The 127,709-nt window shown below is 47.6% G+C and overlaps 3 protein-coding genes and 1 pseudogene across 11 annotated transcripts; 3 read left to right on the top strand and 1 right to left on the bottom strand.

Moving 5' to 3' along the window:
• Nucleotides 1-19,144: 19,144 nt before the first annotated feature.
• ACRBP (acrosin binding protein) lies at nucleotides 19,145-68,988 on the top strand. Its single transcript, XM_084636296.1, has 10 exons — nucleotides 19,145-19,188; nucleotides 20,014-20,226; nucleotides 34,105-34,199; nucleotides 46,224-46,347; nucleotides 46,858-47,305; nucleotides 63,829-63,961; nucleotides 64,281-64,460; nucleotides 64,559-64,726; nucleotides 64,808-64,894; nucleotides 68,348-68,988. The coding sequence occupies exons 1-10, from the start codon at nucleotides 19,149-19,151 to the stop codon at nucleotides 68,459-68,461; spliced, it is 1,602 nt and encodes a 533-aa protein (XP_084492422.1). The 5' UTR covers nucleotides 19,145-19,148; the 3' UTR covers nucleotides 68,462-68,988.
• LOC311514370 (COMM domain-containing protein 7 pseudogene) lies at nucleotides 32,801-33,272 on the top strand (annotated as a pseudogene). The gene has a single exon. The product of its transcript is annotated as a COMM domain-containing protein 7 pseudogene (transcript).
• Nucleotides 68,989-69,115: 127 nt separating the features above from the next.
• Nucleotides 69,116-76,712, bottom strand: LOC311524796 (protein Wnt-4-like). Of its 4 annotated transcripts, none has more exons than XM_084636309.1 (5): nucleotides 76,598-76,712; nucleotides 73,364-73,602; nucleotides 71,502-71,633; nucleotides 71,040-71,182; nucleotides 69,116-70,166 (listed from the first exon to the last, which is right to left on the bottom strand). In XM_084636309.1, the coding sequence occupies exons 1-5, from the start codon at nucleotides 76,606-76,608 to the stop codon at nucleotides 69,699-69,701; spliced, it is 993 nt and encodes a 330-aa protein (XP_084492435.1). In that variant the 5' UTR covers nucleotides 76,609-76,712; the 3' UTR covers nucleotides 69,116-69,698. The 4 variants fall into 4 exon arrangements, with proteins under 4 accessions (XP_084492435.1, XP_084492437.1, XP_084492436.1 ...); XM_084636311.1 differs by lacking the exon at nucleotides 76,598-76,712 and adding an exon at nucleotides 76,532-76,568; XM_084636310.1 differs by lacking the exon at nucleotides 76,598-76,712 and adding an exon at nucleotides 75,412-75,499.
• On the top strand, nucleotides 75,532-90,472 carry LPAR5 (lysophosphatidic acid receptor 5). 5 transcript variants are annotated; one of them, XM_084636348.1, is made up of 3 exons: nucleotides 75,532-75,589; nucleotides 77,764-77,849; nucleotides 88,887-90,472. In XM_084636348.1, the coding sequence occupies exon 3, from the start codon at nucleotides 89,198-89,200 to the stop codon at nucleotides 90,317-90,319; it is 1,122 nt and encodes a 373-aa protein (XP_084492474.1). In that variant the 5' UTR covers nucleotides 75,532-75,589; nucleotides 77,764-77,849; nucleotides 88,887-89,197; the 3' UTR covers nucleotides 90,320-90,472. The 5 variants fall into 5 exon arrangements, with proteins under 5 accessions (XP_084492474.1, XP_084492473.1, XP_084492472.1 ...); XM_084636347.1 differs by lacking the exon at nucleotides 75,532-75,589 and adding an exon at nucleotides 76,788-76,841; XM_084636346.1 differs by lacking the exon at nucleotides 75,532-75,589 and adding an exon at nucleotides 77,052-77,149.
• The last annotated feature ends 37,237 nt before the right edge of the window (nucleotides 90,473-127,709 follow it).

Here is a 127,709-nt window from a genome sequence, read left to right as displayed (position 1 = left end):
TAACGATCAGTTATGGTCACTCATGCTGTATTTGGTGCCTCAGAGAGGTGCACATTTCTCAGAAGTGCACCTTCTGCCAAAAATTGAAGGCCAGAATGCAGGAGTTAAAACTTAAGTTACTCATGATGGAGAGTTCCCTTAGATGGGCCTCTGATCCCAGTCCTGAGACTCCCCCAGAGCAATGGTCACTACTAAGACCATCAACTTCCATGGAAGGAGAGCCTAAGGAAAGCATCTGACTCCCCTCAAGGGCTTCTAAGAAGAGGGCCACAAGTTCCCAAACTGAATTCTTGACTGATCAAAGGAGATCTCTGGCACAATCAGTCATTTTGGCACAGGCACCACTGTGGCATGGTATCCATGAGGCTCACAGTTTCTTGGGTACAGGTACCATCATCAAACCTAAAGACCTGAGGGGCACAAGCTCAAAAGCATCGGTACCATCTGTCAGAGCTACAAGCAAATCATAGGATCATAGAATCAAAGATCGTACCACCTCTGCAAAATCGGCGTTGATGCATAAGACTACAGTATCAAGGAAGGAGCCCTCTTCTGACCGCTCATCACACAAGAGGCCTCATCCCCCACTGACTCCCTTGGTACTGATGAGCCAGCATTGACCATCCCTAGTGGTACCAACCACCATCACGGTACCTCAGGAGTTTTGTTTCTCCAGAGATCTTCTAGTTACTGAGACAACAGGGTTTCCACTGCTCGGTACCAGAGCTCTGGTACTGACTGCATCTTGGTCTCCAGGATCACCATCAGCACCAGGACACTCACCACCAGCTTCCCTCTCAGCGGCACTGCTGCAGGTCCCTGTTATAGCCTCTGTCCTTCATGCCCTTGGAGATATTTTTCAAATATTTTGGCATTTCGTCTTTTGGAACAGAGTTCTGATAGCATGGATTCGTCTCCCCATACAGCGATCAGATCCAGTACCTCCCGTTTGGTCCATGCTGGATCTCTTTTGAGATTCTGGAACTGCATGGTCACCTGTGCTGATGAGCTCTGCATGGTCACCTCTGCTGATGAGCTCGCCACGCTGGCCAAACAGGAAATGAAATTCAAAAGCCCTCGGGGCTTTTCCTGTGTACCTGGCTAGTGCATCTGAGTTGAAACTGCTGTTCAGAGCAGTCACAATGGAGCACTCTGGGATAGCTCCCAGAGGCCAATACCAACAAATTGTTTCCACACTACCCCAAATTCGACCCGGCAATGTCAATTTCAGCGCTGATCCCCTTGTCAGGGAGGAGTACAGAAACTGATTTTAAGAGCCCTTTAAGTCAACAAAAATGGCTTCGTCATGTGGACAGGTCTGGGGGCGAGTTACTAGTTCATACCAGGGATCCACCCACAATAAAACTTCCCTTCTCCAACTGGTTGTGTGCTTTTCTCCCAGTGTGGTCGTGGCTGACTTCGGACCGTCTGGTCGGTTACACCCTCCAGTTTACTTCTATCTCACCCACCCACCCTCCATCCCCATCCCTCTTCAGGGATCCCTCTCATGAAAGCCTACTCGAGCAGAAGGTGACGCGGCTCCTTGGCTTAGGAGTGGTGGAGGTGGTGCCAGCGGAGTTCAGACGCAAGGGGTTCTACTCCTGCTATTTCTTTATTCTGAAGGCCAAAGAGCGGCTCAGGCCTACCCTGGTCTTGCGAGGCCTGAACTAGTACATGGTAAAGCTCAAGTTTCTCATGGTCTTTCTGGCCTCCATCATCCCCACCCTGGATCCCGGGGACTGGTACGCCGCCCTCGATCTACAGGATGCGTATTTCCACATTCATATATTCGAGGGACACAGGCGTTTCCTCTGTTTCATGGTTAGGCAGGAGCACTACCAATTCACTGTTGTCCCATTTGGCCTGTCCATGGCTCCCAGGGTATTCACAAAGTGTATGTCTGTGGTAGCTGCCTACCTCAGATGTCGGGGGGGTCCAGATTTTTCCCTATCTCGATGACTGGCTGGTCGCAGGTACTGCAACTTAGCAGCACTCCACCTCACGGTGTGGCTGCTCAAGCGTTAGGTCAGGAGGAGAGGACTTGCTCGGAAGGGGTTCAGCGCGTCCTCCTGGAGAGCAGGTGGCCCACCTGACAAAATAGTCTTGATTTTCCCGGTGGGCTGCTGATCAGGGCATCTCGCTTGTAGCTGCTCTGATCCAGCTCATATTAGACTACCTCCTTCATCTTAGAGCTTAGGGCCTAGCGCCCTCGTCCATCAAGGTGCACTTGGCGGCCGTATCGGCCTTCCACCCGCCAGTGCAGGGCCACACGGTGTTCTCTCGTGCCATGACTGGCTGATTCCTTAAGGGTTTGGATCGCCTCTTCCCCTACGTTAGGCCCCCAGTCCCAGAGTGGGACCTGAACTTGGTGCTGGCCAGGTTAACTCCATTTGAACTGTTAGCTACATTCTCCTGGTCATACCTCTAATGGAAGATATTCTTCCTGGTGGTGATCACGTCCGCTAGACAGGTCTCAGAGCTCCAGGCCTTGACCTCCGAACCCCCGTACACAGTGTTCCATAAGGATAAGGTCCAGCTCCCACCACATCCTTCATATCTCCCTAAGATGGTCTCCTCCTACCATATGGGCCAGGACATTTTCCTGCCAGTGCTCTGTCCCAAACCCCACGCGTCCAGTGAGGAGCACCACCTCCACATGCTGGATGTGAGACAGGCTCTGGCTTTTTACCTGGAATGTACAAAACCGTTCAGAAAGTCTTTGCAACTGTTCATCGCTTCGGCCAAACACATGAGAGGTCGGCTGATCTCCACTCAGCGGCTCTCCAACTGGATCACCTTGTGTATCCGTACTTGTTACGACCTGGCAGGAGTCCCACCGCTGCCGATTGTGAGGGCACACTCGACTAGGGCGCAAGCCTCCTCGGCTGCCTTTCTGCCCCATGTCCCTATTCAGGACATCTGTAGGGCTGCCACATGGTCATCAGTTCACACCTTCACCTCGCATTATGCGATGGTCTCTCAAACCAGGGAGGACGCCAGGTTCGGCAGGGCTGTGCTCTGTCCCAAGTGTCTGTGAACTCCTACCCACCTCCAACAGATATAGCTTGGAATCACCTATTGTGGAATGCACATGAGCAATCACTCAAAGAAGAGATAGTTATCTTTTCTGTAACTGGTGTTCTTGGTGTTGTGTTGCTCATGTCCATTCCACATCCTGCCCTCCTTCCCCTGTGTCGGAGGTGTCTGACAAGAAGAAACTGAGGGTGGAGGGAGCATGCAGCGCCCCTTATACTGCACCATGGCGACACCACGCCAGGGGTCGCTAGGGCTCTCCCCTAAGGGTACTGCTAAGGGAGAAACTTCTGGTACCGGTGCACATGGCAAGCACACACACCTATTGTGGAATGGACATGAGCAACACATCTCGAAGAACACCAGTTACAGAAAAGGTAAATGTCTCTTCCATCACTAGACCAGGGAGATTGGTTCTCAGCACAGGAACTACAAGATACCTATTTCCACATATTGATTCAACCATCTCACAGGAGATTGCTCATATTCATCTTCGGTCAGGACCATTACCAGTACAGAGTGCTTCCATTTGGCCTCTTATCCGCACCCAGAGTATTCTCCAAAATTCTATCCGTGGTAGCAGCTAATCTACGCAAATTATGAATCATGGTTTACCCATATTTGGATGATTGCCTTCACAAGGCTTGTTCTGTCGAAGATGCCCTAAGGGCCACTCAAAAGACTATGGAGGTATTCTCACAGTGGGGACTAGAACTGAATACTCAGAAATCGACCTTGACTCCAGTGCAACACTTGGAGTTTATAGGGGTTTATCTCGATGCAGTGAAGGCCAGAGCCTTCCTCCTGCTACACAGATTCCACAATCTGACCACCTTAATAGACACAGTTCATGCCAGTCCCCAAATGTCAGCCAGAAATTGCCTTCAGCTTCTTGGACACATGGTAGAGCATGTACGTACATGGTATCTCATGTGAGCCTACACATGCGCTGTCTCCAAGCATGGCTCAGATTGGTATACATGCTAAACAGGCACAGATTAAACAAGTCACTCTCAATGTCCTCCATGGTTAAAGACTCCCTTACATGGTGGAAAGATCCAAAGAATGTCTGTGCAGGGATTCCATTTACACAGCCTCCCCCAGCATTGATTCTCACAACAGACACGTCTTTAGTGGGCTGGGGAGTTCACCTGAGCAATCACAAGGTTTGGGGGAAATGGTCCCCACAGAATCAACGCTCCATATCAACCTCCTGGAATTTAGGAATCAGTCAGGAATGCTTGTGCTCTTTTCCTACTGTTAATCAAAGATACACATACGAAGATAATGACAGACGACATAGCATGTATGTTTTACATAAACTGACAAGGGGCGGGGTGAGAGCACCATCCCTATGTACAGAAACAATACAATTATGGAATTGGCAATACTGGGTCAGACCATAGGTCCATCTAGCCCAGTGTCCTGTCTTCTGACAGTGACCAGTACAATTCACCACAACATTCACATATCAGCCGCTTACCTATCAGGAGCATAGAATATAACAGCGGACATGCTCAGTCTCACACACACACACACAGGATTGCGCATGGGAAATGGACTGGACAGTGCTGCACAACATATTCTGCTACTGGGGAACCCCAAAAATAGATTTGTTTGTTGCTTATGGGAACAAGAAATGCCCCCGGTACTGCTCCAGAGCCAGTCTGGAGAGAGACTCATAGGGGGATGCTTTTGTCTTTCAATAGAACAGAGAGCTCCTCTATGTCTTTCCCCCATGTCCACTCATAATGAAGGTCCTACTCAGAGGGAGAGAGAGAGAACAAAAGTTATACACATAGTTCCCACCCGCCAAGACAAACGTGGTACCTGTATGTAGCTTAGCTAGCAATGTGCCCACCAATTACTCTTCAGCTCCTTCCTCGCCTCCTCTCTCAGAGTGCCAGACAGATCCATCATCTGAACATACAGATTGTCTGACTCCAGGCTTGACTCCTACATGTTTCCAATGCACAGAGAACTCCTGCTGTGAGGAGGTGAAAAAGGTGCTGTTATGTAGTAGAAAATCAATGACTCATCACACTTACATATAAAAGTTGAAAAGTTTCCAAATCTGGTATATTGAAACAAATTACCTCAGCATCCTCTCCCCTCCTCCTAATACTAGACTACATTCTAGACCTCAAGAAGATGGGACTATTAGCTCAGTAAAAGTGCACCTTTCAGCCATAACGGCCTTCCACCACAAGACAGATGGATATTCAATATTTGCTCATCCAACAATGACAAGATTCCTCAAAGGTATGGGTAACTTTATTCCTACAAATCAGATGTCTCTCACCAACATTGGACTTTAATCTAGTCCTCAAAGGCCTGACAAAACCACCTTTTGAACCCATGGCCACATGTCACTTACTCATCTGTGCATGAAGGCAGCATTCCTAGTGGCCATCACCTTGGCTCGGAGGATCGTGGAGATAGCGGTACTAATGGCACACCCTCCCTTCACAATATTCTTTAAGATCACACTGAGACCACACCCAAAGTTCCCTCCCAAAGTAGCCTTGTCTTTCCATATGAACCAGCTCATTCATCTGCCTACTTTCCTCCCAAAGCTCAACAGTGACAACAGAGAAGCAATATTACATATGCTTGATGTGAGGAGAGCTTTGGCATTTTATTTGGCTAGAAGAAAGGAGTTTAGGAAATCTCCTAAACTGTTCCTCTCAGTTGCAGACAGATCCAATAGATCCACAATATGAAAACAGCAACTCTCAAAATGGATTTCAAACTGTATTAACTATTACTATTGTGCCCACAATCTGTAACCTCCATCTAGAGTCCAAACTCATTCCACAAGATCCATCTCTACTTCTGTAGCATTTATTAACAATGTCCCCATCACAGAAATATGCAGGACAGGAACCTGGGCATCAGCTCATATCTTTGCAGAAAATTATGCAGTTACCCATGACTTCAGCTTCACAGTATTGACATCATTAATAGACTCGACACCGAAGCCCCACCCCTCCATAAGGAGTACTGCTAGGGAGTCACCTACAGTGGAGAACCCATAGAGACTCTACTTGAAGAAGAAAAAGTTACTCACCCTGTGCAGTAACAATGGTTCTTCAAGATGTGTGTCCCTTTGAGTGCTCCACAACCCACCTTCCTCCCCTCTACTTTGAAGTTCTCAATAAGGGGCTCTGTGGTAGAGAAGGAACTGGGGACGGTTCGCCCACGCAATGCTAGTTAGGCTCAAGGCAAGGCACGAGACAGGGAGAGCACATGTGCAGGCCAAACAAACACTGCTATCTAAAATCTCTGATCAGAGGTGCAGGGACTCACACACCTACAGTGGAGCATCCATGAGGACACACATCTTAAACCATCGTTACTGCACAAGGTAAATAACTTTTTCTTTTTTCACAGGATTCCTATCTCATTTAGTACACAGGATTGATGGTGCTCAGGGAATGTTGCAGCAGTTCAATATTTTTATCCTCATCATTCAGTTAGTGGCTCCTTCCTTATTTACTACACACCATCCGAACCCCACACTCTCTACAGAATTATGTATTTCCTCACAGTCTGTTCTATGGTGCTTATCACTATCTGAGTGCTCCATGAACATGAATTAACTGCGACATGAGAGTACTGTTATCCCCATTTTACAGGTGGGTAAATTGAGGCAGAGAATTGACTCATGCCACATAGTGAGTCAGTGGCAGAGTCAAGATAGGAACTCCTGCCTCTCCCATAGCTGTGCTCATTCCTCCGGATCACACTGCCTTATTGCTGGAAGTACTGAGCAGGTACCCATTGTTGTCAGTTGTAGTTGTGTAAGCTCAGCACTTCTAAAAATCAGGTCCCAGGTATCTCAATTCGGGCACGTAGAAACTAAGGAATGCACAGTTAGTGGTCTCCTCCAAAAGTTTTGATTTAAGCAACCTACTCAGCATCACATAGGGACTCTGAAGCAGAGAATTGAGTTCTGCTGTATGGCATCCACTTGCCTTAACTATGAGAACATCCTTTTTCTTCTTGCAATCCCCTGCTTCATTCACTCCATGCCTTCCAACTTCTGTGAAAATTAGGCATACCTTTTATAGACAACAACTTCCTTTGCAACACAACCCTGAATAATTCCCTGAGCTCCATCCCTTCTGTAAACTGAATATGGCAAGGGTCCTGTGGAAATAATCATGTATCTAAATCATGTGCTGTACCTAATGCATACATGAATACATGAATAGAGGGCAGAATTAATTTTTAATAGGCACCTAAATTCTGGAATTTTCTAACTTTCCAGTGCTTGACTTTGCCATCTAAGTCACATTTTTCATGTAATTTAAAACAAAAGAGAGCTTAAAAAACCAAAACCCTGTAATTTCCTCATGGTATGTAGAAGGAGGTTGTTTGTTCTGTTTTTGGAGGGTTTTTATTTGATGGAAAAGGTAAAAAGAATTACATCATGTGCAACTGTAACAACTTTGGCATCATCATTAGAACTTGAATCCTAAACCTTGTCATAAATATAAAGGGAAGGGTAAACCCCTTTGAAATCCCTCCTGGCCAGGGGAAAGCTCCTCTCACCTGTAAAGGGTTAAGAAGCTAAAGGTAACCTCGCTGGCACCTGATCAAAATGACCAATGAGGAGACAAGATACTTTCAAAAGCTGGGAGGAGGGAGAGAAACAAAGGGTCTGTGTGTCTGTCTATAGTCTGTCTATATGCTGGTCTTTACCGGGGATAGACCAGGAATGGAGTCTTAGAACTTTTAGTAAGTAATCTAGCTAGGTATGTGTTAGATTATGATTTCTTTAAATGGCTGAGAAAAGAATTGTGCTGAATAGAATAACTATTTCTGTCTGTGTATCTTTTTTGTAACTTAAGGTTTTGCCTAGAGGGGTTCTCTATGTTTTTGAATCTAATTACCCTGTAAGATATCTACCATCCTGATTTTACAGGGGGGATTTCTTTATTTCTATTTACTTCTATTTTTATTAAAAGTCTTCTTGTAAGAAAACTGAATGCTTTTTCATTGTTCTCAGATCCAAGGGTTTGGGTCAGTGGTCACCTATGCAAATTGGTGAGGCTTTTTATCCAACATTTCCCAGGAAAGGGGGAGTGCAAGTGTTGGGAGGATTGTTCATTGTTCTTAAGATCCAAGGGTCTGGGTCTGTAGTCACCTAGGCAAATTGGTGAGGCTTTTTACCAAACCTTGTCCAGGAAGTGGGGTGCAAGGTTTTGGGAAGTATTTTGGGGGGAAGGACGCGTCCAAACAGCTCTTTCCCAGTAACCAGTATTAGTTTGGTGGTGGTAGCGGCCAGTCCAAGGACAACGGGTGGAATATTTTGTACCTTGGGGAAGTTTTGACCTAAGCTGGTAAAGATAAGCTTAGGAGGTTTTTCATGCAGGTCCCCACATCTGTACCCTAGAGTTCAGAGTGGGGGAGGAACCTTGACAGGAGGGTTTTTATTTGATGGAAAAGGGAAAAAGAATTACATCATGTGCAACTGTAACAACTTTGGCATCATCATTAGAACTTGAATCCTAAACCTTTAATAATGGAGCAGAGCTTGAGTTATAAACTAACTTCATTAGCTGGCAGTAGTATACTGCATCTAGCTTTGGTCAAAATGAGATTGAGCAACATTTTTATGATTCCTATGTGTGCCTCAGTTACCCCTTTGCACTTTGCATTGCTACCCAGTGATCGCAGAAGGGTTAAAACTGCTCTTGGGACAGATCAGGAGCAATATGAGTCATTTAACTGTCTGGAACCCTCAGGAATGAATGTGTCATTAAAGGACTAGCTGAAGCCAACCCATATCAATGAAGAATCTGGAAAGACGATGAGAGCCCCAAGGACAGATCAATTAACACCTAAGAACGGGAATCATGTGAAGTCAGCATGGGTCAGCAATAGGTGTGTAAGAGTTGTCCTTTGCAGAGACTGAGAAGCTCTCACCTGGGACTTACAGAGGGAGACAGCCGCAAATGGACTCCATGGGAGCTTGGCTGGCTGGAATGCTGATCAGGATAGACTGTCTTAACCTTTGATTCGCTATGCTAACCTAAGGACTTCCCAATGCTGCATTCTAGCTGACTAATAAATCCTACTCTGTTTTGAAAAGACTGTCTGGTGTCACTGCAAATACTTGCTGAGGTGCATTGGTCCCTGAAGAGTGCAAAGTCTTCGACCAGTAATCTATCTCAGGTGGACTCCCTGAGCAGAGGTCACAGTGTGAAACAGAAGTGCAGAAGCTCCAAGGCTCAATACTGGAGATGATATGGTTGCATGGCTTATCCTTATGGGATAGTGGAAACTGTTGGTGTTCTGGCACACTGAAGGGGTGCCTCCAAAGGACAGCTTCCAACCTGGAGCACATCTCAGATCCTGTGGATCTGTGACACCACCTCACCTAGGGAGGGAAACAATAGGATTGGGTGTCAGAACCCCTGAACCAGTGACTGATAGGTAGTGCCATTCCTGGAAATAAGGAAATTCAGGTAAAATGGAGAGAGAGGTTTTAAAATACCCGCAGTGACACCTATTATGGAAAAAGGGACATTTATGGATCTAAATGTTAGCTAGAACATTCCAGTATGTTTTCCCATGAATAATGATACCTTATAATAATTCCCCTTCTCTAGCCATCACCTGGTTTCTTGCAACATCACCCATCTAGCCCCTATTCACAGCCTGTCATTCAGCCTTTCCTTGATTTCCAGTACATCAGCATTGGTGGCTTTCAGTCCTCACCTACCCACCTTCTCTTCTGTTTCTCCCATTTATATGGTTGTGTATTCTCTCCGTGCTTCACTGTCCTTCACCCTTGACTCTTTTTGTCCCTCTCTCCCATTACCGGGTCCACCCTAGCAATGCCCAGCCCTGGCTTACCCCCTAAATCTGCTTCCTCTGCACCTGCTCTTGTGCTGTGGAGTGTTTCAGGCAGAAATCCTGTGGCCAGGCTGATTTCCTCCAATGCAAATCATCCTCTTCTTCAATTCTGCTACCTCAAAGCATCTCTACTTCTCCAGTTTAATTGAATCTCATACCTGCAATCCAGTCACCTTTTCACCACCTTTGACTCTATCCCCAGAACCTCCCCTCCTCCTGCCTTCACTTGTCTCTGCACAGGACTGTGCTGATTTCTTTCAAGAGAAAACTGACAAAATACTTCATAGAATCATAGAATAAGAGAGTTGGAAGGGCTCTCTGGAGGCCATCTAGTCCAATCCCCTGCCCAGAGCAGGACCAATCCCAACTAAATCATCCCAACCAGGGCTTTGTCAAGCCTGACCTTAAAAACTTCTAAGGAAGGGGATTCCAGCACCTCCCTAGGTAACGCATTCCAGTGTTTCACCACCCTCCTAGTGAAAAAGTTTTTCCTAATATCCAACCTAAGTCTCCCCCACTGCAACTTGAGACCATTACTCCTTGTTCTGTCATCTGCTATCACTGAGAATAGTCTAGATCCATCCTCTTTGGATCCACCTTTCAGGTAGTTAAAGGCAGCTATCAAATCCCCCCTCATTCTTCTCTTCCGTAGACTAAACAATCCCAGTTCCCTCAGCCTCTCCTCAAAAGTCATGTGTTCCAGACCCCTAATCATTTTTGTTGCCCTTCGCTGGACTCTCTCCAGTTTCTCCACAACCTTCTTGTAATGTGGTGCCCAAAACTGGACACAGTACTCCAGATGAGGCCTCACCAATGTCGAATAGAGGGGAACGATCATGTCCCTCGATCTGCTGGCAATGTCCCTACTTTTACACCCCAAAATGCCATTGGCCTTCTTGGCAACAAGGGCACACTGTTGACTCATATCCAGCTTCTCGTCCACTGTAACCCCTAGGTCCTTTTCTGCAGAACTGCTGCCGAGCCATTCGGTCACTAGTCTGTAGCAGTGCATTGGATTCTTCCGTCCTAAGTGCAGGACTCTGCACTTGTCCTTGTTGAACCTCATCAGATTTCTTTTGGCCCAATCCTCCAATTTGCATAGGTCACTCTGGACCCTATCCCTACCCTCCAGTGTATCTACCTCTCCCCCAAGTTTAGTGTCATCCACAAACTTACTGAGGGTGTTATCCATCCCATCATCTAGATTGTTAATGAAGATGTTGAACAAAACCAGGCCCAGGACCGACCCTTGGGGCACTCTACTTGATACCAGCTGCCAACTAGACATTGAGCCGTTGATCACTACCCGTTGAACCCAATGATCTAGCCAGCTTTCTATCCACCTTATAGTCCATTCAGCCAATCCATACTTTTTTAACTTGCTAGCAAGAATATTGTGAGAGACCGTATCAAAAGCTTTGCTAAAGTCAAAGTATATCACGTCCACCACTTTCCCCATATACACAGAGCCAGTTAGAGCTCATCATAGAAGGCAATCAGGTTGGTGGGAGACGGTGTCAAAAGCTTTGCTAAAGTCGAGGAATAACACATCCACTGCTTTCCCTTCATCCACAGAACCAGTTATCTCATCATAGAAGGCAATTAGATTAGTCAGGCATGACTTTCCCTTGGTGAATCCATGCTGACTGTTCCTGATCACTTTCCTCTCGTCTAAGTGCTTCAGAATTGATTCCTTGAGGACATGCTCCATGATTTTTCTGGGGACTGAGGTGAGACTGACCGGTGTGTAGTTGCCAGGATCCTCCTCCTTCCCTTTTTTAAAGATGGGCACTACATTAGCCTTTTTCCAGTCTTCCGGGACTTCCTCTGATCGCCATGAGTTTTCAAAGATAATGGCCAATGGTCCTGCAATCACATCTGCCAATTCCTTTAGCACTCTTGGATGCAACACATCTGGCCACATGGACTTGTGCACGTCCAGCTTTTCTAAATAGTCCCGAACCACTTCTTCCTTCACAGAGGGCTGGCCACCTCCTCCCCATGCTGTGCTTCCCAGTGCAGTAGTCTGGGAGCTGACCTTGTTCGTGAAGACAGAGGCAAAAAATCATTGAGTACGTTAGCTTTTTCCACATCCTCTGTCACTAGGTTGCCTCCCTCATTCAGTAAGGGGCCCACACTTTCCTTGGCTTTTTTCTTATTGGCAACATACCTGAAGAAACCCTTCTTGTTACTCTTAACATCCCTCGCTAACTGCAACTTCAGGTGTGATTTAGCCTTCCTGATTTCATTCCTACTTGCCCGAGCAATATTTATATACTCCTCCCTGGTCATTTGTCTAATCTTCCACTTCTTGTAAGCCTCTTTTTTGTGTTTAAGATCAGCAAGGATTTCACTGTAAAGCCAAGCTGGTCGCCTGCCATATTTACTATTCTTTCTACACATCGGGATGGTTTGTCCCTGTAACCTCAATAAGGATTCTTTAAAATACAGCCAGCTCTCCTGGACTCCTTTCCCCCTCATGTTATTCTCCCAGGGGATCTTGCCCATCAGTTCCCTGAGGGAGTCAAAGTCTGCTTTTCTGAAGTCCAGGGTCCGTATTCTGCTGCTTTCCTTTCTTCCTTGTGTCAGGATCCTGAACTCGACCATCTCATGGTCACTGCCTCCCAGGTTCCCATCCACCTTTGCTTCCCCTACTAATTCTTCCTAGTTTGTGAGCAGCAGGTCAAGAAGAGCTCCGTCCCTAGTTGGTTCCTCCAGGACTTGCACCAGGAAATTGTCCCCTACGCTTTCCAAAAATTTTGTGGATTGTCTGTGCACCGCTGTATTGCTCTCCCAGCAGATATCAGGATGATTGAAGTCGCCCATGAGAACCAGGGCGTGAGATCTAGTAGCTTCTGTGAGTTGCCTGAAGAAAGCCTTGTCTACCTCATCCCCCTGGTCCAGTGGTCTATAGCAGACTCCCATCACGACATCACCCTTGTTGCTCACGCTTCTAAACTTAATCCAGAGACTCTCAGGTTTTTCTGCAGTTTCATACTTGCGCTCTGAGCAGTCATACTGCTCCCTTACATACAGTGCAACTCCCCCACCTTTTCTGGCCTCCCTGTGCTTCCTGAACAGTTTATACCCATCCATGACAGTACTCCAGTCATGCGAGTTACCCCACCAAGTCTCTGTTATTTCAATCACATCATAATTCCCTGACTTTGCCAGGACCTCCAGTTCTCCCTGCTTGTTTCCCAGGCTTTGTGCAGTTGTATATAGGCACATGAAATAACCCGCTGATCGTCCCTCGTTCTCAGTATGAGGCAGGAGCCTTCCCCTCACAGACATTCCTGCCTGTGCTTCCTCCCGGTATCCCGCTTCCCCACTTACCTCAGGGCTTTGGTCTCCTTCCCTTCGTGAACCTAGTTTAAAGCCCTCTTCACTAGGTTAGCCAGCCTGCTCGCGAAGATGCTTTTCCCTCTCTTCGTTAAGTGGAGCCCGTCTCTGCCTAGCACTCCTCCTTCTTGGAACATCATCCCATGGTCGAAGAATCCAAAGCCTTCTCTCTGACACCACCTGCGTAGCCATTCATTCACTTCCATGATTTGACGATCCTTGGTGACCTTCCCTCTCCCCTTCACTCACCTTCCTTTCCCCCTTCCCTTCTTACAACTTTCTCCTCCTCCCCATCACAGATGCAGAAGTTTCTCTTTTGCTATCCTCCTCTAACCCCTCCGCTTGCCCTAGAAACCCAATCCCATCCCATCTCTTGATCTACTTCATGCCCTTTCTCATCTCCTCCCTTCCGTTTTCCCTTACTCTACTCTGGCTCTTTCGCCTCACAATACAAACATGCTTTAGTCTCTCCCATTTTATAGCTACCCTTGACCCCACTTGCCTTTCCAACTACTGCCCCATCTCTATGCTCATTGAATGCACTATCTACAATTGCTTTCTGGAGTTCCTTTCTGCCAGTTACACCCTAGACCCTCTTCAGTCTGCCTCCCCCCTTTGTATTCCACTGAAACTGCTCTCACCAACATCTCGAAAGACCTCTCTCTTGCCAAAGCTGAGAACCAGTATACTCCATCATCATTGTCCTTTGCTGGTCAGTCACCTTTGACATCATTCACTATGCTCTTCTTGAAATTTTGTCCACTCTTGGCCTTTGTAACTGTTCTCTCCTAGTTGTCCTTCTATTTCTCTAATTGCTCCTTCAGCATCCTCCTCATCCACCCCATAGAACTCTGCCTTTGGTCCCCTTCTCTTCTCCCTCTGGACCTTATCTTTGGCTAATCTGATCCACAAACACAAGTTCAACTACCATCTCTATGTTGACAACTCTTAAATTTACCTCTCTGCTCCAGACCTGTCTCCTTCTATGTTCTGTCCAAAAAAATCTCAGCCTGTCTCTCTATTTCCTTAAAGAAAAGGAGTACTTGTGGCACCTTAGAGACTAACCAATTTATTTGAGCATAAGCTGAAACTCAGATTCAAAAAGGGGAGTAACTAGCAAGACAGAAGAACTGCTGAAACGGGATCTGGTGGTTTTAGTGGATCACAGATTGAGTATGAGTTAACAATGTGATGCTGTTTCCAAAAAAATTAAAAAATAAAAGAAAGCAAATATCATTTAGGGCTGTATTAATAGGAGTGTTGTGTGTAAGACATGGGAGGTAATTGTCCTGCTCTTCATGGTGAGGCCTCCACTAAAGTATTGTTTACTATTTTGGGTGCCACACTTTAAGAAAGATGTGGACAAACTGGAGTGTCCAAAGGAGAGCAACAAAATATGATCTATGTGGAAAGGTTGAAACAACTGGGCATATGTAGCCTTGAGCAAAGGAGACTGAGGTAGAACATAACAACCTTTCACATATTTGAAGACTGTTATAAAGAAGACAATGCTCAGTTGTTCTCCATGTCCACCATAATTGGTTTAGTCTGCTGCAAGGGAGATTTAGGAGAGATATTAAGAAAAGCTTTCTAAGGGTAGGTTTCAGAATAGCAACCGTGTTAGTCTGTATCCGCAAAAAGAAAAGGAGTACTTGTGGCACCTTAGAGACTAACAAATTTATTTGAGCATAAGTTTTCATGAGCTATATCCGATGAAGTGAGCTGTAGCTCATGAAAGCTTATGCTCAAATAAATGTGTTAGTCTCTAAAGTGCCACAAGTACTCCTTTTCTTTCTAAGGGTAGTTGAGCACTGGAATAGATTAGGGAGTGTGGAATAGATTGTGGAATTCCTGTCACTGGAGGTTTTTAAGAACAGGTCACATAAACATCTGACAGGAAGAGTCTAGGTATACTTGGTCCTATCTCAGCATGAGGTGATGAACCAGATGACTTCTTGAGGTCTTAATTTCTATGGTTCTTTGATTCTGTGGTTAAAATTGAGCTCTTAATCATTCCCCTAAGCCCTCCCCACTACCTTTTTTCTCCAGCACTTTAACCTGGTGTCATCTTTGCCTCGTGCCACCCTCTAGGTCCTCACATCCAAGTTATATCTAAATCTTATCAATTCTTTCCACACAACATCTGTAAGATACGGCCTTTCCTATCCATCCACATAGCTAAAACTCTCATCCAAGCACTCCTCATATTGCGCCTGAATTATTGCACCATCCTTTTCTTTGGTTTTGACAAATGCAGTCTTGCCCTGCTCATATCCATTCAAAATGCTACAGCAAAGATCATTTCCTACCTTGTCACATTGACTGTGTCACCCCTCTCTTTTCATCCCTCCACTGGCTCCACCTTCTCTTGTGCATCAACCATAAGCTTTCAATTTCCAGGCCCCTAATGACTTATCCCTGTCCTACCTACTGTCTCTCATTCAATATTGAAAGGTCAACTCCTGACTCTGGTTAGCCAATGATGCCAGCCTCCATTGCCCACTTGTTACATTTTTCAAACAAGCACCTTTGTGCTTTCTTCCAGACTGTCCCTCGTGCTTGGGAGAAGCTTCCCCTGAACATCCCCAAAACTATCTCATTATCCTCCTTTAAAGTTCTCCTTTGTCATGATCCCTACAAAAAACTTGACAGTTAGGCTGCTGGTGTGCTAAGACCACTGCCTATCTTGCTGACCAATACTGTCTCATTGTTTCCTTGCACTTCCCCATCTGCCTGTCTGTATCCATCTGCTGTCTCTTGTCTTAAACTTAGATTGTAACGGCTTTGGAGTGAGGACTGGTTTTGGGGTTTTTTTTGGTATTAGTACAGAGCTTAGCATAGTGGGGTCCTGGGCCATGATTAAGGCTCCTAGGTGTTACAGAAATACAAATAAATCATCAGTGATATCAGTTTTATACACACACATATTTATCACATATTTGTTATTAAGCAAATATTATATTTTTTTATTTAGAGATTGATGGAATTGTTAATAACCTTACATAAGTATTAAAAGAGAAGGACCAAATACAAAAGGGAAGGAAAGAGAACAGTGCTGAGATATAATAGGTGTGAAGGGGCAAGGCCAGCTGGCTATAGAAAAGTAGTGGGAGATAGATATATTAGCTCCAGGCTAAACAAATCCCTGGTACCAGGATAAGTTAAATGACAGCTGCTCCAGGTCAATTAAGACACCTGTGGCCAATTAAGAACTTTCCAGAAGGCAGGGAGAATGTTAGGTTGATTGGGACACCTGAAGCCAATCAGGGGCTGGCTGAAACTAGTTAAAAGCCTCCCAGCCAGTCAGGTGGGTGTGCATGTCAGGAGCTGTGGGAGGAAGTTGTGCTGTTGGAGATACTGAGTAGTACACACCATATCAAGCACACGGAAGGAGGCCCTGAGGTAAGGGTGAAGTGGAGCTTAAGGAAGTGAGGGCTGCTGTGGGGGAAGTAGCCCAGGGAATTGTACATGTCATGTTTCTAAAAGGTCAGCTACCATAGCTGATACTATTAGGGTCCCTGGGCTGGAGCCCGGAGAAGAGGGTGGGCCTGGGCTCCCCCCACCTTTGGCCCCTGATTAATCACTGAGACTGGGAGACAACAGACACTGTGCAAGGAAGGATAACTTCTCCTCACCTCCCTCACTGGCTTATGATGAAAATGGCTCAGTAGACTGTGACCCTTGTCTCTAGAGAGAGAAGGGTTACATGGAGGGTCACAGTGAGCCTCTGAGGCTAGCGAAATCCTCCAGGAAATGTTGGACCCATGGAGACAAGGACAGAACTTTGTCACATAGGTTATGCATTCCAGTAGGTATTCATATTGATTTTGTAACAGTTCTGTCAACTTTTAAAAAGCAGTTAATCTAATTGGGCCTATATTTCCTCAAGTCTGGTTCTTTAGAGAGTAAATATTTTTGCAACTCAAGTGATAAAATACATTTATTGGGTGGAATCACAAAAATTCTAAGCGCATACCTGTCTTTATTTAACTTCAGACAAATCAGTAAGCATACATATTTTGACAATACAAACATTATCTTCTTTTTTGGCTTTAAAATATTGAATAACTACTGGTCAGCTATTAGAAAATTGATGCAAGAGCTATTTCAGGACCCACATCTCCCAAGTTCCCCTGGCCACAGTGCTAGGAACATATCCCAGGTTCATCAGGATTGTCAAGTGGAGCCTGGCACGGTGCTCTCTTTCTTCCCTGCCCTGCAAGAGTTGAGGGGAGCGACTCCCCTATGTAGGAAGGGACAGCCACTGGGACTATGCACTAGGTCTAGGGTGCTAGTTGGGGGAAACTCATCCAGCTTTTTCTCCCTTCTTCCTCGAGAGACTGTCTGTTCTTGGAATTCCCAGTGCAGTCTGTGCAGTGGTGTAGGACTAGCCTCTGAGAATGTTCATATTCAGTTATTTTAGCACACTGAGAAGTGACAGCAGGGAACTGGTGATTTTCAAATGTTTATATCTCAACAAGACCTGAACAGAATGTCATGGGACAAAGAACAGATCCTTCTTTGGCTTCAAAGCTTTGTTAAAGACATTCTGCAAACCGTGCGCGTGTGAGAACTTCTAAACAAGTTGAAAGTGAGTTCTATACTAGAAAGTTTTAGCTTTAATATGGGGGCCACTACTAATTCCCCCTATAATCTTTTTCTCAGGGCTAGCTTTACAAAAGGAACTCTTTCAGTCTATATTATTGAAGCTGTTCCACTTTGTATGATATGCTTAAATATTCAGTGGGCGAGAGAGAGAGTGAAAATGACTCTAGATTAGTGGTTAGCCACTCACCTGAGAGACCCAGGCTCTGAATCAGGCAGAGTGGGGATTTGAACCCAGGGCTCCACATCCAGTGTGAGTGTTCTAAACACTGGACTGGTGGGTATAGAAGGGGGTGGGGAAAGGGTAACACTACCTCCTCTCTGTGTTGTATGGGCCTGATGCACGAGGTGGCCTCTGAGCATGCCTACTGGATTGGGCCCCCATAGGTGAGCTAGGCCAGAGACAACCCAGTTCAAGGATCTCACTGGGGCTTAGGTGCGAGTTAGGCACCGACTCTGCTCAGTGGTGTGAGGACTTAGGTGGGATCGCATATGCCTACCAGGAGACATTTAGGCATCTAGGGAACTTTATCTGTGGAAACTTAGATACCAAAGGAGGTACCTGCAGGGCTTGTTTTTTCTAGGGTTTTTTACTTGGAGTTAATTGATTATCAGTTAACCTGGGGTAATTAACACTTTTGTGTGGGCTGCTAGTCAGGACACTCAACAAATATTGTTCCTGGCTACAAACATTTGTAGTTTATCATAGGCTGATCACTAGGGTGTGTGTGTGGGAGGAAGGGGTAACTCTAGAGTGTGTCTGCCTGTCTGCTGCCTCCTGATTTACTCTCTAGCCAACCACCTCTGTTCACATGCCCTTTCCTTGCTGTTCTCCCCAGCTCTCCCTGCCTCCATCCTTCTCAACTCCCATGCCTTCATCCTATCCTGGATTCCTCATTTCACCTGCCTGTATCCCTCACTTTCCCCATATCCCTAGTTTGTTTCCCTTCCAGTTCCCACTCTGCCCATGACTTCCCCAAGCCTCTCATCCCCCATAGTAGTTCCAACCTTGCTGCCCATCACAAATCCTCTCCTTTTTCCTCTCATCTTCCATGTTCCCCAAATCCTTTCCCCTTCCGGATTTCCTCTTTTCATCTGTGCCCTTCCCTGCCTGCCCCTTGACCCCCTTTTCTGATCATTCCTACATTGCTCTTGATCCCTTTGCCCTCCACCCTCACTGTGGCTCCTCTAGAGTTCTGACTATGAGGTCGCCACATTCTCATTCCGACAGCCTCCATGTTGGCCTTTGAAATGGGAGGAGTTGGTTGGGAGTTGCAAGTGCTGGAGTTAAAGAGAATAAAATGCTGAGGTTCCAGTCTCTGCCTTGGGCCCTCCTGGTGGGTAAGTGACCTGTGTCTGCACCTCACAAGAACCCCTCCCCTCTGATGTCTTGGCTGCCTCTTCCCTGTAAGGTGTCACACAAAATCCCTGAGCCCAGGAAATTCTATTGTTGTCCCTGAGTATCCCTGAAGAGAAAGTACCTCTGCCATCTCTCCCCACTGGGAATATACTCCTGGTGTCCTTCCCTCATCCCCATGGGAATGGATCTTCAAGATCTTTGCTCTTGAATGGCACTAGCCAACACTGGGCACAAGATGGCCTCATTGCTGCACATGTACTTTGCCCTTTGTTTTCTTACTGTTATGAAGTCTCAAAACTCCTAGGATGGGACACATGGTTAGGGAATGGGGTGCAAATTCTACAGGATCAGAGCCTGTATTATTAAGCAGGTTGCAGGGGGGTAGGGCACAGCTGGTGCAAAATGGGTTAAAAGAACTGGCTGACTCAGGGAGATTAAGGAATGGGATAAAACAGCCTTTCACCTGTAGGGCACTGGTTTCAGTGCAGCCCCAGTTCTGGAGGACTGGGTGGTTATGGAATGGGATATGAAGCCTTTTACTTCAAAGGAACTAGCTCCAGACCAGACTCACCCAGATCTGGGGGAAACAGGCTGGCTTGAGGTGTTTGTGTTTAATTTCTAAGGCACCATTGTGGTCCAGCCAACATGGGGAACAGGGGGGAACCTCAGGCTGGATGGGCTTGTTGGGCTGATCTAGAGGTTGGGGAAGCAAGTGGAAACATGGGGACTGACAGGTCTATGAAGTGTTTCTTTATGTCCTTGAGTCACTGATGACTGTACTCATCCCTGTCCTGCTTTCTCCACAGGACTTCTGCTCCCCATGGTGCAGCCTGTCTGCAGCATGTCATCCCCGGTTCCAGGCAGCCCACTGTCTGACAGCGAGTACCAGGTCTTCTTTTCTGCTCTGATGCCCTCCTGGAAGGCAGGTGTAGCCTGCCAGATCCGACGTACTCAAGGGTGCCACGACCCTAAAGTCATCCGGCTGGACCAGTTTGAGAACCACGGCTGGATCCCAGAGGGTACAGAGCGTGTGGGCGTATTAGGGTTGTAACATTTGTGTGTTGTCAGTGCCATGCAGAAACAAGCTTAGCATTACCTCTACTGACTCAATCTGGATCTGGGCAGTGTGGTTCCTACCCGTATGGCCCAGAAAGAGAGACAACTTCTGCCCAGTTTGAGTCAACACATAACCTATCCTGTTCTAGCACAACTTTTTAGGCTGCTGGGCCGCTCTTACTGACAATTCAGTTGTTGACCTGGCCTGATATTCCCAGCCTACAGAACCTGATTCTTTCAGGCTGTAAAGAACCAGGGACTAGAACCCAGGTCTGCAGAACCTAGAACAGTTGATGTTCCTACAGTGCCACCAGGAGGCCATGTAGAAAGACAGCCAGGGAGCCCTGTGGAGAGTAGGCACTGCAAGATATCTCCCAAGAGACCCAGAGTGATGGTGCCCTGCAGCCCTCTGATTGGCCAAGCACCCTATTTAACCCCAGAGGTTGCCCCAACAAGTTGCCTGGGCAGCTGTACAGACTTTGGCCTGCTGCAGTGCTAGACTTTGCTTGATTGCCTGTCTCCTACTCCAGCTTGACTCTGATCCTGATGCATGCCTCCTGATTCCAGCCTGGTAACTACCTCTGATCTCCAGTCTCTGACTCTGACCCAGACTCTTGCTGCCAGGACCTGGCACTTGCAATTCCTCCAACTCCTGCTTCGTGACTACTGTCCCAAGTGGGTAGACCTCAAAGTCCAGCTGTGACAGGCCAGAGTGTACTTTACACAGGTCCTGCAGAGATCCTGTAGGATGCTTCCTGTCCTGCATGGAGCTTGCTTTTCTCCACTGTTTCTGAGGGCTCTGATAGGACCAGCAGTTCTTTGACTTCAACCCAAGGTGTCTCCCATTAGACCTCTAACATTTGCCAGCCTTCTACCAGCTGGTCTCCACAACCAGGTCCTCTGTAGCCACTGAGAGTTGAGGACTTTCTCCTAGAGCCCCTCCTGCCCAATTTCCAGCTTCATGTGCTGGTAGTGTTCTCTTCAGTTGACCAGAGGTTGGTCCTCAGAATCAAGAACTTCTGGACTATAGAAGGACACTGGACTAGAAGGGATCTCCTGGATCACTGAGTCCAATCCTCTGCTTTTGCAGGCAACCCTGTCATATATTCCCTTTCATAAGTTACAGCCGGCAGGACTGAGTGGTCCCCACCATGCTTTCACCATGCGTGGGGCTGCCCACCTCACTCAAACTTCCTGTTGTATGCTCTAGGCAGTGAAAGCTGCCCTGTCCCCTACCTCTCTCATGTTCCCCAAATGGGTCCCCTGAGAAGACTTATCCAAACCACCCTTCTCTCCTAGCTGCTGGAGTCTGTCAGGCCTTGGCCCCATGACAAATCCCCGCAGCTGCTCTCCACGCAACAACCTAAGCCCGCCTCACAGTCATGCCCAGGGGACATCTTCATATATTGAGCACTCCATATCATCCATTTCCTTGCTCTTTTGCACTCCCTCCCCCAGGGACCCAAGTGGTGGGACACTCATGCTTGGATGGAAGGCCCCTGGTGGGAGAGCATATATTCCATCCTGGTTCCACCATCCACCAGTGATGTAAGCTGGCAGATCCTCCATGGAGTTGTGAGCATAGGCACATTGCTGCTGCATTTCATGGTTTCCTCCAACATCCAACCAACCCTTTGTGGTGAGAGGCTGGGGCTGCAATTTTCCTTTCACCTGTTTATTTTTGCCCACTTGATCTAAGGTCCCACATAGTCCTGGGACCTCCTCCTGGCATTGACTAGGATGGCTGCGGACCAGTCCAGGAACAGGAAGCTTAAAAGGAAGGCTCTCTGACTGTGGGACCATTTTCCATGCCTTTGTCAATTCACACATCCAGACAGAGTTCTATGTGAATTCCTGGCTCCTCCAGCACCCACTGTTCCTATGACCTTTTAGATAAATAGAGTTTAAGGCCAAAAGGGCCTACCAGATCATCTAGTCTGAGCTCTGTATATCACAGGCCACCTGCACCACCCAGTATCTGTTCGCTAAACCCAACAACCAAAATGAGACCAAAGTATTACAGCCCTTTGAGGGGTCATTGCTCTTCTCTAAGCAGACTGATGACAAGCTGCATAGACTCCCCTTCCCCAAATTAAAAGCAGATCTCGCCTCCACAGCCATACTATCCTTCTTTCATGTCTCACAACCAGGACCTAGTGAGAAAAAAGATTGGAGGTTATAGAAGACCAACCCTTTTGTTTTCTGCAGCAGCTCCTAGTTCTTACCGACAGAATGACAGTTCTAAGCAAATATTTTGATGTGTTTGGCAAGGACAGCCTACCATCTTCCAGAGTGCAAGCCTCTTCTACCCCTTTTTTGCCAACTGGTTATCTCCCTACTTAAATGCTTGGTCCAGCATCCCTGAAGACCAGTGGGTCTTAAGTATAGTGGAATTGGGAGATATCCTTCAATTTATTTCTGTCCTCCCTTTTCACCTCCTTTCCTCATCCCTTTTCAGGGGCCACACTCAAGAGGAAGTTCTCCTTCAGGAGCTGCAATCTCTCCTCCAGTTGGGAGTCATAGTGGAAGGTCCTCCATTTCACAGCAGAAAGGAATTTTATTCTCAATACTTCCTAATTCTAAAAGCAAAAGGCTCATTTTAGGCCTGCAAGATTGCAACAGATAGCTAAAGAAAATAAAGTTTTGTATGGTGCCTCTGGCTTCTGTTAATCCCTCCCTGGATCCTGGAGACTGGTATGCCACCCTCGACTTAAAAGATGCACATTTGCATGTAGCAAAACATCAAAGCCACAAGAAATTCCTCAGATTTTTGGTCAACCTATGCCACTATCAGTTTACAGTCTTACCATTTAGCCTGTCTGCCGCCCCATGTGTATTCACAAAGTAGAGGGCAGTGGTGCCAGTGTTCTTCAGAAAATTGGGAATTCAAGTGTTTCCCTGCTTGGATGGTCCAACATGACTGTTGTCCAATTCACCTTCAATGTATTAGGGTTGTTCATCAACACAGAGAAGTCAATCCTGTCTCTTATACAAGAGACAGAGTTTATAGAAGCAGTCTTGGACTCTACGAAAGCCAAGACCTTTCTTCCCCAGTTATGATCGCAGACGATGCTGACCACTGCTTTAGACCTGAAGGCCCATCCTACCATGACCTATTTAGAAAAGCTGGACGTGCACAAGTCCATGGGGCCGGACGAGTTGCATCCGAGAGTGCTGAAGGAATTGGCGGCTGTGATTGCAGAGCCACTGGCCATTATCTTTGAAAACTCGTGGCGAACCGGGGAAGTCCCGGATGACTGGAAAAAGGCTAATGTAGTGCCAATCTTTAAAAAAGGGAAGAAGGAAGATCCTGGGAACTACAGGCCAGTCAGCCTCACCTCAGTCCCTGGAAAAATCATGGAGCAGGTCCTCAAAGAATCAATCCTGAAGCACTTGCATGAGAGGAAAGTGATCAGGAACAGCCAGCATGGATTCACCAAGGGAAGGTCATGCCTGACTAATCTAATCGCCTTTTATGATGAGATTACTGGTTCTGTGGATGAAGGGAAAGCAGTGGATGTATTGTTTCTTGACTTTAGCAGTATTCTTGTCAGCAAGTTAAGGAAGTATGGGCTGGATGAATGCACTATAAGGTGGGTAGAAAGCTGGCTAAATTGTCGGGCTCAACGGGTAGTGATCAATGGCTCCATGTCTAGTTGGCAGCCGGTATCAAGTGGAGTGCCCCAAGGGTCGGTCCTGGGGCCGGTTTTATTCAATATCTTCATAAATGATCTGGAGGATGGTGTGGATTGCACTCTCAGCAAATTTGCGGATGATACTAAACTGGGAGGAGTGGTAGATACGCTGGAGGGGAGGGATAGGATACAGAAGGACCTAGACCAATTGGAAGATTGGGCCAAAAGGAATCTGATGAGGTTCAATAAGGATAAGTGCAGGGTCCTGCACTTAGGACAGAAGAACCCAATGCACAGCTACAGACTAGGGACCGAATGGCTAGGCAGCAGTTCTGCGGAAAAGGACCTAGGGGTGACAGTGGACGAGAAGCTGGATATGAGTCAGCAGTGTGCCCTTGTTGCCAAGAAGGCCAATGGCATTTTGGGATGTATAAGTAGGGGCATAGCGAGCAGATCGAGGGACGTGATCGTTCCCCTCTATTCGACATTGGTGAGGCCTCATCTGGAGTACTGTGTCCAGTTTTGGGCCCCACACTTCAAGAAGGATGTGGATAAATTGGAGAGAGTCCAGTGAAGGGCAACAAAAATGATTAGGGGACTGGAACACATGAGTTATGAGGAGAGGCTGAGGGAGCTGGGATTGTTTAGCCTGCAGAAGAGAAGAATGAGGGGGGATTTGATAGCTGCTTTCAACTACCTGAAAGGGGGTTCCAAAGAGGATGGCTCTAGACTGTTCTCAATGGTAGCAGATGACAGAACGAGGAGTAATGGTCTCAAGTTGCAGTGGGGGAGGTTTAGATTGGATATTAGGAAAAACTTTTTCACTAAGAGGGTGGTGAAACACTGGAATGCGTTACCTAGGGAGGTGGTAGAATCTCCTTCCTTAGAGGTTTTTAAGGTCAGGCTTGACAAAGCCCTGGCTGGGATGATTTAACTGGGAATTGGTCCTGCTTTGAGCAGGGGGTTGGACTAGATGACCTTCTGGGGTCCCTTCCAACCCTGATATTCTATGATTCTATGATTCTATGACAAATACCTTTGCAACAAGAAGGTCAGGGAAAGTGTGGGACCCTTACTGAAAAGGCAACCATGTTCCCTCTAATTTTTCCCACCCATGTGCAGAATGAATTTTATGTGCACCAATATGGAAGTGATATGTCACACAGCACCTTCATCTTGGTGCACATAACAAAATGCATGTGGTGGGGGTGGGGCCGAGGGGTTCGGAGTGTGGGAGGAGTGCAGGGGTGTGAGGGCTCTGGCTGGGGGTGTGGGCTCTGGGCTGGGGCTGGGGATAAGGGGCTCAGGGCTGGGGCAGAGGGTTGGGTGCAGGGGGTGAGGGCTCTGGGTGGGGGTGCAGGATTGGGGGTGCAGGAGGGTGCTCAGAGGACTCCACAGCAATAATACCTGGGCTGAGGGGGAGAGGTGCTTCTCTCTGCTGTGGCAGCGCTGGGGCTGCAGGATAGGCACCCCCTTCCCCCCACCCACCCCGACCCCAGCAGGTCCAGGCCAGGAGAGGGTCGCTCCACCCGTGCCTGGGTCCAGGCTGGGCCTCCCCAGTCGCAGCTGGGTCCAGGCCGCCCTGGCCGTGCCTGGGGCCGGGCTGCTCTGGTCTGGGTGCCCTGGTGGCACCTGGGGATGGGCTGCCCCAGACTGCGCCACAGCACAGTTGGGACCAGAGGAGTTGGGGGGCTGGGCTCGGTGGAAGCTGAGGGAGGGGCACCCCAGCCATGGCAGGTCCCCGGGTGGGTTCCCTGAGCATATGCGCAGCACTAAATAGGTGGCTGCACGGGTTACAGGGAATTTAGGAGGCAACATAGTGACAGATGATGTGGAAAAAGCTGAAGTACTCAAAGCTTTTTTTGCCTCAGTCTTCACAGACAAGGTCAGTTCCCAGACTGCTGCACTGGGCAGCATGATACGGGGAGGAAGTGCGTAGCCCACAGTGATGAAAGAACAGGTTAAGGACTATTTAGAAAAGCTGGACATGTACAAGTGCATGGGGGCGGATGCAATGCATCCGAGGGTGCTGAGGGACTTGGCTGATGTGATTGCAGAGCCATTGGCCATTATCTTTGAAAAGTCATGGCAATCGGGGAGGTCCCAGACAATTGGAAAAAGGCAAATATAGTGCCCAGGTGCAAGACTCTTTAAAAAAGGGAAAAAGGATAAGCTGGGGAACTACAGACCGGTCAGCCTCATCTCTGTCCCCAGAAAAATCATGGAGCAGGTCCTCAAGTAATCCATTTTGAAGCACTTGGAGGAGAGGAGGGTGATCAGGAACAGTCAACATGGATTCATCAAGGGAAAGTCATGCCTGACCAACCTGATTGCCTTCTATGATGAGCTCTAACTGGCTCTGTGTATATGGGGAAAGTGGTGGACGTGATATACTTTGACTTTAGCAAAGCTTTTGATACAGTCTCTCACAGTATTCTTGCTAGCAAGTTAAAAAAGTATGGATTGGCTGAATGGACTATAAGGTGGATAGAAAGCTGGCTAGATTGTCGGGTTCAATGGGTAGTGATCAACGGCTCAATGTCTAGTTGGCAGCCGGTATCAAGTGGAGTGCCCCGAGGGTCGGTCCTGGGCCTGGTTTTGTTCAACATCTTCATTAATGATCTAGATGATGGGATGGATAACACCCTCAGTAAGTTTGTGGATGACACTAAACTTGGGGGAGAGGTAGATACACTGGAGGGTAGGGATAGGGTCCAGAGTGACCTATGCAAATTGGAGGATTGGGCCAAAAGAAATCTGATGAAGTCCAACAAGGACAAGTGCAGAGTCCTGCACTTAGGATGGAAGAATCCCTTCCACTGCTACAGGCTGGGGACCAACTGGCTAAGTGGCAATTCTGCAGAAAAGGACCTGGGGATTACAGTGCTTGAGAAGCTGGATATGAGTCAGCAGTGTGCCCTTGTTGCCAAGAAGGCTAACGGCATATTGGGCTGCAGTAGTAGGAGCATTGCCAAGAGTCAGTGAGACTGTGGGACTTTTTGCATTGCCAGCTCAATTCACTCAAAGCCTCTCGGTGTTCCGAATAATCTGGCAGACCAATTTAAGCAGATCTTTCTCACCACAAATGGTCCCTCCACCCAGATGTTTTCAGGTTCATTTTCCAGTGGTGGGGCTCTCCGCAAATAGACCTGTTTGCAACAAAAGTCAAAAGGAAGTGTCATCAGTTTTTCTCTCAAGCAGGTCACAGCCCAGGGTCTCTCATGAATGCTTTCCTGTTGCCCTGGACAAATGAGCTCCTATACTCATTTCCTCCAGTTCCACTCCTGCCCAGAATTTTATTGAAAATCAAGCAAGAACATGCTCGAGTGAGACTCATAGCTCCAGCACGGCCTCAACAAGACTGACTTTTCATTCTGCTGACCTGCTCAGATAGAGCTCAATTGACATTATCATTGGACCCAGACCTGATCTCTCAGGACCACGGTAGCCTCCTCCACCCTAACTTGCAGGGCCTCCACCAGATAGCCTGCATGCTCTGTGGCTAACACCTCAGGAGGATGTTTGTTCAAAGGGAGTTCAAGATTTTTTTTTAAATAGTAGGAAACCTTCTACTAGGTATACTTACCTGATGAAGTGGAAGAGATTCTACATCTGGTCCCAGAAAAAAGGTGTTTCTCCTGTCCTGGCACTGATCCATCATGTGTTGGACTATTTGTAATTCCTGAACCAGGAAGGTCTTGCCATTAGCTACATCAAGATCCACCTGGCAGCTATCACAGCTTTCCACGTTCCAGTTGATAGCCACTTGCTTTTCTCCAATCGTACGACAGCCAGATTTCTAAAAAGTTTGGACCATTTGCATCAATCTGGACAGTGGGTGAATTACAAGCTCTAGAGTCCGAACCTCTGTCTACAGTCTTCTACAAGAACAAGATATGCCTATGCCCTCATACAAAGTGGTGTCTCTCTTCCTTATTAATCAGGGTCAGGCAAGTTTCTTCCCTCAGCCTCATGTTCACAGGGATGAGGAGAGACTTCACACACTAGCTGTCAGGAGAGCATTGGTGTTTTACATGGACAGGAATAAACCATTCCAATCATTTTCACAGTTGTTTATGGCAATTTCAGACTGGATGAAGGACTGTCCGGTCTCCTCTCATAGAATCTCCTCTGACATATGTTTATGCTACAACTTGGCCAATGTAACCCCTCCAAACAGAGTATTAGCACATTCAACAAAGGCACATGCAGCCTCTGCAGCCTTTTTGGCCCAAGTGCCTATTCTGGACATTTGCAAAATAGCAACTTGGTCTTCAGTGCCTTCCTTTGCCTCACATTATGCCATCTCTCAGCAGTCTGGAGATAATGCCAAGTTTGGACATATGGTCCTTCAGTCTTTACTCAAGTAGACTCAGATCCTACCTCCAAATGGAACTACTCGTGATTCACCTGAAGTGGAATGGACATGTGCAGTCATTCAAAGAAGAAGAACCAGTTATTAACGTGTTCTGTAACTGTTGTTCTTTGAGATGCGTTGCATGTGTCCATTGCACAACCCACCCTCCTTCCCCTCTGTGTCAGAGTCTGTCCAGTAAGAAAGGAACTAAGGGGGGCTGGGGGCAGTTCTGCCCTTTATGCCACTGCACAGCAGCACAAAACAGCACAGGGCTCAAGTGCCACCCCAACAAGTGCTGCTGAGGGAAAAATTTCTGACAACTGTGGCACTAGACGTGCACATACCTGAAGTGGAGTGGCCATGTACGACACATCTTGAGGAACAACAGTTATAGAACAGGTTAGTAACCATATCTGCCAGCACAGCCCCACTATTTGGACTGGAACAAGGCACCAACAAACAAATAAGCCCTGGTTCTTGTTTGCCGGAGTGTGATTGTAGCAGAGAGCTAAACAAAATTCTGAAACATGCAGTGGTGTTTACTTTTTAGTTTTGTTTTCTTCTGTGATTGGAGAGATTCTCTGTCAACAGAGTCATTGATGTTTCAGCAAACATCTGATTGGGGGCCTGTAACACTCCCCACATGTCTCCTAGTTATACCTCTGGAGTTCTTCCTTCCTGTCTGGCCAGCCTGATATAATGACTGTTCTGCTGTAGGAGAAGTGTGAAAAACAGGCCACAAGCCTTCAACAGGTGGGTGCATAACTGGTTGAAAGACTGCTCAAAGATTGCATATCAATGGTTTGCTGTCAAACTGGGCGGATGTATCTAGTGTAGTCCCACGGGGTCATTCCTGGGTACAGTACTAGTCAATATTTTCATTACGGACTTGGATAACGGAGTGGAGAGTATCATAGGCGCCGACTCCGTGGGTGCTCCGGGGCTGGAGCACCCCGGCTAGAGCACCCATGGGGAAAAATTAGTGGGTGCTCTGCACCCACCGGCAGCCAAGCTCCCCTCACCCCCTCCCCACCTCCTCTTCCCCTGAGCATGCCACATCCCCTCTCCTCCACCTACCTCCCAGTGCTGCCCGCCCAGCTGCTGCCAAACAGCTGTTTGGCAGTGTTAGCATGCACCGGGAGGGAGCAGGAGGAGCGGGAACATGGCGTGCTCAGGGAAGGAGGCAGGGCTGAGGCAGGGATTTGGGGAAGAAGTTGGAATAGGGGCAGGGAGGGGTTGGAATGGGGGTGCGGATTTTGGGGAAGGGGTTGGAATGGCGACGGGGCAGGGGTGGGAAGAGGTGGGGCAGGGGTGGGGCCTTATGGAAGGGGTGAAGTGGGGGCAGGGACGAGGGCAGAAGGGGGTTGAACACCCAAGGGGAAGTCGGCGCCTATAGAGAATATGCATATAAAAATTGTAGATGACGCCAAGCTAGAAGGGGTTGCAAGCACTTTGGAGGACAGGATTAGAATTCAAAATGACCTTGACAAATTGGAGAATTGGTCTGAATTCAGCAAGATGAAATTCAGTGTAAAGAACAGGAAACAGTACTCCAGCTGAGGTCTCACCAGCAGAGCAGAATAGAGCAGGACAATTACCTCCCATGTCTTACATACAACTCTCCTGTTAATACTCCCAGCATGATATTAGCCTTTTTTACAACTGCATCACATTGACTCATCTCCAATTTGTGATCCACTATAACTACCAGGTCCTTTTCAGCAGTACTGCCACTGAGCCAGATATTTCCCCTTTTGTAGTTGTGCATTTGATTCTTTCTTCCTTAGTGTAGTACGTTGCACTGGCTCATTGGTAGTACTGCTGAAAAGGACCTGGTAGTTATAGTGGATCACAAATTGGAGATGAGTCAATGTGATGCAGTTGTAAAAAAAGCTAATATCATGCTGGGAGTATTAACAGGAGAGTAGAATGTAAGACATGGGAGGTAATTGTCCTGCTCTATTCTGCTCTGCTGGTGAGACCTCAGCTGGAGTACTGTTTCCTATTCTGGGTGCCACACTTTAGGAAAGATGTGGACAAATTGGAGAGTACAGAGGAAAGCAACAAAAATGATCCAAGGTTTAGAAAACCTGACCTATGAGGAAAGGTTAAACAACTGGGCATTTGAGTCTTGAGAAAAGAAGACTCAGAGAGGACCTGATAACAGTCTTCAAATATGTTAAGGGCTGTTATACAGAGGACAGTGATCAATTGTTCTCCATGTCCATTGAAGGTAGGACAAGAAGTAATGGGGTTAATCTGCAGCAGGGGAGATTTAGGTTAGATATTAGGAAAAACTTTCTATCCATAAGCGTAGTTAAGCTCTGGAACAGATTTCCAAGAGAGGTTGTGGAATCCCCATCACTGGAGGTTTTTAAGAAGAGGTTGGACAAACACCTGACTAGGATGTTGTCATAAATATAAAGGAAAGGGTAAACCTCTTTAAAATCCCTCCTGGCCAGAGGAAAAATCCTCTCACCTGTTAAGAAGCTAAAGGTAACCTCGCTGGCACCTGACCAAAATGACCAATGAGGAGACAAGATACTTTCAAAAGCTGGGAGGAGGGAGAAAAACAAAGGGTCTGGGTCTGTCTGTATGCTGCTTTTGCTGGGGATAGAACAGGAATAGAGTCTTAGAACTTTAGTAAGTAATCTAGCTAGGTATGTGTTAGATTATGATTTCTTTAAATGGCTGAGAAAAGAACTGTGCTGAATAGAATGACTATTCCTGTCTGTGTGTCTTTTTTGTAACTTAAGATTTTGCCTAGAAGGATTCTCTATGTTTTGAATCTAATTACCCTGTAAGATATCTACCATCCTGATTTTACAGAGGGGATTTCTTTACTTCTATTAAAAGTCTTCTTGTAAGAAAACTGAATGTTTTTTCATTGTTCTCAGATCCAAGGGTTTGGGTCTGTGGTCACCTATGCAAATTGGTGAGGATTTTTACCAAACCTTTCCCAGGAAGTGGGGTGCAAGGGTTGGGAGGATTTTGGGGGGAAAGACGTGTCTAAACTACGTTTCCCAGTAAACCCAGTTAGAGTTTGGTGGTGGCAGTGGAGATCCAGGGACAAAGGATAAAATTAATTTGTACCTTGGGGAAGTTTTAACCTAAGCTGGTGAAAGTAAGCTTAGGAGGTTTTCATGCAGGTCCCCACATCTGTACCCTAGAGCTCAGAGTGGGGGAGGAACCTTGACAGATGTTCTAATTTACGTGATCCTGCCTTACAGCAGGGGGCTGGACTTGATGACCAGCCGAGGTCCCTTCCAGCCCTGCATGTCCATGATTCTATGAGTGTTTGAAGCACTGTGTCTGCAGAAACCACTTATCTGCCACATGAAGGAATTTGGCTTGGGTGATGTGTTCAGGTTCCTCATGAAACTCCTTCTCTATTCTGCATGCTCTCAAATCAGGGGGCTGGATAATTTCCATCCCAAAATACTGAAAGAACTAACTCACAAGACTGTGAGTCTCTAGTAGCAAGGATTTTTAATTAATCTATCTGTTCAGGATAGTAGCGTATGACTGGAGAGTAGCTAATGTATCTAAGAAAGAGAAAAAAAGTCATCCGGGCAACTACAGACCTCAGTAGCACGCAGGGATTTAGAACAAATTGTGAAGGAAAAAATAAGTAAATTAATGGAAGTAAATGGTCAAAGGGCTTTAATACAACAGGGGTGTAGCAATGGCAGATCATGTCAGACTAACCTGATGTCCTTGTTTGAGAAGATAACTGATTGTTTTTAGATAAGGAAAGTGCAATAGATCTAATATACCTGGGCTTCAATAAAGCATTTGACAAGGTACCATGTGGGACATTGTTAGTTAAATTAGGGAAGATGGGGATCAGTCCAAGCATTGTAAGGTGGATAAGGAATTGGCTAAAGGGGAGAAGGCAACAAGTTGTGCTGAAAGGGGAACTATTGGACTGGAGGGAGGTTACTGGTGGAGTTCTTCAAAGATTGGTCTTGAGACCAATCTTCTTCAATAATGTTATTAATGAGTTTGGCCTGAAACACAGGAGAATGCTAATGAAATTTGCTGATGATAAAAAGTTGTGAGGCCTTGTCAATACAGAGGAGGTTCAGAATATTATACAGAAAGATCTGGATGACCTTGAAGACTAGAGTGACAGAAATGGGATATGAAATTCAATAGTACAAAGTGCAAGGTCATGCACTTAGGGTCTAATAATAAGAATTTCTGCTACAAGCTGGGGACTCATCAGTTGGAAGCCACAGAAGAGGAGACAGACTCGGTTATGTGGGTCGATCACAGGATGACTGAGTCACCAGTGTGATGTGGCTGTGAAAAAGGCAAATGTGATCCTAGGGTGTATTAGGCGAGACATTTCCAGTAGACATAGGGACTTATTCAGGACCTGCTTTAGGGATGGGCAAGCTGGGCCACTGCCCAGAGTTCGGTATTCAAGAAGGTACTATGCTGGTGCCTCCCACCCACCTGACTTGCTGACAGCCAGCAAGGCTTAGAGGCAGCCAGGCAGACCGACCTGCAGGGGGGCAGATGGACCAGCCAGGTAACTAATCTGAACAAGTCAGAGCAGATTTTTTTGCTCTGGGACTCAGTGAAGAGAAAGCCAGTTACTTTGCAGAGCAGTGGAAGCTGAATTCCCCCACCCTGCCATGCCTGACTGTTGGACAGACGCTGATGATTAACCAGCTTATAGATACAGAGTGGAAATTTGGAGTGACTGCAGAGAGCAGTGAACTGGAAAAAGTGGGAAGTATCTTCTTACAGTTGAAATTGGTGATTAAAAAGGGAAGCCAAGTGGATCATGTGTATGTAGAGTTAACATTGCCGCAGTTCTACAGTTTTCTGCATGAGATGGAACAAGTCAAAACTAGTTTGGAATGTTTCAGCTGAAACCCCAAGGGATTGCATTTATACCATAGGGGGTAATTTCTCCTTGTGGGCCAACATGTCTGATCTTAACTCTGCAGATTTGTAACATATTAGATGAAGATTGCACAGTTTAATAAACAACACTGTCAAATAAAAAAAACCAACCCTCCTCTGAAGCAGGGATGCCCCTGCTCCACTGCCATCTGCAGCCATCGCTGCTCCTGTCCCCGCCACCTCCTCCCCTCCATGGAGCTGCCCCTGGCCAAGCTCAGACCTGGAGCCTTTAGGAGTTATGTTGGGGTATCCCCCTCCCCCCACCTGTGTACCCAGACTCTGCTGAGCTGGGGTGGGGGTCGGGGGAGCATGTCTGGGCTGGTGCCTCTGGGTCCAGAGTGGGAGCTGCCAGTGCTGCTGTTCAGGCTTCTGAATGGTCTACTTAAAGAGACAGTGCACTGACCCAGTCACTCAGGCACACACACACTCCCCCTCTCATGCTCATATTCCTCCCAACAAACACACTGCCCACCCCCCACACTCTCTCTCTCTCTCTCTTCCACCCCGCATCAAAATTCAGAGCTGGATGTCCGGCCAGCACCACCCACCCAGCCAGTGCTTAATTTGTGCTGGAGCTGAGCCCTGGCACCTCTTCCAATACAAATTAATCACTGAGGGGGAAGCAGTGGGCCCTGGAGGTGATGGGGGTGATGTCACAGAGGTCCAAAGCAGGTGGTCAAAGTAGGCCATAAGATGAGGCACTCCCTCAGATTGACAGAGGGAGCGTACATAGCAGCCAGGAGCTGCCTGAGCATTAACTGCACAGAGCTCTGTAGCTTAGCTCTAAGGGGTGCTTTGGGTCACCATGCACGTTCAGCATTTTCTTCTACATCGAACAAACAGGTGCCCTTGCCTTAATCTGGTTCATTCACCTGTGGGCAGGGGAGTGAGTTCCCTGTTAATATTGACACCCCTTCTCACCATGTTTCTAGGCCCTGTCTGTTCTGACCTCCCAGATGCCTTGTGGTTTCAAACCTTTTGCCAGTTTGCACAGTATCGCTGCTCCAACCGCAAGTTCTACACCAAGGTGAGAGGGAGAGGTGGGGATTAGAACAGTGGCAACGATGGCTTTTTTGGGGGGATTATCACAGTGGAGCAGAGGGTTTTGGGGGGATTATTGCAGTGAAGGGTATGGGGCTTGGGGGGATTATTGCAGGGGAGAGGCAGGGATTTGGGACTATGACCAGGGTCCTAGTGGGGATCAGCTGTGGTCACTCAGTTAGGACACACTGCAAAAAATGGGCAACCAAACCCCAAAAATGGTGGATATTCCAATACTTGGATTTACCAAGACAGCATGAAACAGCTTTTTTATTACTTTACTGGTTACTCAGCAGTCCAAACAACACAGTTCCCTTAAAGTGATCCAGCCTCAGGCCTCCATCCAGGTACCCACGTCAAATATGATGAAAATTTCTATAAATCTTATTTCATCATATAAAAGAAAAGGTTCTCCCAATCCCAAAGGATTGGACACATGACCTCCCAGGTTAATGAATGTTTCAGATCTTACCCAAATGCACGCTACAGCCAATTCTTATTAACTAAACTAAAATTTATTAAAAAACAAAAGAGAGAGAGTATGGTTAAAACAGGGGTGGCCAACCTGTGGCTCCGGAGCCGCATGCGGCTCTTCAGAAGTTCCACACGCGGCTCCCTGGACAGGCACCGACTCCAGGGCTGGAGCTACAGGCGCCAACTTTCCAATGGGCTGGGGGGTGCTCAGTGCTCAGCCCCTGGCTCTGCCCCAGGCCCTGCCCCCACCCCACCCCTTCCCGCCCCCTCCCCTGAGCCTGCCGTGCCCTCACTCCTAACTCCCCCCCCCGCCTCGAAACAGCTGATTGGGAGGGAGGAGGTGGGGAGCTGATGGGGCTGCCGGTGGGCAGGAGGCCCTGGGAGCGGCCGGGTGGGGAGCTGCTGCGGGGCTGCTGACGTATTCCCGTGGCTCTTTGGCATGTACGTTGGTAAATTCTGGCTCCTTCTCAGGCTGAGGTTGGCCACCCTGGGTTAAAAGATCAATATACATACAGACATGAGTTCAATTTATTGAGGTTCAGATTCACAGCAGAGATGGTGAGCTTTGTAGTTGCAAAGAGTTCCTTTAGAATTCAGTTCATAAGTCATAGTCCAATGTCTAAATCTCATATTCAGGGCATACCAGCATAACTGGGACTTGTCTTGTGACTCAAACTTCCCCTGATGAAGTCTAAGCAGATCTGAGATGACAGAATCAGGACCCAAGGATCTTTTATACAATTTCACGTCCTCTTTGACAAGTTGGGATTTCCTAGGGGAACAAAAGGTAACTAGGATGACTTTGAAGGAAGTCCGTCACCGATACTTAGCTATATGAATTAACATAAGGCTTGTTCCTCCACCATTCACAGTACATTTCAAAGAGAGATGAATATCCCATGTTTACAATTAATTTAAATGATAGGATGTTCTTTTGACCTCTGAATTATCAGAATACAGCATAGACAGGGACTGTTGATTACATAGTGGACCCTACTCATACATATGTAAATACACAAAAACACAAACATTATCTCCGCACATGTCCTCTGTGGGTTATTTATTTTGCAGGATATTTAACCCTTTCTAGCCATGTGTCACAGGGGATTATTGCAGTAGAGGATATGGGAATTTGGGGGGATTATTGCAATGGAGAGGTGGGGATTTGGGAAGATTATTGCAGTGGAGGTGTCAAGTCTGATTCCCCACTCTGGCACTTGGAGTGCAGAAGGTGGTGGCCTGCAAGGACTCTAAAAATGAATACTGGCCACTCCAGGCTTGTATTAGACTCCCAAGGTTACAGCTTTTCTCTGACCTTGGATTGGTAGATGCTGCCACCACCCACGTGCAAAACCTCTTTGAGAACCCAGGAAGGTGCACTTGGGAATTCCTTCCTGTGGGGTACCCTCAAGCCCTTTCACCCCCCCTCCGGGGAAGAGCTAAGAAGAAAAAAAAGGAAATCAGCTGTTGCCACCAGCTAATTAAACAGTATATGCACAAACTTCTTAGGGGACAAAAATCCAATTCTGTTCTTAAAAAAGGTAAATTTTATTAATTTAAAAAAAAAAGAGAAGAAAATACATCTGGGACTTAGGCTTTTGTTAGATTTAAAAAAAAAACAATTACAAGGATTAAGCATCAAGAATAGCTCTCTCGAGGTCCAGTTTAAAGGTAAAATGTAATACTCGGCCAAGCCCAAGAAGGATTGGACCTGCTTCTTTGATTTAGGGACAGGCCAATTTTGGATAGCATTTACTTTAGCCTGTAGGAGGTTGATAGTTCCTTGACCCACCTGGTGTCCAAGGTATGTTACCCTGTTTAGGCCTATTTGACACTTTTTGACCTTAACAGTCAATCCTGCCTCCCTTATGCACTGGAAGACAGCTTGGCAGTGTTCCAGGTTTTCTGCCTATGAATCTGAGAATATGGCTACATCGTCAAGGTAGGCAACTGAAAATTCCCCAAATCCAGCCAGAAGGTTATCTACCAGTCTCTGGAAGGTGGTGGCTGCATTTCGCAGTACAAAAGGGAGTACATTAAATTCATACAGTCCTACATGGGTGATGAAGGCTGACCTTTCCTTTGCGGAGTCATCTAGCAGCACTTGCCAGTACCCCTTAGTTAAATCCAAGGTGGAGATGAACTGGGTACGTCCCAGTTTTTCCAATAGCTCATCTGTGCACGGCATTGAATAGTTCTCTGGATGAGTTACAGCATTTAGCTTACGGTAGTCCATGCAAAAGCAGATTTCTCCATCTGGTTTGGAAACCAGAACCACTGGAGAGGTCCATGCACTCTCAGAGGGGTGGATGACACCCATCTGTAACATGTCCTTGATCTCCCTTTTTATTGTGGTTTTGGCTTGAGGAGCCATCCGATAGGGTTGGGCTCTAATTGCATGAGCATCACCTGTGTCAGTGGAGTGGTTCATCCATTCTGCTTGTCCTGGGGTGGCTGAAAACATTGGCATGAAGGTGATGCACGGTTCCTGGATTTGCTGTCACTGCTTATGCCCAAGGGTCATAGAAAGGCTCATCTCTTCTATGCCACCATTGCTTTTTCCTTCACAGTAGACTCCTTCAGGCCACTCAGCGTCATCTCTCTCCTGGGCTGTAAACTGGAGAAATGTGATTCCTCGGGAATAAAAGGGCTTTAGAGAATTAACATGGTAGAATTTAGGTTTTAGGGTAGGGTCTGGGAATGCTATGAGGTAATTAACAGCTCCCAGGCACTCTTGGACCATAAACGGCCCCTCCAACGATGCTTCCATTGTATTGTCCTGGAGCACTTTCAGGACCATGATTTGGTCACCTACTCTGAAGGAATGCTCTCTGGCATGTTTATCATACCAGGCCTTTTGCTCTTGTTGAACATCCTGTAGGTTTTCTCAAGCAAGGGCTAGAGAGTCTTTGAGGGTGTTTTGCAGGTTGGTTACAAAGTCCAAAATGTTAGTTCCTGGAGAAGATGTAATCCCCTCCCATCGCTGCTTCACCAACTGTAATGGCCCCTTAACTTCATGGCCATAAACGAGTTCAAAGGGTGAAAACCCCAAACTGGGATGTGGTACAGCCCTCTAGGCAAAGAGCAATTGCTGCAACACTAGGTTCCAATCACTGGAGTGCTCATTTACGAATTTATGTATTATGGCCCCCAAAGTCCCATTAAACTTCTCCACTAGGCCATATGTTTGATGGTGGTAAGGGATGGCAACCAAGTGGTTTACCCCATAAGCTTCTCAAAGATGTTTCATGGTCCCTGCCAGGAAGTTAGTTCCCAAATCCATAAGGATGTTCGAGGGCCAACCTACCCTGGCAAAAATGTCTGCCAATGCCTGGCTCACGCTTTTAGCCCTGGTGTTGCTTAGAGCTGCTGCTTCCGGCCATCAGGTGGCAAAATCCATGAAAGTCAGTATGTACTGCTTTCCTCTGAGTGTCTTCTTAGGAAAAGGACCCAGAATATCCACAGCTACTCGCTGAATCGGAACCTCAATTATGAAGAGTGGCTGGAGAGGGGCCTTGACCTGGTCTTGGAGCTTTCCCACCCTCTGGCACACCTCACAAGGCCAGACATAAGTAGAAATGTCCTTGCCCATTCCCTCCCAGTGGAATGACTTCCCCAAATGGTCTTTGGTCCTGTTCACCCCAGCATGGCCACTAGGGTGATCGTGGGCTCAGCTCAAGAGCTTTTCCCAGTACTTAGTTGGAACTACCAGCTGTCTCTGAGGATGCCAGTTCTGCTTGCATCTACCAGAAAGGGTTTCCTTGTATAGGAGTCCTCCTTCTACAACAAACCTGGACATATTAGAAGAGCTGAGAGGTGGTGGGTCATTCCATGCCACCATCCAAGCTCCCTTGAGACTTTCATCTGCTTCCTGCTCTGCCTGGAATGGCTTCCTTGATGCTGAAGACATTAGTTCTTCGCATGTTGTGGACTTGGACTTGGTCCACGGAAGCGATGCAGGTGATGGGGATGTCTCCGTCGACTGTGAACCACTCTCCACTGGTGCAGTAGGTTGTGTTTCAGGCTCCGCTTGAGCTTCTTGCACCGGTTTAGCTGCAGGTGCAGGCTCTGTGGCGCCCTTTGGTACTGGCTCCCCTGACTCTGGTGGGGTTGCAAGCATGGGCTCTGGTGCTGACTTCTCCACCAGTTCCAGTCCTTGGGCTGGTTCTGGCTGGGTCCCAGGAACTGGATCTACAATCTCTGCCATGGACTCTGGTCTGGGGTTTGGTTCCACCACCTCTGGCTGGGTTCCCTGGCCTGTGGTATCAGGGGACACAGACCGGGTTCTTGCAGAAGGCTCAGGAATGGGGTTAGGTGTGGAGGCCTGTTTAGCCTGGCTGCAGGTGACCATCACTGCTCTTTTTGTTAGCCTCACATGGTTGGCAAAGTCTTCTCCCAGCAGCATGGGAATGGGATAATTGTCATAGATAATAGTCATAAAAGTCCATATTCCTGACCAGCCCTTGTACTGGACAGGAAATTCGGCTGTAGGGGCAAGTTAAAAGAGTTGGCCTTAAAGGGTTTCTCCATCACTTGGGCCTCTGGGTCGATGAATTTGGGGTTCACCAGGGGTTGGTGAATAGCTGACACCTGTGCTTCAGTGTCTCTCCATGCCTCTTCCATGCCTCTTCCGTGTCTCTCCATGTCTCTTCCTCCCACCCATACTCACAGTTTCCCTTTACTCTGGGGGTATTTGCAAGGCATCTGGGCCTGAAGGTTCTTGGTGGGACCTTGGGGTGATGAGTTGCAGTCGGCTGGTGCTCTTGGGGCAGTTGGCCTTCACATGCCCCAGCTCATTACATTTGAAGCATCGCCCAGCTGACTGTGGGTTGGGGTGAATTGGGTGTTTGGAGACTAGGATGGTAGGACGAGAGGGCATCTGAGGTTTCCCTGGATGTGTGGAGGGCTCCTGCTTGTGAGGTGGGGCCTTGGGCTAACTCCAAAGGTGGAGTGTCATCTCAGGTTGCCCTTTCTGGTATCCCCACCAACTGCTACTCGCTTTCTTCTGCTCCACCACTTCTACCCATTTGGTTCCAATCTCCCCTGCCTCAGTTACAGTTTCGGGCTTCCCATCTAGCATGTACCTTTCTATTTCCTCAGGAACACCCTCTAAGAACTGCTCTATTTGCATTCGGAGAGACAGATCTTCCAGAGATTCAACGCTTGCTCCTGATATTCAGGCGTCCCAATTTATTGCAATGTGGTTGGCGTGTCGGGAAAATGCCACGTCTGGTTTCCACTTTAGGGCTCTGAACCGCTGACGGGCATGCTCGGGTGTTAATCCCATGCTAATTCTAGCCTTTCGTTTAAAAAGTTCTTACTCATTCATGTGTTGTTTAGGCATTTCAGCTGCCACCTCTGCTAAGGGTCCACTGAGTTGTGGCCTCAGCTCCACCATATACTGGTTTGGAGGGATGTTGTATCCAAGGCAGGCCCTTTCAAAATTTTCTAAGAAGGCCTCTGTATCATCGCCTACCTTGTGTGTGGGGAATTTTTTGGAATGGGGAGCGGTACCTGGAGGAGGACTGTTAGGGCGACCTGATTGACCCAGCTTAGCCTTTTCCAGCTCCAAGTGCTTTAGCTCCACTTCTGCCTTCAAGCGCTTCGCCTCTCTCCTCTCTTCTGCCTCCAAGCACTTCAGCCACACCATCACCGGTTCATTCACCTGCACATCCACCAATGTAATGTACGCCATCATGTGCCAGCAATGCCCCTCTGCTATGTACATCAGCCAAACTGGACAGTCCCTACATAAAAGGATAAATGGACACAAATCAGATATTAGGAACGGCAATATACAAAAGCCTGTAGGAGAACACTTCAACCTCGCTGGACACATATTAGCAGATTTAAAGGTAGCCATCCTGCAGCAAAAAAACTTCAGGACCAGACTTCAAAGAGAAACTGCTGAGCTTCATTTGCAAATTTGACACTATCAGCTCAGGACTAAACAAAGACTGTGAATGGCCGGCCAACGACAAAAGCAGTTTCTCCTCCCTTGGTGTTCACACCTCAGCTGCTAGAAGAGGGCCTCATCCTCCCTGACTGAACTAACTTCATTATCCATAGCCTGATTCTTGCTTGCATATTTATACCTGCCTCTGGAAATTTCCACTACATGCATCCAACGAAGTGGGTATTCACCCATGAAAGCTTATGCTCCAATACGTCTGTTAGTCTATAAGGTGCCACAGGACTCTTTGCCGCTTTTACAGATCTAGACTAACATGGCTACCCCCTCTGATACTTGACATCTGTAGGAAGAAATTCCTGTCTTCTGCAGTTAGGATTCAGTCTGGGTCAAAGGCATCCCTCCATCCTGGCACTGGGATCTTGGATTGGGGAGGGCTGACCCTTCCCTCCTGGGAAATCCCTGGTCCCTCATCCCCTCCCTGCATTTCTGTCATGGAACTGAATGTCTGGGTTTGATCTGGGTCTGTCTTCTCCATGGTGTGCTGCTCTGGGAAGACTGGTTGCTCTAGGGTTTCGGTACCTGACTGCAACCTCATGCACAGGGCTGCCCTACTCTAGCCTAGCTATTTCATTACCACAAAGCTAGAAAAAAAACCCTGCTTGTTGGACTCCCTGGCTTGGCAGGCGGAACCCTTTGCCGGCCTGTTCCCCCTCAGGCAGCAAAGAAAAGAAAAGTAAGAAAAAAAACCTCCCTGACTTTGCTGGCTGCCAAAAGGAAAATGTGTCCTTTTAAAATCCTGAGATCCGTGCTTCTGTTTCAAAATGATCCCACGACTACCACCATGTCCAGGCTGATTCCCCACTCTGGCACTTGGAGTGCAGAAGGTGGTGGCCTGCAAGGATTCTAAAAATTAATACTGGCCACTCCAGGCTTGTATTAAACTCCAAAGGTTACAAGGTTCTCTGACCTTGGATTGGTAGATGCTGCCACCACCCATGTGCAAAACTCCTTTCAGAACCCAGGAAGGCGCGCTTGGGAATTCCTTTTTGTGGGATACCCTCCAGCCCTTTCACGCCCCCCTCTGGGGAAGAGTTAAGAAGAAAAACAAAGGAAATTAGCTGTTGCCACCTGCTAATTAAACAACATGTGCACAAACCTCTTAGGATACAAAATCCAATTCTGTTCTTAAAAAAGGTAAATTTTATTAATTTTAAAAAAAGAGAAGAAAATACACCTGGGATTTAGGCTTTTTCTAGATTAAAAAAAACAATTACAAGGATTAAGCATCAAGAATAGCTCTCTTGATGTCCATTTTAAAGGTTACAAGCAAAACAGAGGAATTAGCACAGAGGAATCATAGAATTATAGAAGATTAGGGTTGGAAGAGACCTCAGGAAGCCATCTAGTCCACCCCCCTACTCAAAGCAGGACCAACAGAATCCACAAATCATAAAGAAATAAAAGGAATAAACCTAATCACGTCTTCCTAAACATTTCCTGATCTACTTACATATTTGGAGTTTTAGATGAGTAGTTTCTAGGTATGATACTGATAATTTTTCATAGCTGGCCTAAACTTCTCACAGCATAACTGCTCCCTGTCTCCCCCAGAACAACAACAGACAGACAAAAGGAGAGTCTTGTTTCCATTTTAAAAAGTTCTAGCCTTCCCATTGGCTCTTTTGGCCAGGTGCCCACTCACTTCTTTTTACCTATGGATAGCAGTGAGACTTTTTAACCCTTTACAGGTAGAGCAATTAGAAAACAGCTACTGAGAAGGATTTTATAGCTATTGGCTGGCTGGGTGTCCATAAAAGGGAGCTACTTTTCCTGCCCCCGGGCCCACCCTTCATTTATCACAGTGAATGGGAGGGTGTTCAAAGGGGAATAGTGCACTTAAGGGGAGGAGTTTCAAGGGCATTATTATTGCATTGGAAAGGAGGGTTTTCAAGGTGATTATCACAGTGGAGATGAGGGATTTGGGGGGATTTTCATAGTGGAGGGGTAGGGGTTGTGGAGATTATAGAAGTGAAGGTTTGGGGTTTCAAAAGGATTATTACAGAGGAGGGGAGGGGTTTGGGGGAGAATTAATGCAGTGGAGGGGATGGGATTCCAGGGGTTATGACAGTGAATGGGTTTTGGAAGAATTATCTCACAGGAAAGAAGGGTTTTCAAGGGGATTATTGCAATGTGGGCAGAAGTTTGGGACAGATTATTGTAGAGGAGGGGAAGGTTGTGGTTTCAGGGGAGATTATCGCAATGGAGGGGAGGGTCTTCAGGGGAATTATTTTAGTAGAAGGCAGGGGTTTCAATGGGATTGTCATAGTGGAAGGGAAGTGTGACAGGTTCCCCGGGGTGCAACCTGGAACGGGCATACCGCTGAGCCCTTTGTCTCACCAACCTGGGCTCCCTCTCACACTGTGATGCTGTGACAAGCTGCAATCCTCTCCAGGTACTGCACTTTAGGAACACAGCCATCCACAGGCAGGGACACCCAGCTGAGTTACATGAATATTTCTCCTAGCCCCACTCATGAACTAACAATAGAGAGGCTCCATCCAGTTCCCCCAGCTCCCAAGCCTAGGTCCCCAGAACTGTACCATCTTGCCCTGGTCAAGAGCCTGACCAGTATAAATTGATTAACCAGTCTGCCCCTTCTGCAAAGGAAACTGGACGTGCACCAGCTCTTGTTCCTGAGCAGATTCCCCAACCACTTCAAACAATGCACTGTTTTTGGTAAAATATAAAACAGATGTATTAACTTTAACTTTAGAAAGATAGATTTTAAGTGATTATAAGTGGCATGTATAGAGATCAAAGCTAAGAAATAAAAGTAAAACTGTAATTTGAGTTCTATAAACTGGACAGGAGTTGAATCAAGCAATGTCTCACCCTAATGGTATTATTCTTTAAGGCACAGGCTGGGATTCTCTTTTCCAGCCTGGGACCACCTCCCCAGTTCAGTCTTTGCTATACAGACCTGTTTCCAGTTGTTGAGTTGTGGGGGGAGAGAGGCCAAGTCACTTCCCCTTTTATAGCTTCTTCCAGCTTGCTGGAAAGATCCTTTGCTATGATGTGAATCAAACAGTCTCCAATGCCTACATGCTATTTTTGAGAAGTCTCCATTGTATACAGTACCTGGGATAGTCCTTGTGAGTGTGTATTCCCCTTATGGTCCATCATCAGTTTCTGGCTGCCCTATTGTTATACCTGAAAGGCTGGTTGTGGGTGTTTCCAACTTCATAACATATTTCAGTAACACACACATAGCAAAACTTTATAATTCCACATACAATGCTAGTACATACAATCCAACAGGATATTAATGTTCAACAGATCAAGACTTTCAAAATGATACCTCACAAGGCATACTCTGTACAAAACATATAATAATCAAATCACCATAGTAACTATGGGGGTGCCAGGATGTTGCTTTGAGGCACAGAGTGTCACAAGAGGGTCTTAACGTGGATTATTGCAGTGGAGGAGAGGGGTTTCAAGGGAATTATCACAGTGGAGGTGTAGGGTTTCAGGGGGATTATTGCAGTGGAGGTGGGTTTACAATGGTTCAGGGATGGATTATCTCAGTGGAGGGATGGGGTTTCAAAGGGATTATTGCAATGGAGGAGAAATGGTGTGGTGGTGGTTATTGCATCAGAAGGGAAAGTGTGACATACCAGGGGTACAATTCACACTACTGGGCGGCTTTGTCATCCCTGTCCCATAACCTGGGGTGCCCTTTACAATGCCTTGCTGCTGCAGCCTCCAACCTGGACTGCTCACAAACAGTCTCCAGCATGTAAGTCACTCCCAGCCATGTCTGTGTGTGTGCTGCAGCCAGCCTGCCAGACCTTGGCTTTTACCAGCCTCGGTTATACTGCAGGGTGACCCAAACACAGCCCTAGTCTTAGATTTCCCACCAGAGATGTATGCTCTGTACTGCCCAGTCCTCTCCTGGACAGTACAAATATATTAAGTCTGCTATTTCTTTAAGGGAATAATATGCACATAACTTGTTACCCCCAAATGGAGTTACCCAGACACTTCATCTTGAGCACACTGGATTAGATAAAACACTAAAACAAGTTTATTAACTACAAAGAGAGAGATTTTAAGTGAGTACAAGGAAGGAGGAATAAAAGTCAGAACTGGTTACAAGTTCAAGAAAAATGAAGATAAAACACTTTCTAGTGTCTAGCTTAATAAACTATATTAGATTCAAAGCAACGTTTTCTCACAACTTGCTTTCAGCAGTCTTACTGACAATCTCTTTAGGTCAGGACTTCCACCCCCACCCCTGAGTCCAATGGCTGCTTCCTTTGTCTCTTCAGGTGCACTGAATGCAATACGCAGGGAGAGAGTGGGGGTGCATTGGGATGTTTGTCTCTCCTTTTTATTGTTTCGGTCCCCCTCTTGAAAAACATTTCCAGCAGAGATCCAGGAGCCAAAAAGTCTGTGTGGGAGGATATTTCCTGCTGGTTTTTCCCCCCTGTTTAAACTTCTTTTGTTTCCCCTCTCTGCATGGTAACTCTGCTTACTGCTTAAATGCACATTAAGGCAAGCACACATTCCTCCTTTTGCTTTGGGCAGACCTGACTTCTGCCTGGACAGGGCTGTGGGATTTGGAAAATGGGTTAATAATATCATACAGGGAAATCTTATGACTTCACACAAAGTATTGCCACACATATTTTACCAGGACAATACTGACCAACAAATAATGAGTTTTTTCAAATGCTTCCTTACAAGGCATAGTTTGTTCAAAGGTTATTACTATAGTGTGTAGGGTGTGAATAGTGGAGGGTTGGGACTTGAGGGAGAGTGTCAGTGGAGGGAAGAGGATTCAGGGGGATTGTCACAGTGGAAGGGAGGCATTTCTTGGAGGATTATTGCAGTGGAGGGGAGCGGTTTGAGAGGTTATGGCAAGGGAGAGGTTTGGGAAGGATTAATGAATTGGAAAGGAGGGGTTTCAAGGGAATTATTGCGATGTAGGGGAGGGGGTTCTGGGGCGATTTTTCATAGTGGATGGTAGGGATTTGGGTGGATTATAAACTGGACGGTTGACGTTTTGGGGGAGATTATTGCAGTGGAGGGGAGGGTGTTTTGGGGGATTTTCATAGGGGAGGGGAGGGATTATTGCAGTGGTGGGATTTCAGTGAGAGAACCACAGTGCAGGGGAGGGTTTTGCAGGGGGTTATAACAGTGGAGGGAAGAGGCTGGGAGGGTATTGCAATGTATGGGAGGGGTTTGGGCAGATTATAAGAGTGAAGGGAAAATAATTGCAGTGGCGTGGCCGGGGTGTGGTGGTGATTAATGTAGTGGAAGGGAGGGTGTTCAGGGGCATTGTTGCACTAGAGGGGAGGGATTTCAGAGAGGGATGTTACAGTGCGGGGGAGGAGTTTCCAGAGGTAGTTGTATTGAGTGGATTATCACAGTGGAGAGGAGACATGTAGAGGGATTATTGCAGCAGAGGTGAGAGCATTTGTTGGGATAATCTCAAATGGGGATTACTGCAGTAGGGGGAAGAGGGTCTCATTTGGGTGTAAAGCAGTGGAGGTTTGGGCTTCAGGGGGGATGGTTGCAGTGGGGTCTCTAGATTCAACTTCCTTGCCCCCTATTCAGCGGATCCTGTGTCCTGAAATGGCTCCCCACAAAGAACCTCGTGCCCAAGGAGAGGTGTTTGATACTATGGGCTCTTGGGCAAAAAGCAACTGGTCTTCCCATGCTGGGTCCACTAGCAAAACAGGTACCATGGTGCTGGGTGAATTCTGTATCCACTTCTGGTTCTTTCTCCACGTGCCCTTCTCATCCCCTCTCTTCCCCATGGCCCTCCCCTGCGTCCTGATTCTTTGAGAAGCTCTCTGCAGGGTTTGGGCCCGATGGGAGGGAAGGGAACATGTGTGAATGCAGTGGGCCATGCAGGTGTGCATAGTGGAGCAGGCCAGCGTGTTACAAGGTGGGTGTAGGCGTGCACATCCCTGGCAGTGTGGGGCAAGGGTTGTGTGTGTGCACAGTGTATGGACACATGGGTGGGCTTGCACATATCACAAGGAAGTGTGTGCAGTTCAGCAGCCAGTGGGGATGTGAGAGTCTGTGCAAAGCTAAGGGAACATGAATCTGAAAGACGCCCAGCTGGACAGGGTGTGTGAGCATGTGTACGTGCAGTGTGTGTGTTTATGCATCGGGATACACTTCCAAGAAGTTAGGGTGAGGTTCAATCCCTTCTTCACTTGCTTTCTGTATGCTCTTCCCCCAGCACAGGGTCAGGCAGACCCCAGATCCATGAGTCAGGCTACCCGGCTGCATCCGGACATCCGTCTCCACTCCAATGTGAACACCATTCTGAAATATGCCTATGCTGTCTCAGGCCAGGAACCAGTGATCAGGAGGCACATCCCAGGCGTGCCAGCCCAGAGAAGTCTCGAGCCTGGAGTGGGCCCAGAGCTGGCAGGCCCCCTGCAAGTCCAGCCAGTCACAGCCACCCCTGAAACTTCCCCGTCAGTCATAAGACCCAGTAACAAGACTGGAAGGGCCGCAGAGCAGCACATGCAGAAGAGCATCCAGCAGCTGATCAACTCAGCTCTCTCCTTGGAGGGCTCTCCGGAGATGGAGACCACTCAGGTGCCCCCAGGCACTGCACCAGATTGGAAGGGCTCATTCAGCAGTGCCCAGGAAGGGATCTCAGATGCAAGCAGCAGTGGCAGGTAAGGTAAAAAAACAGCTCACAAGTGGGTCAGGGCAGGTGTGGCAGCTCAGCTGACCCCGAACATGCACCCCCTGCACGCACACACAGTGGGCATTTCTACACTGGAGCTAGTAGGTGTAATTTCCAGCACAGGTAGACAGACCCACACTAGCTCTGATTGAGTTCATGCCAACAGTAGCAATGTAGATGCCATGAGTCGTGGCAGGGGCTCGCTACCTGAGTAGGTGCCTAGCATCACAGACAGCTACACTTGCTCTGCCACAGCTTCACCCTATTGTTAGCATGCTAGCTTGATCAGAGCTAACATGGGTATGTCCCTCGAACTAGGAATTACACCTTCTAGTTCCAGAGTAGACACACTCGGCGAGCACCACACAGACACATGCACAAAGAGCTCCCCTCAGCCCCCACAGTCATGTACGTGCACAGTGAGCTCCCCACGAACAGCCTCATACACACAGTCATGGATGTGCACAATGAGCTCCCCACAAACATGCCCCCCCCAGTCATGCACGTGCATGGTGGGATCCCCACAAATACCCACCCACACCCAGAGTGAGCTCCCTACAACCCCTTCCTGTGCAACACCCCCCCATCGGGCATGTGCACGGTGAGCTCCCCAGGCTCCCCCTCGCCCCACTGTCATGCATGTGTACGGTGAGCTTCCTCACACACACAGATCAGTTATTAAGTTCAATTCAATGAGACTTGATTGGCAGAACAAGCTATACAAGTGTGATCAAAGTGTAAAAAAAGAGAGTCTCCACAGATATCTGCCTGAGGGAGGTAAGATGTACTCAGAATGGGGCTACATGCTGTGTCTGAGGCTTGCTTCTGTGTGCGTTTGTTATTCCTGTTCATTCCTGATCTAGTGACAGGTTGCTACATTGTGTGCTGCTATCTTTGCCATTTCTCCCCTTTTCTCCCTGGGTCAGGCCCAATTTTTCCTTATCACTTTTTGACAAGAAGTCTGTTCTGATTCTTAACAATTTGTGGAAATATCTTTCTTGCATTTCCTCTATTTGGGGCATTGGAGTGACAGGAGCCTCTCTGTCTCAATGGCTCCTCTCCCATTAGGTGCTCTGTCACTTCCTTTCTGGGTTTAGACTCTGCGTTGCACCTCCCCATTTCCATAGCTGCCTTGCGGTCACTTATTCTGTGTTTGGTGAGAGTCTGTATTTGTTTGCCACATTTCACAGGGGTGAGGTCGTCGGATCATATGATATTTCTCTACAGGGACCTGTAGCAGTCCAGCTTGTTCCTATTTGCTTTTCCTAGTGACTCATATGTTGGTATTTTAGGTGCTGGTTTAGTTGTTATGCTTATAATAAGCACACAGAATCTTTGAAAAAGGAATAAGGCAATACGCCGCATTTATTGAGAGTACAACGTAAGCATTAAAATCAGGATATGCTTCCATACATATACATATACACACACACACACACACACACAGGTTCTGTGGCTGGATCTTATAGTTACCAATTCTTAGCGTTGCTCTGTCAGTTCCAGCAGCCAGCTGAAACTGCACACAAGGGAGGGGGAGCTGGGTCTCTGTCAAACGCGTTGGAAGCTCCGATGTTGATGAAGAACAAACCCAAAGTCCCATGGCAATACATCCTTCTTTTATAGTAATAAGTTCCCATATAAGTCTATGGACCTTGCTGTGTCACACCGGAGCTGTCAATAATGAGGTATTCAAGGTTGCTCTTAATTAGCATTATTTTGAGTTGTTACCAGGAGGATCCACAGCTGTTTCTTATCTCATCCCTCTGGCTCAACTCCTTATCTTGTCCTTGGGGTGTATGCCTTTGCTTTAGGGTTGTCAATCTGTCATCCGGGTGATTCTGATAATAAAGTTGGTGCCTCTCAGACTCCTCTACTCCCCTCTTGACCATCTGGCCCAGCTGTCTCCTCTCAGTTAATTAGTATACCATACATTCTTCACTCACACACCAAACAGTAAATAAGGCAATAATTACAGGCATAAAATTTCTATCCTTCTAAGAACAATCATTAATACTCTTCAGTATTGTTCTGAAGTACTGTTCTCTTCAGTATTTACCACTCCCCCAATTTTTGTCATCTGCAAACTTTGTCAGTGATGATTTTATGTTTTCTTCCAGCTCATTGATAAAAAGGTTACATAGCACAGGGCCAACAACCGAGCCCTGTGGGACACCACTAGAAACACGTGATCAATGATGATCCCCATTTACAATTATGTGTTGAGATCTATCAGTAAGCCAGATTTTACTCCATTTAACGTATGTCATTTTGGCTTTATATCATTCTAGTTTTTTAATTAAAATGTTGTGTAGAGTCCATATTTAAAGAATCCTTATTGAGGTTACAGGAACAAACCATCCCGATGTGTAGAAAGAATAGTAAATATGGCAGGCGACCAGCTTGGCTTAACAGTGAAATCCTTGCTGATCTAAAGCACAAAAAAGAAGTTTACAAGAAGTGGAAGATTGGACAAATAACCAGGGAGGAGTATAAAAATATTGCTTAGGCATGCAGGAGTGAAATCAGGAAGGCCAAATCACACCTGGAGTTGCAGCTAGCAAGAGATGTTAAGAGTAACAAGAAGGGTTTCTTCAGGTATGTTAGCAACAAGAAGAAAGTCAAGGAAAGTGTGGGCCCCTTACTGAATGAGGGAGGCAACCTAGTGACAGAGGATGTGGAAAAAGCTAATGTACTGGTACTCAATGCTTTTTTTGCCTCTGTCTTCACGAACAAGGTCAGCTCCCAGACTGCTGGACTGGGCAGCACAGTATGCGGAGGAGGTGAGCAGCCCTCTGTGGAGAAAGAAGTAGTTCTGGACTATTTAGAAAAGCTGGACAAGCACAAGTCCATAGGGCCAGATGCACTGCATCCGAGGATGCTAAAGGAGTTGGCGGATGTGATTGCAGAGCCATTGGCAGTTATCTTTGAAAATTCAGGGCGATTGGGGGAGGTCCCAGACAACTGGAAAAAGGCTAATGTAGTGCCCATCTTTAAAAAAGGGAAGGAGGAGGATCCGGGGAGCTACAGGCCAGTCAGCCTCACCTCAGTCCCTGGAAAAATCATGGAGCAGATCCTCAAGGAATCAATTCTGAAGTACTTAGAGGAGAGGAAAGTGATCAGGAACAGTCAGCATGGATTCACCAAGGGCAAGTCATGCCTGACTAGTCTAATTGCCTTCTATGATGAGATAACTGGCTCTGTAGATGAGGGGAAAGCAGTGGACATGTTATTCCTTGACTTTAGCAAAGCTTTTGATACGGTCTCCCACAGTATTCATGCCAGCAAGTTAAAGAAGTATGGGCTGGATGAATGGACTATAAGGTGGATAGAAGCTGGCTAGATCATCAGGCTCAACGGGTAGTGATCAATGGCTCCATGTCTAGTTGGCAGCCGGTATCAAGCAGAGTGCCCCAAGGGTCAGTCCTGGGGCCGGTTTTGTTCAATATCTTCATTAATGATCTGGAGGATGGTGTGGACTGCACCCTCAGCAAGTTTGCAGATGACACTAAACTGGGAGGAGTGGTAGATATGCTGGAGGGTAGGGATAGGATACAGAGGGACCTAGACAAATTGGAGGATTGGGCCAAAAGAAATCTGATGAAGTTCAACAAGGACAAGTGCAGAGTCCTGCACTTAGGACGGAAGAATCCCATGCACAGCTACAGACTAGGGACTGAATGGCTAGGCAGCAGTTCTGCAGAAAAGGACCTAGGGGTTACAGTGGATGAGAAGCTGGATATGAGTCAACAGTGTTGCCAAGAAGGCTAATGAAATTTTGGGCTGTATAAGTAGGGGCATGCCAGCAGATCGAGGGTCGTGATACCTCTATTTGACATTGGTGAGGCCTCATCTGGAGTACTGTGTCCAGTTTTGGGCCCCACACTACAAGAAGGATGTGGAAAAATTGGAAAGCGTCCAGCAGAGGGCAACAAAAATGATTAGGGGACTGGAACACATGATTTATGAGGAGAGGCTGAGGGAACTGGGATTGTTTCTTCTGCAGAAGAGAAGAATGAGGGGGGATTGGATAGCTGCTTTCAACTACCTGAAGGGGGTTCCAAAGAGGATGGATCTAGACTGTTCTCAGTAGTAGCAGATGACAGAACAAGGAGCAATGGTCTCAAGTTGCAGTGGGGGAGGTTTAGGTTGGATATTAGGAAAAGCTTTTTCACTTGGAGGGTGGCGAAGCACTGGAATGGGTTACCTAGGGAGGTGGTGGAATCTTCTTCCTTTGAAGTTTTTAAGGTCAGGCTTGACAAAGCCCTGGCTGGGATGATTTAGTGGGGATTGGTCCTGCTTTGAGCAGGGGGTTGGACTAGATGACCTCCTGAGGTCCCTTCCAAACATGATATTCTATGATTCTATGAACCTTGTTACCTTTATCAACCTAACTTCTAATCTCAAACAAAGATATCAAGTTAGTCTGACAGTATCTATTTTCCATAAACGCATGTTGATTTGCATTAATTAGATTATCCTCCTTTAATTCTGTATTAATTGAGTCCCATATCAGCTGTTCCATTATCTTGCTGGGGATCAATGTCAGACTGACAGGTCTATAATTACCTGGGTCATCTCGTTTATCCTTTTTAAATATTGGCACCATTTTACTCATAGACTTTAAGGTCAGAAGGGATCATCATGATCATCTAGTCTGACTTCTTGAGAACCTCACCTACCCATTAGCTTTCTTCCAGTATTCTGGTACTTTCTCAGTGTTCCAAGACTTACTGAAAATCAACATTAGTGGTCCAGCAAGCCTCTGCAGCCAGCTCTTTTAAAATTCTGGATGCAAGTTATCCAGACTTGCTGATTTAAAAACGTCTAACTTTACTGCCTGCTATTTAACATCCTCAGGAGATACTAGTGCAATGGAAATCATCTGTCTCCCAAATGCAGAACAGAAATATTTATTGAACACTTCTGCCTTGTCTGCATTGTTGTCCTGCCTGACTGCACAGAGTTAAAGCAAAACAGTCTGTTAAGGGAGAAACCAACAGGAAATGAAACAATGGCAAAGATAAGACACCTAGAGGAAACAACTTCAAAGGAGTTCAATGGCTGGTCCATGGATTGGGAAGTAGGTACCTACCTGATACCATTTAGGCAGGCATGGTTTATTCTTCCCAAGGCAGACAGCCTAGGATCAGAAGGGATCCTAAACCTTAAACCTGCTGGCTTTGGTAAGGAGGGGACTGAGTGAGTTGTCAGCAGACTGAGGCTGGCACCCAGACTAATAGAAAGATACAGGCACTGCAGCAAGCAGGCTGACTCTCCCAGCCCAGAGAGGGGAATAAGCTGGACCTATCTGAGCAATGGTTATGCCTAGGTAAAGAAATATGTGCATAGGAGTCTTTGCTGTTAGCCCATTCTCCTAAATGCTGTATTCCCTTTGGTAGTTAAATGCTACTTTAATTACCTGTTCTCACAGGTGCCCGGAGAAAAAGGACTGAGGGGTGCCAAAGCAGGTTGGGCCTGTTGTATTAACACAAGTAATAAACAGGGGGCTGCACCCCAGAGTGGTTGAACTGCCAGTTTCCACAGAGAGAGGTGAAGGAAGGCAGGCCTGCCATCTGAAGGTTGAATTCAAGAGAGTCGAAAAGGAGTCTAAAGTACAGCTCTTGCTTCACCACCACCCACTGCACGGAGGCCATGAACTATGAAGGAAAACTGTGGTTTGCAAAACTAAAACTTCAGGAATGGCCCAGCTCTGACATTCCCATGGCAAGGCAAAGATTACTGTAACATTTCACAAGATAAATCACTCACATTACTGGAAAACGAACAACTCCAGGCTAAATCTCTCCAATGGCACATTAATTTTAACACCTGAGATTATTCATATTTGAAATACAGCAGAACCCCGTTATCTGACTCTCCATTATCATTACACATATTGAATCTATTTCCTGAAGTTAAGTATCCTCACACCTTCTTATCAACTGTCTAAATGGGCCATCTTGATTATCACTACAAAAGTTTTTTTCTCCTGCTGATAATGGCTCATCTTAACTAATTAGCCTCTCACAGTTTGTATGGTAACTTCCAATTTATCTGTATGTATATATATATATATCTTACTATATGTTCCATTCTATGCATCCGATGAAGTGAGCTGTAGCCCACAAAAGCTTATGCGCTAATAAATTGGTTAGTCTCTAAGGTGCACAAGTCCTCCTGTTCTTTTTGCGGATACAGACTAACACGGCTGCTACTCTGAAATCTCCATTATCTGGCTCTCGATATTAACCAAACCACCAGCTCACACTGGTGCAGAAGCAGGTGATCTCTCCTATAGCCACTAGATGGTGCTGCAGACTCTCACTTTCCCATTCTTCAGATTATCCCAAATAATTTTTGATTTCCGATCTGGCTCCGGTCCCAAATAGATGCGATAAATGGGGTTCTGTTGTAATTGAAATTCCACAGGTGCCTCAGCAGAACCAGCTGTTTTTTGCCAATGACAGATAAGCATTGCATTAAAGAGTCCCTATCATTGGGATGATTTTACAGACCTTGGATGCCTTCCTGGAGAATGGCCCTTGGAAATCAACCCAGGGGGGAAACTGCAACAATGAGCATGACACAGAACAGCAGTTCCATTGAAGAAGATACTTTAAAAAACAGACTGACAATCTCATGGAGATGGGAGTCTGAAAAAGAGTGATGTATCTAACAGATATGGTACCTCTATAAAAAACAAGCAAACTCTGCTCCTGTTATCATTTATCAACAATTGAAGGGATCCTGCCAAAGGCAAAGGTTTTTTCTTTGCCAAAGATGGTTTCTGGTGCTAACACCTGATGAAGAAAGCCCCCATTTGATGTCTTTCTGGACCCTTCTGGTCAGATCTAGATGGCTGTGAATGCCATGTGACTTTTCTCTGGTGCTAGAAGCATACCAGAGACGTCAACATAAAGTGCTAGAGAGACTCGAGGGGGTTCATGTAATTGCAGATGACACCTTAGTGTTTGGTTGTGGAGACTCCCTTGAAGAGATTAATGATGATCATGTACTGCTTTATAGTATGTGTGATAGACCCAGGCCAGTTGGGTACAGCAGAGTAGCCTTATTGGGATCCAGGAAGTGGATTCACCCGCCCACTGCTAAAGGATCCCCCCCAGCCTAAGGGTGGGGGGGTGTCACAGGACCTGGAAAACCAAATAATTACAGGGGGACAACTAATGAACAACAGGGACAGGAATGTGGTCAAATGGTCAAACGAAGGGAACCGGACAGGGACACAGAGCAGAGGACCCCAGACAGCGCCCACCGCTCCTCAAAGGCGTCAAGGGAGTCAGTGGACGCCGCCCAGAGGAACTCTGCCCGGAGGCGTGAACGGATGGAGGATCAGAAATAGGCCCCACAGTCACAGGAGACTCCATCAGCCAACCTCCTCACCCTGGTTTTATAGATGGCCACTTTAGCCAGGGCCAGGAGGAGGTTGACCAGGAGGTCCTGCGACTTAGTGGGGCCATGGACAGGGAGTGCATAGATAAGGAAGTGAGGGGAAAAGTGCAACCAAAATCTTAACAAAATATTCGTGAGGAGCCAGAATAAGGGCTGCAGCCTGGCGCAGCAGAAGGCAGATATATTGGCCACTGGATTAACAGTTTTCTGTCCCCTGACTGACCAGAGCAGGGGCTGCTCCACGCTAATGAGAACACCTGACTCCAATTAATCTGCAAAGAGTCAGGTGAGGCCATTAAGCAAATGTGACCACCTGACTTTAATTAAGGCCCCTCTGATACTATAAATGGGGAAGAGAGGGCCAGCCCTCTGTGGAGATAGAGGTGGTTAGGGACTATTTAGAAAAGCTGGACGTGCACAAGTCCATGGGGCCGGACGAGTTGCATCCGAGAGTGCTGAAGGAATTGGCGGCTGTGATTGCAGAGCCATTGGCCATTATCTTTGAAAACTCGTGGCGAACCGGGGAAGTCCCGGATGACTGGAAAAAGGCTAATGTAGTGCCAATCTTTAAAAAAGGGAAGAAGGAGGATCCTGGGAACTACAGGCCAGTCAGCCTCACCTCAGTCCCTGGAAAAATCATGGAGCAGGTCCTCAAAGAATCAATCCTGAAGCACTTGCATGAGAGGAAAGTGATCAGGAACAGCCAGCATGGATTCACCAAGGGTAGGTCATGCCTGACTAATCTAATCGCCTTTTATGATGAGATTACTGGTTCTGTGGATGAAGGGAAAGCAGTGGATGTATTGTTTCTTGACTTTAGCAAAGCTTTTGACACAGTCTCCCACAGTATTCTTGTCAGCAAGTTAAGGAAGTATGGGCTGGATGAATGCACTATAAGGTGGGTAGAAAGCTGGCTAGATTGTCGGGCTCAACGGGTAGTGATCAATGGCTCCATGTCTAGTTGGCAGCCGGTATCAAGTGGAGTGCCCCAAGGGTCGGTCCTGGGGCCGGTTTTGTTCAATATCTTCATAAATGATCTGGAGGATGGTGTGGATTGCACTCTCAGCAAATTTGCGGATGATACTAAACTGGGAGGAGTGGTAGATATGCTGGAGGGGAGGGATAGGATACAGAAGGACCTAGACAAATTGGAGGATTGGGCCAAAAGAAATCTGATGAGGTTCAATAAGGATAAGTGCAGGGTCCTGCACTTAGGACGGAAGAACCCAATGCACAGCTACAGACTAGGGACCGAATGGCTAGGCAGCAGTTCTGCGGAAAAGGACCTAGGGGTGACAGTGGACGAGAAGCTGGATATAAGTCAGCAGTGTGCCCTTGTTGCCAAACAGGCCAATGGCATTTTGGGATGTATAAGTAGGGGCATAGCGAGCAGATCGAGGGACGTGATCGTTCCCCTCTATTCGACATTGGTGAGGCCTCATCTGGAGTACTGTGTCCAGTTTTGGGCCCCACACTTCAAGAAGGATGTGGATAAATTGGAGAGAGTCCAGCGAAGGGCAACAAAAATGATTAGGGGACTGGAACACATGAGTTATGAGGAGAGGCTGAGGGAGCTGGGATTGTTTAGCCTGCAGAAGAGAAGAATGAGGGGGGATTTGATAGCTGCTTTCAACTACCTGAAAGGGGGTTCCAAAGAGGATGGCTCTAGACTGTTCTCAATGGTAGCAGATGACAGAACGAGGAGTAATGGTCTCAAGTTGCAGTGGGGGAGGTTTAGACTGGATATTAGGAAAAACTTTTTCACTAAGAGGGTGGTGAAACACTGGAATGCGTTACCTAGGGAGGTGGTAGAATCTCCTTCCTTAGAGGTTTTTAAGGTCAGGCTTGACAAAGCCCTGGCTGGGATGATTTAACTGGGAATTGGTCCTGCTTCGAGCAGGGGGTTGGACTAGATGACCTTCTGGGGTCCCTTCCAACCCTGATATTCTATGATTCTATGATTCTATAAAAGGGCTCACTCCAGTCAGGCAGAAGAGAGCTCGGGAGCCAGAGGAGAGGAAGTGCGGCTGAAGGGCTGGTTAATGAAGACACCCTCAAGTCATTGTAAGGGAGCCCTTATTAGGGTCCCTGGGCCGGAACCCGGAGTAGAGGGCGGGCCTGGGTTCCCCCCAACAGGGACACCTCCTGGGAGGGGAAGACAGGCCCCTGCGTGACTGGAGGCTAAACTGTTCGGGAATAAGCCCATAGGGACAACAGAGACTGTGGGAATTCTCTCACCAACCTCCTCGCTGGCTTATGATGAAAAGTGCTCAGTAGACTGTAATCCTGGCCCTAGAGAGAGAAGGGCTACGTGGAGGGTCACAGTGAGCCTCTGAGGCTAGCATAAACTGCCTAGAAGCACGGGACCCACGGGGACAAGGACAGAGCTCTGCCACATATGTCAGTGAATCTCAAACTGAGTGAGAAAAAAATAAGATCATACCTGTCAGCTATGTTGTATATCAGACACCTTCTAACAGCACAGGGATTAAGCTCAAGCCCTGAGAAGGTCCAAGCCATGTGGGGCATTCCTTCTCCACAAATGTGCAAGACATACAGCAATTTGTAGGATTTGTTAATTCATAAATGCATAGAGAGTTTAAGGTCAAAAGGGACCATTAGTTCATCCAGTCTGACATTCTGTCACAAAAGTCATAGAAATGCGGGATTGGAAGGGCCCCAAAGAGACCATCTAGTCCCTCCAATTCTCCCCTCCCCCAACCAAAGCAGGATTAGGTACACCTAGATCACTCCTGACAGGTGTTAATGTGTCACAGGTCAGAAAATTTCACCCAGTAACCCCTTTATTGAGCCCTATAACTTGTATTTGATTAAAGTCTATCTTCCAGAAAAGCATCCAGCCCTGATCTGAAAACAATAAGAGATGGAGAATCCACCATTGCTCTTGATAGTTTGTTCCAGTGGTTAATCAACCTCACTGTTAAAAAATGGTGCCTTATTTCTCATTTGAAATTGTGGCTTCAATTGCCAGCCATTGGTTCTTGTCCTGCTTTTCTCTGCTAGATTTAAGAGCTCTACAGTACCAGGTATTTTCTTCCCATAAAGGTACTGGACTTATACACTGTAATCAAGTCCTCTCTTAATCTTCTTTTGGCTCAACTAAACAGATTAAGCTCTTTAAATTTCTCACTCTAAGGCATTTTCTTAAGCCCTTGAGTCAGTTTTGTGGCTCTTCTCTGCACACCCTCCAGTTTTTCAACAACCTTTTTAAAATTTTGGCATCAGAACTGGATGCACTGTTCCAGAATCGGTCTCACCAATGCTGTATATGGAGGTCAAATCATATACATCCAAGGATTGCATTAGCCTTTTCTACCACAGCATCACAATGGGAGCTTGTCTGAGTTCTTTGTTGCTACTGTCCAGGCTACAGTCCCTCATTCCGTAGGTATGGCCTGCATTCATTATTCCTACATGTCTGAACACACTGTTTTGTTTGAAAGGGCACCCAGTTTACCTAAAATATTATGTAAAATTGTGAAGGAACTTGTAACTATTCTATGTGATGCTAGCGAGTGAGCATTGGAAGCAATTTTATGATAAGATGATCAGCCTGGAGCATTTGTATAGTGGGAAATCAAGCCTACCTTTTGACGGTTGATGAGTATTTGGATTACTGGGAAATAAATTCCCTTATATACAACAGCAGCCTCTGTCACTGAATGCTGCAAAGCTCAGTTTGCCTGGCATGGAATTTCAGGGCTCTTGTAATAGATAATGGACCTCAGTTTGTATGTTGGGAATTTGAACATTTCCCATCCTCTCCCTATGACAGCCAGTCTAATGGCAAAGCAGAAGCATCTGTCAAGATTTCCAAGAAACTACTAGAAAAGACAAACTGGGATAGTGAAGATCCATGGACAACTCTACTGGGCTGGAGAAATACAGCAACAGAAAGCATGGGTGCATGGACAGCAGCCCATTATAGCATCTCATATCCTGCAGACCCCGGACTCCACTGCTCACAGCAAATAAGCTTTTGAAGCCAGTAGTGGTGGAAAAGGTGACAGACCAAGTTAAAGAGCAGTGACAACAAGCCAAATACTACTATAGCTAAAAGACAAAGAGCTCCCTGAGCTCCATATACAACAGCTAGTCAGAGTATAATGAGTTCCTAATCAGAGAGACAAGAGGTGGAGGACTGGGACATGTATGCAAAGAGTAGCAAACATCATACATGATGATAGTATAAAAACAATTCCACCATTGCAGCTGTTGTTTCCTGAGATCAGCCAAGGAGCAGCTGATCTCTTGGAATGACTTAAGTGAGTCCACATGGACGCAGCTACAAGCAACCCTCATGATTTGTCATTATGGTGATGCCAGAAAATCTAACAGCACAGAATTTTCCTGCAAGCAAACAGAAAGAGAGGGAAAGAGACTCAAAATATCATCACTTAGAATGGAAGAACAATAAAGTTGCCGAATAAATTCAAAGACTAATTTAAATGAGTGTTTCTTTTATGGGAAGAGAGATGTTACAAGTGTGCTATATGTCTGTATATCTGGAAATAGTTAATAAAAATGTGCCAGTAGATGGTGCTTAAAAATCTGTACTATTGGTGAGGCCCATGGGCTGTTGAACGGCTGGATCACCTCTAAAGCCAGCATGTCCTTGACCTCTTTCTCCAGATTCTGAGCAGTTTTCCCAGTGACTCTGATTGGGGACACCTGATGGGAGGATTCGCTCCCATCTCAGGGAAGAGATCCACCAAGGGGTCTTCCCCTTCTCCTCCCAGCCATCCCTTACCAGGTCCAGGGACTCTCTTCCCAAACAGCAGCTTGAAAAGGAAGAACACTGTGGATTCCTGGGGCACTTCCCTGTACCGCAGGTGGGGCAGGTACTTGTCCCAGTCCTGCGGATGCTGATTCATAAAAGTCCTCCGCATCATCCTCAGGGTCCCATAAAATCTCTCCACCAGCCTGTTGGACTGAGGGTGATCTGCAGAGGCCCAGGTGGGCCAGACCCCACATTTCTCCCACAAGCCCCAGAGCAGGGCTGACATGAAACTGGACTCCTCGTCTGTAAGGACCTTGCTGGGGACCCCCACTCTGCTGAAGATGGTCAGCAGCGCATCTGCCATGGTGTCTGCCTCGGCAGAGGACAGAGCTGCCACCTCTGGGTAGCAGGTGGTGAAATCCATCACCACCAGGATGTATTTCTTCCCCGACCGGGTCGCCTTGCTGAGGGGCACTTGTCCATAGCCACCTTCTGGAAAGTTTCCTTTATGATAGGCAGGGGTCTCAAGGGAGCTTCACCCTTATCCCGGGCCTTCCCCACCCTCTGGCAGGGGTCGCAGACTCTGGGCCAGTAAAAGCTCTGCAGCAGCTGCTGCCAGGGGCGCTGGATCCCCTGGTGTCCCGAGAGAGGGACATCGTAGGCCAGGGACGACAGCCTGCGGCGATACTTCTGGGGCACCACCAGCTGCCTCCTGATTCCCCACAGTTCTACTTCCCCTTGGGGAGCCCATTCCCAGTCCAGGAATCCCTTCTCCCACAGGAATCTTTCCCTGCAGCCTTTCCCAAGGCTGTCTGCAGCGCTGTGACCAGCAAGTTCCCTCAGCTACTCCAAGGAGGGATCCTTCTGCAGCTCGGTCTGGAATTCAGCTTCTGGGGAAGGGAGTGGGACCTGTTCCCTCTCGCTGGCTGGGCCTGGGGTCACAGCCCCGCTGAGCCCTGTCCCTGGTAGCTCCCTCCCTGCTGTGGGATCACTTCCCAGCAGCACGTCTGGACAAGGCAAACCTGGTTGGCAGCTGACCTGCCCTGCCTGTGTCCCCCCTCACTCAGCTGGGGTCTCAGCTCCCACCATGCTCAGCGCTGCCCTTGCTGTCCCAGTGGGGGCAGGCAGCGAGCTCACTGCTTTAGTCACAGCATCAGAGCCAGCATGAGCCCCCTCTCTGGTGTGCAGGGGGGCAGGGAGCATCTCTCCCTCCCACTCAGCCCAAGGGGTCTGGTTACAGGCAGGCAGGTATCCTGAGCCTAGAAGCTCCTCCCCACTGCCAGCCAGGTCATTTGCATTTCCACTGACAATTTCAGTCTCCCCTGATTGGTTCCCTGGATTCAAATTCAAATCCTTGGCCATTACAGGAGCAGGGCCTGGATCCTGTCCCAAATAGACACAGTCATTCCCTAACAGGACCTCACAGCCGATATCTTGGAGAACCCCAACTACCAGCCAGCCTGACTCCTCCTGTGTCTGCACAGGGATCTGGGCCATAGGCAGGGCAAAAGGCTGCATACCTGGGACCTTCACCCAGGTCACACAGCCCTGCAGCATCTGGTGGGGCTGCACCACCTGAGGCCTGACAAGGGTTCTCTCTGTCACAGAATCTTGCCACCCCAGGAATGTCTCCCCATTGCCCATCACCTTCCGCTCCCACTGTGGGTCCGAGGGGCCTGAGCCCAGGAGAGTCCATGCAGACATATAAGGCTGGATGGGGTGGTGGAAGCCTGTCCACCACCGCACCCATCTGGCTGATGGCATTTATGGCCTTGGGACCCAGCCAAGGGAGCTAGATACCAGGCTTTTCTGCAGGGTCCCCTTTGTTCAAATCGCCAGCCTGCTCAAAGGCAGTGAGGTGGGCATCCACATCCCTCACCTTATTAACCAGGGGCAGCAATTTAGTATCAAAGTTCCCTGCAGAACTGGCACCCCAGGGTATATCCCCACTCACCCCAAGAAGTCTCCTATGTCTCTTCACTCCACCATCACCAGTTCATGTTGCTGCTGCTTCCCTTGCAGCTCTCTCTTGGGCTCTCGTTGTCTCTCATGGTCCTCTCGCTCCTTCTCACTGTCCTCCAGCTCTCTCAGACTCAGCTCCAATCCCATCGTGAAGATCCCCATCGAGTTGGGGACAGGAGTCTTGGGATGCCTGGCTACCACTCCAGCTGCTCCCATATCCTCTTGTAGCCCCATTTGGGTTAGGAATCTGCTCCTTAGAGTGGTCATTGTCCTCCAGCTGCACAATTAACTGTGCTTTGGTGAACTTTCCAAAGCGTAACCCTCTCTTTTTGCACAGGTTTACAATGTCCTTCTTAAGGAGATGGTGATAGGCCATCACTTCGCTGTTCCCAATTTGTTGTGGACTCACAGGCCTGCATGCTCTCAGCTCCCCACGGTTTCCAGGAAGAACCCCTACCATGCCAGCCCTTCTCCAGGTCACCACTTCTCTCCCAGAGTTAAGCCGCAGACTCCTCCGCCCCTGGGACCACTCACTGCAGTCCCCAGGGGGACTCTGTTACTGCAACAGTCCTTCTCACTGGTCACACACTCCTAGGGGTAAAGCATAGCTCCTCCACCCCCCGAAACCGCTCCTCTCTGAGTCTTCAGCACACCAGTTCCTCATTAATCTCCCTTCGTTTTACTGCTCCCCAGTCATTTACTGCAGGAAGCGCCATCCACGGGGTGCAGTACGTCCCACTGCTACCACCAGTTGTCACAGAGTGTGGGGGAGTCAGGGCCCTGCACCCCCCACTTCCTGCGATTCACTGTGACTCTCAACCAGCCAATAAAACAGAAGGTTTATTAGACGACAGGAACACAGTCTAAAACAGAGCTTATAGGTACAGAAGACAGGACCCCTCAGTCAGATCCATCTTGGGGAGTAGAGAGCCCAGAACCCAGTGTTGGGCCTCCCTCCGTTTCCCCAATCAGCTCCAAACTGCAACCCCCTCCAGCCCTGACTCTGGCCTTTGTCTCTCCCCCGCCCCGGGCAAGGAGACCACCTGATGTCTTTGTTCTCCAACACCTTCAGTTGGCACCTTGCAGGGGAGGGGCCCAGACCATCAGTTGCCAGGAGACAAGGTGTCGGCCATTCTCCATGCAGACCCCTGCACATCCCTGCCCTCTAGGGCTCTGCAACAATCACACACCCTTATCCAACCACCTAAATACTTAAGAAATGCATAGGGGAAACTGAGTATTCAGAGAAAACATTAAGAAGATTCCCACTTCATCACACAAGGTCAAGCTAACCAGCCTCTTGTTACCTCAGTCATCTCATTTACCCTTTATTGATACTTCACATTTTTCCTGTCCTCTGACACTTCCCTAATATTCTAGATTTGTTAAATACCATTATCAATGGCAGAATGAACACCTCAATACTTCAAAATTCTTTTAAAACTCTTGGGTGAAAATTATCAAGTCCTGCAGTTAAAATTATTTATATTTATCTGCTGCTTTCCTCATACTTACTGTCAGAATATAAAGTATTTTGTTATCACTGCAAGCTATGAATGTCATCCAGCTTCTTTCCAAAAACAGAAGTATTTATTGAACATTTCAGCTTTTTCTGCATCATTGACCATTTAGACCACCCCTTTCTAGTAATAGGTCTATACCATTGCTAGGATTTCTTTTCTTCGTGATATATGTTCTTCATTGTCTTTAATCCTACTGGCCATAGATTTTTCACTGGTATGTTTAGCTTCCATAAGAACAGCCATCCTGGGTCAGACCAAAGGTCCATCTAGCCCAGTATTTTGTCTTCCGACAGTGGCCAGTGCCAGGTGACTGAGAGGGAATGGAACAGAAAATCAACAAGTGATCTATCCCCTGTCGCCCATTCCCAGCTTCTGGCAAACAGAGGCTAGGGACACCATCCCTGCCCATCCTGGCTAATTGCCATTGCTGGACCTATCCTCCATGAATTTATCTAGTTCTTTTTTGAACCCTGTTATAGTCTTGGCCTTTACAACATCCTCTGGCAAGGAGTTCCACAGGTTGACTGTGTGCTGTGTTGTGTGTCACCACAGCTGACAATAAGCAGTTCTCCAAGATCTAATTCCTGTATCTTCAAATAAACAAAACTAGCAAGAACTGCAGTAGTGCCACCTGATAATGCTCTTCATTGTAGAAATTCCCCTTCACATGTTGATAAATATACACTAAACAAACCCCCACATACATATTACACATACAAACACTGCACACATGCCTGCAACTTGTACAAACACGCAGAACTTCTGGACTATGAGCCAGTGCAGCACTCTCCACTCATCCCTTAAAGAACCAGCAGGAAACTACAGATCCCAGAAATTGATTTGCTGTTCCTTTCTCTGTTTCTTTCTCTGCAATAGCCTCTTAGCTCTGGAAAGGGATGAGGCTCTGGTGATTCTCTGCTATGCAATGCTGGAGGGCATCTGCCTATCATCAGCCATTACCCAGGCTTGGAAGCGAATGGAGGCAAGGACCCTTGGTTTTGGGGATTCGGTAAGAATCACTATCTAGCCTCTGTGGCAACATTCCCTAATCCCTCTTGGCAGTTCTTCCTGACTGTAGCATCTGGTACAGGAGTATATGAGAACTCCACAAATAGACAGTGCTCTGGCTCTGCTCTCTACAGTCCCTCTTGGTGGAAGAGGCTGGGGCTGGAGTGGCTAGATTATAAATTAGTTGGGACCTACACACAGAGTCTGGTCCAAGAGCATAGGATGCCCTTGAGACCAGCTCTCTGTCTCCCCATGCCCTCCCTCCCTGCCCCACTCAGTCCACCACAGCCCCTTCACCTTGCAGTTGTCTTCCTCTCTAGGTGTGTGATAGTCTTGGAAGGCACCACATGGATCTGTGCCCTGACTGTGCCTTCTGCTCACTGAAGAGGGAGCAGTGCCATGGGGCGTCAGATTTGAGACGTGTTCACTGTGATGCTGGCACCTTCACTACCTACATCAACCCTGAGATCTCTGCCCAGTATCAAGCTGTGGGCAATAAGGTACAGACCTGGCTCTGCGGCAGGCTTTTGGATTAAGCACAACTGGGGCATTGCAGTAGGGAAGCTCGCCTATCTCTAATCCTCCCCTCTGTTTTCAGGTTGGTTCCCTGGAGGCAATGGGGTATTATGGGATGGAGGTGTACGGAGGGCTGCGTGCACATTATTGGTGTGGCCGCCTGGCCACACATGGCTGTGATGACCCCCGTGTGATCCTTTGGCTGCAAGTGGAATATGCTTTCTTCCAAGGAGGAGACTTCCCAAACAAAGTAAGTGCTGAACTCCACTGTCCCCTCATCCCTCCTCCTCACCTCTATTTTCTCTCTAATGTTTCACTCCTCTCTCCCCAGATCTGTGACTCAGACAGAGTTCAGCACCCTAATTACTGTGCATTCAAGAGCCACCAATGCCTACAGCGCAGCCTCAGCAGCCAGAAGGTGAGGACCAGCCCCACTCCCCAGGGATCTGCCCCGCTCCACACTGACCATTCACTGTCCAGAATGGCAGCCCTCCCAACTCCAGTTTCCCCATCTCCTGGCTCTTTCCTGCCCCAGGATTTTCCCCTCCTGCAGGACTTGAATTGGGGGTATGTGTGGTGGTACTCTCCTAAGCTTTACCCACTTGGGTTTCCAAAAGGAGATGCCACTTGCAGTAGACAGTGCAGATGTTCAAAACATGATCAGACATCCTCTGCTGAACTCTTCAGGCTTGACTCCTCAATGGGATTTGGTTATACCTAGAACCAGGCACATACCATGTGCCTTGGACTCATGTGATAAAATTAAAATTTAAATGTCTATCAAAAAGTTTTTCTAGTCTTTATGATTTTGACGAAAAATCTGAGTGTAATCGATGCAATGGTGCCAGTGGGGAGAAAGCAGCAGAGGAAAGTGCACCAACCACTAAGGCCAAGGAGAAATCCACCTGACCCCATGTCAAGACTGAATCCCCACTCTGTCACTCCAAGTACAGAAGGAGGGAACCTGCAAGGATTCTAAAAAATAATACTGGCCACTCCAGGCTTGTATTAATCTCCCAAGATTACATCTTTTCTCTGATATTGGCTTAGTAAAATTGGCTTGGTCAGGAAAATGCCACATCTGGTTTCCACCTTAGGGCTCTGAACAGCCGATGGGCATACTCGGGTGTTAGCCGCATCCTAATTCTGGCCTTTTGTTTAAAAAGTTCATACTTGTTCATGTGTTCTTTAGGCATTTTAGCTGCTACCTCTGCTAAGGGTCCACTGAGCTGCGGCCTCAGTTCCACCATATACTGGTCTATAGGGGTGTTGTATCCAAGGCAGGCCCTTTTGAAATTTTCTAAGAAGGCCTCTGTATCATCGCCTACCTTGTGTGTGGGGAATTTTTTGGAATGGGGAGCAGCACCTGGAGAAGGACTGTTAGGGTTACTTGGTGGATCCAGCTTAGTCTTTTCCAACTCTCAGCGCTTCAGCTCCATTTCCGCCTCCGAGTGCTTCATTTCCAAGCGCTTCTCCTCTCTCCTCTCCTCCACTTCCAAGCACTTTGCCTCCGCTTCCACCTCCAAACACTTGTCCTCCTCTTCCAAGCGCTTCATCTCTAGGAAGAAATTCCTTTCTGCCTCAGTTAGAACTCAGCCTGAGTTAAAGGCATCCCTCCATCCTGGCACCTGGATCTTGGGTTGGGGAGGGCTGACCCTTCCCTCCTGGGAAGTTCCTGGTCCCCCATCCTTTCCCTGCATTTCCGTCATGGAGCTGGATGTCTGGGCTTGATTTGGGTCTTTCTTCTCCGTGGCGTGCCGCTTTGGGGAGACTAGTTTCTCTAGGGTTTCAGTGCCTGACCTCAACCTCATGCACAGGCTGCCCTACTCTAGCCTAACTATTTTGTTGCCACAAAGCTAGAAAAGAAAAAAAACAACTGCTTGTTGGACTCCCTGGCTCCTTTGGTGTGCCTGTTCCCCCTCAGGCAGCAAAGAAAAGAAAAGAAGCGGAGGGGAGAGGGGGCGGGAGGAGATTCCCTGGCTTTCAAACAGCCAAAAGGAAAAATGTGTCCTTTTAAAATCCTGAGGTCTGTGCTTCTGGTTCAGAATGATCCCACTGCTCTACCACCATGTCAAGGCTGAATCCCCACTCTGTCACTCTGAGTGCAGAAGGCGGGGGCCTGCAAGGATTCTAAAAATCAATACTTGCCACTCCAGGCTTGTATTAAACTCCCACGGTTACAGCTTTTCTCTGACCTTAGCTTGGTAAACGCTGCCACCACCCAAATGCAAAAAAAACCCTTTGAACCCAGGAAGGAGCATTTGGGAATTCCTCCCTGTGGGGTACCCTCAAGCCCTTTTACCATTCCCCTCTGGGGAAGAGCTGAGAAAGAAAACAAAGGAAATTAGCTGTGGTTACCAGCTAATTAAACAACATGTGCACAAACCTCTCAGGACACCAAAAATCCAATCCTGTTCTTAAAAAAGGTAAATTTTATTAAAAACAAAAAGAAAGAAAATACATCTGGAACTTAGGCTTTTGCTCGCTTTTAAAAGAGCAATTCCAAAAATCAAGCACCCAAAATAGCTTTCTTGGGGGTTCAGTTTAAAGGTTACGAGTAAACAAAAGCATCTGAGGTTAGCACAGAGGAGATCCACAATCCAAAATAAAGAATAAACCTGATCGAATTTATCTAAACGTTCCCTATCCAAATGATTCCTTCTAGGTATGGAAGATAGTTTTGAACCAGGCATGAAAAATTTACACAGCATTGCTGCTCTGTCCCTGCAGCCCAGAGAACAGACAAAGGGGAAGTTTCTTTTCCCATTTTAAAAAGTGCTCTTTTGGTCATTTGCCCACTTTTTTTTTCTTTACCTGTAGGACTTTTTAACCCTTTATAGGTAAAGCAATTAAAGAACAGCTACCAAGAGGGATTTTACAGCTAACAGGCTGGCTGGATGTCCATCAAAGGGAGCTATCCCACCACTTTATTATCTCACCCCATATCCACCACCACAGTCGACTAGCCCCTCCCCCGCAGGCTCCACTCCTTCTCTAAGACCTTTGGCTTCACAGACTTGGGGCAGAAAAGTTGGGTCTCTTCCAAGCACCGTGCACTAGGGGCACAAACTGAAAGGTCAAATTTTGCACAGTAGATTATGCAAAATTCCATAAATTGATCCTCCTCCTTTCTTCTTCACAGCTGTAATTAGATGTAAAACAGATACCTTGTCACACTAATATCCTGGGACTGACATTGCTAACAGATATTACCTCACCCACCTTGTCTCTCAGATAGCAGTGCTGACATTTTAAATCGGCATAATTGGACATGTGAGTTAGCACCCACTGAAATAAACATGGCAGGTTAAGCCTCTCAGAGCCCTTGTTTCAAGCTGTCTGCAGATTCAGGCAGATGTCATGAGTTCATATTTTGAAGGTTTTCTTCACAACCATCAGGACTAGAAACTTCTGTCATAAATTTGTAGAGTTTAAGGCAGAAGGGACCATTAGACCATCTAGTCTGACCTCGTGTATATCTCAGGCCCTTAACCTTCAAAAAGTTATTTTTAATGAAATCTGAAATTATGGAGAACAAAATGGGAGCAAAATAAATAACTCCTAGGTCACCAACCTAGTGCAGCCCAGCCACATCTTCCATCGCCCCTCGGCCACCTTTGACTGGTTCTCCCCAACCAGGATCTCCGCCTTGCAGTGACCTAGGGACAGGACCCTCTCTTCCAGGCTCTCCATTGGCCAAGGGACAGGCTCTCATACTTGCAGGGCTCATGTTACCGGGAGGCAGCGCCTTTCACTCCCAGGACTCCCTTTGGCTGGCGCTTGGGTCCCTTGACTCTAGAGTGGGGGAGAGAGGGGTCTGCACCAGTCTCTGGGGATAAGGTTGTCTCTCTCTCTCTCTCTGTCTGCTCAGGTGCTTCGTCACGGTTGCCGCAGGAACGAGACATATCAAGTGCTGAGTGAAGAGAAAGGCGAGGAGGAGGTGCTGCTCTGGAGCCAGAAATTCTTCCGCTTGACTGAGGGATGAGTGGAGGAGAGAGGACAGAGGGAGACCCCAGGGAGGAAGGCAAAAGGGGGCATAGGGCACTGAATGGACCCTGTGGAGGCAGAGAGATGAGGAGAAACTTGATAGGACCTGAAGCAACTTTTCTCAACCTCTGTCTGTCTCTCTGGTGCCCACCCCTGCTTTCATCCAAGAGCCACAGTCTCCTCTCTGCTCCATACAGCAGTGTGAATGACAGCACCCCAGAATTCACTGGGGAATCCCTGGCTTTGGCGTTTCATTTGACACCAACCCCGGCACTGTACAGTTTCACCTGTCCCCCAGGTGCCTCCAAGGCTCAGCAGCTGGGAAAAGAGACTCCAGCAACAGAAGCAGCATCAGCCCTGGGGTGATCCACTTGGAGTCTCCGCCAGTTTCCAGGTTCCTGTCTGATGGCCCTTGCCCAAAGCCCACAATGTCTTTTACCCTCAGGCCTCCTGCCATGGGCACCACCAGTGGGTTGTTTCCTATATATTATGTTTTGTTTTATAAAGAGCCTGTTCAGCCCACGCACTTCACTTTCTCTGTTCTTTTAGCTGCTGTTCTTTTCTGAACCACATGGATCCTTTCCCTAGTACTCCTTCCTCCACACTAGCTTTGTCAGCAGTGTCTCTTGCACTCTCACTGGTTCCCCTTGCGCATTCACACATTCACCAATGACCCTCATTTAACTGCATACAAAGGGCACTGGAGCCTGGAGCCTTCAGAATGGACTCTGAGCGCAGTCTCCCCCACCCCAGTGCACAGAAGTTCCCACCTGAAGGGCCGCTGGGTGCAGCACCCAGGGTTTCACACATACAGTAGCTAACACTCACATCTTTTGCTAATACAATAATTTTATTCCTAATATTTTAAGGGTTTATTTGACTCTGTGTTCAACCCCATGTCCCCCCTCTCCCCACACACAAAAAATACAGAGAATGCCATCACAGGCAAGTAAACCCAAATCCCTTGAGTCACATCCCAGACAAACCGCTCTGTAACAGGGGAACAACCTCTGTGCAGCCCCACCAGAGATACCTCCTCTGGAGCAATCAGCTCCTTCTTCATCAGGGTGGTAAAGGGTGTTCCTTCCCCACACACGCTTTGTATATTCCTCTCTGGAGCTCTCAGTCCCTCTCTCAGAGTCATCCCCTCCCCGTGTCTTCCCCAAGGTTCCCCTGCCTCTGGCTGCTAGCACACGTGCCCACCACTTGCTCCCTGCCCCCGGCTCAGCTCCCCGTCACCGGCAGGTGTGCACCTCCACAAAGTGGCGGCACTGCTTGCACTTGACTGAGCAGCACCAGCGGAATTTGCAGCTGCATCTCTCCACCACCTCGGCCTGGGCCGTGCGGAAGCCTCGCCCGCAGCACAGCAGCTCGCAGCCATCCACGGCCTGGGACGTCCGGTTGCACTGGCGTCCAGAGGTGCCAAAGACCCCACTGTGGGGGTCCCAGTCACAGAAGTCTGGGCTGGCCACTAAGTAGACCAGGTCGTGGGCTGTGTAGGGTTTGAAGCGGGAGCTCTTGGGGACCAGGAGCTTACGGGACCCAACCCGTTTGGGATGCACCTCTGTGGCCCCCTCAAATTTCTCTTTCAGGACATTTCCCACCTTGCGGAATGGGGGCATCACCTTCCAGCAGGTGCGGACCTCGCAGGAACCTGACACTCCATGACACTTGCACTCTACCGTCATGTGGGACAGGATGGCCTGGCAAGCAGAAAGTGTGTCAGCAGGAGATGGAGGGCCTCACGCAGCCCACCAGAGGGAGCCAGGGAGAAGTAGACCTAAGCCTGCAGTGGAGCTTCTCCTTACCACCCAGGGGTGCTGCATGTGGGGAGCGTGACCCAGAGAGTCAGGGAAAAGGAGGTCTGGGGAACAGGGATCTCTCTAAGGTGTGTGACAGGGAACAGAGAATGAACCAAGGCTGCTCACTGGAATATGAAATACAAGTAACTGATCCACTCATCAACTGAAGGGATCCACTATGAGGGGAAAGAACTGCCCAGAACTACAGTGATCCCTTTGCAGAGGGATATGAGCAGGCCTTCTCAAAAATGAGAAAGGGATCCACTCTGAGGTAGTAGGAGAAGAGATCTACTCCACCACAAAGGAAAGGAACAAGATCCACTGTGAGCCAGAGGGAGGGTCAGGGACCAACTCAGGAGGCAGTGGCTGGGGAAACTGATCCATTCATTCAAAAGAGGTGAAGGGATGGGGAATCTCCTGAAGGCAGAGTGAGGGAAATGGATTCACTTTAAGAAAGAGGCAGAGGAAGGGGAATCCACTTCTAGACTGTAACAGGGAAAGAAAGCTGCTCTGAGAGAAGTGGAGCTGAGGAGTTGGGATCTACTCCAAGGTATATAAGGAACAGGCTCTGCTCTGAGGCCGAGCAATGATAGACTCTGAAGGAAAGGCAGGGAATTGGATCCAATCAGAAGGGAAGGGCTCTCCTCAGAGGTAATCAGTTTGCGGGTGCCACTCTAATCTGCACGAAGGGAGTGCGGGATGGGTCAGGCTCTGGCCCCCAATGAGGGGCCCAGACATCTGGGTATGTTCCCCAGCACATGGTACCAACCTTACCTTCCTACCAGCCTCATTGTTGTGCAGGTTCATGAGTGCTCGGCTGGAGGAGATACCACGGCTCCGCTCAGGGTTATCCACAAAGGCTTGAGAAAAGGCAATACCATAGGACAGGTTGTCAGAGCAGCCTGACCACTGGAATCCTGGGGAAGAGAGAGAGTCCATGAGGCAGAGAGGCTGCTGCAGGTGTGGGGGCAGATCCAGAGGTGTTCAGGCTTCCCAAGCAGAGAAAAGAAGAGCACTCCGCTGATCTCTCCCTGGCCCCACCCTCCCTATACTCTTTTCATCCCAGGGGCATGCAGGGGCAGCACTCTCCATCCCCATTTATTTCTCCGTTCTCCTCTGCACCGTCCCCTACCCAGGGATATGTAGCTAGCTTTGTTGTCTGCTCCCGTTCATCCTTCCAGTTCTTCCCATGCCAATGGGGGGCTTCTTTCTCCAGCATTAACCACCTTCTGTTACCTTCTGGGCTGACCCCACGGATCTTGCGATCACATCCACACTTCTCCAGCTCCCCACGGCTGCAGGCCCGGGTCACAGCGAATGCCACTCCCGCTGATGAGATGGCATGAATGAAAGCAGACTCTCGTGTACCTGCAGAAGAGACAGAAGCAGCCTTTGGAAGAAACAATTTCTTCAAGATTTGTCTAAGGAATTTCTCCTTCAGTTCATTTGTGGAGAGAGGCAACATTGCAGTTTCATCTGCATTAGACACAGGGAGGCAGCCTGACATGCAAGGGCTATGTGATAATGCTGTGTCACTCACAGAAAGGAGTCGTTCAAACAGAGATCCTGCTGGGTAAATCATTAAGGGGAGTTTTGCTACATCCTCAGAGGTCTTGGATCCCATAGCAGGGAGAGGATAGCCCCTCCTGGGAGGGCACCAGGGAGATCCCACATGGCATGCATGCAGCTATCTCATGTCTCCAACAGGGAGGAAAGGGGATGGAAGTCTCAGAAGGAATTTTGGGGGGGGAGAACCAGAGAGCATGCAGTGAGATTGAGGGGGTCAGTGAGCCTGGAGAGTCATCCCTCCAAGTGAAGGGCCTGAAGCCTCATTTCTCAGGACTAAAGAAGGGCAGATAACTAATTTTTTGGTTTGCTGGCAGTTCTGAAGAAAAAATAAATAAAAAGGTTTGGGTCAAACTGAAACAGTAACATATTTTTGGAGAATCAAATTAGGGAAAAATCATTTTGGGTCAAACAAAACATTTTGTTTCATTTTTGGAAATTTTAAACCTTTTTAAAAAAGCAAAGAAAATGAAGGGCTCTGTTCACAAACAAGGAGTAGGCGGTGCCCCCCCTGATAACCTTTAGCTCAGCAGTTGGGGCACTTATCTGTGGGAGGGAGAAAGGAAGGCTCCCAGGTGCGTGCTCAAACTATTCTGGGGTGGAGCTGTCTGAGATCTCCTACTAGAGCTGTTCCACTGTGTATAAAATACTTAAATATTCATTGAGCCACAGTGAGAGACAATGAGAATGACTCTTTCACCCAGTGGTTAGGCCCCCCAACCTGAGAAGTAGGACATCTGCTTCCAGTCCCTGTGCTAATAAATTTTTTATTTGCAATTATATAATTTATATTTTAATAATTATTATAATTATCCACAGTAGAACACCTTCAACAGGAAAGATTGAGCGAGCCCCACATCAGAATACCCTGGTGATTAGGATACTTTTGTGGTAAGGACAGCTGGGGTCAAGTCCCTGCTCCTGAGCAGGCTTTTGAACCTGGGTCTTCTACATTCCAGGTGACTACCCTCACCACTGGGTGAAAAGGTTGGGGGGGAGAGGGAACACCTCCTCCTCCTGTTTTGTGAAGGGTACCTAAATCCCCTTGTAAAGCTAGCCCAGAATAGTGAAGTATTTTCTTTTCCTTTTTTGTTTCAGCTGAAACAATTCACCAAAATCAATACAAAATCACTATATCTTTCAGTTGACCTGAATCTACTTTCCAAACACAAGCACATTCCCCTTGGGTTTGGTGAGCATTAGGTTTAATAGTATGCATGACCATTAGGATGCATAGTCTAGGTGAACATTAGGAGCAGTGTCTGATTGACCATTAGGGGTAGACTTAGGGAGAGGTTTAGCCAGAATACTAGTGTTAGTTATAGCATGTGTATATAGTTTAGTGTTCTACTTACTCTTAGAATTAAGATAAGCATGGTAAGGTTAGGGTTTGGTTTGGGGCTAGGGTGAAGTTTTAAAAGTTAGGTTTACTGTGAGCATTAGGGTGGCGTTTGGACATGAGCCAAGAAGTTGGGCACTGATGGCAAATGTTCCATGCACTGCCCAGATCTGCCTAACTCTTGACCTCTGACCTTGTATGGCAACCTTGCCAAAGACCTGTAGCCCCTGCAGAGTGGAGCAATTCCATCGGCGGTTGTGAAACTGGTGCTGACACTCCTCTATGGCCAGCTCTGCTCCATGCTTCACTGAGTCCATGGCTTCCGCTTGCCGCTGGCAGATCCGCACCTGCTCCTCCGCCAGGCCCTTCAAGCCCTCACAGGCACTGGAATCTTGCAGAGTCCCTCGCAGGGAAGGCTGCTTTGCCAAGTACCTGCGGAGAGGGGTAGAGGGAGTTAGCCACACTCAGAGATGAGCTATGGACACACTAATCGCTCAAAGGGAGAAATACCCCTTCATAGCCTCACTCTTAGAAGAGCCCATAAGGATACTCTCAGACTCCCTCTCCCCGTGTGATCACACTTCCATCCACCCCAGGGGATCCCCCAGCCTCTCTCTTTGGGGTGCTGAGGTCTCCCACAGCTCCCCTTTCCTGTGAGATCTGCCTATCATCTCTTTTGTGGGGATTAGGGTCCTTCACCCTCCCTAGGGGACCGTTAGGTAAGGCAAACTCCAGCCCACACCATACTTACAGCCAGGTCACAGCAAGGATGTGCTGCACTGAAATCAGCACAACATACAGCTGGACAATCTCCATCTTCTTCCTGGAGAGATCTTAGCCACAGCCCCTCTGCCTTAGCTGCACAAACGCCTTTCCCTCCTCCCCAGCGCCTGGTGCCACAGAGTCACTCCCAGGGCAGTCCCAGGCCAGCACTGTGGAGAGCAAGTACCCCCACCCTCCACAACAAGCACAAGCTGTCTCAGGGTGCCTGTCAGCACAGGAGCCCTGGGGGACGAAGAAATCTCCCAGGTTAGCACTGTAGGGGCATTTACAGCACCACTGTCCTCTAGGGACTGTGAGACATAACTGGAGGGTCAGGGACAGGGGCTCCACGACAGCTCTCCCAGAAAGGGGGCTCACATGGTGGAGTCCAACGTGAACAGCAAGCAGCCCCTGCACCCACAATTCCACATGCAGAGTCTTTAAGTCCACTCCTCGGATGAATGCTTTATACTCTCGCCCTCTTTCCCCTGCAAATCACGCTGCCCAGAAGCCAGCAGGGGAGCAGAGTGAGACCCTATTGGTAACTAATAGGCTCCTCTATGCAGTGAAGTCCCAGTGGCACCAATTTGCTGTTACGTGGTGATTCAGTTCTCCGGCATCTTTTTCTGCCACCAGTCCCTTTGGGAAGCCGGGGCGAGTCCCAGTGCTAGTTCCCAAGAGTGGCACACAAAGAGAGCTGGTGCGGGTCTGGGCCTCCTTCACCTCCCAGCTGCCTTTCTTGGTGACTTTCTCTTGTCTGGCTCCTCCGGGCTAGAGATTCCTCTTTTCTGTCCTGCAACCCTCATGGCTACAGCAAACACACACAGCTCAGGCTGCTGCTTTCTGGCTCTCTTAACTCTTTCCCTGGCAGCTCTCCTCCCCGCCTTCCCTCCGCCAGACTGAGGTAAAGGGACAGCCCTGGAAATGGGGTGGGGGGTAATACCTCTCCCTGGGTGGGCTATTTGTGAAAACTGACATGGTCTAGGTTGGTAAATATACCCCCCCCCCAAAAAAAAAAACAAAAACCCTGCACTGTGGAACCTCTGAGGGATTAGGCAAATTTAACCTTTGTGAGCTGGGAGCAGGAACATCCCGAGAGAAAGTTTTTTCCCCTAAACAGGACTGGGAAACGTCCACCCTCCTGTAGGCTAAGGAAGGTTTAATTCCTCATGTAGTTAGTTACAACTGGCTACACCTCTGGCTGTGGCTCAGGACTCATGTCACACATATGAGGTAGTCTTTGCATAGTCTTTACTGAAATTGCCTGCCATACAAACAGGGCTGGATACTGCTCTGTACTATGGGTCCCTCTTTCAGCCCCCCCCGCTCAACTTTCACGTCTCCATCTCTCTGTCTCTTCTTCCCTCCTCCCAATCTTGGTTTTATCTGTTCTGAGACTGAACTCCAAGGCCAAAGGCATGTTGGGATCTGCAGCTCCAGGGTGTAACCTCCAGCACTCCCCCAGCAAGCTGGTCTTACCTGCTGCCGACTCAGCCAGGGGGCGGGGAGATGAAGAAATGCAGGTGGTTATGCTGCTTTCCCTAGTGAGCTGAGGGTCCATGATACAGCTCAGAGGTATAGCTTGGTGCTTCCTGACCCTGCCTGGGACAGCACACGAATGGAAGCTCATGGGCTGAAGTGTCAGAAAATCAGAGAGGTGGGTAAAACTTTCCAACAGGGACAGCAGAGAACTATATGCCAAAATTAGGGACCCACAAAGATCCCACAACCTGGAATGCACATGGTGGGGCATGGGCTGCTATGCTCAGCTAGGACAACTGTGTGGGGAGGGTTGTTCCCACAGAGGGGTTAAAGACTCTGACTGCCCTGTAATGGGGGAAGTGCAGATTCCTCCCCAGTTTGTCTCTCTCTCTCTCTCTCTCCAAGCCTTTAGTGGGGCTGGATTCTCGATGGTAATTCAAAAGACACTAAAAGTAGTAAGAACAAAGATCCCAGCAACAAGGAAGCAGGAAAGGGGGTTTGGCTCAAAAAGGCAAGCACTAAAATGAAATTGGGTGAGATCAGTGGCTGGGCGGCCATTGTATCCTTGCAGGATTTATGAGCAGCAGAGACATATATCCCCGGAGTGTCACCCACTGAATCAGGAGGCAGTGACAGCCAAACAAGGGCCATACAGAATGAGAAAAACAAACACAAGAAAGAACATGCAACAGGCAGAGGAGCTGGGCAGAACAGCAGAGAAAGGGTCCAGGCAGTGATGAGCCCACAGGGGCTTGGAATAGCTTCACAGTCCCAGAAGGGGTGCTCTCACTAAAGCAGGAGGCAGTGACAGACTCGTTGGGGAGAAAGCATAGGGCTCAGAGTGTGGCAAAGAGGAGTGTCTCCGTGGTCCCAACAGCCTCCCCAAGGTGAAGGGCTCAGATACAACAGGAAATGAGACCACAGTGTTAAAAGGCACCAGAGATATTACAGAGGCTATGGAAAGAGGCAGAAAGCTCTCCTACTCTCCTTTGAATCCACCATTCTCAGGCTTCCTGCTACCCCTGAATTTTCACCCTCCAAGCATTGCACAGAGTCTCACATCCTGCAACTGATTCAGCCTAGTGCCGGTTTGGTGTGCAATTAGTGACAAACAGACCCATGCTGTGGGGTTAGTGGGACGGATGCCAGCTGTTCTTTCCTCCTCTTCAGTCCCAATCCTCACACTGTCTGCATCGCTCCCTCTGGCCCTTCTCCCGCTGCAACAGTTCCATTCCAGGGATACACAGCTGGCTTTGCTCTCCAGGGGTTTCATTCTTTAGTGCCATGATTAGTGGGAGCCCAGTGCACTGACAGGAGTCTCTGAGCCCTTGTGCAGCAATTGCTGGGTAATGATTAATTTCTTCTCCATCTCACTTCCTACTCATTTGTCACTCTCATCTGCTGTAGCTGGGAATATCCAAGGACAGGTGACTTTTTTTTTCCCATTGACCATGAATGACTTGGGGTGGGGGGAGTGAGGAGAAGCAATGGGTCAAAAGTGAATGTGTCCTTATGTTTCCAGAGTCCCCACGTTTCAGGGAATCTGCTGCTGCAATCTGAGGGAGTTACTTACATTTCACAACTGTTTTCGCTTCTGCTTTCATAGAAGTGTGGCTCGGCAGGCATATCACCTGCAGACAGCAAAGTCCATTTGCTGAGGCCAACCCAGCAGGGCAACAGGAAGAAGATAGAATGAGAAGGGGAAATGAAGGAGAGAGGGAGAGAAAAACAGCAAGTAATGAAGAGAGCGTTAAGCAGCCACATGCAGAGAGTTAGGGGGAAGTAGTGCCTCTGTGTGCAGTTCTGGTCACCGGTGTTCACTAAAGAGCTATTCACTCTGGAACAGGTGCAGCAAAGAGCTACCAGAATGATCAGGGAAACGAAGCACCTAATCTTATGAGAGAAGACTGGCAGAGCTTGGCTTGTTTCAGACTTCATTTTGTTAGTCTAGAGGAGATAAGATTTCTCTCTGTAAATACATATTAGGGGTGTAAAGGAAGGGAGAAAAGCTATGTAAGCTAAACAGACAACGCTAGCACAAGAACAAGTGGGTATAAAGTGGCCTTGAATACATTCAGGTTGGAAATCAGAAGAAGGTTTCTAACCACCAGAGGAGTGAGGTTTTGGAAAAGCCTCTCAATAGGAAGAAAGGGGGAAGAAACCTAACTGGTTTTAAAATGGATCTTGATACATTTAGGAATGGGATTATATGACAGATTTGCCTGTAACAGCAGAGTACTGGACTCAGTGACCCAGCAAGTCCCTTCTAGTCCTACACTGGATGGGAGGTGCAGGGGCTAGTTTCCTATCTGCCTTTCTACATCCGCTTTGTTTCTGCTCTGCTTTCAGTTTTGATTGCTTAATTGAAGTCTCCACAGTGGCTGTGGTCATCAGGACAAGGGCATTCACCTGCTTCCAGCTCTGCTCGGAGAAAGGTAAGGAGACAGGAAGCGAATTTTTGGGTAACAGACACAAGCAATCCTCTGAACATGTGACCAAAACCTGCCCTTTGGGCCTATAAATACGGTGTGCTTCCCTCTGGTGCTTTAGGGCAATGATTCTTAACCAGGGGGTGTGTGTCATCTCACCGAGATATTTGCCTAGTTTTACAACAGGCTACATAAAAAGCACTAGCCAAGTCAGTACAAACTAAATTTTCATACAGATAATGACTTGTTTATACTGTTCTATAGACTGAACTGTAAGTACAATATTCTATATTCTAATGGATTTATTTTATAATTATATGGTAAAAATGAGAGAGTCAGCAATTTTTCAGTACTAGTGTGCTGTGACTCTTTTGTATTTTTATGCCTGATTTTGTAAGCAAGGAGGTTTTTTTTAAGTGAGGTGAAACTTGGGGGTACGCAAAACAAATCAGATTCCTGAAAGGGTATAGTAGTCTGGAAAGGTTGAGAGCCACTGATTTAGAGAATTAGAAATGAAAATGGGAATCTCGGCTTTCATGTCAAATGCAGATGTTGAGGCCTTTGAGTTACAAAAAACATTGATAATGGGGGTGTCAAGGCTGAAGTTCATCAAATAACCTAAAGACTCAGAAACCAGGTGGCCTGTGCTGTACATTCGGTCAGGCAAGATGATCTGGTGGTCCATTCTGAATTTAAACTCTATGACTCTAAAAAGTCTAAATCCACAATTTATTTGACTTTAAAATAATGAGATAATTTAAAATAATCTCATGGATCTTTTGGAGGCTGATTCAGGGTCTTTTAACTCCTGGGTTTGGAAATATTAGATCAGCCTTGGTGAAAAACCACATACACAGCTCACTGCACAAGGCATTCTCAGGGACAGCGTGGTATAAAGAGACCTTATTGAAACTGAGTGTGGGAGCATGGATTGCTGCACCTTTTGCGGTGGGGAGATACTGCATTTTCTCCAAGAGACTTTACTTTTTTCCTTTCATTTGTTTTCCTTCCTCTAAGATAAAAGTAGCTTGTTTTGTTCCTGGCACTGTGTGTTGGTGGACATGAGTGTGTCAGAAGGTGCATGCAGTGTGTATAGACAGATAACTCCTCTGTAAGCCCTATTTTCACAAGCGAAGCGGGGTTGGTGTGGTCAGAGTTTTGATAGACCATTCTGCAGGGATAGCTGTGGGTGAATCAGAAGGGTGTATGCTCCTCCAAGAGTCAGTACTGATCCCAGTGTCTCACTATGAGGCCAGAGATTACTAGGCAGTTGAAAATGTCTGTTAAGCTAAAACAGATACCTTCACCCTTTGTGGTCCTTAAATACCCTCTGCTAGCCTGGTCAAATACAGGCTTAGGTTGATTCCATTTTGCCTTCCTGTGCTTTGAATGGGTTATGGGATGCTCCTTCACTCCCTGTTTTAGACTTGTGCTGTGTTGCTGTTAAACAGCTACTTTGTCATACCCCAGAGACACCGGCATGTCAGGGGTGGGCAAGGTGATTCTGGATTACTCTTTGTCTTTTTTCACTGGTGGTGGTAGCGTAAGGCTCTGTTAATTAAATGTTAAGTGCTTTGGGATCCTCAAGTGAAAGCAGCCACTTACATTATTGATGATCACCATCTTTCTTTGTCATGTGGCCTCTGCACATTCACACTTAGAAATCCACTCAAAGTGAATAGACCAGTGGTACCTTCTGGAACTCTTGTCCATTGGGGAGCCTGTTCACCCCTTCCCGCACGGCTCTGCGCAGGCAAGGGTATAAAATGGGGCTGCATGCTCCATATGCTGCCATTCCTTTCAACTGCAGACCTGGAGCCTCTGCCCCATTCTGTCATTGACTTTGTTGATTATTCTGCTGATTTTTGTTGAAAATGTCTTTGAAATGAGTTACTACATATTTGAGGTTAGCGTATAGTTATTAAGTAAAATTTTAGACAGCTGCAGGGAATACATGAAATTCTCTTTGAGCCCATACCTGTGACTTAATTTCCAGCAGGATACATAATAACAGACCCCATAGTGAAGTGATCCAAGTTCCAATGCTATGCATCTCATCCATGGGTCTTTCCTACTAAAGATACACGTTTGGTGCCCAGCATGCTTTGGTGAGGCAAACACCCCATCTCAGTGGTCTGCATATCAGTCCTCTTCTCCAAGGGCAAGTAGGTGAGACAGAGCCAGCAACAGGAGGTACTAGCAGCTAAGTTGATTCACAATGGGGAATTTCTAGCATTGCAGTTCCTTGCCCCCTAATGGAATTCCCAGGCCCAATCTAGACATCCAGGCTTGCTTTACAATGATGGGGAGAGTTAGGTACCTAAGAACTGGATTCACAAAAGCCAGAAAGCTGAGCAGGGAGCAGCCTAGCCAATAGGAAATGCCAAGGGTGGAGCCATAGGCACCTACCTGTGGGCTGAAGGGAGGGGCCTATCTCTGCATGGGATTCACAGCCATGAGCCCTATCCTGGAATTAAGCCCCTAAGCCAGGTCAGTCCTCTTTCAAGAAGAAACTGAGGTGGCAATCACAGTGGTAGAGCCCCACTATGTAACTTTAGGCTGGTGGTTAGGGCACTCAGCCAGGAGATGGGAAACACAGAATGAATTCCTCCTTCTGCCTGGGCTGGAGCACAGGGATGCTGGAACAATTTGTGTAGTGGGGGTGCTGAGAGCCATTGAACCAAACTGTAAACCCTGTATATAGTGGAAACCACTTCAAGCCAGGGGGTGCTGCAGTGGTGGGCAAACTATGGCCCGTGGGCCAGATCCAGCCTGTGAGCCATTTTAAGAGGGCCCACCAGCTCCAGCCAGGGTGCCGGGTCAGGGTCCGCACCATGCAGCTCCCAAAGCAGCCTCATGGGCCCACTCCAGCACTAGCAGGGTTGAGGGATGCTCCAGGCATAGAAGCCAGAGAAGGAACATGCCACTGCTTCTGGGAGCCGCTTGAGATAAGCATTGCTCAGAGCCTGCACCCCGAGCCTCTCCCCAGCCCTGATCTCCCACATGCTCTCCAAACACCTCGATCCCAGCCCAAAGCACCCTCCTGCACCCCAAACCTCTCATCCCCAGCCCCACCCCAGAGCCCACACCCCCACCCCAGAGCCCTTGCCCCAATTTTGTGAGTGTTCATGGCCCGCCATATAATTTCCATTGCCCAGTGTGGCCCTCAGGCCAAAAAGTCTGCCCACCCATGCCCTAAACACTAGGCTAAAGGTTATAATGGAGGGCACCCCTACCTCCTCCTCTGTCCATTTTGTGTGGTTTAGATGTGATCAGACTATGATTACGGGATTGGGCCCCAAAGGCCAGATAGACAGGGCAGTGCCTAGTTTGTGAATCCTGCTAGGGTTTAGACATGTGTTAGATGCTGAGCTGCTGGGTAGTGGCAGGACGTAGGTACCTGTGTACGTGCCCAGATGCAGAAATTTTAGATGTCTTGGGGACTTCAGGGATCTGTAAGAGACCATCTTCTGCGCAGGGTTCCTTTCAGGATCTAAGAAACCAGGCCTGGGATCCCTGTCAACCCCTAACTCTGGATATAAGGCAAAAAAAAAAAGCTGGTTCAGAACTAGTGACCATGTCCTGTCTGTGGTTCCAAAGGTCCTTCTGCTGAGAGAGGCACTCTGCTCCTCCCCCAGTTCCATCCCTTCCTCAGGGTTCAGCCCCAAAAACTCCTTCTAATCAGAATGAGCTGCATTCTATGAAACCGAGCTGAAACCTTCATGACCAAACATGAGTTGTCTCTAAAACAGTCTGTAGCAGACTGGATATTTCATAAACATGGGTGGCAAGGTTACAATACCAAATCCAAGAGATTCTAATGGACAGAAAACCTGGACAGTCAGTAATGGATAATTTCCTCCTGGACTGGGGAACAGGCCTCTTAATGCCTTTCACTAATTCCTCTAATACAGTAGTTTTCAATCTGTGGTCCATGGACCCCACAATTGTCCACAGACTAGGTCTAAGATTTCCAAAGAGGTTCACACCTCCATTTGAAATTGTTTAGGGATCCACAAATGAAATAAAAGTTTGAAAACCTCTGCTTTAATACCCAAGGGAGCTATGGAGAATCAGACAGGACAACCCATTGCACCGGCATGGACCAGACAATGGTGGTATTCTGACTTGCTGCAGGTCTACCATGGGAATCCTCTGTTCCTCCCAGTTTTGCTGGATTTACTAATTCAGAGGGAGAGACCGATTCAACATCCTTAGAGTCTCTCTGTCTTGCAGCTTGAGCTATGGGACTTCGTTGCTCAGCCCAAGTTCAGGAGATCCTGCTGAATTCCAAAAAATGTCTCACTGCCGAGAAGGTTTTGCTGTGGATGACCAATACTAACCTCTCTCCAACAGCAGGCCCAAAGTTAGCAATCCTGTAATACATATTACATCTCAAATCACTGGAACTATCCATATCTTCAGCAAAGGTTCATCTTGCAATTATTTCAGCCCATCATCTAGACATGGACAACAAGAGTGTATTTAGTCACCCTATAGCATAGTACTTGCTAAACTTCCAATAGTGGGAAAGTTCTTGTCTGCAACTTCATTTTCTTATGACAGTAGAAGCCCTATTCCTAGATTATTTTTTTTCTCTCCCTATTCTCCTGGGGTGGCTCATGAAATAGACCTTGAAAAGAGTCAAGAACAGGAACTGAGAGGCAGAGCAAAGGGTCAGAGCTGGAGCAAGGAACCAGGAGTCAAGTCAAGGGTCAGAGCCAGAGTTAAAAATCAGGAGATAAGCCAAGGGTAAGTCAGGAACTGGAGGTCAGAGACAGAGTTGGGAGTCAAGCCAAGAGTCAGAGTCAGGAATTGATCCAAGGGTCGGAGCCAGGGCTAGTAGCCAGGGGTGGGGAGTAGAAGCAGGGATCTGGAACAAGGCAGGAGTGCAGAAACAGGACAGAAATCAGGAGGGAAGGCAGAGTCTGATTTAGCAGCCAGCCAAGGATACACCTAGTGGCTCAAACAACTTTTTTTGCCTCCTTCTGACTTAAATAGCGAGTCTGAGCCAATAGGAGAGGTCGGACAGCTTCTCCAATTGAGATCTTCATGGGTGGTGCTTATGGTGAGCTAGGGTCCACCAGCCCACATTCCCTACTGGTACTAGTGAGCTGCCAGGTCATAGCTGTGGTTTGAGGCCTGCCTGAAGACCCACAGACCTGGGTTTGAGACTCACGATCCCTCATAACACTCACCACTTAGGGTGCCCTCCAGTTGTCAGTGGGCTGGGTTTTCCAGGATGGTTCTTGTGGAAGGCCTTTACTAGGTCAGGGCATGGACATTTTCTGTGGGTTACCAGGAGCATTCCTCGGGACTGTAACCCTCCCAATCAAATAGTAGAGTTTACCCCATTTCATTCTTGCATCAAGGATATAATGGATGACGTATTTGTCATGGCCTTAAACACGTATTGATGGGGTTAGTGGGGACGGGCAGTTGAGAATGGTGAGAAAACGTGTCCTGTATATGGAGCTTTAGAAGCGATGTGAGAAACACTGGGTGGATTTGTAGGGATCAGGGCAGGAGGAGTTCAAAGGTAAGTGGATTGATTTGGCAGCAAATTCAGTCAGCGGTCAGGAAGTAGTAATCCAGTTTACAAGATGGCCTGTCTGCATACAGATGTTTGGCCAAAAGCCACACCATCTGACCTATGGAAAAAGTGGGCTGTTCTTGTCATTGACAGGCTGCATATTGCTTGTAGCTTCTTCTGGCCTCTAAGTGGGTTTTCAGATCATCTTGGTCCAATGGATCTGTTGCACCCAATCAAAAGCTGCAGGGTTGTGGGTAGTTCTTTGATAGAAACTAGTGTGGAACCCATAGTTTGGGGTGGAAAAAGGAGGGGGGCCTTTGTCTTGTAGATCCGCGTTTCTCAAACTGGGGTCTGCAGACCCCTGTGGGTCCGTGAGGGTAGTCTATGGGGTCTGTGGTCCCTGCTGATCAACTCTTCCCCCTCCCTCCCAGCACTTCCTGCATGCTGGGGAACAGCTGTTGAGTGGTGTGCTGGGAGGGAGGGGGAGGAGCGGGGATGGGGTGCATTCGGAGGAGAGTGTGGAAAGAGGCAGGGAGGGGTGAGGCCTTGGGGGAAGGGTGGAGTGTGGGTGGGACTTGGGACTGAGTGGGGGGCTCGGAGAACTGCAAAAAATCTTAAAATCAAAATGGGGGGTCCTCAGGTTGCTAATGTTTGAGAACCGCTGTTGTAGACAATTGTTCCACCTTATAGTATGCAAACTCCACGTGGGATAGTAGTGAGTACCAGTCATCCTGGTGGTGGTTTATATAGCGCTGTAAGTACTGTTTCAAACTTTGGTTTGTTCTTTCTGTCTGACTGTTTGACTGGGGAGAAGTGGAGGAGAGAAAAGCAAGAATACCCAACATCCAGAGAACTTCATGCCAGAAGCAGGAGATAAATCGTGCACCGTGATCAGAGATGATGCCCTCTGGGAGGCCATGGAGGCAGACAACTTGATCCATCTAGAGCTGGGTGGTTTCCTGGGAGGAGGGCCGGCCAGTGCAGGGGATGAAGGGCAGTGAGGGGGGTGATGTGCTCTGAGTACATTGGGATGAATCGCCAATAGAAATTCATGAATCCCAGGAAGTGCCACAGTTCTCAGATGTTCTGTGTAGCTGCCTAGTCGAGGACTGCTTTCACCTGATGAGACTCCGTCTCGATACCCTCGGGGATAAGATGAACCCTAAAAATTCTATGGATGCCTGACCAAAACTACATTTCTTAAACTAAGGGTAGAGGTGATATTGGCATAGCCTTCCAAGGACAGAACAGACATGCATGGTATGTTGCTCAGCACTGTCTGGAAGTATGTTATCCAGATGTACCACCACATACTGGTCCAGAATATCCTAGAACACACTGTTAATAAAATGTTTGAAATCTGGCAGGGACATTGATTAAACCAAAAGGCACCACAAGGTATACAAAATGTCCATAGCATTTTTGAAAGACTATCTTCCACTCCTCCCCAGGTTATGTGCCCAGCAAAGGTCCAATTTTGTGTATATTCAGGCATCCCCCACGTGGTCCAATAATTTGGGAATTAGAGATGGGGTACCAGTTCCTAACAGTGACCTGATTCAATGCTTGGTAGTCCATGCAAAGTTGGAGGCTACTATCTTTCTTTTTAACAAAGAGGATTGGTGCCCAGTAGGTGAGGTAGACTTGCGAATAAAGCCCTTGGCGCAGTTCTCCTGCAGGCAGGTTCACAGGGCAGCCAATTCAGGTTCAGATATGGCATAAATGTAACCAACAGAGTGAACAGATTTTTTGCTCCTGGCTGCAGTTCACCTGGGCAGTCATCATCCCTATGCAGAAGTAGGGTGTCTTTATGTGTCTTTTTTTTTTTTTTTTAAATAAATACAGTGGCAAAGTCACTGTACTAGAAAGATCAGTAGGTGAGTCTGTCAGACACCAGCTACTTCCGCTTGTGACCATCAGGGCTCTACTATGCGTGCTCTACTTCTTGGAGTCAAGCAGTGCTGCCAGCAGTGTTCTGAAGAGAAGCTGGCCTTTCATTCACTAGCATGAACTAGAAGATTATGGAGGGTCAGCCAAGAAATTCCCAGGATCGGGGAAAATGTGCGGGGGGTGAATGGAACTGAACTGCAGCATCTCTTGGTGCACTTGCACAGTGACCTCTACTAGGTCTGGAACAGGCTTGAGCCTTAAGAAAATCTGTAGGGTCTGGACTGCATCCAGATCAATAGTCATCCACTGGACCCAAGTTAATGAGAGCCTGCTGCAGAGAGATTGGAAGGGAGCACTCTAGAACACACAGCTCATCTGGTACTTGCAAACATGGTGTTGGTTGGTGGAATGCATGCTGAATGCTAGCTATGGCAAAGGCTTGACACTCAAGCACATTTTGTCAAGATGCTCGGGCCAGCACCCTTTACCAAGCCTGGGCTGGCTCATTTTCCTAGTTCTCTCTGATCTGGGATCCTCAAGGAGCAATCAGTGTTGCATGACCCGGTTCACTGCAGAAGACACACAGGTTAAAATGTTGCCGACACTCTCTTTACTTGGTGGTGAGTAGTCGGTAGGCCACATCAACTGGCATGGGCTCAACTTGCAGAGCAGGACCCAATAGCAGTGGGCATGGCTCCGATGCCACCTATCTTTCTTCCCGCTGTTCATGCAGCCAACTGTCAAGATTGATAAAGGCACCGGATCTGTCAGGGTCCCAACTTTAGCCTCCTTTAACCTGTCCAGCAGGCCCCTCTGGAAAAGCAACCACGCCTCATTCCACCACATGTCCAATGTGAGATGGCAGAAGTGTGCCGCACAGGAGGCGGCTGTGCCTAACCCCCTGTCAGAGCTTCTGCTCTGCAGATAGAGAGCACAATGTGGGTCCCCAAAGATGGTTGATAGTGCCTGCTGGATGAGTACATTTGTGGGCAAAGCAAGACCGATAGGCAGCACTAGTTCATGAAGCCTCAAAATTGGGAACAATCCCCACTGAAGTACTCTGGGAGGGGCATAACAGGTCCTGACTCAGGTCAGGATGTGGCCCATAGCGGGCCCAGGGTGCAATGTTCTCTGCACAGAGTTGATGGACTTGCCCCTGCAGTGCCTGATTCTCAGTGACCAGCTGTGCCATTTGCATCTGCATAGCTTGGTTGCCTATCTGGAGGCGGGACACCTATTCATAGAGCACCAGCACTCCTTGGGGAAGGGGGTGCTCTGCTGGGTCCATATCTGGCTGGGCCCAACTCGGAGGGGTTGGTGGGCTGAGCAAACTGTTGTAGACTAGAACATAGGCAATCAGGCCTCATGGTTTGAGCAATGGTGGTCATGCCTAGTGGCCAAAGCAGGAGTCAGAAGCCAGGAACTGGAGGTCAGTGATGGAGACAGATTTGGGAGTCAAGCCAAGTGTCAGAGCTGTAGTCAGAGTCCAGCATCGAGCCAAGGGTTGGAGCCGGAATCAGAGCCAGGAATCAAGCCACCGGTCAGAGCTGTGGTCAGTAGACAGCAGTTGGGGCTAAGAAGCAGGGATCTGGAACAAGGCAGGAGTGCAGGTACCAGGAACAGGACAGAAAGGCAGGAATCGGGAACAAGGCAGGGCTTGGGAGTCAGGTGAGAAGACAGTGTCCAATGTAGCAGCCAGCCAGGGATGTACATAGTTGCTCAGACAAATTTCTGTGCCTCCTTCTGGCTTAAATTGTGAGGCTGAGTCAGAGAGGCCCGGACATCCCCTCCAATTGGGAGCTATGTGGGCAATGCCTAAGGTGAACTAGAGTCCACCAGGCGACACTCCTTGCCAGTACCAGTGAGCTGCCTGGTGATAGCTGCAGGCTGAGGACTGGCTGGGGACCCATGTTTGAGACTTGTGATTCCCCACTACCTATGGTGGGATCTGTATAGACAAATGTTAGAAAGAGAGGCTATTTACCTCACAATAATTGGATGCAGTTGTCCACATGGATCCCATGACCTGCCCTCCTTTCCCACTGATATGGAGTCCTTTAGTGAGATGTTCTGTAGGAACTGAGTGGTAGCAGGGGCTGCTGCACACTTTCCACCTTTGGGAGTGGGAACATATGCAAACTCAGCAGCTGCTGCTGGCCAAAAATATTCTGAGCTCATGAAAATGCAGCCCTTCAGTGGGATCTGTGTGGACAAAGCATCTTAAAGAATTCCCATTATTGTAAGGTGGAGAACCTGTGTTTATTTACCAATAAATGAATTTCCTTGATAGGAGCCTTTGCACATTCACATTAGCTGACCGCTTCCCCTCTTCCTGAGAGCCCTGTTGCTCCACCAGGATCTGAGGTTCAGGTGGGAAAGAACTGAGATGTTTGGGTCCCCTGTCCCTCTTATATTCTCATTTCCTGAATGTTGGAACCCCCAGGGGAAAGCGCACAGATGCCACAATAGGGATTGCTTGCAGAAGGTGCCATTGGTCTGCTGCACATGCACAACTGAGTTGTCTCATTTTGACCTGAGTGGTTAGCCGTTATTCAAGATCTTGTGGGCCATTCTGTTAGGAGGAGAAATTTGAAGATAGTCAGGTACTTTTTTGATAAAATCCTGTTAATTTACCGAGAACGTACAAAGTCCTGTTTTCCCTGACCACAGTAGGAATCAAACAGTAGGAGACCGTCTCTTTGCTCACAATTCCAAGCCTCTTTTTAGCTGGTGCTCTACCCAAAAGCGCGCTCTCATAGCTTTTTCTCATGTGCACGCTACAAGTACTTCTCTGTCTCTGAGGCTTCCTTGACACCTTTGTGTGCTTCTCTTGTGGTTTTTCTCCTCCTTCTCTCTCTCTCTCTCTCTCTGCTGCAATCAAAATAATCCCGCAAAATAATCTGTGTTCCAGACCTCTGGGGACCCCCTTGGCCTGCACAGGCTTTCAGGCAGTCTAGTCCTTGGTCAGTGGTTTTCATTGTTCCAGCTATCACCAGACAAAGGGGATATTAAATTGTTCCCTCATTTAGTCTGAATGGCAGGCGGCTAGCACACCCAACAGCTCCAGTGAGATGGTGTGTCTGCCAGGTCTCCTGCATAACAGTGTACAGGCTCATCTCGAAGAAATATAGTCTCTTCATGTCTGCATGCGGGGAGGATATGTGCATCAGTTTTTACCTTGTGGGTTTGTCTAGACTAGGGTAAACTGATAAATTTGTGTCTGGAACAAATGTTGATGGAGCACCTAGAATAGCATTTACAGTTGTGTTGATTAAAGTTAAAACAGGAGCACAAATTCTAATCTGGACAAACTTTTATCATTCTCTGAAGCTCAGGCTTGTTTTCACAGACATTCACTCAGAAATTGTTTATCATTCAACCTTACCTTAGACTTTGCCCTCCCTGCCTCCCCCGACCACCCTGCCCCATCCCCTTCTATTATCTTTCTGCTCCTTCTCTTACTTCCTCCATCCCTCTTTCTCCTCTCTTCTGTCTTCTGGAATACTTATTTCTCAGTCTATTTTATTTTTCTGTGTGTACTAAGGGCAGAAGCCAACACCCTGGAGCTTTTTCTCCCTTATAAATTAGACTCATCCTTCTTGATTTTTCACTCTGATCAGGAACTGTTGTCGTCCCACATCTGGCAAGAACCCGGCATTGCATCCACATCACCACAACTGCTGGAAAGAATCTGTGAAATGTAACCAGTGATTGACCTCCAAACCACCGATTCCAGGAGACGCATTGAAGAGCTGGTGACGGAATCTGCACAGAGAGAGACACCCATCCACTTCCAAGGGGTGGGGGGGGGGATGACCTGACCCCTGCTCCCCTGAGGGTAATGATCTTCCTCCACGCCCCTTAATGTGCCCCATTTGTCTATCAGTGGCCTGAACTACATCACTGAGACCCTTTACAGGTTCTGCCGGGCATGTCAAATGCCAGCATCTCTCAAAGTCTGGACCAATGCAAAGATTACAGCTCCAACCACCGGCTGCACCTGGTTGGGTACAGCCTGATCTTTGTGGCAGGTTTGATGCTCAATGCTGTGGCACTCTGGGTCTTCCTGTGCTACCTGCACCTCAAGTCTGTGGTGAGCATCTATATGTTCAACCTAGCAGTAAGTGACCTGCTCTTCACACTCTCGCTACCACTACGGCTCTCTTACTACTCCAGCCAGCACTGGCCATTTGGCAATTTCCTTTGCCAGGTGTCAGGTTCCCTCTTCCAGATCAACATGTATGGCAGCTGCCTCTTCCTCATGTGCATCAACCTGGACCGCTACATTGCCATTGTCCACCCACTCCGCTGGCGCCACCTTCGGCGGCCCAAGTTGGCCCGGCTGCTCTGCCTGGTGGTGTGGGTGCTTATCCTGGTGGGCTCTGTTCCAGCTGCTGGTGTCCACAGGTCAAGTTCCTGCATCAAAGGGAACCAGACCATCGCTCTGTGTTTTGAAAGCTTCAGTGATGGCCTGTGGCAGAAGCGCATCTTCCCACTGGTCATTCTGGCTGAAATCCTGGGCTTCCTCTTGCCACTGACCTCTGTGATGTACTGCTCAATTAGAATCTTCCAGAAGCTATGCCAGGCCAGTGGGACACAGAGCCTGCACCAGCAGAAGACTATCCGTCTGCTTGTGGTCAATCTGGTAATCTTCATCATCTGCTTTGTGCCCTACAACACAACTCTGGCAGTGTATGGGATGATAAAGGCCCACGTGATTCAGGCTGAGCCACCAGTTCGGGACTCCGTGCGCCAGGTGCTTATTGTCACAGTGCTGTTGGCCAGCATGAACTGCTCTCTGGACCCCCTAATTTACTACTTTAGCACTGAAGGTTTCCGGAACACCTTCAAGAAGCTCCGTCATGGCCAGGCATGGGACCCTGACACAGGGATGGCCAAGACTCAGGTCACAGAGGAGAAACCCTATAGAGCACACTCTAGTCTAGAAGTAAAGCGGTACCCAGTTCAAAACTTCATCCTCCCCAATGAGGACTTGCCACTGGCTCCCATCAAAATATTTTTGAATGGCCCAATTGAGGACTCTGAGATATAATCCTGGAAGGCATGGGGTTGCTGAGTTATAGGGTAGCCATAAGATGCCAGGAAGATTGTGGAAGTTGGCTAGAGTGTACCCTGATCAAACTGGAGAAGCTCAGTAGGGTGGTAAAGAAATGTGAGAAGCCATGTGAGGATGGTAAACTTGGTGATGCAAAAATAAATTATGAAAAATCTTTTACAACAAAATGAGAAATGGTGGATAGACGTTTCTAAAACACTATATTCTGCTATGGGAAACATACAGTGGGAAATATGTACCTAGAACAAACACGAACACACACACACACTCACTCACTCTCTGCTATTTTATTTTGTTCTTTTCTACATAGGTTCTTATACCATGCTCATCATTGCAGAATCTGAGTGCACACTTTGTTGTAGAGGTCTCTAGAACACCAGATAAGTTTTTGTAGTTTAGTGCTGATGTACCTAAAATACACATACTCCTAGGATGTATGCTTGATAAAGATGTGCTGAGGGTAAGATTTTTTTCAAAACTGGGAGCTAGATGCACAAAGGGACTTAGATCCTCTCTCTCTCCTCTCCCCCCCTCCCCCCGCCCCAACACAGTTGGAGGAGGGTGAGGGTGGTGGCGTCCCCTCTTATACAGTATAGCCCAGTGGTTAGAGCGCTTACCCAAAATGGGGGAGACCTGGATGTGGAGCAGGGACTTGAACATGTTTCCCAACTCCCAAGTAAGTGCCCTCATGGCTACAGTGAGTCCTTCTGAATCTACCCTGTTGAAGTTGTTCCACTAAAATATTAATGAGACCAGAGATAGCGTAAGACTGACTGACTCTATTGCTTAATGGTTAGCACACTCACCTGGGAGTCCTGGGTTCCAATCCCAGCTCCAGTGAATATTTAAATATTTGAGTGACATAGCCTAGTGTTTAGAGCACTCAGCTGGGAGGTGGGAACCCTGTATTCGAGTCCCCATTCCATATCAGACAAAGTACGAATTTGAACTCATGTCCCTGTATTTTGGATGAGTGCTCTAACCACTGGGCCATGGAGTATAAAATGACCACAGTTCATTAATGCACTTTGATTTAGTCCTCTTTGAAAAAGGAGTAAATCAAAGTACATTAACCTACTTTTAATGCGAGTCAGCACGGTCCACACAGATAGTTAGTCTGTGGCAGTCTAATGTGGGCTAGCTTCACCTCCCAGTTTGCTGTGAACTGAATAATTGTGTAGAGAAGCCCTTCATGAAAGAACATGCAGTCATTGCATATGTACATAGTGCATATAATGTGTGCACACACTCAGTATGTGCAATAGTTATACATTTACTCAGAACATACTTGAACCATTAATGGTTGTAAATGTATGCAGATGCCCGAGAGAGTGTGTGCTGGTTGTAGGTATACATAAAACCTAGTCAAAATGAGAACCAGGTTTGTTAAGTGTATGTATGTCTCCTCTTTTGAGGAGGTGATGTAAATACCAGCATGAAGAGACATACCCAGACTTGCTCTGATGGAGCTAGTATGCTGAAAGTTGAGAGTAGCCATAGCAGCATGATGGGCTAGCTGCCCCAAGATGTGCCTAGCAGCTCAGATGGGATTAGAATCATAGAATATCAGGTTTGGAAGGGACCTCAGGAGGTCATCTAGTCCAACCCCCTGCTCAAAGCAGGACCAATCCCCAATTTTTGCCCCAGATCCCTAAATGGCCCCCTCAAGGATTGAACTCACAACCCTGGGTTTAGCAGGCCAATGCTCAAACCACTGAGCTATCCCTCCCCCGATTGTACTCAGACAGCTAGCCCCTCCCACCACTTATGCCACCATGTCTATCTACACTTTGACTTTAGCACTCTAGCTCAACTAGAGCTAGTCTAGGTATGTTTCCTCAAGCTGGAATTTACACCCCCAGCTCAAAGTGTAGACATACCTGTAGGCCTCCGTACAGTACTCTGGCAGTGTAAAAGGCCCTTAATATTGTGTAACTATAATTTACACCCCACTTTAAGGTCCTTTTACACTGCCTGAGTGATGCAAAGTGGCCTTAGCGTAAATCAGAATCCGTCTGAGTGTAATGCATGCAAAAGTGTGTACTTATTCTAGGTCTACGTAAGACTCACTTACCAGAAGAATAGGTACTGGAATATACTGTGTGTGTGTAATGGTCATGGATGAATACTCACTGTACAATAGTTATTGATATATATGGAAACACAGAACGCATAATGGTCCTAGAAGTCCTTGGAACACAGAGGACATCAAATATTATCTCCCTATGAAGAATGACCTTAATGTTTTACATTGTATTGCTGCTCAACCCATTTAGCTAAATGATGATTGATTTTGATGCCTTGCAACAGGCAGAGCCCCGCTGTGGGGAGAAAGTGATGTCACGGAATCCTGTTATGGTGTAATATGTTTACTTGTACTATGACCATATTCTTATTTACAAGACCCCTGTAAACCTCAAACTGAGACAGACCTAGCTACACACAGGCAATGCCAGAAACTCCTGCTTAATCACTAGTGCCAGCCACCAGGAACAGCTACTGTCCTTGCACTACCACCAGTTTTCCTACCATCCCTTTCCCCTGTGGAAGAAGTCAGAAGAAGAGCAGAAGTAGGTCCACGCTTAGCAGATTCATGACACTGCTCTCTGCTGACCTACGGCTGCTCAGTAGAGTCATTACAGTATCTAGAATTTTTAAGAATGTTAAGATTGGGAATGTCCAAAGAGGGAGCTCAGAACAAACCCTAAACCCTTGAGCTGCTTCTAAACTAGCAAAGAAGCTCTTTTCACCTAAAACCAGACATGTAGCCACTGCCTTTGGGAACTCTGGGACAAAGCTGTTGTGAAGCAGGGGCATTGTATTGAATGGTTACAGAACTTGAGGCATCCTAACTCACCTCTCCGCTGACACCCCCCCAGGGAGCAGCTGCTCTTATTACAGCAGATTGTAGTTGCTGGGATGTGGATGCTGAACTTCTCCATGAAGAGAGACCTCTGTGCACCATGCCCAGAAGATACAGGCAGTTCCAGAGGGCATGTGTCCTTAGGACGCCATATACATCCTTCTCCTCCCAGCACGCACATCTGCAACAAACCCATCCTGGTCTAAGAAACATCTGCATCTGGAGAAGGTTTACTAGCGTTTGAAAGACACACTGACGGAGAAAAGGGCTAAGGGGAGATTAGGGTCTCCTCTGCTGTGTAATAGCCACCCTCCTCATAGGCTAGCTGGAGGCACGGCGGGAACACACACACACACACACTCTCTCTCTCTCTCTCTCGTTCGTTCGTTCGTTCGTTCGAAAGGGCATTACTCTTTTGTTCTGGATGTTATTGCAAACCCCAGTAATTCTGTAGTAGTTTGGATTGAGAGTGTCTCTGCCCTTGTATGTTGGTGTAATTAGCCCACCTGACCATTTCAGAGAAGTGGCTATTTTGGAGGGTTAAGTTAAATAACCTTGAAAGGGCTTTATGGGTGGGTTCAGTGCTGTGTTTAAGTACCATATAAAATATATTACTTCCCCTACATAAAGTCAGGAAATGCCAGTATCAAGGTTGCCTGTGCAACCTTAATTCAGCCCTCTTTTGCATATGCATTATGATACAGTCTTTTATTACATGATCACATAGATTTGTCCCCCGAACTCCCTGCCCCATTCAATGCACAGGGTGGAGAGTGCTTACTGAATGGGTAGCTATTCACTGTTTAATTTTATTCTTGTCATTCAGCGTGTGGCCCCATGTGTTCTGTACTGCCCAGGGCCCACCATCCAAACACTGCACTGAATGCAGACTTATTCATTTTCTCAGAGGCTTTTCTGTGTTGCTTTCACTAGTATTCTAGTGCTTCACAAATATTACTGTATTTGTCTTCTCAATTCCTCCAGAAAGTTTTCCACATAAGGAGATTTTAATTTAGGTTTTCTCCACTCCTTTTTTTAAATGAACTTACAGCTGCTAATTTAAAAATAAAAGTGACCAAATTTTAAAATTGTGCTAATTCCAAAAGCTGTGATTTGAAGAATTTACTAACATTTGTCAAAATGTATAATACTGCCTGCAAAGTGGGAAATTATCCCCATGTTGCATGGAACTGAAGCACAGAGAGAGTAAGGCTAAAACTGTCAAAAATATCAACTAATTTTGAGCGCACAATTTGAGACACCTAGGTCCTGATTTTTCAGAGTTCTTTTCTCTCATCTTTCAGTCAGCCAGCATCGCTGTAGCCAACTTTTCCCCTCTACTAATTTTCATCCCACCACCCCCCGTCCCCAGTCTCTTTTCTTTTAAGGACCTCAGAAGGGAGTGATGGGTGGAATAGTCCATCCCCTCATTATTTTGGCCACAAACTAGATCTAATTTCCAAAACCAGTTTTGGTTAATTTATTATCACTCCTGTATTACTCTTGTTTACCAGTAGTACCAGTAAAGCCCTTTTTGTTTAAATTAATTCAATCTTTCTATCTTCTTCTTACATATTTCTTAAACAATTTTATATTGTGATGGGTTAGGCCACCTGATGTACTGAGATTTCACCGAGCCTGCCTGCTCCATTAGCCTGGACTCCCTCTCCCTGTTTTGCTGAATCAGGCTTTCCAGCCTCTGGCAGCACACACACGCAGGGAGGGATGCACCAGCAGTAGAATCACACAGAGTCTGCAAACAGCTCTCTATGAGAAGACTCAGCTAGGAAATCACCCAGCACTCAAGTGCAGCCTCCCTCTGGAAAGTACACCCAAAATAATATTGTCTTGCACTGTAAAGAAATCTATACAACGTAAGCTCATAAATTTGGCCCCTCCCTCAACGTGGAGGAAGATATGCACAACTTCTCCCCCCCACCCCGCCCAGTTAAAAATTGTACAAACTGGGTTTAATAATAAACAAAACAAGTTTATTAACTATAGACAGCAGATTTGAAGTGATTATAAGGGATAGCAAACAGAACAAAGCAGATTACCAAGCAAATAAAACAAAACACACATCCTAAACTAAAGGTCTTAAAGAGACTGATTTCAAGAAGTAATTTCTCACCTTAAATGTTGACTTAGGCAGGATGCAGAATTTCTGAAGTTTAGAGTTCCAGTTATTTCTCTTTACAGATTAGACTCCTCTGTCTCAGTATGGACTCAGCCCTTACCTTGCCCACTGCTCAGTTCCTTTGTCTCTTCGGGTACTTTCAGCAGTCTTTCTTCTTGGACAGGAAGGCAATGGAGAAGAGTCCTGTTTGCCTTACTCCCCAGCCTTAAATAAGATTTACATAAGGTGAGAATCTTTTGTTTCCCAGTCTTGACCTCCCCCTCCTTTTAGTGGAAAATTACTAGAAGTCCAAGATGGTGTTTAGTACCAGGTGACACGACCACCTGACTTAGTAGTGTCACAGCTACATCTCAAGACGCCTCTCAGGAAGGAGAGAGATTAGTATCTTCAAAGTCTTATTGTTTCTTCCTAATGGCCTATCAAAGCTGATGGCCCATTTTGTTGCCCTTCTCTGTACTTTTTCCGGTTCTAATATATATATTTCAAGATATGATAAGAACTGCATGCAGTATTCAAGGTGTGGGTGTATCATGGATTCATATAGTGGCATTATGACATTTTCTGTCTTTTTTTAATGTATCCCTTTCCTAATGGTTCCTGACTTTCTGTTCGCTTTTTTGACTGCCACTGCACGCTGAACAGATGTTTTCAGAGAACTATCCACAATGACTCTGAGATCTTTCTTGAGTGGTAACAGCTAATTTAGTACTAGTCACTTTGTATGTATAGTTGAGTTTGTTTTTCCAATGAGCATTACTTTGCATTTATCAACACTAAATTTTGTCTGCCATTTTCTTGCCCAGTAACCCAGTTGTGTGAGATCCCTTTGTAACTCTTTGCAGTCTGCTTTGGATTTAGCTCTCTTGAGCAGTTTTGTATCATCGGCAAACTTTGCCACATCACTGTTTATCCCTTTTTCCAGATCATTTATAAATATGTTGAACAGCAGTGGTCCCCAGTACAGATCCTCTCTCTACTGTGAAAACTGATGGTTTATTCCTACCCTTTGTTTCCTATCTATTAACCCAGGGGTGGCCAACCTGTGGCTCCGGAGCCACATGCGGCTCTTCAGAAGTGAATACGCGGCTCCTTGGACAGGCACCACCTCCGGGGCTGGAGCTACAGGCGCCAACTTCCCAATGTGTCAGGGGGTGCTCGCTGCTCAGCCCCTGGCTCTGCCCCTTCCCACCCCCTACCCTGAGCCTGCCATGCCCTCGGTCCTCCCCCAAGCCTCCTGTATGCCATGAAACAGCTGATCGAGAGGTGCGGGGAGGGAGGGGGAGGTGCTGATTGGTGGTGCTGCCGGTGGGTGAGAGGCGTTGGGAGCGGGGGGGAGTTGGGGGAGGGCTGCTGACGTATTACTGTGGCTCTTTGGCCATGTACATTGGTAAATTCTGGCTCCTTCTCAGGCTCAGCTTGGCCAACCCTGTATTAACCAGTTACTGATTCGTGAAAGGACCTTCCCTATTATCCCATGACTCCTTACTTTGCATAAGAGCTTTTGGTGAGAAACCTCTTCAAAGGCTTTTTGAAAGTCCAAGTACACTGCATCCCCTGGATCACCTTTGTCCACATTTTTTGGCCCTCACAAAGAATTCTAGTAGATTATGTGGCATGATTTATTTCCTTTTACAAAAACCTGTTTTGACTTCCCCAGCATATTGTGTTCATCTATGTCCGATAATTCTGTGAATGTAAAGTGATACTGTTCTGATGTGCGAAGTGCATGTAAAACACTATCACAGGCATAAATGACTGTGCAAGGTGCATGGTAATGATGAATTAGGCCCCAGATGCCTACTCTATCCTGGGCAAAATTTTCAAAAGCACCTAAGTGAATTAGGAGCCTAAGTCCCCTTGACTTGCACTGAGTCTAAGGCTCCTGTTGCTTAAGTCACTTTAAGTGATTTCAGGGCTAAAATAAAGTCAGATTCAGAAAGGTACTTAGGAGCCTATCTGTCTCTTTAGACACTGAAGTCCAATATTTAGCCCCCATTAACACTCTCCAAACCACGGCTCAACTTCCATTTCACCCTGTAAGTATCTACATTTCCGTTGGTGGGTGTGTGCAAAGCTGCCTAAGTCCTAATGCCACTATACAGGTAATCATCTTCTTGGTGCTCTTACCCATGCTTAAGCCCCAGCAGAATTCTCAGACTAGGCGTTTTCCCCGTCTCTCCCCAGAGGGGCCTGAGCTAGTAGCTATGCTCTGCTCTCACCTAACCAACACAAAAGACAGCTGAGGCAAGCAGGACACATCTGTGTCCCCAGTAGTCCAGTGGTTAGGACACATCTGGGAGATGTAAGTTCAAATCATAGCTCTGCATGATTTGGAGCAAGGACTTGAACTCTAGTCTCCACATCCCAAGTGAGAGCAACCTCCAGGTTATTGGGTATTCTGGTTATGGCTTTCTCTCCTGCTGGAGCTGGTGCATTTCATACAAATAAATATTTATTGGCTCCAGGGTCTGAACCTGGGCTATCAAGTCAATTTCTTACTTTTTTCTCTCTATTTGGAAATGTGGTCCAATTACTTATTTACACAAAGTGAGAACAGCTCTAGAAGGAGAGACTGAGAAAACCCTCCACCTCCACCCCCACCACAGGATACCCAATAGCCCAATGGTTTGGGCATTCATCGCAGAGGTGGGTTCACATCCCTCCTACTCCAAATCAGGCAGCCCAGAGATGTGGTCTTGAGTCTCCTGCATTCTGGGGGAGTGCCCTAACTAATAGGCTACTGGCGCTAAATGGGACTCTCTCTTTGAGAAAGGGCTGCCTTGGCTTAGGTATCAAATTGGAGAATTGGGCCAAAAGAAATCTGATGAGGTTCAACAAGGACAAGTGTAGAGTCCTGCACTTAGGACGGAAGAATCGCATGCACTGCTGCAGACTAGGGACCGAATGGCTAAGTGGCAGTTCTGCAGAAAAGGACCTGGGGATTACAATGGACGAGAAGCTGGATATGAGTCAGCAGTGTGCCCTTGTTGCCCAGAAGGCTAATGGAATATTGGCCTGCACTAGTAGGAGCATTGCCAGCAGATCAAGGGAAGTGATTATTCCCCTCTATTTGGCACTGCTGAGTCCGCATCTGGAGTACTGTGTCCAGTTTTGGTTCCCCGACTACAGAAGGGATGTGGACAAATTGGAGAAAGTCCAGCAGAGGGCAACAAAAATGATCAGGGAGCTGGGGCACATGATTTATGAGGAGAGGCTGAGGAAACTGGGCTTATTTAGTCTGCAGAAGAGAAGAGTGAGGGAGGATTTGATAGTAGCCTTCAACTACCTGAAGGGGGTTCCAAAGAGGATGGAGCTAGGCTGTTCTCAGTGGTGGCAGATGACAGAACAAGAAGCAATGGTCTCAAGTTGCAGTGGGGGAGGTCTAGGTTGGATATTAGGAAACACTATATCGCTAGGAGGGTGGTGAAACACTGGAATGGGTTACCCAAGGAGGTGATGGAATCTCCATCCTTAGAGATTTTTAAGGCCCAGCTTGACAAATCCCTGGCTGGGATGGTTTAGTTCAGGGGTCTCAAACACGTGGCCCGCAGGCTGCATGTGGCCCACGGGGCTATTTCCTGCGGCCCACCAAGCAGCCCGCCCCCAGCCTACCTCCAGGCCGGGGGGGGCAAACTACAGCCCGCGGGCCGCATCCGGCCAGAGGGATTGCCCCCCGTGAGCCCCGCACCGCTCCCAGAAGCAGCTGGCACAACGGCCCTGCAGCCTGGGGAGTTAGGGGGGGCAGAGGGCTCTGTGTGTTGCCATAGCTTCCAGGCACTGCCTCCCACATTTCCCATTGGCTGGGAAAGGGGAACCTGGAGGAGCGGCAAGGCAGCGCATGGAGCCCTGTGCCCTCTGCCCTCGCCCCCCCTTCCCCTCCGGGCCACAGGGACATGGTTCCGGCTGCTTCCCGGAGCGGAGCGGCGGAGCAGCGCAGGGGCCAGGGCAGGCAGGCAGGCAGGGAGCCTGCCCTGGACCTGGTGCGTGCCGCTGCCACCCCAGATCCCTCACCCCTCCTGCACCCCAACCCCATGCTCTGAGCCCCCTGCCACACCCTGCACCCTGACCCCCTGCTGCACCCCGAACCTCTCCTGCACCCTTCACCCCAACCCCCTGCCCTGAGCCCCCTCCTGCACCCCGTTGGGGTGGGGACTTTGGGGAAGGGGTTGGAATGGAGGCAGGGAAGGGGTGGGAAGAGGTGGCGCAGGGGCGGGGCCTCATGGAAGGGGTGGAGTGGGGGCGGGGCCGGGGGCAGTGAGGCGGGGGGATGTCAGTGAGGCGGGGGGATGTCAGTGATGCGGCCCTCAGGACAAAGCACTCATCCTCATGTGGCCCTCGTGGTCATTTGAGTTTGAGACCCCTGGTTTAGTTGGTGTTGGTCCTGCTTTGAGCAGTGGTTTGGACTAGATGACCTCCTGATCTTCTATGATACTAATCTTCTATGATCTAACTCCAGGGGAGGGCTGACAGCTGAGAATCCTGAGCAGAGGGCGGTGCTGTCATGCACCCAACTGATGGGCTGGTGAAGGCCCAGATCAATGGGAGTTACGTGCCTAAGGACCTTTGTGAATCTGGGCCCAACATTCCCACCCCTTTCCTCTGCATTGCACTCCTAGCTATTTTAAGCAGCTCCCCGCTCAGCTTGCTGGCTTCTGAGAATCCCTTTCTTAGGTCCCTTACTCTCCCACACATGGTATGAGGGTCCCGGGGCCTGACTCAAGGCTGAGGATGAGGCAGGTGCCTACAGACTTTATGCATTGCAATGCCCAACTCCTTTGTGAATCAAACCCTTAGGTGCTTTTGAAAATGTTACCTTTTATCACCAATGGGGATGATCTCAATAGAAACTTACGCCCCCTATAAACCTACTGCAATACATGGGTCCTACACATTAACCTGGAAGAAAAAAAATCACAGTTTCAGAAAAAGCCCCAAATAAACTGAAATCTCAGTCCTGCAACTTGTTTTACGTAGGCAGACCCCTAAATTTGGCTCCCCAGAGGCAAAGGGATTCATCTGCATGGAACAAGCTGCAGCACTGGGGCTTAAAATTTTATTACAGAGATGTAGAATTTGGAAGCATCTTAACTGATGCATAGAATCCTGCATGGATACAAAATTTGTATCTGCATCTGATCTGCGAACAGGGTCCACGGATATAAAGCAGATATCCACAGATTTGCAGGGCTCTACTGATGCATGCTCAGACCTCATAAAACACGTCCGGGAACTTCATATTGGCAACAAGGATCATCCAGCCAACTTGACATTTTCATGTTGCCCACATAGTATTTTCAGACTCTGCAAAGTCACTTACTTAAAAAAATAAAAAGTAAGTTTCTAACCCTCATGGTTGTGGATTAACTTTCCAAATGTGAAGTGACTGTAAACTATGCTGTATTGTCTTCCTGAATGGGCAGGCAGCCTGAAACAATGAGAGGTGTGAACTCCCCATTCTTGCATTATTACTTTCATAAGAAGGTGAGTGCTAATTATGACCCTTTCTATGTCAGCATTAGGTATATTTAATTGATCATTTTAGCAAGCTGGGTTGTGGGAGAGATGGACAATGGAGACAAAGGAGAATGGGGAAGGAAGTAAAAGTGTGTGAGGAATCAGTAGTGATCCTAAAGGTGAGCTTATTTAAAATAAAGCTCACTGTTTTTGCTATATGCAATACATAAAAGTGTTTTTAATAGTAACTAAAGTCATATTCTACCCTTGATCTTTATACATGTCTTTCACTGACTGCAGTGGGAGATCACCTGTGGATTTGAGGAGAGTATGTGGTCCTAAAATTACACCCTGGTCCGTTGATCATGATTAAATATGGAATTGAATCCTCCTCACAGCATAAGTGTGACACCCTTGCACTATATACCCTCCAATAAAACTATTCAGCCATACAAACCAACCTATTCTACCATATGAGAGTGAAGTGTAGGGCCAATTATACTTATTATAATTATACTTATACCCAATAGAAACCCTACACCTGTAGTACTTCAAACAATTACTCCGGTACCCAGGAACCTCAACAAGAACAGAACAGAACTGGGTAGAGTCCTCCTGCTAATAAATATAGAAGACTCATCTTGGTGTCAACTCAGCCAAAGCAACTAACATGCCTCCACCCCAAAACGTTAGAGGATCCAAAATTATATTCAAGTGAAAGCATGATCCACTACAATGTATCATCTCTCCCCAGGCTCAACAACTCTAATCTCCTATAACAAACAACACAATACAAAACTGAAAAGTCCTCAGGATAGCAGACTAGCACCTAAAACACCAATATGAGTCATTGGGAAGAAAAAGATCAATAACAAAAACAAAATCGACCCTGCACAGAACTATCATGATAGCAGATACTTCACTACATTGCAATGTGCAAAGCTAAGGAAGATTTTCACCAACTACAGAATCAGTGACTATATGCTAGAAGTGGAAACTGGGAAATAACATAGCCCAAATCCAGAGGGGAACAACTGCAACCACCAGGTGACAGAAGTGAGTAAGACATACACTTTTTTGATCCCTCATATTTCAGAAAAAAGAACAGGAGTACTTGTGGCATCTTAGAGACTAACAAATGCATTAGAGCATAAGCTTTGGTGGGCTACAGCCCACTTCATCGGATGCATAGAAGTGGGCTGTAGCCCACGAAAGCTTATGCTCTAATAAATTTGTTAGTCTCTAAGATGCCACAAGTACTCCTGTTCTTTTTGCGGATACAGACTAACACGGCTGCTACTCTGAGACCTGTCATATTTCAGAGACTGGAGTGGAAAGTGACATAGCCAGATTCTCAGAAACAATCAGACTTAATTTCAAAGGGATGAGGTTCTTGAACCTGGGAGACAGACAGAAATGGTAGAGACAGCATCACTCTATAGAACAATCAGCCACTGTATCAGGAATGGATACTGATAACAAATGGGGACACAGGATCAAACCTGAAGAATAGTATGAGGCCTGGAACAGACAGTTCCCATCTTTGACAGACAACTGAGTGATCTGTCTATTACACTTTGTCAACACTACTTTATTGGCATGACAATAAAATATACCTAGAGCTACCTGAAAGTTTTCATTTAGACTTTATTTCAATGAAAAATTAATCTTGACCAAAATGAACTTTTTGAATAAAATGCAAATATTCCTCAAATTTCCATGTATTTATTTTTTTGGTGAAAATCTTGAACCCCAAAACTGAATATTTTTATTTAAAAAAAATGGCTTTGGTTTTAAAAAGAAGTGGAGAAACATTTTCATGGGAAACTTTGAAAAAGGTGGGAAAAAAAAGCTAAATTTCCTGTGGAAAACTAATGGGCATTTTTGACCATGTCCTCCATAGCCACACAGACAACACCCACAATTGCAAGAGAAAACAGACATTGATATCCCAGGAAATGAAGTGGGGGGGAGAAATGTTTTAAGGTTAATGTTTGTCTGTTTCTCCTTTTTCTGTCCTTCCCTGAAGAAGCTGTATGACGGGGACTACAACAGAGACAAAGGCAGACAGAGCAAGAAAGAGGTTTCCTGCATACAAACCTTCCTCATAAAGGGGCAGATCTTTGGCCTCTGTTCCCGATGCTGATGTAGGGGACTCCTCAAATTGTGAAAAACAAAGTGCAGTCAGCTCTAAATTACTGTCTTCCCACTTCCATATAGGGGCGTGTAATGAGGGAGAGGTCATCTCAGGACAGGAGGGGTTGGAATTGAAGTTTTCTGTGTTCTGGCCAATCTGGAGCCATTAGTAAGGGCTGCTGTAGGTTACATCAGGGTGTGTTTCAGCCCCTAGTATCTCCAAATTCAGGAAAGTAGTAAGGTAGCATAAGGCCACTTCTTCTCTTACCCTCTTCAAAAGTGACTTACAGCTCAGCAGACTGAGTATATAGCCCAGGTTTCAGAGTAGCAGCCATGTTAGTCTGTATTTGCAAAAAGAAAAGGAGTACTTGTGGCACCTTACAAACTAACCAATTTATTTGAGCATAAGCTTTCGTGAGCTACAGCTCACTTCATCGGGTGCATCCGATGAAGTGAGCTGTAGCTCATGAAAGCTTATGCTCAAATAAATTGGTTAGTCGCTAAGGTGCCACAAGTACTCCTTTTTTTTGAGTATAAAGCCCAGAATCCCTCACCTCCTTTATTCATAATGCCAAATCTTTTGTTGTTTATATCCTAAATTGAACAAATCTAGGGGAGTAGTGGTCTTCTCCTCCTCACCCTACCACCCCACACTGCAGTAGGATTTGGGGAACCCAAGCAGTTGCTTGGCTTTTGCATATTTGTGTGTGTCAATTCTGAGCTTTACAGGAGCAAAATGACCTCTAGTGGCCAAACGTGAACATAACCTGTTAAATGCTATTCTATTGCAGCACAGCCTTTCCTCCGGGCGTTGAATTGAGCCACGTTGCGATTGGTTGGCCACCAGTTTTTTGTTTTAAAGGCTTCCACCTTGTTCTCCATAATTTCAATTTGCATTAAAAGCAATTAAGTTTCTATCCCGTACGGGTGTGAAGAAACCTTCAAAGTGAACTAGCGCAACTGACGCAGTGATGGCTGTCTGGGTCTGCCATCTCAGTCCTGTCTCTTCTCCTCGCCTCAGCCTTCATCACAACCACCCTTGGTGATGAAAAACAGGCTCTTCATCCCAGTCTATGTATACACACACAGCTTCTCATCCTAGTCTCCACACCCAGCCAATACCAGTCTCTACTCCTCAGGCTTCTTGCCCAGCAAGAGCTAGTCTCCTCCTCTGAGTTTGTCTACCCTCCCCCACAACACAGCTGTCAATCCCAGACTCCTCATCCAGTCTGTCACCTACAGCTTTGTCTCAGTCTCCTTGCCTAGCTAGTCCCAGTTCCCCTTGAATTCCTTGTCTGATGTGTCTTCTCCATCTCACTAGCTCCTAGTTCCTCATTCACTCCTGTTCCCTCTCCAGCTCCTGGTCTCCATGCCCAGTCAGTCCAAGTCTTTGTCCACCCCTCAGCACCCAGTCCCCGTTTCTCCAGCTCCTTGTCCTCCCCCAGTAGTGTGACCAGATGTCCCATTTTATAGGTCCCCCATTTTGGGGGACTTTTTCTTATATAGGCGCCTATTTCCCCCCACCCCCTGTCCCGCTTTTTCACAGTAGCTATCTGGTCACCCTATCCCCCAGCCCAAACAGGTGGTTTTCAACTTCTCACTGCCTAGCAGGAGGAGTATTGAAAGCTCAATCACCCTGCCCAGTACCACAGCAGCCCTCCAGCAGCTGGGAGAAGCAACTCTAGAATAAGTCACAGAATTTAAGGCCAGAAGGGGCCACCAGATTATTTAGTCTGACTTGCTGTATATTACAAGACACCAACACCACCCAGCACCTTCACATTAAATCCACTATCCCTGGACTGCAGTATAGACAAAATCTTTGGAGATTTTATCTTGCAAATTCTAAGAAGTCCCTATGGAGCACATGTGATCTGGAATTCCAAGTGCTTAGAACCTGGCCAAAATTGGGTGCCTTTTCACAGGAACAGCAAACAACACATCCCTGACACCAGGGCAACCTCCCTGACAAACTTCAAGTCCCTAGGTGCTAGAGCTTCTCAACACAATAGTTGTAAGAATTTAACATGGCAAAATAGCACTTCCCTTAACCACCTTCTGAGACGCAACTAAACCATTTTTTTTTCTCAACCTTTTCACAAAAATTCAGCCCGAGGCACACAACTGGCATGGGAAATTTCAGCCAGAATGGTTTTAGTTTAATAAAGTTACAAGCAATTGAAACCAGGTTCTTATCACTGGAAATGTCAGGGAACCTTAATTATAGGTGGCACTACTGGCTCTGCCTATAAGAAGCATTGCCCCTGACGCACCCTGTGCTGGGCACCATGGACGTTTGAGCATCATCACTGTCAGGGGCGGCTCTACCAATTTTGCCGCCCCAAGCAGTCACCGCCGAATTGCCACCACCACAAGAGTGGCAGAGCATGCTGCCGCACCAGGAAGAGTGGCAGAGCTGCCACCGAATTGCCGCCATGGGACACGGACTGCCGCCCCATTCTGAATGCCGCCCCAACCATCTGCTTGGAAAGCTGGTGCCTGGAGCAGGCCCTGAGCACTGTCATGAACCTTGGGCAAATCTGGTAGCCTTTGGCGAGCTAATGTATGTTGACCATGGTCTGGACTCTCCAGTGTCAGTTATACGCTTCAGCACCAACTCAGAGCTTGGTGTATTGAGGACTGTATCAGAATTGCACACTGTCGCTTTAAGAGTATGTGGGTTGGTGAGGGCAGTCTTGGTGCTTAGATCTGCTTGCAGGCTAGGGGGTTCTGTAGCAAAGCATGCCATCACGTCAGAGTCACTCTGGAAAGATACAGTTTAAAAGCAGGTGGGGTGAGCTGTGCCTCGCTGCCTCATGGAGCAGTCTATTTTGGGGCTCTTGTGTGTTATTTTCTGAATTCTATCCTTCCAGTGAGAGTATTTATGTTTTTATCTAACTCGCCTGTGTGTATGCTGTGAACATGACACAGAGCTGACCAACAAGGGGGCTTTTGGCTTTGGACCACACAATCCAGAACTCCCTGGAGGACAATGGACTAGCGTGCCCTTACAAAACTATGCTGGCTGCAGCCACTGAGTCACTGATGCCAAATTGCACCCTCTATCCCCATAGGTTACTTTGGTTCAGATGGAATGGGAGGGCAGAAGGCTGGAAAGACAGTGTCAGAAATCCAACAGCAATACAAGGCATCTCATCTAAACCTCTCTAAATTGAGGTTCTAAGAGACCTAATCACTGCAGACAATATGCATTGCTCCCCTATGCCTCCTGCTGGGAAGACCTGCCGTCTGGGGCAATCCATCTAGCTCCACTGAAGTAGATCCCTTCCCCCATCAGCACTTAGTTCAAGTCATGTGCAAAAGCACAGATTCTGGAAGCCTCAAGGAGGAAATCTGTCCCCTTAAGACTCATGGCCCTGGGGGAATAGTGAATGCCAGTAAGGAAAACCTGGGACTTTTACTGCCAAAGCAAAGCCTTCTCCTGGGAGAGCAACTTCCCAAGTACCCTAAAACATGGTATGAAGCAGACCATTCCTTCAGATTTCACCAGTTGATCCCTACTCTTCCTTCCTAGGTTCCATTATCCTGAGTGGGGTGGCCTCCATATCATCTCAGTTCCCTTCTCAGACTGGGCTTGGCATGAAGACAGTGTCAGAGGTGCTGATAAACAGCCTCCTAAGAGCCTCTGGTGTAGATGTACTACCCTCCTGCTTATGCGACTGAGCAGGGCTAGATTGATGGGAAACTGCTCTTTCTACCCAGGGATTCCCCTTGTCTGCTGAGTCCTGCAAGGCTCAGTCTGGTTACTTTTCCTGTTTACCACGTCAGACTGCTGAGGTCAATGGTGAGATGTCAGACTACAGTGCCATCAACGTGCTGGTGGTGCTGTACTCTACATCTACTTCTCAGCGGGGGCTGAACATTGACATAGTTATTCAGGCTAAGTTCTCTTCCATCCTAGTACCTGAGGAAAATAGACTCAAGATCCTAGGCAAACTAGAGAGGATGCTGCTCAGCTGGGTTGAACAGTCAGAGAAGCCAGCAGGAATTGTGACCCTCCAAAGAAGACAGGATCAGACATGCCAAACCCATGAAAAAAAACGCAGAAATTGGGCTTGTTTTTGGCTTAATTGGCTTGTGAGTTGCTTGTTGGTTAGTTTTTTGGCCTGTAGCTTGTTGCTTGTTGCTTCTTTTTTTTTTGATCGGCTCCTGGCAAGCAGCGGCAAGGGGCTGGGGGAGAATCCAGAGTGCACAGCAGGCCCATCACAGTCCCAGACTGCACACCAGGGGGATCTAGTCACATAGAGTACTGGGGGGTCTTAGGGGCTGGCTTGTTTTGGCCTTGTTTTGAAATGGGATTAGCTTGATTTTTGTCTTATCATGAAAGTCAGGGTGCTTATTTACCGCATGAAAGTTGGCAACTGTGGACAGGATTGTTCTGGACTCGTCTCTGTTCAGGGACAGCTGGTTGGGGACAATGGCCAGAAACGCAAGAAGCCCTTGCCCTGGCTGCATGGGTACGCATCTAGTCAGAATGATCCAAATGTTCGGAATCTGAAATTAGATTTGCTTTTGTCCAAATCTGAAGGCCGTTTGGAAACTACCTGCCTTAGGTAGACAGACAGAAGCTTATCATACTTTCTGCAGCAGTCCAGTACCAAATACACCTGAAGTTCCTGACCTGGATATGCTAGAAGAGTGATACAGCTGGTTGGTCAGATGGAGATGGCATTTCTTATTGTTTCCAGCTGCTTCCATGGGCATCCAGGCTCCTCATTGCCAAGAAGAGTCGGAGCACTCATCAAAGCAGCTGGGAAGCACAGAGGAGCTAGTCTACCTGCCTCTACAAGAGGCCACTGGTGTACAAGTGCAAAGGAATTAGCTTGGAGGGGTCGGAGCTAATAGCAAGGCTGAAGCCAGCTTTGTGTGTATGCTTGAAGTTCCCTGGGGATGTTTTGTTTAATTTTATTTTAATTTTCAACTGTGAAGATATTGTAAAGAAGATGGAGGGACCAACCATAAAATTGTTCACAGCTGCTGCTCCCATGACATCACCGTCTCTGCCACAAGCAATGATCTGACAAACCCTCTACGGTTCATGAGACTGAGAACGTTAGCAAAATAACCTAGACATGGTTTGCCAACTGGGGCTGTTACCGGGGGAGTGCAGTTAGCTGAGTGTGGCACTGGTAGCTGAGCCATCAGCTACTCCTCTCCCACTGCTTATTCTAGGGCTGTGTGATGTTTGGAGGGATAGGCAAAATGAAGGGTGGGGGTGGGAAATGACCTCAGAAGTGAGTGTGAAGAGCAAAGCTGCCAGTTGTGTTCCTCTGACAACAGCCCTAACCAGTGACCTGTCTGTGGGTTGCTGGCTAAGACACTAGGTCTGACAAATCTAGATGATCCATTGGGCCCAGACTTGTGGCAGGGTGAGGGCCTGGGCATAAGCAGGAGCATTTATGGAGCTATAGTTACCCTGACTAGGGCTCATGGGGACAGGGGGAGCAGGGATGGGAGGGAGAGAGAGTAAAGAATGAGGGACAAGGTGGTAAGCCAGATGGCATTTCTATTCCCACAGGGATGATTCCCCAGTAATTCCCCTACCATATATGATTGGGTTTGGGAGACGAGTCCTATTTGGCAGTAACTACCTGATGCTCCCCCTCTTTGAAAGAGGGAGGATCAGTCTCAGCAGCTGAGCTTTCAGCCTCAGAATCTTTATATGTCTTCCAGGACTTTGGCTCTCTGCAACAGCTGTATGGCCAGTCACAAGAGTTGAAAATTCATGATGGAGCCATTTAAACATGAGATTGGCTTAAAAATCATATGATTTTTTTTTTAGGAAAGATTAAATCATACTTTTTGATTTTGTCTTCTGATTTTTAAACTCCCCCTGCCCACACCCTGTGAGAACAAATTTATGAGTAAGGCAATTTTGGCCCCAGCTGAAGGGACTCTGTCTAGAAAATCCAACCAAGATCAGGGCCCCATTACACTAGAGATGGTAAAAACATAGTAAGAAAAGTCCTTGCACCAAAGAGTGTGCAGTTTAGAGCAAAGCATGGTGGTTGTGCGAGCTGGAACTAGGACCCATCAAACTCTCATATTAGGACCACCAAGCATCCATTAGGTGGGAACAGCTTTTAATCTCTATTGGGCTGTACTCAATTGACTTACACCAAATTGGTGATCTACTGGTGTAAGTCATTAGCAATGTCCTGAAGCAGCCAGTCTTAAAAAATCAGTAATGTTACAGCTTCAGGAATTAGGCCTGCTTTCTGGAAAGAAGTTTATTAAATGAAATTCTGACCTTTTTTGGAGCTTACACAGGCAGGGTCTTCTGGTCTCTGGACGCAGAGTTAAAATCTCTCTCACACTACTCTGTCTTCCCCAAACACACTTTACAATTACATGTTCCTTCAATCATGTGTCTTAAAGGAGCTGCTCCCATTAATCAAAATGCAAACAGTAAAAATACAACAATAAAACAAATCTTAATGCAATATCAAGAATAACTTTTAATTTACAGTATAAAATAACTTCAACAATGATTCCAGGGTCCTCAACCTACCTTTAATGACAGGTTTCAGAGTAGCAGCCGTCAGCAGAATAGTCTGTATTCGCAAAAAGAAAAGGAGTACTTGTGGCACCTTAGAGACTAACCAATTTATTTGAGCATAACCTACCTTTATGAGCCTTATGTCCATCCTGTGCACTGAATGAGGCAGGGATCAGATGGAAAAAATAGCATGTGATCATGTAATTAAAGACTGTATCATAATGCATATGTATAAAGGGACCCACACAACCTTTATTCTGGCATTTCCTAACTGAGAATGCTTGACTTTGCAATTTCTATGTTCTTTTAACATAGTTTTTTGTATGTAATTTCCTAGATATCTTTTTAAGCAAACTGAAAAATGGAATTTCTGTCACGTGGCATCATATTGACACCCACATGATTCACTGGCAAGGTCAGAACCTTTAGATCCACCACACAAACCTCTGCCACATGAGTTAATGGAGCAACTGATAGTGGTAGGTTGTCGCCCTCTATATGGACCACACTAGAGAGGGATCAGACACACACTTTACTGGTGGGTTTCACAGATATTTGCTGACAGCAGAGGAATGGTGAGACTCAGGAATTTTCCAGGCTTAGGAGTGGAATGTGTGCTTGTGATCACAGACACTTCTGCCTGTCCTACCAAATCTTGGACCTTTCTGCCTTGTCCCCTTCAACCTGTCCCTGTCTCTTCCTTATCCCAGTCCCAGTTCCTTGCCTACCCAGTCCCAGTCTCCAGGCTTCTCCTTGAATCCCAGTTTCCCCCCTTGCAGCTCCTAGTGGGTGCCACTACTCTCTCCCTTCTCTGTTGCCCCAGTAGTCTCCTCTCATGCCCCCACTTCCCCATTCCATAGCATCTTCTACCAGTCTCCTTCCTGCCCCACTCCTTGTCACAGTCTTTGTCCAGCTCATCCCAGTTCTCCACTGAACCCTAGCTCCTCACTAAATCTGTCTGCCCTCTACACCCTGTTACCCCTCTTGCTGGTTTCTAGTCCCAGTCTCTCAGGGAGGTAGAGTACCCACGCCCATGGGAGAGGCTCTCCCGTCGGTGTAGATAGCATCGTTACTAAGCGCTAAAGTGGGTGCCACTACAGTGCTGTAAGTGTAGACATGCCCTTAGACTCACAGACTTTAAGGCCATGTCTACACTACAAAATTAAGTTGACCTAACTTACTTTGACATACAGCCACCGTAGTAATTATATTGCTTGTGCGTGTCCACACTACGCTCCTTGTGTCTGTGATGCATGTCCTCACTAAGAGTGCTTGTGTCAATGTAAAGTGCAGTGCACCATGGATAGCTATCCCACTGTGCAACTCGTCCCCATCCAGTGCAGGGTGTTTGACTGGGAGTATGGGTTCAACTTCCCATAATGCAGTTTTCTGCACCCCATAATTGCATCTGCACCCCACAATATTTCACACCTCTTTTCAAAATCGTTCTCACTGTCCGCCATCTCTAACAGAAGCATGGAGTCCACAGAGTTCTGCACCTTTGTGATGAGCATTACAAGCATGGGCAGCCTGATCCTGCAGTATTTGTAGAGCTGCAAGAAGAGACGTGGGGACATGATGATTCCTTGGAGTCTTAGATTGCTGTGGCGCATAGAAAGAAACAATTCAAGGTTGTTGGCAGCATTCATGGAGCAGCAACAGATGGTGAAGCACCAGTTCGAGGCACAAGAAGCAAGCACTGACTGGGGAGACCATATTGTCATGCAGGTTTGGGATGATGAGCAGTTGCTGCAGAACTCTTGGATGCTCACGGCCACATTCTTGGTTCTGTGTGCAGAGCTCACCCCAGTCCTCCAGCACAGACACACCAAAATGCAATCCACATGGACAATGGAGAAGCAAGTGGCAATCACTCTGTGGAAACTTGCAATGACCGATTGCTACCGATCAGTCAGGAATCAATTTGGAGTTGGGAAATCCACTGCAGGGACTGTTGTAATTCCTGTGTACAGGGCCATTAATCACCTCCTGCTGTGCAGTACTGTGACTCTGGGAAATGTGCAGGACATAGCAGATGGTTTTGCAGCAATGGGGTTCCCAAACTGGAGTGGGGTAAAAAACGGGACGCATATCCCCATTTTGGCACCAGACCACCTTGCCAGAGACAGGGCAAGTGCTGGTGGACCACCAAGGGCAGGGCCGGCTCCAGGCACCAGCGAAGGAAGCAGGTGACTGGGGTGGCCAAGAGAAAGGGGTGGCACTCCGTCCGTGATTGGGGCGGCACGTCCGAGTCTTCGGCAGCAATTCGGCAGTGAGCCCTACATTCCCTCCCTTCCTCTTTGGCGACACTTTAGCGGCAGCTCAATCGGGTGTTTCTTTTTTTTTTCTTCGCCGCTTGGGGCAGCAAAAAAGCTGGAGCCAGCCCTGACCAAGGGACACTTTACTGACATCGGTGTGGGCTGGTCAGGGAAGGTGAATGACGAGCGCATCTTTAAGAACACAGGACTGTACAGAAAGCTGCAACCAGTGATTTTCTTTCCCAACCAGCGGAGTATTTGGCTCAGGGAGGCTGTGAAAGATCATTTTTATAGTGAGTCAGAGTAGTGTATGTTGCTGTAGTGTGCTCTATCTGGCCTCGCTCTTTTGCTGCCCTGCATGAACCCTTTGGTGAGTGCTCTGTGTGTGTGCAGTAATATAACATTGCCAATGCACATATTAATACTGTTTGTGAACAATGTCATCACCACCCAGCATATGTTGTGATCTAATAAAGATGAATTATGTTTCCAAAACCAGACCTTTATTCCATAACAATGCAAACGATTAAAAACTTAATACAACTTAATAAATTAAGGGAAAAGAACTTACAAAGGGGAAAGAACAGTCATTTCCATTTCAGATACACATATACCTTTCAGGTCTTTCAGGTCAGTGTATGTGTGTCTGTGAATGTTTTTAATGTCCCTAGTGGTAGGGGTAGTGCAGTGGCCTCTGATGCCACATGAAATGTTGATGGCAGGAGGTAAGGAGATCCTGATACACAGTTCTCAATGGGCTTCAGAGGGAGGTGAGCATGGGATTGTTGAACCTGCAGGTCTACCAGAATCTGCAGCATGTCTGTCTGTTTCCTTGTCCTGCGCCTTTCTCCTCTCCGCTCTATCTCCGTCCATGTTGTCTGCCAGAGTGATCCTCCAGGGCCTGTGCCCATTATTTGAAGCACTGAAGCCTTGCAGGATCTCTAGGAACATGTCATCCTCAGTCCTCTTCCTTCTTCTCCTTATCTGGCTCAGTTGTTCCAATGGTGTGGATGGAGAGACCCTCAAGGCCACATTTGCAGCTGCTGAAGATACAATACACAGAGGTGCCATTGTCAGTGTATTATTGAGATAAATTGAAACGTAAGGATACTGAACTAACGCCCCTTGATCCACGCAAGTTGTAAGCATGACATTCTCACTTCTCCTTGGGATCTACACAGAATGGCAGCAGTCATAGCACTAGCCATGGTGTGTATGGCCCTAGGTTGGGGGAAAATTGGGTAAAATGAGGGGTGATAGTTTATGGGCATGAGTATATGTGCCTAGGGCAACTGAACTGAACACTGGCACCATTTTCTAGAGGCCGTGGTGATTTTAGCCGATATCTCACTTCTGAGGTTAACAGCAACTGAAAGGGAACAGCTCCTGCAGGCGTCTGGCTGATGCCCGGAATCATATGTTGCTAGGCTGTGTGCTGCAATGGTTCCCGCTGAAGTAATCGCTGAGTGGCGTGGGAAACTGTCCTACACCATAGGCACTGACTCCGTGGGTGCTCCAGGGCTGGAAAAAACATAATGGTTGCTTAGCACCCATCGGCAGCCCCCCTGACCCCCAGTCAGTGCCTCCTTCTCCCCCACAGCGCCTCCCGCCTGCTGACAGCCCTGCCAATCAGCTCCTCCCCCTTCCTCTCAGCACTTCCCACCTGCCGCAATCAGCTGTTCTGCAGCGTGCGGGAGGAGTGAGGGCAGGGTGCACTCAGGTGAGGGGGCGGGAAGAGGCAGGGCAGGGGTGGAGCAGGGATGGGAAGAGGTAGGGCAGTGGTGGGGACTTGGGGGAAGGGGCAGAGTGGGAGCAGGGCCTGGGGCTGAGCAGGGGTCGATCACCCCCTAGCAACTAAGAAAGACGGCACCTATGCCTAGCACAGCCGAAGACATAAGGAACCCTCCCCAGACACCTTCGGCAGAGGGCTGCAGACTACCTGCAGGAAAGTTTCATCGATATTTCTACAAAGGATTCATGGGACATCCTGGTGCATGTAAACAGAGTATTCTGCGGGGACCTGAGTTGCGAACCGTGTGAGCTGCAAACAGAGGAGAAGCAAAAAGAGGGAGTTTGAGGAGCTACCGTGAATGCTGCATTAGCAGGGCTGTGCTGTGAGCTGGTGGGGTGAATATCTGAGTGTCTGTCTGCTGCGACCATTTGTTTGACTGGTGCTAGTTGCAGGGACTGTTTGTTTGTTTGTTTGTTTGAAAAGTGCGAATTGGGAGTGCTTTGTTCCAGGTGGGTCTTGAGTGGTTGATTGGATGGAAAGCTTTGAGAAGGGGCAACTGCTTCGAACCAGCAGCCTTATAAAAAACCAGCCAGTTGGGAAGTGCGTGCTCTGCGAACAGAGGAGAAGCAAACAGAGGGCATTTGCCTGAGGGGAGTTCCCACAGAGTTTTTGCCTTTCAGGCTTCTGTGAGCAGTAAATACAACATCTGAAGAGGCTCTTAGAAGGAAGACAATATAGAGAGTGAGCGACCAGCTGTTGTGACTTGCACAGGATGTGCCGTGTTTGTCTTTCTCCTAGAGGATAAAAGCGACTTTGTCTGTACAAAGTGCAAGCTGGTCTCCATATTGGAAGAGAAGGTTATAGGACTAGAGACCCAAGTATCAAACCTGCATTGCATTAGAGAAAATGAAGACTTTCTGGATAGAAGTCAGCATTTGGTACTGAAGGCACAGCATGCTGAAGAACCAGAGAGGACAGTGCAGAATGGGGAAGAAAATTGGCAGCATATGACCTCCAGAAGAAGAAACAGGAGAACCTATGTACCCCCAGTACAGATAGAGGTAAGAAACAGTTTTCAGGCTCTCTGCACATAGAATCATAGAATATCAGGGTTGGAAGGGACCCCAGAAGGTCATCTAGTCCAACCCCCTGCTCAAAGCAGGACCAATTCCCAATTAAATCATCCCAGCCAGGGCTTTGTCAAGCCTGACCTTAAAAACTTCTAAGGAAGGAGATTCTACCACCTCCCTAGGTAACACATTCCAGTGTTTCACCACCCTCTTAGTGAAAAAGTTTTTCCTAAAATCCAATCTAAACCTCCCCCACTGCAACTTGAGACCATTACTCCTCGTTCTGTCATCTGCTACCATTGAGAACAGTCTAGAGCCATCCTCTTTGGAACCCCCTTCAGGTAGTTGAAAGCAGCTATCAAATCCCCCCTCATTCTTCTCTTCTGCAGGCTAAACAATCCCAGCTCCCTCAGCCTCTCCTCATAACTCATGTGTTCCAGTCCCCTAATCATTTTTGTTGCCCTTCGCTGGACTCTCTCCAATTTATCCACATCCTTCTTGAAGTGTGGGGCCCAAAACTGGACACAGTACTCCAGATGAGGCCTCACCAATGTCTAATAGAGAGGAACGATCACGTCCCTCGATCTGCTCGCTATGCCCCTACTTATACATCCCAAAATGCCATTGGCCTTCTTGGCAACAAGGGCACACTGCTGACTCATATCCAGCTTCTCGTCCACTGTCACCCCTAGGTCCTTTTCCGCAGAACTGCTGCCTAGCCATTCGGTCCCTAGTCTGTAGCTGTGCATTGGATTCTTCCGTCCTAAGTGCAGGACCCTGCACTTATCCTTGTTGAACCTCATCAGATTTCTTTTGGCCCAATCCTCCAATTTGTCTAGGTCCTTCTGTATCCTATCCCTCCCCTCCAGCATATCTACCACTCCTCCCAGTTTAGTATCATCCGCAAATTTGCTGAGAGTGCAATCCACACCATCCTCCAGATCATTTATGAAGATATTGAACAAAACCGGCCCCAGGACCGACCCTTGGGGTACTCCACTTGATACCGGCTGCCAACTAGACATGGAGCCATTGATCACTACCCGTTGAGCCCGACAATCTAGCCAGCTTTCTACCCACCTTATAGTGCATTCATCCAGCCCATACTTCCTTAACTTGCTGACAAGAATACTGTGGGAGACCGTGTCAAAAGCTTTGCTAAAGTCAAGAAACAGTACATCCACTGCTTTCCCTTCATCCACAGAACCAGTAATCTCATCATAAAAGGCGATTAGATTAGTCAGGCATGACCTTCCCTTGGTGAATCCATGCTGGCTGTTCCTGATCACTTTCCTCTCATGCAAGTGCTTCAGGATTGATTCTTTGAGGACCTGCTCCATGATTTTTCCAGGGACTGAGGTGAGGTGAGGTACTATGTACTATGACAGAGAATGGTTTGGAAGAGTCACCTGAGGGAAGGGATCAGAAGGAGACCTCATCAACCGGAAGGCATGGGATGCATTGTCCTGCGTGGGGAGGTCTATGACCACCACTCCCAAGAGGAGGAGATGGGAGGTGGTGGTTGGGGACTCCCTCCTAAGGGGGACAGAGTGATCCATCTGCCATTCAGACCAGGAAACTCGAGGAGTGTGCTGCTTGCCTGGAGCTAGAATTCAGGATGTGATGGAGTGTCTGCCGAGACTGATCAAGCCCTCGGACCACCCCCTTCCTACTTCTCCATGTAGGCAGCAATGAATTGCCAAGAATGACCTTGAGCAGGTCACTGCAGACTATGTGGCTCTGGGAAGAAGGATAAAGGAGTCTGAGACACAAGTCGTGTTCTCATCCATCCTTTCTGTTGAAGGAAAAGGCCCAGGTAGGCACAGGTGCCCACTCCATGGTGCTCCCGGGCTGGAGCACCCACGGGGAAAACTTAGCAGGTGCGCCGCACCCACTGGCAGCCAAGCTCCCCCTCCTTGCCTCCTTCTCCCGCAACAAGCGTGCCACGTCCCCACTCCTTCCCCTCCCTCTCAGGGCTTCCCGCCCCTCCTCCTACCACCTAACAGTTGTTTGGCGGGGCTTAGGACTTTCTGAGGGGGACGGGGGAGGAGCAGGGACACGGCATGCTCAGGGGAGGAGGCGGAGAAGAGGCAGGGCAGGGCCTGGGACTTGGGGGAAAGGGGTGAAATGGGGGTGGGGTGAGGGTGGTGCGGGGGTGGGGGGGTCAAGCATCCACCGGGCAGAGGGGAAGTTGGCGCCTGTGCAGGTAGAGATCATCAAATGGTGGAATTAAAGGCATGGTTAGCAGGTGATGTCGGAGAGAGGGCTTTGGATTCTTCGACCATGGGATGTTGTTCCAGGAAGAAGGATTGCTAGGAAGAGATGGGATCCATCTAATGAAGAGAGGGAAGATCATCTTTGCAGGCATGCTTGCAAATCGAGTGAGGAGGGCTTTAAACTAGGTTTGCTGGGGGATGGAGACCTAAGCCCCAGCCAGCAACAGCAGGGACAGGGGAGCTGCTTGCGGGGAGGCTCACCTTGGGTGAGCAAGCAGCTCCACCTCCCTGCTGTCACTGGCAGAGGGGCAGTCAGGCAGTTCTGCAGGCACGCTGCCTCCATCTGCAGATGCTGTCCCCCGCAGCTCCCATTTGCCACAGTTCCCAGCCAATGGACTGGGAGCCATGAGTCAGCGCTCAGAGAGGGAGAGGGGATGGAGGCAGCAGGCAGAGCTGCCTGGCTGCGCCTCCACCAGCAACAGCAGATACAGGGAGCAGCTTGCAGGGAGCCACCATGGACCTCAAAATTTTTACTGTAGACACTTGTGTCTGTGTATGGACATGTTGCCAACCCCTGGGGAGGGGTATAAAATATTGCTCGAGCAGGCAGGGATGCGATCAGGAAGGCCAAAGCACAATTGGAGTTGCAGCTAGCAAGGGATGGGAAGGGTAACAAGAAGGGTTTCTACAGATATGTTAGCAACAAGAAGGAGGTCAGGGAAAGCGGGACCCTTACTGAATGGGAGAGGCAGCCTAGTGACAGATGATGTGGAAAAAGCTGAAGTACTCAATGCTTTTTTTGCCTCAGTCTTCACAGGCAAGGTCACTTCCCAGACTGCTGAACTGGGCAGCATGGTATGGGGAGGAGGTGAGCAGCCCTCAAAGAACAGGTTAAGACTATTTAGAAAAGTTGGACATGCACAAGTCCATGGGACCGGATGCAATGCATCCGAGGGTGCTGAGGGAGTTGGCTGATGTGATTGCAGAGTCACTGGCCATTATCTTTGAAAACTCGTGGCGATCAGGGAGGTCCCAGACGATTGGGAAAAGGCAAATATAGTGCCCATCTTTAAAAAAGGGAAGAAGGAGAATCTGGGGAACTACAGACTGGTCAGCCTTACCTCTGTCCCCAGAAAAATCATGGAGCAGGTCCTCAAGGAAACCATTTTGAAGCACTTGGAGGAGATGAAGGTGATCAGGAACAGTCAACATGGATTCACCAAGGGCAAGTCATGCCTGACCAACCTGATTGCCTTCTATGGTGAAATAACTGGCTCTGTGGATATGGGGAAAGCGGTGGACATGATATACCTTGACTTTAGCAAAGTTTTTGATGCGGTCTTCCACAGTATTCTTGCCAGCAAATTAAAGAAGTATGGATTGAATGAATGGACTATAAGGTGGACAGAAAGTTGTCTAGATCTTTGGGCTCAATGGATAGTAATCAACGGCTCCATGTCTAGTTGGCAGCAGGTATCAAGTGGAGTGCCCCAGGGGTCGGTCCTGGGGCCTGTTTTGTTCAACATCTTCATTAATGATCTGGATGATGGGATGGATTGCACCTTCAGCAAGTTCGCGGGTGACACTAAGCTGGGGGGAGAGGTAGATATGCTGAAGGGTAGGGACAGGGTCCAGAGTGACCTAGACAAATTGGAGGATTGGGCCAAAAGAAATCTGATGAGGTTCAACAAGGACAAGTGCAGAGTCCTGCACTTAGGACGGAAGAATCTCATGCACTGCTACAGGCTGGGGGCTAAGTGGCAGTTCTGCAGAAAAGGACCTGGGGATTACAGTGGATGAGAAGCTGGATATGAGACAACAGTGTCCTTGTTGCTAAGAAGGCTAACAACATAGTGGGCTGCATTAGTAGGAGCATTGTCAGCAGATCGAGGGAAGTGATTATTCCCCTCTATTTGGCACTGGTGAGGCCACATCTGGAGTATTGCGTCCAGTTTTGCCCTCCCCTTCCCCCACCAAAAGGATGTGGACAAATGGGAGAGAGTCCAGGGGAGGGTAACGAACATGATTAGGGGGCTGGGGCACATGACTTGTGAGGAGACGCTGAGGAAACTGGGCTTATTTAGTCTTCAGAAGAGAAGAGTGAGAGGGGATTTGATAGCAGCCTTCAACTATCTGAAGGGGGTTCCAAAGAGGATGGAGCTCGGCTGTTCTCAGTAGTGGCAGATGACAGAACAAGGAGCAATGGTCTCAAGTTGCAGTGGGGGAGGTCTAGGTTGGATATTAGGAAACACTATTTCACTAGGAGGGTGGTGAAGCACTGGAATGGGTTACTTAGGGAGATGGTGGAATCGCCATCCTTAGAGGTGTTTAAGGCTCAGCTTGACAAAGCCCTGGCTGGGATGATTTAGTTGGTGTTGGTCCTGCTTTGAGCAGGGGTTGGACTAGATGACCTCCTGAGGTCTCTTCCAACCCTAATCTTTTACAATTCTATGACCTCTGCCTAACTCTAGTGGGCGATGAGAAACAGATAGCAACTCCACCTCTGTTGGTTGTTTCACTACCTCTTCTAGCATAAGTAAAAAAGAGTAAATCAATAGATATGTCCTGCTACTTTGGTGGTTCCATCCCTGTAATTTCAAAGCAAACAGCGTACTTACCGGACGTTCCTTCCCCAGCATCAGGCTCGCCCATGCTGGACTGTAGGGATTGGTTGCACTGCCCTGGAGTCAAAAACATGTCCTGGCTTGCTGCACAGCTGGATCCCATGGTCACCAGTCCCCAATACTCCTCCTTCTCCTCTTCCTCAGCCTACACCTTCTCTTGGCTTTTCACAGCAGAGGCCTCCAACTCGGGATCCTCCAAAGTATCCATGGGGCTCTTGAGAGCGGATCTCGGCCGAGGATGGCATGCAGCCCTTTGTAAATGCAGCGTGTCTGGGGATCCACACCAGATTGTTAGCGTTCCTTACCTTCTGATACGTCTACTGCAGCTCCTTGGCTTTCACGCGGCGCTGCTGCTGGTTTCTCTTGTAGTCCTTCTCCTCCATGTCGTGAGCAATCTGCTCGTAGATAACAAAGGGTATGTCTACACTACAAAATTAGGTTGATATTATAGAAATCGATTTTTAGAAATCGATTTTATACAGTCGATTGCGTATGTCCACACTAAGCGTATTAAGTCGGCGGAGTGCGTCCTCACTACCATCAACTTACGGTGTGGTGCACTGTGAGTAGCTATCCCACAGTCTCTGCCGCCCATTGGAATTCTGGGTTAAGCTCCCAATGCCTGATGGGGCAAAAACATTGTCGCGGGTGGTTTTGGGTACAGGTCGTCAGTTGCCCCTCCCTCTGTGAAAGCAATGGCAGACAATTGTTTCACACCTTTTTTCCGTGCGGTTGCCGTACTGCTTTCAGCAGACGGTGCAATAGGACTGCTAACTGTCGTCATCCACTGCTTCTGCTGCAACATTGCTCTGCTGCTATTGTCTCAATAGGGAATTTCTCCATGTTATCTGCCATGGGCTCCTGGGTACGTGTGTTCTTCCTTGGGAAATGTGCGCAGTGCTAACTATCGTCCTCCACCACTTCCGCTGCAACTCTGCTCTCCTGCTCTCATGAATCCACCTCACAGGTCCTCTCGTCGTTCTCTATAAATATTTATTCTTGTGGCATCCGTCGTCAGCCACCGCTTCCGCTGCAACTCTGCTCTCCTGCAGACGCCATACCATGGCAAGCATGGAGCCCGCTCAGATCAGCACAGCAGTTATGAGCATTGTAAACACCTTGCGCATTATCCTGCAGTATGTGCAGAACCAGAACCTGCAAAAGCAGGCGAGGAGGTGACAGCAGCGTGGTGACAAGAGTGATGAGGACATGGACACAGACTTCTCTCAAAGTACGGGTCCCAGCAATTTGGACATCCTGGTGGCAATGGGGCAGGCTCATGCCGTGGAACGCCAATTCTGGGCTCAGGAAAAAAGCACTGGTGGGACCACATAGTGTTGCAGGTCTGGGATGATTCCCAGTGGCTGCAAAACTTTCGCATGCGTAAGGGCACTTTCATGGAACTTTGTGACTTGCTTTCCCATGCCCAGAAGTGCAAGAATACCAAGATGAGAGCAGCCCTCACAGTTCACAAGAGAGTGGCGATAGCCCTCTGGAAGCTTGCAACTCCAGACAGCTAACGGTCAGTCGGGAATCAATTTGGAGTGGGCTAATCTACTGTGGGAGCTGCTGTGATCCAAGTAGCCAACGCAATCACTATCAAGGGTAGTGACTCTGATTTGTGCAGGTCATAGTGGATGGCGTTGCTGCAGTGGGATTCCCTAACTGTGGTGGGGCAATAGATGGAACACATATCCCTATCTTGGGACCGGACCACCTTGGCAGCCAGTACATAAACCGTAAGGGGTACTTTTCAATGATGCTGCAAGATGTGGTGGATCACAAGAGATGTTTCACCGACATCAACGTGGGATGGCCAGGAAAGGTACATGACGCTCGCATCTTCAGGAACTCTGGTCTGTTTGAACACCTGCAGGAAGGGACTTACTTCCCAGACCAGAAAATAGCTGTTGGGGATGTTGAAATGCCTATAGTTATCCTTGGGGACCCAGCCTACACCTTAATGCCATGGCTCATGAAGCCATACACAGGCACCCTGGACAGTAGTAAGGAGCTGTTCATTTTTACGCTGAGCAAATGCAGAATGGTGGTAGAATGTGCCTTTGGACATTTAAAAGTGCGCTGGCGCAGTTTACTGACTTGGTTAGACCTCAGCGAAACCAATATTCCCATTGTTATTACTGCTTGCTTTGCGCTCTACAAGAGTAAGGGGGAGACATTTGCAGCAGGGTGGGAGGTTGAGGCAAATTGCCTGGCCACTGATTATGTGCAGCCAGACACTAGGGCGATTAGAAGAGTACAGCAGGGCACGCTGTGCATCAGAGAAGCTTTGAAAACAAGTTTCATGACTGGCTAGGCTACAGTGTGACAGTTCTGTTTGTTTCTCCTTGATGAAAACCCACCCCCTTAGTTCACTCTACTTCCCTGTAAGACAACCGCCCTCCCCCCTTTGATCACCACTTGCAGAGGCAATAAAGTTATTGTTGTTTCAAAATCATGCATTCTTTATTAATTCATCACACAAGGAGGGGGATAACTGCCAAGTAGCCCGGGGGGGTGGGAGAGGAGGGAAGCATCGGGTGCAGTGGTGGATGAGGGGAGGAGGGAAGGACAAGGCCACACTGCACTTCAGAATGTATTGAATGCCAGCCTTCTGTTGCTTGGGCAGTCCTCTGGAGTAGAATGGTTGGGTGCCCAGAGCACTCCCTCCCCCCCCCCCACGTTCTTGGGTGTCTGGGTGAGGAGGCTATGGAACTTGGGGAGGAGGACGGGCAGTTATGCAGGGGCTGTGCTTCTGCTGCCTTTCTTGCAGCTCCACCGGACGCCGGAACTTATCAGTTTGATCCCCCAGTAGCCTCAGCATTGCCTCCTGCCTCCTCTCATCATGCTGTCACCACCTCTCCTCTTGCTCCCGCAACCTCTCATTTTGCTCATCCCTCCTGTCCTCGCGTTCATTTTCTGCTTTCCTGGACTCTGCCATTGTTTGCCTCCACGCATTCTGCTGAGCGCTTTCAGTGAGGGAGGACTGCATGAGCTCAGAGAACATTTCATCACGAGTGCATTTTTTTCACCTTCTTATCTGCGCTATTATATTTACAAAGGTACACTCACCAGAGGTGCCTTCTCCAGCTTCATGGTCTGGGAGCCCGCCTTGGAAGGGTATTGGCTCCAAGGTGATAAACAATTCCTGGCTGTCGGGGAGAACAGTTTCTCCACTTGCCTCTTGTGCGCTATCCTCCTCCTCCTCCTCCTCCTCATCCCCCAAATCCTCATTCCTGTTGCGTGAGACTCCCCCCTTGCATGTGTCCATGGACCGGGGTGGGGTAGTGGTAGGGGCACCCCCAAGAATTGCATGCAGCTCATCATAGAAGCGGCACGTCTGGGGCTCTGACCTGGAGCGGCCATTTGCCTCTGTGGTTTTTTCGTAGGCTTGCCTGAGCTATTTAATTTTCACGTGGCACTGCTGCAGTCCCTGTTATAGCCTCTGTCCATCATGCCCTTGGAGATTTTTTCAAATATTTTGGCATTTTGTCTTTTGGAATGGAGTTCTGATAGCACAGATTCGTCTCCCCAAACAGCGATAAGATCCAGTACCTCGGTCCATGCTGGAGCTCTTTTACGATTCTGGGACTGCATGGTCACCTCTGCTGATGAGCTTGCCACAATGGACAAACAGGAAATGAAATTCAAAAGGTTCCCATGCTTTTCCTGTGTCCCTGGCTAGTGCATCTGAATTAAAAGTGCTGTCCAGAGCGGTCACAATGGAGCACTGTGGGATAGTTCCTGGAGGCCAATACTGTAGAATTGCATCCACACTACCCCAAATTCGACCCGGCGATGTCGATTTCAGCACTAATCCCCTCATCGGGGAGGAGTACAGAAATTTATTTTAAGAGCCCTTTAATTAGACAAAAATGGCTTCGTTGTGTGGACGGGTGCAGGGTTAAATCGATCGAACACTGCTAAATTCGACCTAAACTCGTAGTGTAGACCAGGGCAAAGTTTCTACAGCTGGATTGGAACTGAGCCTGCACAGCCTTTTCTCCCTACAGGCCCAAGCGATCCATCACCTCCTGTGTATTTCAGGCAGGAGCACATCTGCAGTGTGTAGCTGTTGTGGTCAGCTGGACAGCTGAGTGTGCTCTCGAGTTCCTAGGTGTGCTCTCCAAGCCAAGCAACCAAGAAATGGAATTTCAAAAATTGGTAGGGCTTTAAAGGGGAGGGACGGTTCCCTGCCCAGATGGCTGCTGTGCAGCAGAGTTCACGATGGTGACCAGAACGGTCAGGGTGGGGCATTGTGAGACATCTCCTAGAGGCCAATAACAGTTGATGTAAGAAACACAATGTCTACACTGACACTGCGCTGACCTTCTCTCTACACTGCTCATGGAGGTGGAGTTATTAAGTCATCATAGCAGGGCAGTTATGTCAAGGGGAATGCAATTTTGGGTTATGTCTACACTACGAAATTAGGTCAAATTTATAGAAGTAGTTTTTTTAGTAATCGGTTTTATATATTCGAGTGTGTGTGTCCCCACAGAAAATGCTCTAAGTGCATTAACTCGGCGGAGTGCTTCCACAGTACCGAGGCAAGCGTCGACTTCCGGAGTGTTGCACTGTGGGTAGCTATCCCACAGTTCTTGCAATCTCTGGAAATGAGATTCAAAAGTTCGCGGTTCTTTTCCTGTCTACCGGGCCAGTGCATCTGAGTTGAGAGTGCTATCCAGAGCGGTCACAATAGAGCACTCTGGGATAGCTCCCGGAGACCAATACCATCGAATTGTGTTCACAGTACCCCAAATTCGACCCGGCAAGGCCGATTTAAGCGCTAATCCACTTGTCAGGGGTGGAGTAAGGAAATCGATTTTAAGAGCCCTTTAAGTCGAAAAAAAGGGCTTCCTTGTGTGGACGGATGCAGGTTTACATCGATTTAATGCTGCTAAATTTGACCTAAAGTCCTAGAGTAGACCAGGGCTAATTGTGTCCACACTGCCATAGTTAGGTTGACATAAACTGCCTTGCATCAACCTAACTCTGTAGTGTAGACCAGGTATAAGGCCAAAGGGCACCATCAAGATCATCGAGTCTGACCTGCACATCCAAGCCACCGAACCTAAGGAAAGAAGGAAACAAAATGTTTAGAAGCAGAGACATACTGACATGAACGGATAGTAAAGCTATATAGAAGCCAAGAAAGCAGATAGCAAGCATCTGAAAGGACTACAGTAACCCTGTAAAGAAGCACAAAAGCAATGACATGAGCAGAGACTAAACCTAAAGCAAAATTCCTATACAGAAATACAAGAATACTTATGTGAGCAGATAGTAAGACTGGAGTAATCTTTTCTAGCAGAAGCACAATAATAAAGATGTGAGCAGATAGTAAACTTCTAGTAAAGCTATAGTGACCCAGCAGACAGTACTTTCAACTATGCTGATGTGAGAAGACAAAATACTACAAGTAATAGCTAAATATAAGGGTTGCAGACCTTTTATAAGAAGGCAGGGGTGCTGAGCAAGTTATCGATGTATTGCAGTCAGAACAAAGTGCACCCATTGATCAGTGGTAAGAAATGGGGTCTGTGTCACACCTATGCAGGAGGAGTGTATGGAATTTATAGAAGATAAGCATATGATAAAGTGCTAGTAAGTCTAAACTATAACTTAGAGCTATCTAGAGCTTTTTTTTGTGAAGAACTTCACAATAAATTGAAATAAATTAATTAATCTATCCCAAAATCTAAGTGCCTTATAGAACGGATAAGGTTGAAATGTTATGGAGAAGGTGTGTATCAAATAAGCCATATCCCATCACTAAAAGGACAGAACCAAAAGGAAAGTCAGAGAGAAAGAAAAGGAGACAGAGAGTACAGAAAAAGAGAGACAAAGAGTGTGAAAGGGAGAGAGAGAGAGGACAGGCAGAAAGAGAAGATATGAAGACAGAGGGAAAAAGGGATATAAACAGATGGATGATGAACAGTGATGTAGCCTGGCCAGTATCGGAGGGTTTAGTGCTTGGAGTCAGACTCAGCCACTTAGGAAATATCTGAGCTAAGCTGACAAGGGTTCGGCCCACGGGGTCAGGCCTCTGCTGCTGTTATTATGGGATAGCAAGACCTTCTGGGGGGAGGGGAAGGAGAGAAGTATTATGGGATGGTGAGGCCTTCTGTGATGGGGGGAGGGACAGCAATAACTATTATGGGATAGCAAGGCCTTATGTGACCAGACGGGGGCAGGTGGGTGGCAGGGAGTATTATGGGATGGCAAGTCCTTCTGCAGCGGGGAGAGTATTATGGGATAATGATGCCCCGTAAGAAGGGGAAGTATTATGGGATGGCAAGGCCTTCTGCAGCTAGTGAGGTATATGTGTGCGAGAGGGAGTAATATTATGGGATGGCACAATTCTCAATGCATATGACACATGGGAGATTATTATGGGATGTCTCTCTGTACCTACTGCGGGTTGCCTCCCTTTGAAATATTATGGGATGTTGTGGACCGGAGGAGGGAAAGAATTATTATGGGATGTCAATGCAGATGGGCAGGCTATAGCCAGAGCCATGGTCCCTGGCTGTGCGTGTTGGGACCCTCTCTGAGCTGCTGCTGCCTGTCTCTCTCTTCCTGGTTTCATCCTTTCCCTGCCTCACCACTGTCCCTTTATTACAGCTGCCTGCTCCCATCCACCACAGGGCCCCTCTCCCCTGCTCTCCCTCCCGTTTCTCAACAGTCATAACCAATACAGCAGGCATGATATTACGGGATGGCTGCTCCACAGTGTGGGGGTGGGGGTGGTTGCTAAGGAACGTTTCCTGTGGGTGGCTATTATGGGATGGACTTGCCTTTGTGGACTATTATGGGATGTGCCTGGCTCTGCAGGGTGGAACTGCCCAGGAGAGTTGTTCAGGGACCTTAACAGTGCTTCTGGTAAGGGGGAGGGGAGAGAAATGGGAAAGAGAGGGAGACGTACATGCAAACACACTGACATATATTTGAGACACACACAGACAAGCAGATAGGCATAGAGAAAGAGACAGACAGTGTTGCCAGCTCAGCTGTTCAAAAATCATGGGTCAGGCCCCCAAAAGTCAGGAAACTAAAAAAAAAAGATAATTTTTGAGAGGGGAGAGGGGTATTTGTCTTTTGTTTTTGAGGCTTTAGGATGAACTGGGGTTGTGTTTTCAAGCTTTTCTCCACAACCATGAAGGCTAGAAACTTACCTAACCAAAAAAAACCCAAACAAACAAAAAACTGAGATTCTCACAATTTGTACCTATTTAGATTATTCCAGAAGCTGAGGCCTTAAGAAAAATGTCAAATATCACAAGACTTGCAATAAAATTGAGAGATCTGGAAACACCGAAAGGCAGAACTCTGTGTGTGTGTGTGTGTATGTGTGTATATATATATATATATATATATATATATATATATATATATATATATATACAAAGAGAGAGAGAGAAATATACACCCAAGGAGACACACAGGCAGGCTGTCTTTCCCCAAGTCTCATTTAGCAGCAGGACATGTTCAGTTGCTTCAGTTTATGCCATGGAGCATGAGAGCTTTTTGATAGTAGCCAGTTCCTTATGTTTCAGTGAAGGGTGTTACCCCACCATGCACCTGGTTTGTTATCACCAAAGGTGGGGCATGAGAAAAAACCCTCCAGACACCACTGTCTGTTGGAATCACTTACAAAACTCTGGCAGTTAGTGCCCTGACCTGTGAGCTGGGGCTGGCTCATCAGGAACAGCAGAAATCACTCAGAGTGGGAATGTGTAACCAGCATCCTGGGATTAACCAAAATGACAGGGGACCTTTAGTGCCCATGAGAGGTTAGAACTTCAGATTTACATCTCATCTAACAGACAGCACAGAGAAGTACTGGGGTCTGCAGCTCTGACTCCAATGGGAGCACATCCCCTACTGAGTCATCCATACCACTCCCTGCAACAAACTGTCCCTATAGTTCAAGCTGGATGTAGATTTCTTCATTTCTTGTCTTAATTTGTTGTGTATTGTTATCGATTATTTGTATTATTGTAGCACCTAGTAGATCCAGTAATGAACCGGGATCCTATTGTGCTAGGCACTGTACAATCACAAACTAAAAGACAGTGTCACTGTTAATCAGCTGTAAGAGGGGCTGCATTTCAATGTATGTCCTCAGTTTAGTATAGGACACAGAGGCAGGTAACACAGAGGCACCATCCTAGTGGTTCAGACAAACAGCCAGACTCTCTGACTCTGAGGTCACACTGCCTATACCACAACCAGATCCAACTGGTTCACGTCCTGGTGTGCATAACTGCTAGGTCTGCTAATGACATATTTCAGTATTTGAAAATAGGACCTTATAATGGAAAGTGTTAAACAACCTTCACTATTGGTCTTG

The sequence above is a fragment of the Lepidochelys olivacea genome (assembly GCF_965140295.1).
Source record: "Lepidochelys olivacea isolate rLepOli2 genome assembly, chromosome: 1".
In the NCBI taxonomy this organism is placed as follows: domain Eukaryota; kingdom Metazoa; phylum Chordata; order Testudines; family Cheloniidae; genus Lepidochelys; species Lepidochelys olivacea.
This window is presented reverse-complemented; position numbering and strand designations above follow the sequence as displayed.

Bases quoted from the DNA above. Each gene is read 5' to 3' on its own strand.
- LPAR5 (XM_084636348.1), top strand. From the start codon at position 89,198: ATGTCAAATGCCAGCATCTCTCAAAGTCTGGACCAATGCAAAGATTAC.
- LOC311524796 (XM_084636308.1), bottom strand. From the start codon at position 73,986: ATGGAGATTGTCCAGCTGTATGTTGTGCTGATTTCAGTGCAGCACATC. The intron at 73,603-73,921 runs GTAAGTATGGTG...CCCTCTCCGCAG, and splicing joins ATCCTTGCTGTGACCTGGCT to GTACTTGGCAAAGCAGCCTT. The intron at 71,183-71,501 runs GTAACAGAAGGT...TCTCTTCCCCAG, and splicing joins CCGTGGGGTCAGCCCAGAAG to GATTCCAGTGGTCAGGCTGC.
- ACRBP (XM_084636296.1), top strand. From the start codon at position 19,149: ATGCTGAGGTTCCAGTCTCTGCCTTGGGCCCTCCTGGTGG. The intron at 34,200-46,223 runs GTGAGAGGGAGA...CCCCCTATTCAG, and splicing joins ACCGCAAGTTCTACACCAAG to CGGATCCTGTGTCCTGAAAT. The intron at 64,461-64,558 runs GTACAGACCTGG...CTCTGTTTTCAG, and splicing joins ATCAAGCTGTGGGCAATAAG to GTTGGTTCCCTGGAGGCAAT.